At 37.4% G+C, this 143,565-nt stretch overlaps 4 protein-coding genes and 1 long non-coding RNA gene across 6 annotated transcripts in view; 1 reads left to right on the plus strand and 4 right to left on the minus strand.

Moving 5' to 3' along the window:
* Positions 1 to 5,221, minus strand: part of LOC129256920 (protein rolling stone-like) — a 15,093-nt gene extending 9,872 nt beyond the window's left edge. Inside the window, exons 1-3 of the mRNA XM_054895137.2 lie at positions 4,827 to 5,221; positions 4,089 to 4,329; positions 1 to 925 (exon numbers count right to left, since the gene is read on the minus strand). The exon at positions 1 to 925 is cut by the window's left edge and continues 9,872 nt beyond it. Of these exons, the coding sequence (XP_054751112.2) occupies positions 345 to 925; positions 4,089 to 4,329; positions 4,827 to 4,916 (912 nt within the window). The 5' untranslated portion in view covers positions 4,917 to 5,221 and the 3' untranslated portion in view covers positions 1 to 344. The remainder of the gene's footprint in view (positions 926 to 4,088; positions 4,330 to 4,826) is intronic.
* Positions 5,222 to 14,942: 9,721 nt separating this feature from the next.
* On the minus strand, positions 14,943 to 45,672 carry LOC129256916 (mucin-2-like). Of its 2 annotated transcripts, none has more exons than XM_064097447.1 (4): positions 45,564 to 45,672; positions 35,402 to 35,718; positions 21,860 to 25,814; positions 14,943 to 19,703 (listed from the first exon to the last, which is right to left on the minus strand). In XM_064097447.1, exons 2-4 carry the CDS (start codon positions 35,615 to 35,617, stop codon positions 18,457 to 18,459), a joined length of 5,418 nt encoding a protein of 1,805 aa, XP_063953517.1. In that variant the 5' UTR covers positions 35,618 to 35,718; positions 45,564 to 45,672; the 3' UTR covers positions 14,943 to 18,456. The 2 variants fall into 2 exon arrangements, with proteins under 2 accessions (XP_063953517.1, XP_063953516.1); XM_064097446.1 differs by having other exon boundaries at positions 45,598 to 45,662.
* Positions 45,673 to 62,624: 16,952 nt separating this feature from the next.
* Positions 62,625 to 100,334, minus strand: LOC129267799 (uncharacterized). The gene is made up of 12 exons (XM_064097448.1): positions 100,208 to 100,334; positions 92,381 to 92,513; positions 85,006 to 85,162; positions 83,663 to 83,870; positions 83,345 to 83,438; positions 80,571 to 80,626; positions 79,966 to 80,082; positions 75,724 to 75,823; positions 69,178 to 73,923; positions 68,567 to 68,647; positions 67,762 to 67,857; positions 62,625 to 66,533 (listed from the first exon to the last, which is right to left on the minus strand). Exons 2-12 carry the CDS (start codon positions 92,490 to 92,492, stop codon positions 66,409 to 66,411), a joined length of 5,892 nt encoding a protein of 1,963 aa, XP_063953518.1. The 5' UTR covers positions 92,493 to 92,513; positions 100,208 to 100,334; the 3' UTR covers positions 62,625 to 66,408.
* A 25,921-nt stretch (positions 100,335 to 126,255) lies between these two features.
* On the plus strand, positions 126,256 to 136,403 carry LOC129256915 (histone-lysine N-methyltransferase SETMAR-like). Its single transcript, XM_054895134.2, has 2 exons — positions 126,256 to 126,404; positions 135,521 to 136,403. The coding sequence occupies exons 1-2, from the start codon at positions 126,330 to 126,332 to the stop codon at positions 136,319 to 136,321; spliced, it is 876 nt and encodes a 291-aa protein (XP_054751109.2). The 5' UTR covers positions 126,256 to 126,329; the 3' UTR covers positions 136,322 to 136,403.
* Positions 136,404 to 139,609: 3,206 nt separating this feature from the next.
* LOC135153647 (uncharacterized) lies at positions 139,610 to 143,306 on the minus strand. The gene is made up of 2 exons (XR_010293126.1): positions 140,809 to 143,306; positions 139,610 to 140,679 (listed from the first exon to the last, which is right to left on the minus strand). It is a non-coding gene; the product is annotated as an uncharacterized LOC135153647 (long non-coding RNA).
* Between the last annotated feature and the right edge of the window lie 259 nt (positions 143,307 to 143,565).

Genomic DNA, 143,565 nt, shown 5'->3' on the forward strand with positions numbered 1-143,565 from the left:
ATTAAAACTTAAGTCCAATTCGACAAAATGCTGTATGGACTAAATGGATTATTAGACGAAATGGTGAGTGGAATAAATTGCCATATGAGACCATGTGGATAGTGGACCAAATGACAGTAAGCGAGTTGGTAATTGGGCGAATTGGCATTAGACCAATTGAAAATAAACGTATATAGATGTGTCGATCACGTGTTTGTGTGTGTGTAACCCAAAACCCTAATATATTGGAAATATCTTTAATCTAATCTTTAAAAAATGTACACATTATAGTAACCAGTCACACTTTAATGACAATAATATTTACACTTTCGGAGATGCAATTTTTTGGGGGGAATACAATTTTTTCAATCTGAAGAAGTAGAAATTTCAGAATCATGATGTGTGTAGCATTGACAAAAGCTCCCAATTGCAAGACGAATACGATAAATTCCATAGAAAATCAAATGAAGAACAGGTGCTGCTACCAATACAGTTAATACAGCTATGACTGCCGATCTACTAGCTTTCGCTTTCCAATCCAAAGAACCACTGTAGATATAGGTTCCACCACTGGGATTTCGCCCACCGGCTGCGTAGTAAATGGCGGTAAAACAGAAATAAATAAATGCGACGAGCATCACGTATACCATGTGTAAGATACGAATGGGTGTGGCCACCAGAATGGTATCAATAAACATGAGCACCATGGCGATACCATGGACGTGTACATTGAAGACATGGATGACAGTAGAGCTTGAATCATAAACCAGCGCATAAAATAGAATGGTGACAAAGACTGATGCCGCACAAGAGTATACCTGGCAGAATCGTTGGAGTTGTAAATACCACGGAGTAGATTCATCTCCTCCTGATGGTAATGCGATCTCTACATCTGTTGTATTGGCATTGCTCATCTCAATTTTTTCACCAGATTTATCCACATGGCCTGTAGATTTAGAAGAAAACATAAACAGAGCGTTCTTGAAGAAACAATTGTATTTGTGCTGTTAGCCCTCCCTTTTTTGTTGGGGTGGGAGGATTCAAGTCCCAGGGGGGCCACTTCCATTGACGAGTGGATACCATGTGCGACCACGGGGTCTCGAAAAGCACCCTAAACACGTATTTTTCATATTCTGAAAATGCACCCCTTAACAAGTATTGGCGTGTGGGGGGGGGGCACTTACATTGACGAGTGGATACCATGCGCGACCAAACAAACATGTAAAAATGATGTCTTTTTCAAGATAGGGCACGTTACGTACGTAACGTGATAAGGGTGTCAAAAACACAAAAATAATGAAAAAAGGGTATCTATTACGCTAGGAAAGCTACGTGTTTAGGGTCAAATTTGCGGAGATGATAAAACAAAATTAAAATGTTTTATAACGGATGTCTTTTTTGCCCCAACACTACGTGTTTAGAGTCCGCTTTGCGAGAGGTGTGGAAGCTTGGGGTCGTACTAAACCAAATGATGTGTAAAGGTAAAACCGACGACCGACGGACCCGTGACGTACAATAAAATATCGTTGTACTTGCTAAGGGGTTCATTTCAGGGAATACTTGCCAAGAGTATCGTTTTGTTTCCAATACTTGTAAAGTAAAGGTCAAAGGTCACGACCTTATAAACCGCTCCAATACATTATTTGATGCATGTTTTGGATTCCTCTCTGAATTTCCTAATAAATGGTACCTGTTTCATGAAAATTGATCAACACGTTACGACGCAGTGGCCATTGAAAGTTGAAGGTCACGCCCATTTTTGTCAAAACAAGGAGAAAAGGGCGGGCCGTAGCGCGAGAACCGACGGACCAATTGGACTTATTTTTTTTGTTTTGTACGTGGGCCATGGTGAATTTTATGTGTACCAAATTACAACAAATTCTGAGACGGTCGGGTGCAACCACTGGGTGAATCCAGATGGAATGACCCTATACAGTGGCATCACTTTTATTTTCTTTCATACCAGTAGGGGAAAGAGGTCGGATGGTTAAAAAAAAACATTAAAAAAGGCAACTAGCTCACCATAACAACAAACTAATTGGGGAATGCAATAAGAAAACAATCAAGTAAATTCCATAAAAATAGTCATTTTAGTTGATTAAGTGGGAATTAACAACAGAAAAAATGGTAATCCTATTATGTATCATCCGCGTATATATTAAGGTGACCGCACATCTTACGATTGGTCTGCGACTCGATTTTAGAATTAAACGTAGTAGAATTTGATGCCAATATTGAGACTTGGAATATCTTACTGTGTAATGTTCGAAATCATCGTACGAATGCCTATATTCAAATTTGTGACTATGCTATCATCCTTCTTAGAATAAAAGCAAATATGATATCTAGTCGTAATGACGTCATAGCAGTCGTACGATTGGCTACGATTTGAAACTAATTTGGCCTTTACTCCAAAATAAAGGCATGCAATCTTTCAAAATGGTTATATTAGTATTCTTTCAATTAATTTTAGCCTCAAATAAAATGATATGTTCCATTCACATTTTCATAAAATGAGCAAAATGCGATTTGTTCCAAAATCGGATCGCGAACAGTCGTAAGGTGTGCGGTGGCCTTTAAAGGTCAAGTCCACCCCAGAAAGGGTTGATTTGAATCAGAAGAGAAAAATCGAACAAACCTAAGACTGAAAATTTCATCAAAATCGAATATAAAAAAAGTTATAACATTTTAAAGTTCTGCTTATTTTTCACGAAAATATTTATGCACTACTCAGTGATATGTAAATCGAGTCGATGATGTCCTCATGATTTATTTTGTTTTTTATTGTTCGGATAATACAATATTATAATTTTGTTTCCAGATTTTGCAATATCAACTTGACTAAACCATAAAATGTTAAAAGCATGGATGTTCCACATGTTCAGGGAGGAACAAAACTTTGTTACACATGACAAAGTTATATATTTCAAATATTTCATATAATAAAATACAACTAAATAGTTCATGTTTTGTGAAATTAATGCCATAACTTTATTATTTTACATCCGATTTTGGTAAAATTTTCAGTGTTATGCTTGTTGATTTTTTTCTGTTTTGATTCAAATCAACTTTTTTTCATAGCATTTGATTAAACATTCCAACCAATAAATTGTTAAGGATCAGTATTGTCAAAAGTGGTATATATATGATACGATAAGTCGATAAGACCCTATTTATTTTTGAACAACTTTGCACTAAAAATAGTTTTCCAATATATCAATTTTCGAAGCGTTTGCGAAGTATTATCTTTCAAATTACGGACCTTTAACTTCATAAATTTGATGTGGAAAATAGTGATTTCACATTAAATTTGGTTAAGTGAGTGTATCTAGAAAATAGTACAGAGAAACGCTCATAAAAGTGTTTAATCATTTGACATTGTATTCTAAACCAAAAGTTATGATCATTAAGGTAGGCTCCATACTCTTTCAAAACTGAACAATTTAGAAATTGAAATACGCTCGGGATACGCTCACAGATTAACATCAAAACATTAGCAGTATTTTGGCTCGGGAATGAGTTAAATCAGACTTATGACCGCTATTATCAGGGTTTAATATCAGAGATGTGGTTTGGGTCCCAATCAATTGAATTGAATTATGATGGTTTGGTCATAAAACCGGCTATAATAACTTAATGCTTTAAAACATGGTGAAGGTTAGTTGGAAATGCAGTGAAATTGATATTATATGACGTAGGTCTATACTTGATGAGATGGACGTAAGGGATGATAGGCCAATGCTATCAGACGTATCATCGTTTCCGATCACTCGATCTTAAGTACTCTAACCTTTTCACTTTTGACCGGGTAAAATGATGACTGCCAGATCGATTACGCACATTTCAGTGTTAGGACTGTGGATCATCACACTCAGTGGAGGTGTCAAGGAATACAATGGTTTATCCCCTTCCTTCTCTCTCCCCAACTCCGAAAAATTGCTCTCGTTTGAAAATTCAGTTCAATTGTTCCTGCTTTTTGTTAATCAGTTGCTAATATTTTCTTCCACTGATGTTTTGGTTTATTTTGCTTGTAACAAAATTTGTGAAGAAATGCCCCCCCCCCCCCTTTGGTTAATCCTGGCTGTGCCTCAGATTTTGTTTCTACCTACCTTTCTTTTCGTGCCCCAGGTGCCAGTAGAAGGTATTGATAGCGGCGATGATGAAATAAGCCAAGACGAAAAGATAGGTCCAGTTGGAGATGTAGATTAACCATTTCGCCTTTGTGTCTACAGTACTGTAGAGAGGCTCCCTACCCCAATATACCAAAGTGAGAATTACGAAGACTAGCTGATATATAGCTATCGCTAGACGATATATCATGAAGGTCCATGGCATTCCAAGCCATCTGCCCTGTGTAATCAGAAAAATCAGAACTGTCTTTTAAAATTTGTGGTAAAAAAAGTATGTGAATTGTGAACTGTTATGTGGAGTTCTTGGATATCAATATCATTCTCATTGTCAATGCCAACATGTTTATTCAGTATTCACCCTAATCAAACAGCAAACGGTTGTTTGGTTTTCCTGCCAGGCACAGTGGGTATTTTGACACACTATACATTACAAATCACTGGTGAGTTACTGAAAATTCTTAAAATGACACCGATCAAAGGGCTTCTCCATGCCATCAGATCAAAAGTCAATCATGTCACTCCACAATACTGTAAGGGCATCGATGTTCTATAGTAAGCTACGTGATACATCCGGCACACATCCACATTTCTTCAGATATCACAGGATAACCATACGGAGATAATTATGTCCCCATGTATGGTAATGACACCGTGACGAATGTGAATAATTAGTCCTATAAGTGTCTAAACATGATGCATGGAATGAAATACACTTACCTGGGGTGTTACAAATAGGTTTGATTTCGTTCCTCCAAGTAAAAAAGCTCGACAACGGAATTCCTGCTTTAAAGTTTCCAAACAGCCCATCTTTTAAAAGGAATACTCTTTATCTATATAGTCCTTCTAAAATAATAATACTGCGCTTCTAAATACTAATCGTAAGTCTCTCCGATGATGACACTGGTATAGTTATCTGTCAACTGACGAGATAGTGGTTTCTTCGTGTTCGCGATCCTGTTTATTCGCTTTTATACGTAAATTTCAGATCAGTGAAAGGCGTGTCTAAACTAGGACAAAAGAGTGACTCCATCACAGCGACGTCGTGTTCATACAAATAAATATGTGGGCCGGTATGTGAGGCAGTGATCTGTGTCCTATCCTAAACAATTTCAATTACAGATCAGTGATCACCCGCTTGTGGTCAACAAAATAAGAAACATAAAGGTTGATCATAGCGTGGGTGTCATTCGTGTTTCAATCGATTCACTGTTGTCAAGCGAGGCATAAATGGATAACACAAGTAAATGACAGGGCCTGCGTACCCGGGGCTGGGGAATGAAGCCCCCCCCCCCCCCCCACTTTTTTCCGAAACCGTGCACGTGCACAAACGTAAAAATTACCTTCTGATTGTGATTTTTGCATTGTCAGCCTCCCCCTTTCAAAACCGTTCCGCGGCCCCTGAATGATAGTTCTGTGAACAGAAAATATCAAGCGAAGATGGATAATCTTATCCGAGCCTAATTTTGAAAGCAATAGACCTATATGTATTAATGATCGTCTTTTTTACTCTCATTAATTTCCAAGGAATAAGATAACACAAATTAGAGGGTGATTGACTTCAGTAAAAACGATCAATTTGAAACTCGTCAAATTCTATTATGTTTTTTTTTTAATAAGCTGATGAAAGAATATTCAATGAAATAAAACTAACGCAATGAGTGATGCACAAGTTTTATGTGTATTAAAGGGGAAGTTCACCCTAAAGAAAACTTTGTTGTAAAAGTAGCAGAAAAAATAGTAAAAAATATTGGTGAAGGTTTGAGGAAAATCCGTTAAAGAGTAAGAAAGTTATTAGAGTTCAAAGTTTTGGATTTGTGACGTCATAAACGAGCAGCTGCCCCATGTGTTATGTAATGAAATGAAATGCATGAATTTTAAATTTTGTATGGTTCCTGATGACTTAATTTTATTTTCTATTCATGATCGGGTGTGAAATGATTTGCCTATTGATATACAAAAGGTACAGTGAAAACCATTTTCAATTTTCTGAGAAGATCACATTTCTTTGATTTTTTTACCATTCGCTATGTAGGAATGCTGCTCGCATATGACGTCACAAATCAAATAATTGAAATTCTAATAACTTTTTAATTATTTGATGAATTTTTCTCAAACCTTCGGCAATATTTTTTATTATTTTTTCTGCTATTTTTACAATGAACTTTTTGTCAGGGTGAACTTCCCCTTTAAAACCATAGTCTGATTTAGCAATGTTGATTATAGGAGTCTTGCATGATTCCCGTTACCCATTTCTTTATTGGCCAAATTTTGGAGAAGATTATAACGCTTGCCATTCACAGGTGGATACTTACAAAGAATGTTGCTGACAACAAAACCCCGTTTAGCGTGTCAAATTTTGGGCCTATTATGGTAACTTTGCCATCCAATTACGGTAACAATACTCATCAGCCAATCAAAATCAAGGATTCCAAAAAAAATACAATTGGATTGTGCAACGGGGCCCAAGGAGTATGTTCGACAGTTACTGAGCTTGGAATATGATAAGAATTGGAAGCTTGAAAGTATATTAGTTATTCATTTCGCATATTAAAAAAGGGTAGCCCCAGACAACATTTGTTGGTTTTCATCAAGCCCTTATAATAAACAATACATAATATATACTGTTGAATAATACAAAGCAAGTATGACACTAAATATGGGTAAAAAATTCAATATTATATAGTGACTATTCAATATAAACAATAACAGAGCTTACAGAAAATTAAGTCTATACAGAAGCAATTAATATAAAGGCAAGTTTACTTTTACAAATTAAAAAAAACATGCATGTAATGATTATAACAAAAGGGCAAATATAGTACAAAAAATAATAGGATAGTGGTCTTGCCTTCCATCATTAGGCCTACTTATGACACGGGGAATGTTAAAAATTTGTTTATCAAGGGAGGGGTTGATTTGAAGGCATATGGGTCGTCCTGCAATGATATATACATTATAACTTTGATTAACAACGCGTCTCTATTGGGAAATCGTTCCAATCTGATATTGCAGTGGACACATTAATGATCGTTTATACAATTCGGTATCTTGGAGGATTAGTTGATGTGAATTGCGTGTTATACGATGTGCTACGTCATCATGTAAAACATTTTTGGGGGTCAATATATAAGGGGGTGCAAAGATAGTACATACATTTAATGTCATACACACCATAACTTTTGAGTACAATTTTTTCATGTTGGCCAATATAATTGAGTGAGCACTTGTTCAAAGGGAGTATTAACTTACAGCCCAGCAAGGCTCAAGTGTCGGTCAGGAGCCCCCAGAGGAACGCACATATCTAGTCTAGTTCTAGACGATATTAAACGAATCTATTTGCACCGATATATACGTTCTATTCCGTGCGTACGCCCAGCCGAGTGTGCGCGCAAAACCGAGAACCTGTACTCCGAGAAAATATTTTCTCGGAGTACAGGTTCTCGGTTTTGCGCGCACACTCGGCTGGGCGTACGCACGGAATAGAACGTATATATCGGTGCAAATAGATTCGTTTAATATCGTCTAGAACTAGACTAGTCAGGAGGCCGAGCTGAGCGAGCGTGGCCACTGTCCATCGCATCGCGCAGTGCATGCACCATGAATACCGTAATTTCAATCAATCCTCTCCATAGTTCAGCCAATGAACTAATCTTGTCGCACGTGGAAATTTGTAGCCAAAATTTTGACAGAAACATCTCCAGTACGTTTTCGTGAACCTAAAAAAAAACTAGAGTAACATGTGAACTACAGGTTAGAGGGACAGCATAAGGGTAAGTCAGTCCCCATGTTTTTTTTTTAACTCTCTAACCAATCTAACGCAACGTTATGGTCGCCTGCGCTCCTCGCAGAACTCGCCGCCGGGGGAGAAACTCGACGGAAGTCATGCTATAACAATAACCGACGAGCATATACGGAATTAGCAGACTACGCTCGCAGGGATATTTCGGTTTGCTAAAAGTGGAACGGAATAGCGATCGACGAACAGGGGGAAAAAATCAGTCGTGGACGAAAGTGGGCGCTATATCGGTGCGCATAAATTCAGCTAATTGTCAGTGAATTCAGCCGAGGAAATTGATTTTATTTCTCAGAGTTTATTTAAAATTTTGATATTTCCAAGATGAAATTTTGTCACTTTCACATTGATTTATTATCAGCAATTGTTATTCAACAAAAAAGATTCATTCAACTGGAATTTTTGTATCCTTTACCAACACTATCCACGAGCTTTAAAACTATATATGGTTCAGTCAAGTTGGTCCTTATTGTCAAATCTATAAAAAAATGAAATATTGTGTATTTCAAACAATAAAATACAAAAGAAATAGCGAGTGATGGACATCATCGACTGACTCACCTAGTTGTGCATATCACTGTTTTGTGAAAAATAAGCGAAACTTTAAAATGTCATAACTTTCTTATTTTACATCCGATTTTGATGAAATTTTCAGCACTATGCTAGTTTGATTTTTCTCAATTTATTCAAGTCAGCATTTTCCTGGGGTGGACTTGACCTTTAAGATTGAACATTAATTCCAACTTTAGGCTTGAAAATGTGAACTTATATAACAAGTTGTATACAACATTAATGATTATTATTATTCTTCTCTGTATACATCAAATGCCTAAAGTCATGTAAAACCTTTCTCTGTATCTCTTTTTTTTTCTTCTTCGCCCCCCCCCCCCCCCCATTTTGGTATCTCTCTCCCTTTCTTGCCCATCCTTCCCTCACGCTCACTCTAAATAAATCAATATTCACCAAAGAAGACATTTAAATCTAACTGTCCATGGCAAGGACCATATCTCAATTAATTACTATAGTAAACATATTTTCTCCAATGTCAAGGTATCCTGTACACATAGTAATTCAGACAAGCCAAGATGTTTAATTCACAATAGTGATTTGATATTCAATTTTAATAAAATTGTACACCAATACCAGTACATAGCATAATTAAGAATGTTCATTCATTCATCAGATTCTGAGAAAAAAGTAGAAAAATATAGAATACCTTGTCTTTAATATTCATTCAAGGTGATATAATACATTGTTTAAAAATCAAGTCCACCCCAGAAATGTTGATTTGAATAAATAGAGAAAAATCAAACCAGCATATTGCTGAAAATTTCATCAAAATCAGATGTAAAATAAGAAAGTTATGGCATATTAAAGTTTCGCTTATTTTTCACAAAACAGTGATATGTACAACTCAGTGACATGCAAAGAAGTCAGTCGATGATGTCCATCACTCACTATTTCTTTTGCTTTTTATTGTTTGAATTATACATTACTTCATTTTTTTATAAATTTAAAAATAAGGAACAACTTGACTGAACCATATAGTATTAAACAATGCTAATTCCACATGTTCAGGGAGGAATCATTGTTGTTTCACTTGACAATGAGGAGAAAATTATAATATTTCATATTTCATATAATAAAATACAAAGGATATAGTGAGTGGATGATGTCATCGATCTCCTCATTTGCATACCAGCCAGTAGGTGCATATAAATGTTCTGTGAAATTAAGCGAAACTTTAAAATGTCATAACTTTCTTATTTCAGATCCGATTTTGATGAAATTTTCAGTGTTATGTTTGTTGGATTTTTCTCTTTTTATTCAAATTAACTTCTTGTTGGGTGTACTTGTCCTTTAACAAAGGGATAAAACACTCTTTAAAATGTTGGGCAACATACTGTCCACACAACAATTGGTTAAAACTTTATCCAATTCCGGGTAGTTTTAAGCCAATAATGTGCGCTTTAGGTGAAAACTAAACAGTATTGGCTGAAAACTTCCCAGAGTTGGATAATTTTTAACCAATTGTTGTGTGGACAGTATGTTGCCCAACATTTTAAGAGTGTTTTCTGGTTGACTAGTAATGCCTAATAAGTAATAACACCACATATCATATCAGTATGGTACACTAAATGAGGAATATGGTACTTATAAATTGAATTGAATCATTATGCAATATCAATATTATATGTACTTGTGATATCATAACTTTATGTATATTTGAACCATTCTTATGCGCTAAATCACCAATGAACATTCAGTGGTTAATATCATTTACCAAAAAGACAAGTTAACCAGTCTTCAAGAATAGCTCTATGAAATGGCCCCAGGTCACCAGAAAAGTGTGTAAATTTGTGAATAACTTACGAAATACAAAATAATTACAACCAATTATATGTCAATACAAGACATAAATGGATGACTCCATAAACTTGCTCTAACTAAATAACTGATATAGCGACTTGACAACAGATATATACATATAAAAAAAAAAACAAGCACAACCCTGTTCCTTGTGCTCATATAATTCTGAGCCAAATCCTTTATCACAACCCTGACCCTTTAAAAAAAAATAAAAGTGCAAGCACTCTTGGTTGATAAGAGAGGACACATAGCTTTGTCAACAAGATGGTTCACGGACCATCACAAGTCTCGACTGACTTTGCGAACAAAACATGCAATATGATCTTTTGACCCCTAGATGACCTTTAACCTGATCACCATCATCATTCATGAACTTACACACATGTGGTATTAACCAAGGGTCATTCGTACAAAGTGTGATCATAACTGATGCATAAATAAAGAAATTAGAGCAAGTTGAACAAAAACTTCAACAAGTGGAATGCCTCTGGCCGTCTCACCTGCATCACGCGATGCAATATAGCAGCAGTGCTGATTTTGAAAACTACTATAACTCGCACAAGATGTTCAGTGATACTTGGTTACTCGTATTTCCACGTTTTATGAATTAGACCAATACACTTATAGAGATATGATGGCAATTCAACAAATACCCCCAACGTGGCCAAAGTTCTTTGACCTTACATGACCTTTGACCTTGATCATGTGACCTGAAACTCGCACAGGATGTTCAGTGATACTTGATTACTCTTATGTCCAAGTTTTATGAACTAGACCAACACACTTTCAAATTTATGGCTGTAATTCAACAAATACCCCAATTTGGCCAAAGTTCATTGACCCTAAATGACCTTTGACCTTGATCATGTGACCTGAAACTTGCACAGGATGTTCAGTAATACTTGATTACTATTATGTCCAAGTTTCATGAATCAGATCCATAAACTTTCAAAGTTATGATGGTAATTCAACAGATACCTCCAATTCGGCCAAAGTTCATTGACCCTAAATGACCTTTGACCTTGGTCATGTGTCGTGAAACTCATGCAGGATGTTCAGTGATACTTGATTAACCTTATGTATAAGTTTCATGAACTAGGTCCATATATTTTCTAATTTATGATGACATTTCAAAAACTTAACCTTAGGTTAAGATTTTGATGTTGATTCCCCCAACATGGTCTAAGTTCATTGACCCTAAATGACCTTTGACCTTGGTCATGTGACATGAAACTCAGGCAGGATGTTCAGTAATACTTGATTAACCTTATGGCCAAGTTTCATCAACTAGGTCCATATACTTTCTAAGTTATGCTGTAATTTCAAAAACTTAACCTCAGGTTAAGATTTGGTATTGACGCCGCCGCCGCCGCCGCCGTCGCCGCCGCCGTCGGAAAAGCGGCGCCTATAGTCTCACTCTGCTATGCAGGTGAGACAAAAATGGATGGACATGACCTCACATCATTTGACCTTTTGCCCCTAGATGACCTTTGACCCCAGCTGAACATAAAATAATAACATTTTGTAACAGACTAACAGGATAGTGATCACTAGGTCTCTGCTGAACTTCTTCAGGCGAGACAAAAGAACAAGTGTAAGCAGACCAAGAAACAAGGCATAAGCTATTTTGTGTCTCGCCCACTTATGAAAATAACCAGAAATATTGTGATTTGCAAGGGCACGCAACAGAATTGTATCAAAACTTCATTGTGAAATGACTGGGATGGAATAACACTTGTCATAAGAGTCCTGCCCATAAACTTTAATGTTGACCTGAAAATGACCTTAGACCTTACCATGTGACCTCCGATTGCAGCATAACATGCAGGTCTCCTAACTACATCTACAATCCAAGTTTGGGTGAAAAGTGACTTACAGTTGCGGAGTTAGGTGTCATAAGAGTCTTGCATGTAAACTTTAATGTTGACCTGAAAATGACCCTTGACCTTACCATGTGACCTCTGACTGCAGCATAACATGCAGGTCCCCCAAGTCCATCTACCATCCAAGTTTGGTTGAAAAGTGACTTACGGTTGCGGAGTTATGTCTCATAAGGTTTGTGACGGACAGACGACATTTGGATCCCTAAGTCTCGCCTTCACCTCCGGTGGGCGAGACAAAAATGAGAATGCAATCAGCTTAAAAATGTTTACAAACCAGGGTTGGAAGAGTAATTTCTTATATGTCACAGCAAAGAGCCTGCTATATAATCCCTTAAAGGGGTACTTCGGGCTGAAAATATTTCATATCTAAATAAATAGAGTAAAATTCACTGAGCAAAATGCTGAAAATTAACAAATAACAAAGCTATTGAATTTTAAAGTTTAGTAATATATTGGAAAACCATTGTATGCTCGTCGTCAGGAATATTTATTGGGTGGGCTAATGTCACATCTCCACTTTTCTCTTTCTTGTGTTATCACATGGAGTAATAATTGTTTCTTTCTTTCATGTGGGAATTATATGTCTCCTTATAACAAAATAAGTAGCAGCAAGGAATATCAAATGCACTCAATCAGTTGTCAATCATATTTTCCAGTTATTGGAGGAAAAAATTGAATAAACACAATTTCATATAACACATAAGAACAAGTGGGGATATGACATCATCAGTTTGCCTATTGAATATTCATGAAGACATGCCTAGAACTGTTTTGCCGGAATAAAGCAAAGTTTAAAATGCCAGAGATTTGTTATCCCTTGTCCAATTTCAATCAATTTTTCAGTCTTTTCTTTGCCTGATTATTTGTTATCTGTTCACATCATTTTCAGCCTGAAGTACCCATTTAATCTACAGTAAAATAAGGCAAATGCAATTGTTGGTGCAGGAGCAAAACATATCAACACCAGGTATATCAAGATCATTCAATTATCACACACACAATATCCATATATAAAAAGTACATGTAATCTTTCACTGTATATCAACTAAAGGCAGTTAGTAGTTTACATGTAGTTCAAAATCAAATTAACTGATTGAGTTGCTAATTCAATCATAATTAAAATCAGAAAGTGGCTAAGGCTTTAAAATAAAAAACAAGTGGAACGCCTCTGGCAGTCTCGCCTGCATTACGCAATTCGATATAGTAGCAGTGCTGCCTTTGAAAACAGCTAATGAATAATCATTCACAGAAGAAAACACCAATATGATAATAAAATATTATGTCCATTGACCAAAAATCACCTTTGACCGTGACTATGTGACCTACGACATGTGCAAAATAATCATTCATAGTTGATTACCCTTATGTCGATGATTCATGAGCTAGATCCATAAACTTTCTTAGTTATGATGCCAATTCAACACATACTCCCAACACAGCCAGAGTTCATTGACCTTTAAATGACCTTTGATCTTGGCCATGTTCCTGGAACGCACAAAGGGTATTCAGGGATACATTACTGCTCTTATGTCCAAGTTTCATGAACTAGATCCATAAACTTTTAAAAGTTACATGTATGATGACAATTCCACAAATACCCTGAACATTACCAAAGTTTGTTGACTCTATATGACCTTTGACCTTGGTCATGTGACCTGCAATGCACACAGGATGTTCAAGGATACTTGATTACTCTTATGTCCATGTTTCATAAATAGAAAGTTTAGTTATGATGACAATTCCTCAAAAACTCCAATATGGCCAAAATTCGTTGACCCTAAGTGACCTTTGACCTTGGTCATGTGACCTGAAACTTGCACATGATATTTAGGGATACATGGTTGCTCTTATGTCCAAGTTTCATGAACTAGATCCATAAACTTTTTAAGTTATGACGATTCATCAATTAACCCCAACATGGCCAAAATTTGTTGACTGTAAGTGACCTTTGACCTTAATCATGTGACCTGAAACTCACGCAGGATCTTCAGTGATACATTATAACCCTTATGTCTAAGTTTTTTGCACTAGGTCCGTATACATTCAAAGTTATGACATTTCAAAAACTTAACCTTGGTTAAGATTTCGATATTGAGTCCCTCAACATGATGTAAGTTCATTGACCCTAAATGACCTTTGACCTTGGTCATGTGACCTGAAACTCAGGCTGGATGTTCAGTAATACTAGAATCCTCTTATGTCCAAGTTTCATGAACTAGGTCCATATACTCTGTAAGTTATGATGACATTTCAAAAATTAAACCTTGGTTAAGATTTCAATGTTGACGCCGCCGCCGTCGCCGCCATCGGAAAAGCGACGCCTATAGTTTCGCTCTGCTATGCAGGCGGGACAAAAAACAAGTGGTCAGTTATTCATCAAGATATCTATTATTTTGTGATAAGGGTACCATCATGCCATACTATTAAGAATTCTTCTATCACTACATGCTGAATTGTGCTTGGTCACCCACATGATCTGCATAGCTCTCAAACACAGTGCATGGTGAACTTATTTGTTGCCATGTAAGATACATGTAGTTAATGATTTCAATCTAGTTTCTGAATTTCAGATATTGCTAACTCTACATGTACATCAGGGAGAGGTGTGGTGTACCTCTCATTCTGTAAGAATCAAATCTATTTCTACTTCCAACTAAGATATTCATCAATTTGACAAGTGTTTTTACAATGCAATTTTAAAGGCAAGAATAAATAACATGATACAAAAATGATATGTTATAATTTGTACATTCAAATTACTTTTCATATTGTCCAAATTATATACAAAAAAAACTTATTACATAAGATAGCAACATAGCAGACAAAACACTTATGAAATATTACATTGAAAGAGTAAAAAGTACTGTTCCGTAAGGTAAGGTTCGATGCTAGCAAAATGAGTTTACACATGTATGTTACAAAATGAATATCTATTCTCTATTAGGAACAACATACAAACTCAGTATACACATCACTGCATCATTATGCTTTACCTTAACACTGAACTCAAGAAGTGTTCAATTACAATGGAACTGGGCTAATAGAGTTACTCATTTGAATACATTTACCATGAATACTTGCTACAATAATTGCAAACCCTGACAGCCAAGAAATTTAAAAAAAATAACAAGAAATTTCCAGAAATATGAAGTTAAATTTCCAATTCAATACTTCATATTTATCACAGAATAGGAATACAGGATATAATTGAAAATTTCTTTTACCCAAAATTCAATAGGAATAGTTGACAGGTATGCAGATTTCATAAGTAAAGTTACTATCACATGTCATATTAAACTTTAATTCTCATTTTACCAACTATTACTCATTTTCTGAGATGATATTAGAATATTCAGTACAATAATCATTATGCTAGGCAAGCTCGTTGTATAGTGATGTCTGTCATGTTTATGTCTGTTTTAGTTCCTCTTGAAAAACATTTAACCAACTCACTTTGGAAAATAAAACAAAAGAATAATTATTTCATCATTACATTCATTCATTTTTTTTTACTTCAAGTACAATAGCGAGCTGAAGGACCTACTTAACAAAGGTTTCAGATCATCATGTGATAGAAGACTTATGAATAGAAGCAAGGATATATATATATACGGAATTATAAAAGCATCAGATTGAGTACATTATTGTAATGGTATACTATGCAGTATTGTGAAAGTTTTGAGAGAATACACTGTACATTTGTTTAAAGTACTATTCAATGTATCTAGATGGGTTTAAAAAGAGTAATATGCATAGAACTACAAATGATAGATCTAATTACAATAATACAATTTCACTTTGACAACAAGGAATCCGATAGGGACTGGTTTTGATAGAATATGTCATTTCATGAAATTTACCAACTTGAAATAAATTAAGTACATGCACTAAGACGTTGATTTGTAATTTGAAAGACTAGTTCCACAGACTCTGTAGGATTCCGATCAAATGTAATTTTTAAAGTATGGGTAAAACAATTCTTTGTCTAATGTATTAAATATTTCTTTGTTTTCCAACTATTGTTTTTTATTGTTTATTCAATGGGAATTGTTGCCGTCTTAATTCTTATAAAAATAATCAATGATTTTAATCAGTAAAAGTAGAAATGATATATTTATGAATTTCGGCTAAAAACACGATTTGTTTTGGATTTGTTCTTAATTCACTAATAGCAATTCTGGGTCTGACATGCACTTACCGTATGGGCACTAGTATTCAACCCGGCTTAATTCAAAGATTTGGACAAATTCCCCAAATATTTAGAAATAGGGAATTTATCTTAATTTCATACCTTTGTTATTTCCAGTGTAATCTGTTGTCGGTATTTTCTTTATCAATCTGTCGACTGTATGCGCGGAGGATCGAATTATGCGGCGATGACCTTTTGCACTGAAATGCACTAGTATTCAACCTAGTGATGATAGATGGCTAATTTCAAAATGGTTTAGATTGCTCAATTAGATCTAGACTTATGTAAGTCTCTGGCTTTGATTAATTCCCTGTTTGGTGTCATCTCAATTGGTCTAGTCCATAGTCGGATGGGACAAGGGCAGATTGAAAGACAGGGCCATCTTTCATCGCTAGGTTGAATACTAGTGCCGACGGATTGAATACTAGTGCCAAAAACCATCGCCGTATAATTCGATCGCCCGCGCACACAGTCGATGGGTTGAAGAAAAAAATAACGGAAAAAGAATAACCAGCATTTGCTCTTGGAAATAAGACGGGTCTGAAATTCAGGTAAATTCTATATTTCTAGATATTTGAGGAAACTCTCCAAACGGGTTGAATACTAGTGCCCTTACGGTACATAATGTTGTGCAATATTGTAACTGCATTACTACATGTAGTAAATTTGGTCTCAAAAGTTGCGCAAGACTTGAAAGTGAAAAGTCAGCGAGCAGCACAAAAAATGTTGAGGGGGGTGCTAATCTGCTGCCCCCAAACCTTTTAGAGTTAACTTAATCACAAATTTCAAATATTCAAAACTGCATATTTTTTACTTGCCTATTCCCTTAATTTTTCAAAATCCAAATGCAATAACACAGTCAATTTATTCATTTCATGATATGTGTGCCACCAAAGTTCATGATCATTAGAAGCCTTTTGGTCAACCAATTTCTACTAAGACATACAATATAACATGGTTCAGGAGTAAGAATTTAAAAATTAAAGATATATTCAAATGAATGATGAATCCCAAGGACAGGGGAAAATAAGAATTAATCTGAAGAACTATGTAAGATACCATGAAAAATATAGTATTTAAATATGGTTTGTAATCATATGAAAGAAAAACGCTGTTAATAATGAATGGTGGTAATTACATACAGTAATGGTCAACCCATCTGAAAGAATCAACATGTCCGAGTTTTGTCACAATAGGGGCGTAATTTACATGCATGTAATATAACACGCAATACAATTCCCTCTTTAAGTAATTAGTCAGACTTGAAATATAGATGTGAATGCATGCTTGTGTTAATCTTGGAACGTAAAAAGTAAAGGTTTCAGCAATTCAATGAGATTTGATGTTTTACCTGGGCGCCATTTCAGAAATACAATTATTGTAACTTTGCCACAGTGGTAACTAACTAGTAACAAGGATCGGCAGCCAATAAACATCCTAGATACCATGAAGTTTAAATAATGACAAATGTAAGTCTTTGTGAAATGGCGTCCTTTTCAGTTTAAATATGTGTGGAGTATTAGAAAACTACATTTTACTGTACTATTGCATAGGGCTAAAACAAACATTCATCAGAATAAACTGAGTGTTGCTTCCTTCTAAAGTTTCGTTTGAAGTAATGTTGAAATCTTGTTCCTATGAGTGCAGTAGCCTATTTTTTTTTATAAAGTAGCTGGCTATTGGAAAGAAAATGTGTTGTCAAAGATACAAAAATAATTTTCACTAAAATTTGAGATAGTGCTCTGTTGCATAAAAATCATTTAATATTATGTTGCTTATTCTAAAAACTTTCACTAAAAAATTCCCAATGAAATAAATACTTAGCCACAAGAGCCTTCCAATGAACTGGCTATACTTGGGCTAACTGATCAACATGAAGAGATAATAATAATACATAGCTTTTATCATTTATGAGGCGCTGATTTATCTAGTTTGCTATTCAATGGCACACTATATATTACCCCGGCTGTAATTCTAGCTGCTAAAGGCGCTTGGTGCATTCAAGGAATTAATCCTGCCAGGTACCCATTCACCTCACCTGGGTTGAGTATTGCACAATGTGGATAAATTTCTTGCTGAAAGAAAACTCGCCGTGGCTGAGATAGCATTAAATCAAATGTCAGATTCTTCAAAGAATCCTCTATCTTGAGACTGGTATGGTGGAGGCAATCTGTAAAGAGGTGGAAGTGACTTCGGATCAGCTACATTATGGAGAATGGGTTGTGAAGTATATGTCGGAGGTTTCATTTCATAAACATCATTTTCAACTTCATTATCAAAGCCATCATAACCCAAGTTCACATGAGCATAGTCAGGCAGTCTATACTGAGGAGGTGGTGGTTTTGGCTCCCTTTGATATTCATGAGGTTTTCGTCTGAAGGTCTGAGATGACTTTACAGGGTCTACATCGATTGGGAGAATAACAGGATCAGAAGTCCTGTTGGGTTCTTTATCATCAAGCTCTCTGTCTAGGTAAATTGGCTTGCGATTCTTTGCAAAGATGGGTTTCTCTTCATGCAGCAAGAACTCCTCCCCACCTCTACTGCGCTTGTAGCAGCAACAGATGATGATGAAACAGAATAAAAAGAGGAAAGACAGCAGAGATGCTGGAAGTACTGTCACAAGAAGAAGGTTGGTCCCTATCCCAGGATACTCAGTAATATTAGTCACAGGCGATAAAGTACTTACAGAACAAATATTTAAGAATATCCTTTCAATGTTTCTAATTTCATAGTTTGGCAAGAGAACTTTTTCAAAGTCATTTGTTGGTGTGCCATTGGGATAGGCCATGCTGCTAAATATATTTTCAATAGCTTCATAGTCACAATGCTTGTTTGTTATGGTCCTATTTGAATATGTCATAACTACAGAACCTTTAGCCAGTGAAGCTATACTGAAAGCATCAGTATTTTGATCTCCAAGATAACTGGCTACACCATCACATAAAGAAACAATATTTTGGCTATCTTCCACAAAATTTTGAAAGTCATTGTTGAGGGTGATGACTAATTCATGATTATACTCTAAAGATCTTTCCTGCACTTTGACAACAAATGCATCATAAGCCACCAGCCCCTCTGAATCTGTTGCAGACAAGAGATATTCATTTCTTGACAATGTGAGGTTGCTTTCTAAAGGCACACCAGCAAGGGTCAGCTGATTATTAACTAGCTGCAGCCAGTGAGAGGAACTCACTGGTTCATGGTCCGTAGTGAGCAGGTCAAGCTCAAGATCAAAGGTTAACCCATCCTCTGGGTCATGAAAGGTGTCTTCTGGGATAAAGAAATACAGAACATCTCCTAATGCAATGTTGATTTCATCAATGGGATACTGGATAATAGGCCTCTGGTTTTCAGGTTCTGTAGATAAAATGAGAGAAGAGAGTTTCATTGGAACAGTTGGTTCCATGACATCTACTCCCATGACAATTGTCCCAATGGAAAATCTGCATGTTAAGCCAATTCTAAAAACTAACCTCCAAAATTAAATAAACCATAATCCTTATTCTGAAACAAATACTATAAATATTACAATCATAACTCTAACCCTATGCCCTCCCAGATATTAAGTCCTGAGAAAATGTTGTGTCACTGAGCAGTTATTTAATGTCGAAATTGATGCTAAGTGAAACGCCAATGAAATCTTATATCATAATCAATATGAATTTAAATAATCCTTTTTTTTAAATTTCATTCTGCATAATTTCAAATTGGCATTCCAAAGGATTTACAAACTAGCACATCAATGATGTAGAGCTTATCCGGCATCTCACAAAAAAATTAACACAATTTTTCATTTCAGCCCAGTTGACACTGTAGTGAATTATACTGGTGATATAAATTGAGAAAACAGAATTGAAGTTGATGAAGAAATGACCGAGAAGCATTTTTTGTGTAATGAATAAATTTTGTATAAATAATCTTCTATTCAAAATTTCTTAATTCTGTGTAGAACCTTGGTGAACCTCATGGAGCCCTCAGATGGAACAAAAAAAATACAATCGGACAACAAATAAAGAGGCATTTATTTATGATCGTGAATAAATTTTGCATAAAGTAGCATAAATAACTTTCTACTCAAAATTTCAAAATTCTATATAGAAGTTTGGTGAACCTCAACGGTCTCAACCTCATGAAGCTCTACCAGATGGAAGAAAAAAATTGAAATCGGACAGCAAATAAAGAAGAAGCATTTTATGTGAATTTTGAAAAATACGCTTAAATTAGCATAAACATTTTTTTAGTCAAAATTTCAAAAATTCTGTGTAGAAATTTAGTAGACCTCATTCTGATTCAGCTCTACCAGATGGAAGGGAAAAAATCAAAATCGGTCAACAAATAAAGAGGCACTTTTTGTGATTTACATGTATGAATAAATTTCACATAAATTAGCATAACAATTTTTTTCTAGTCAAAATTTCAAAATTCTGTGTAAAAGTGAACCTCATGAAGCTCTACTAGATGGAAGAAAAAAATCAAAATCGGTCAACAAATAAAGAAGATTAAGAAGAATTTTATGTGAATTTTGAAAAATATGCATAAATTAGCATAAAAAACTTTCTAGTCAAAATTTCAAAATACTGTGCAGAAGTTTGATGAACCTCATGAAGCTCTACCAGATGGAAGCAAAAAAATCAAAATCGGTCAACAAATAAAGAAGCATTTTTTTGGAATTTTGAAAAATACGCATAAATTAAATTTGCATAAATTAACATTAAAAAAATTTCTAATTAAAAATTCTGTGTAGAAGTTTAGTGAGCCTCATGAAGCTCTACCACATGGAAGAAAAAAATCAAAATCGGTCAACAAATAAAGAAGCATTTTGGGGGAATATGAAAAATACCCATATTAATTTTGCATAAATTAGCATACAAATTTTTCTAGTCAAAATTTCACAATTCTGTGTAGAAGTTTAGTGAACTTCATGAAACTTTACCAGATGGAAGAAAAAATTTCAAATTCGGTCAACAAATAAAGAAAATTAAGAAGCATTTTATGTGAATTTTGAAAAATATGCATGAATTAGCATAAATAAATTTACAGTCAAAATTTCATAATTCTGTGCAGAAGTTTGGTGAACCTCTTGAAGCTCTTCAAGATAAAAACAAAAAATCAAAATTGGTCACCAAATGAAGAAGCATTTTTTGTGAATTTTGAAAAATTTGCACAAATTAGCATTATAGCATATTTAATGAGTTTCAAAATTCTGTGTAGAAGTTTTGAATCCCCAACCTAGTAACCTAGTGCTATCATATAAAGCAAACAGAATTGAAATCGGACATGAAATGACGAAGAAACAGTTTGAAATTCTGGACGGACGACAGACGAAGGACGCCATGGCATAAGCTCATCTGGCTGGCCCTTCGGGCTGGATGAGCTAAAAAATTGGAAATATCAAATCTATTCGCAAACTGTTTTTAAAAGTTTGAATATTACAAGAATAAAGTATGATTTAATCTTAAGGTAGGCTAAGAAATCACATTACATGAGATTCACATGAAAACTAATATAGTTACCTGTTGTGGTTTCTGTCGGAGTTGTAGCTGGTTGAGTGGTGACAACTGGCGTGGACATAACATCATGTCGACTGGATGATGGCGGTGTTGGTTTGATGTCAGAAACTGAAACAAAGTGTGATGATATGGGCATCGATACATCTGTGCTGGGAAGGGAAGGCAGTACTAAAGTCTGGCCTGTCATAGATGTCTGAGAAACAGTAGGACTAGGTGATATAATAGAGCTGGATGACATCACCACTGAAATGGACAGTACTGATGGTGATGGCGAAGGGCTAATCAAGGAGCTCATGACCATCTCTTCAGTTGATGAGATTATGGGACGTACACTAGAGAACAGTTCTGACTGGGTTTTACTGGAGGGGATTGATGATGACGGAGTAAGACTTGACAAAGAGCTCATGACCATCTCTTCAGTTGATGAGAACATGGAATGTAAACTGGTAGGCATTAGTTGAGTGCTCAAATGGATTGATGACATCATAGGACTAGGCAAGGAACTCTTTTTTCCAGATGACGAGAAAATGGAAGGTACACTCATAGACAGTTCTGAGTGGGTTCTTAAATTGCTTGATAAGGAGGGTACTGATAATGATATACCTAGAGAAAAGGAGCTCCTTACCATCACTTCAGTTGATGGAAATACAGAAGATACACTGGTGGACATTAGTTCTGATTGTGTTTTTATCTCTGTTGATACTAAACTCCCTGTCTCAAGCAAAGAACTTGTGATCAATGATGGTACAAAAGTGGTCTTGGAGTCAGAAGAATGACTTGAGAAATGTGACGTTGCTGAAAATACAGGAGAAAATGCTGTTTGGGTAGAAGACCTGTAATGGGGACTTGGAGAGTCCACAGAAGATGATAATGCCAATGAGCTTGATGGCTGGACAAAAGTAGAATGATAGATGTAGGACTGTGAGAACACAGATTGCATGATGGTACTCAAAAGTGTAAATTTGAGACTGGAAGCTATTTCAGACGACAAGAATGTTGAGGTTTCACTTGACGAATCTGAAAAGAACAAGGTCATTGACTTATCAGATTCTAACCCAATACTTGTAGTTTCCTGACTGACAGTAGAAGTAAGGACAGAGTGTGCAAGAGATGCACCAGTGGATGATAAAGTGGGAGTTGGGAAACTTGCCATTGATGAAACAGAAAAAGGAGATGACTGAAAAGCACTTGTGCTTAATATCTCTGAAGTTGATAGTTGAAGAGTTGTTAAAAACATGTCTGTCGAAGTTTGCTCCGAGGGTGAAATAGAACCAGTAGGTGCTGAAGAATTTACATATTTCACAGATGAAAGTGATGGTGCCATGCTTGTGCTAAGAAATGGAAACTCACTGGTACTTGAGCTAAATAATGACACAAGATAGCTTTTTGATAAAAAAGCTGATTCAGAAGATTGGTGTAAGATAGAAGTTGATATCTCAGACACACCAGTAGTCACCAAACTATGTGTTTGAAAGAATGTTGAGGTCATGGATATTTCAGTCACTCCACCAGTCAAAAGAGTTCCTCTCGATATATATGACTGTGTGACAGATAACATTTCAGTTATACTGACTAAGGAAGCAGTGATAGGGGTGTTTGGCAAAATTGATGTCAAGTAATTTGACATCTTTGGAGACAAAGATGAGGATAAACGTTCAGACAGAGAAATGGTGTCTATTAAAGTACCAGTGCTCATAAAACTATCCGAGGGTAAGGTGGGAGATGCTGTAACATCCTTAGTGCTTAGAAGTGTATTCACTCCAATCAGTGATGACAAAGAAATTGTGTCAGTTTCCACAAGACTTGATTGAATCATACCTGATGCAGATGTTTCAAAGGTAGACATCACCAGCTTGCTGGAACTGGAACTTGTGAACGTTTCAGTGGATGGTGGCATAGGGCTTAAAACATAACTAGATGACATAGTATTTGGAGGTGCAACAGTGGATGAGAGAAGGACTGTTGTACTTTGAACAATGTCAGATGATTGGATTTCAATGGACCTCGGTGATGTAGGAAAGACGGCAGTAGCTGTTGAAACATCTTGTTTGGAGGATACTCCTGAAGAGGTCATAAGTGTTGTCACTTCACTTGTGGTTACATGTGTGAGCGAGGGTGCTGTGATGCTCGTTGTTGAGAATAAACTGGTATGAATTTGTGAAGACATTGGGGTTGATGTTGAAAGCATTGTTATCATTGTTCCTCCTGAACTAGTCTCAATATGCGAGGTTAACATTAGGCTATTTGATGTCTGAACATATCCAGTGGAAAATATAGTTATCTCTGATGAAAACAGGAGAGTGCTTAAGAAATATGGAGAAGTTGACAAAATAGCACTATCTGAAGGTGTTGATGTAATCTGGGATGATGTTGTTACCTCTACTGATGTAAGCCTAAAGGTGTGTGTACTTTCAAAATCTGAAGCTCCTAAAGATATTGTAAGCCCTGTAGATACTGATGGGATGAGACTTCCACCACTGGACATTTCAGGAAAAGCAGTTGAATCCAATATGGAGCTTTGAAGGGTAGATAGTAAACTAGATGAAAACAAGCTCTCAATGGATTGACGAGAGAGCATTGTGAATACCAAGCTGGTTGATGGAACAGATTCGTCATAAGAAATACTTGGTGATTTGGGTATTTGCAAAGAAGATGAAATTATATCAGTTGACTTAAATATACTTTGACTATCATCCAATGTACTGTGTACACTGGGAAAGACTATATTACTTCGTGAAATTATATCACTTGAAATGAAAATAGAGGTCAAAAACTCTTCTGTTGACTCTGAACTTTCCAAAGGTGAGGAGATTTGTGTCTGGTAGGAAGTAGTTCTTTGATGAGATGTAGGAGAGAAAAGTGATGTCTGCACTGACAAACTAAACAAGTCAGCTGTAGGCAACATGAAGAAGGTTGACAAACTTGTCATGAAGAGTGACTGTGAAAGAGATACCTGTGTACTCTCTGTTCCAAAACTTGTCAATGTACGTATAGATGGAGATGGGCTATATATAGAAGTAGGTGTAGAGGAGAAGTCCATTGGAGTTGTTGGAAATTCAAATCCAGATGTACTGAATGAAAAAAATGACATTGTCTGCTCACTACGTGATGATGTAAATGAAAGTGTTGATTCTACAGATGTTAACATAGTCTGCATTGATTGATCACTAGATGAGATTGTAAGCAGAGAGGTTGTAGTCATGACCGAGGCAGTCTGCGATGGTTTGGGAGTTGGTACCACAGTCCTTGCTGCCTCTCTCTTTGAACGTCCTCTAGCATTCACACCATCATTTCTCACTTTTGTAATATACCAATTGATCACATTGAAGCCAGTAGTGTCTCTGAAGTGCCCAGATGCAATATTTCTAGACAACACCTTTGGAAATTGGATAATAAGGTTTTGTGTCGCACAGGGAAGTGGCCATGATACAACAATTCCATTATTGCTTCCAGCATTGTGACCGTTACCCGGACCAGCTGCAATCACAACATCTTTCTGCATCTTCAAGATAACACTACTATGCTTGGAGCTCATGATGAATTCTTGTAAGGGTTGATTAACAAATGAAGCTAAACTGGTGATCAAGGATATTCTGCTGGCCCCAATGAGTTGGTTTACATCTGCATCAAACAATACAGACATGACAGTCTGTATTTCATCTCTCCTGCATGTATCACGCTCACTCATTTTCCCAACTGTATATAATGTCTGGTGGGGTTTGGCACCAACACCTGCTAAGATTTCTTTCTTGGTCAGTTCCTGTGATGCTTCAAAATCTACATCAATGGCAAAGATATCTTGGGCTTGAACAGATGTTGTATTGTCAGACATGAATAACAGAGATACCTTCATCAAATAGAAACCTTTCTCTGTGACCAAAGGAATTCCATAGAGCGTATAAGAAGTTTGGTTGAAGTCGAGCCATGTGGGGATAGAGCTGGTCCCAACCTCTGATACCTAAAAAATATGAAAAATAAACAAATGTTTGGTTTATTACCCTTTTAAATACATTCCCAAATTAATACTCTCCAAAATGCTAGAGTAATTGATCCGAGCTCATGCTGACACAACAGACAAAGAAACTCAACTGTACAATTTTATGAAACAGTTTACCTTTTCAGAATATGAATCAATTGCTCTTGCACTCAAGATATCAATTGTAGTAGTCCAATACATGAAATTGAAACTGAGCAAAAATCATGTTTGAACAGTATATGCTATTTTTTATACACACAATTACTCAATAATAAATCACAAACAAGTGCAATGGTTCCCTAAACTGAAATTATCAAATCAACTTTAAAAAGTTACCATTTTTCATGAAACTAAAATACGGAAAAAGATATTTACCTTATTCATAATTAACGTACACAAAATTATATTTTTCATAGAAATAAAATACTGGTAATTTTTTTTTCACCTTATTAATAATTAAGGTAAACAAAATATGTAAGGAAAATCCACCTAGTAGAAAATATTTGGACTGGTACTGAAAATTAAGACAAAGGAACCAATTTGCAGTGTGTAACATTGGGAGTTTTACATTGTCACTTTTTTCATGTAGGCCTGCTTCTGTCACTCCTTTCTACTCTGATGCATCCATTCATTTTATCATTTAATCATTGCAGCTTGTTATTCATCTACATCTTCTCATGAATTATTGTTTAAGGAATTACTGAATTTTCGAAGACTACTCCATTCTCTTTATTTATACTGTAATAAAAACTTCTTTTTGTTTTATAATGCAAATTATGTTAATAGCATAAAGATTAGATGTGTCAAATGAAAGCCCTTCTAATATACAGTCATTGCACTTCCAGACTTCATATTTGGAATTGAGTTCCATTCATGTTACTGTTATTGTTTATCTGTTTTCTGATATGTTTGATGCATTTGATTGTGCTGATTTCCCAAATATTCATTCAGAACATTTATATGATTCATTTTTACGTAGAAACCTTACATCTTATCATCAATAAATAGTAAGACACCTAAATATCGTGGAAAAAAAACACCTTCAACTTCATATTGCCTATAATATACAAATAATGCACAATTATGACCATGTTGTGGCGATGCAGCCCACTTGAGGGCACTTACAACATGGGACAAACACAAGGCACTTGTGCAAGTGCTTTTTGCATAATATTGTGAATACCCTAGATACCGGCATCGTAAATAACATGAATTACAAATGTGCATTATTTGTTTTTAGAAAACAAATTGGCAGAATGAATTCATAGAGGAATGTTTGTTCTTCAAATCCCTCGATCCTTTGTTGCACAGACAAAGAGGTCACATATAATTTTCATTATGACATTCACAGGCACATCTACATGTATTATGCGTGCCTATAAAGTAATCTCCATAGCCTTGAGTTTTATTGAAAGCATGCATACCTGATGGCATCTTAGTTTTTACATGTTAAGGGGAAAATGATGCACCCAAAATGCACAGTACTGCACACTAAATGCACAGTTCTGAACTCCAAAGATACACAGCTTGGAGGTTGCCTATAACTAAAGTATAATACATATACTCTATTGGCTACATCAGACATCCTTAAACCTGTTATATACAACAAAACACTTCGCCACAGGTCAATAGATTTACCAGGTTGAAATAATCACATCACTTTTCTCAAATCACTGGTTTTTTTTTTCAGGCCTTAGGTTTGTGAACCCTTGATGTCTAGTGTCCCCATCTGAAAATTATTCTTCATATTCTTACATGGCACTGGACCCTATGAAATAAATGTTGAAATGTGTCCAGGGATGCATACCACTCCGAAAAAGGCGAGCTCGTACATACAGACCACAATGGATGAATACCAGATCAGTAGAGGCTGTAAAACTTAAACACAAATATTGGAATAGATATCAGAAAAATCGATCGGAGGAAAACTGGAGGCTATTTGTTATACATCGAAATAGGGCAACAGCAGAAGTCCGAAGTGCTAAGGCCGAGTTCGAGAACCAGATTGCAGAAAAAGTAAAGGACAATGCCAAAAGTTTTTGGAAGTATGTAAAGAGCAAAACCAAATCTAGAGCTGGTTTTCCTGATCTTATTACAGAAAATGGTTTTACAGCCAAGACTAACGAAGAGAAAGCAAGCACTTTTAATGCTTTCTTTGGAAGTGTATTCACAGTAGAGGATCTGTCTTCAATGCCTTTCATCCAAAAGAAAACTGAAGTAGAGATAAGAGAAGTAGAATTCAAAGTCCAAGATATTGAAGATTTACTCTCTAAGCTGAATGTTGACAAATCACCTGGACCTGACGGGATAAACTCCAGAGTTCTTAAGGAGGTACACAAGGAAATAAGTTTACCGCTACAAATCATCTTCACCAAGTTGATGCAAGAAGGCAGCGTTCCTGATTCCTGGAGACAGGCCAATGTAGTACCACTTTTCAAGAAGGGAAAGAGAAATAATCCTTCTAACTATAGACCTGTGAGTTTGACATCTGTGGTATGCAAGATTATGGAAAAAATAGTGCGTAAAATCCTACTACAACACCTGGAAGAGGAGTATCTACTGAATAAGAATCAACATGGATTTCGCAATGGCAGATCATGTACTACACAGTTGTTGGGCGTATTAGAGGATTGGACTAAAGATATTGATGATGGACACAACATTGACTGCATCTACTTAGACTATCAGAAGGCATTTGACAGTGTCCCTCATAAACGTCTGCTCCGTAAACTTGAAGCATATGGAATAAGCGGTAATCTACTAAACTGGATTGAGGCTTACTTGACTGATCGATCTCAGAGAGTAATGATCAATGGTCATTTATCCACACCACTACCAGTCAGTAGCGGAATTCCGCAAGGTAGCGTCCTTGGCCCCACCCTTTTCATCTGTTTCATCAATGACCTACCAGATGTTGTAAGATCTAGTATGAAGCTATTTGCAGATGATACTAAGATGTACCGTGTTGTAGACTCACAGAGGGATGCAGATATCCTACAGGATGATGTGAATGCAGTAAAGGAATGGGCAAACTTGTGGCAACTGAAATTCAACGAGTCAAATTGTAAAGTTATTCACTATGGTCGAAATAATCAAAGCTTCTCATACCATATGACAACTGAAGACGGTCACCAAGAAGTAAAGTCTGATGAAAAAGAGAAAGATCTAGGAGTCCTTTTTGAGAAGTCTCTATCCTTCAGCACCCATGCTGCTGATGTTGCAAAAAGGGCTAATGCAAAACTTGGAATGATTAAGAGGTCTTTCACAGCATTAAATGAGAAAGGATGGCTCAAGCTTTATAAAGCCATTGTAAGACCTACTCTGGAATATTGCAACTCTGCATGGGCTCCTGTATATAAACGAGATGAAGATCTACTTGAAAAGGTGCAACAGAGAGCAACCAGACTATTGCCTCATCTCCGTCATCTAGACTATCCTGAAAGGCTGAAGGCGTTAAATCTACCTACTCTATCATATAGAAGACAAAGAGCTGAACTGATCCAAATATACAAAATTTCAAAAGGACTTGATCAAATTGACCTAAACAACTTCTTTGAGATGGATGTTCATGGTAGAACCAGAGGTCACAGTATGAAATTAAGAAAAAAAGATGCAAATTGCAAATAAGGCAAAATGCATTTTCAATTAGGAGTATAAATAACTGGAATGCTTTACCAGAGGAAGCGGTTTCTGCATCAAGTGTCAATATGTTCAAATCAGCTATTGAGAGGCACTGGAAAAACTATCCACTAAAGTTTTTACCCTACCAGAGACTATCCAACGTGACGAGGGGCAAATAAGCTACAAGCTTTACGTCTCTACATCCAAGTAAATCCAAGTAAGTAAGTAAGTAAAAAAATAAAAATATTTCTTGCCATAATACAAACCTAATACAGGTTTTGCTTTACATAACTGACTTCTTCTGTAGATCATCATCCTGCTCAATTTAGGCACTTTCAAATATGTCTTGCTCTAAATTCACATTTATTACAACCATGATTGAGTACGCGCGCACGTGTGACCAAAGTGTGATCAAAATTCGGCTTTCTGTTGGATTTATATCAGGATTTTATCATTTTCAGCTTATATATCATACTTCTTACTACCACAATGACTGTTCCTACCACTTCAACGATGAAAATGCGGTCCAAATCTCGGATTGAGAAAGGTAACTTTGAAGCCACTGAGCTACCACCGAAAGGGGACTTTGAAGTACGAGGCCAGATCCAACAAACGCCCGGGGCGCACCCGATGGATTCAGCCAACAGATCTCCAACGATTTCAGGTGATCATTCAACTGTGGACGTATTGAATGACCCCACATTGCTACGCAGTATTCGCACTCAGGTTGACAAAGCGATCAGCGAAGAAACACATTCTCGTCTCATCCAAGCAATTATCGACGCAGTGAAAGAAGAGGTGACGAAGCAAGTCTACGAGTCCATTCAACTGGATCTTCACAAATACTCCGAAGAAATCGCGACTCTTCAATCTTCAGTTGACGATCTCTCCAGACAAGTGAATGAAATCCGACGATTGTGTGAGGACCAAGAGCAGTATTCACGTAGGCAGTGTCTTCGTTTCCATGGAATCGCTGAGAATCAAGAAGAAAACACAGATCAGCTGATCATCGATGTTGTTCGTCGCAATCTTGGAATCAATCTTGATCCCGTGCATATCGACCGTAGCCATCGGATCACACCAAGATCTAAGAGCAACGCATCGCAGAAACCTCGTCCGATCATCATTAACCCTATAGCACCTGAACCGCCCGAGACCGCCCTTCCTATTACACACTGAACCGCCCTTAACCGCCCGTACGTTTTCTTTGCGCTATAGTATCTCTTGTCTATGATTTACCGTGGTAATAATGCGTGTGCATACCGTATAGGTTGGCTACTATATAGATCTGCATAGAAAAGTGTATGCTCCTATTGAGTATAATAGAGAAAAACCGATTGACATGCATCGGTGTGTAGCAAGTTCCAGACTGTTGCGCAGTCGATCTCAGCAAAGATGGCTGCGTCCATGTCTCGGAAAACCACTTACTTCGCCGAAGAAGCTCGGGCGTTGCTATAAGTTCATCAAAAACGTTGGATATCACACAGAGTGACATCTAGATGTGAGTTGGAATTAATTTTTGACATATTTGATCCAAGATTTGGCGAAAACTTTAGTATTCTGTCAGTGATACTTTACATTTTTTTGAAGGCGTGGGACTGGGGCGGCTGAAACCCGAACTTTTGTTTTTTTTCTTCTCGCGCTGCAAACGATTGTCAAAGGTCAATATTCGTACATCTGATTGAACTTTGCCATGTACCATTCTATTCAACAGGTCCTATGCTACAAAATAAATATAACTTGTAATGAACAAAAGTAAATTTATAAAAAACTATTTCAATTTGTTTGGAACAATGCCTACTTATTACCAGTTTTATTGTTTCCTCCAGTGAGTAATTGCCATTATGCATAGGAATCTGTAGGTGCTAAAGGGTTAAGTTCACCCGATATAACACCCGACAAGAGATCTAAAAAGCTCGATCTAAACTCAAGGGTACTAATATCTTCATTCATGAAGATCTCACCGCGAGCAGACAAGCCATCGTCAGCAAACTTCGCTCGTATAAGAACGTCAAGAAAGTCTGGACACTTGATGGGAGGATCACGGTTGTTAATGCTAACGGAACGAAGATCTCGATCACAAGTCTAGCTGACACTGACTCAAAACTGTAAAATTGTTTCCTTGTTGATTGAAAAACTTTTTTATAGTGTTACACTCAATTTCCTTTTAACGCTTGAGTAAAATTGTTAGCACTTTTTGTTATATATTGTTTACTTCTTTACTGTAATTGCCTATCACTATGCCTTAAAAATATCCATGTATTTATTGTAAGAAAACAGTTAGAAATAATCAGAATGCTATGCTTTGTATTAACTGTAAAAACTGGGGACATTTAGATTGTTCTGGCATGTCATTACCATTTTTCAGATCAAACACTGACTGGATATGCGATTGTTGTCTGTGGAAAGAGCTACCCCTTCATGAATGTTCTAATCAATCTGTGTTAATGAGCTTAAATAATTCTGATTCAGATCAGACAGACTTAAATCTGACAGACAATACAGTAAACATATCAGCCCATAATGAGATTGAGTCGGAACCCGAATAACTTATATTTCCAAATAGAAAGGGACTTAAAGTTGCCCATTTAAACATTAGAAGTCTTCGCAATAAAATGGTTGATATACGATGTCTTCTTAAGCGCTGTTCATATCATCTAATGTCATTATCTGAAACCTGGTTAGATGAGACTATTGGCAGTAATGAATGCTATATTGAAGGTTATTATTTGGAGAGAAAAGACAGAGGTTGTTTAGGGGGCGGAGTTTGCTGTTACATTCAACAGGGTCTACCTTATATTAGGAGGTACGATCTTGAAAGTGAAAATTTAGAATTGATCTGGATTGAACTAAAGCCCAAAAATGAAGCCAGTTTGTATGTGGGCATCATTTATCGAAAACCAAATTCCACCATATCCTTTTTTGATGAATTAGATAACAATCTTGAACAAGTATTTTCATTCTCAGATAGAATAATATTACTAGGCAACTTTAATTGCAACATGCTCACTGTTAACTCATTATCAAACAAATTAATAGAAATTAGTCAATTACTTGAACAAGTATTTTCATTCTCAGATAGAATAATATTACTAGGCAACTTTAATTGCAACATGCTCACTGTTAACTCATTATCAAACAAATTAATAGAAATTAGTCAATTACTTGAACAAGTATTTTCATTCTCAGATAGAATAATATTACTAGGCAACTTTAATTGCAACATGCTCACTGTTAACTCATTATCAAACAAATTAATAGAAATTAGTCAATTACTAGGTTTAAAACAACTCGTCAATGAGCCAACTCGTGTGACCCCTTTTAGTAAAAGCCTCATAGATCTGATTTATGTTTCAAACTCATTAGGTGAGCTATATTCAGGTGTGCAGTCTATTGGGTTTAGTGACCACTCCTTAATATATGTTGTTACAAAATTGAAAACACAGAGATCACCTCCTCAGATCTCACAATTCCGATCTTTCAAGTTTTTCAATGAAAATGCATTTCTTAGTGACGTTGAAAGTATTGATTGGAATGATTATTTTATGAATGAAACTGATGTTGACGTCATGTGGAACAAATTCAAGAAAGCTTTTGTTGAACTTTCAAACAAACATGCGCCGTATGTATCAGTACGTAAAAAAATCAAAGGATCTCCTTGGATTACATCGGCTTATAAACAATTAGCAAGAGACAGAGACTACTGTAAAAAGCAGTTCTATAAGATAAAATATGATAGAAATAAAAATGAATATGAAAGTACTGCTATGTTGGTGAAATATATTTCACTCAGAAACAAAACTAATACTCTCAACAAAAAACTGAAAAGGTCATATTATCGTAGTAAGATAGAGGGGACCAGTGATATGAAAGAAACCTGGGATATTGTTAAAGGGTTGTTGCCTAACAACGACTCGAGCGAAGGCTCTCATCTGGTAATTGATGGTGCTATTGAATCGGATCCTTTTAAAATAGCAACAGAGTTTAACACAATGTTTAGCAAAGTTTTTTAATCGATTCATGGTAAAGACCCTAGCGAAATAAAGGACAAGAGTGATGACGCTATCAAAAGACTTCGTGAAGTACATTAACGCTTTACTTTTAGAGAGATAACCGTTGACTTTGTAAGAAAGGAATTGAATAACATCAATTGTACAAAATCTGTAGGCCTTGACGACGTCCATCCAAGATTGTTAAAACTCAGCGCACAATCGGTTGCCATTCCTCTCGTACGCATTTTCAACCAGTCCATACAATCTGGACAAATTCCCAATGATTTTAAGCTGGCTAAAGTAGTCCCTATTCCTAAAACAAAGACTGCTAACGAACTCAACCATTTTCGCCTTATCTCCCTTCTCTCGATCGTTTCCAAAATTTTAGAAAGAGCGGTCCACTCTCAATTAATGGAATATCTTCACCACAAAGAATTGATGTCTCATCGGCAGTCAGGTTTTAGGAGTAAACATTCCACCTCGACGTGCCTAACAGAGTTTACTGATATGTTATACGATAACCTTGACAAAGGCTGAGTAATAGGTGCTGTTTTTGGACTTTAGAAAAGCCTTTGATATTATCCCTCACGATATCCTTACCAAGAAATTATATTATTTTGGCATAAGAAATATAGAGTTAACATGGTTTGAATCATACTTAATTAGAAGAAAGCAATGTGTGTCCTATAAGGGTACTACTAGCGATTTTCTGCCTGTTCATTCAGGGGTACCGCAAGGTTCAACTTTGGGCCCTCTACTGTTTTGTATGTTCATTAATGACATTAGTAATTTAACTATGCATTTTAATACTAATATTTCTCTGTATGCAGATGATACTGCAATATTCTCTTCTGGATATGGAGTTAAAGCTGTTTAAACACAGTTGCAAAGTGATGTTTATGTTTTAAGTAAATGGTTAAAAGAAAATGGTTTAGTTGTTAATACAGATAAAATGAAAGTTATGTTATTTTCAAGTCGGAGGAAGGTACAACCAGTCAAGATGCAGATATACATGAATGGTCAATCCATAGAAAATGTAATTAAGTTTAAATATCTGGGTGTCACCTTCAGTCATATTCTGGACTGGTTTCTTATATATCAATTCCATCATTAAAAAGACCATGAATTCTATAATATGCATGCAGAGAATTAGGCACTGTCTGACAAAAGACGTACTCGCCCATTTGTATTTTTCTTTAATCCTTCCTCATATTGACTACTGTTCAACTGTTTGGGGATCATTAAAAGTGAAAGATTTGCAGCGACTTCAGAAGTGTCAAAACAAATATTGTCGTTTGGTATTAGATGTAGACTACTATACCCCAGTCCAGATTATGTTACACTCTCTGAAGTTACAATCTGTTAAGAAAAGAGTGAATTATAATTACCAAATACTTATGTATAAAACTTTAAACGGTCTTGCTCCTGGTTATTTAATGCAAACAATGCCTTTGAGACCTAATCACTATCCTACTAGATCAATCTCATGTCAACAATTGTATCTCGCAAAACCAAGAACCGAGTATAAAAAACAGTCATTCTCCTATATAGCAGCAAAGCTATTTAACTCATTACCAGTACCCATTAAGTGCTCTGTTTCACTTCCTATTTTTAAACGAAACGTCCGTAAATTCCAAGCAAGCTGATTAATTTTTATACTGTTTTTGTCATAGTATGTATAGGCCTTACCCCCCCCCCCCTCCCCTCATTGTTATTTGTTTATTATGTATATATATTATTTTTGCATTGTGTATTTTAATCATGTATGTTATAATTGTTATTGTAAAATGTTCGCATTGTGATTGATAGCAGGGCTCCCTTGTAAAGCAGGCCTCTGGCTTGAATGGGACTACCCTGCTTTTTTATAAAGAAAACATGAATAAATAGATAAATGAATAAATAAATTCACACATGTATATCCCACTTCAAATTATCAAACTACTCCAGACTACTTGCCTCATAAATGAATTTATGTTCGTTTAATTTCATTCTTGGCTCTGGAATGCTGTATTTGAAGTACTTTCCTATAGCTGCTTTAGCATCATGAAGGTCCAGGTCTTCAGATCCTCCAGGATCATACTGGAGCTTACAACGGACCAGGTTCCAGTGGAGAAGTAAGACATAGCTCAAGACAAGCAAAGATGTCATTGTGGAAGAACTGGAAGAGGACATTGTTTTACATCAAGCTAGCTCTGTTGGATGGATGCCTATACCTTTCAACTCTTGGAATCATTTTTAAATCTTGTCTAGATCAAGCTGGATCATTTGCTAGTCTGTGGAAAATAAAATAATAAAAACTTAAATTAATCAATCAATTAATAGTATTAATATTAGAGCCCCTAGAGATGAATGAATTTCAGTTATTATCAATTATTCAAGTCATATAAAGCTCAACATTTATAACTATGGACTGGATGCCAAGGGGCAACCGAAATATAGGCACTTGCTCACTGCAACCACCCTGTCTGTGGTGAATCTATCTACTGTACATGTTATGCAGAATACAATACACATTAAAAAAAATATTTAAAATATCACTTTTGTAGTTACCAAAATACTAAGTTCCATACAGTTGTGATTTTTTTCCCATTAACTTGGGGGCAATTACAAGGTAATTGATAAATTATGTAATTAATTACAATTTATTAGCAATTGTAATTTGTAATTGAAATTTTGATAAGGAGAGTCATTTCCATTACTGTCAATTACTTTTACATTCAATAACTTTACAATAAACTTACCATTAAATTAACTCTGCTTGTTTAGTTAGAACTTTTTACCCTTATTTTACGGTACTCTCTTTCATAAAACTATTTTTTCCAATGATGTGGGGGAAAGAGGAGACACCATAGGAATTAAAATGCCATAGATTAAAAGAAGGGCCACTGAGGTTTTGACGAAACTTTGCTCGTAATGCATTCTGGTACGGAAGTCACGATAGCCTCAATCAAGACAAATTCACAATTTTTTAGAAGAATTGGATACAGCAATACATATCTGTGTGTCTAAATGTAATCATAGTTACTATTTCTGATTTTCAAATAAAGTTCATCATTATGATAATGACAGTTTGGATTAGTGGTATGGATTATACTTGTAATCATTCAAAATGTCTCTTGTTATAATATTCAGTGTTTTACATCTATGGAACTATATGAAAAAGAGCCCTTCATATACAATTTCATGAAAGGCATTATATGTACGAAAGTATGTTTTATACATAAACTTTGTCGTACAAATGATTATATGTAAATTTTGACTTTTATTACATACTTTTAATGGAAAAATACACATTTGTTGGCACGTATATAAACTTCTGATTCTTTTCTGTTGCCTTTTTCATTGTTTTAGTATTTTTCCCCAGAAGGGAAAAAATAATTGGGTATTGACGGTGAACTGAACTCGTGAACGTTTATTATATGTTGTATTTGAACAAAATGCTTAAGAAGAAATTTATAATTTATTTGGCTGAGCTAAATGTAATGAATGGTTATGAAATTAGGCATAAATATACCAACGAAAATTTAGAATGTTATCCGAAAAGATGGTATTGAATTTAGCTCTATTATTTGGAGAATCTCGCTTTCTACACTAAAGGGTATTACTTTAATCAAGCTTCCTCACAAGAGACCCAAGCGAACTACTCGTTCACAATTTTTTTTTTCATGGCAATGTAAAACATATTCAGTGTCATCAGGACTCATGGTATGTTCCGGACATGTGACTTGTGAACGCATTATATAAAACGGCATGGATTTGCTTTTTTTTTCTTGATTACTAATTCTCAAACAATTGTTTAAATTGTTCGGAAGAGGTATTATTTAAGATGTGTACGATTTGAAATAGTGATAATATATCATTATTATAGTCCATCCTATGAGTTTTCAGATGGATAGAGTAATGGGAATTGCATCCAAATTTTTCTAGGTTTCTTAATGTTGATTTTGAAGTATATTATTACTGAAATCGTCTAGGGGAATTAAGAAAGGTTTTAAGAGGTACATGTATCATATATGAAATGGACAGAGCATGACCCGTTTTACGATAAATCGCATTAGAGTAATTTATTGCCCATTAATAGTTAATTCAAATCATCACGTCAATTATTATATTTATATTCAAACCTTTCTATAACTTGTAAGCTTGAATTTAAGGATAATACTTTGTACTTAAATTGCTGAAGATAATCAAACGTGTAGTGACCAATATTCATTGTTTGTATAGATACATGAATTTATTAAAAGATTGAAATTCTCTAATAATAGACTTTATTATGTCATGTTATATCAGAAATCACTGCATTCATTAAAGTTAGATCAATATTCAAATCAATACCGTTGTTTTCAGTAAATTATTCCTACCAAGGAAGTCACGATGATAAACTAAAACGAAGGAAGTGAAGATGACACAACGAGAGAATAAAGGATTTGTCGCAGAAGTGAGATAAATTGGATATAGTGAGGAAGGAGAAGGGGAGTGACAGAGAGAGAGAGAGGTGGAGAGAGGCAGGGAGAGGGGGGAAGGGGGCTGGGAGGTATGCGAAGAGGTGAAGTCTAACCTTGAAATTTAGAATTATTCAAAGATATAATCACGGTTAGTGGAGAAGTAGGAGGTGGCATGCAGTTTTGTGAGCTACCAGTTCAGATCTTTCGTTTAGAAACTTCAAAAAGTGATAGTTGTGAAACTGGAATGAAATAAGACATTTTTGTATGAAATAAAAAAATAAAGGAGAAAGTCAGTTGTTTCGATTTTTTTTTAATTCTCTGTTATGGGACTCTTGATAAAGAAGCACCTTATTCTTTTCTGATTAATGAACCTGACGATAGAGACACTTTTAACAAAGTTAGGCATTAATTTCCGATTTATTAACCTGACAGAAGTTCGGAATAACAAACTTTATGGTGGGTCTAATCAGGGGAGAATCAAGGATTTTCAAAAGGGGGAGCCCCCCCCCCCCTCGTGAAGGAGATTTATGTCATGAATAATTTGACAATTATGATAAAAGATCCTTGCTTTACAGTATGAAGTTTCAAGTTTGTTTTCATTGATTTAAAATCCAAACCTAAAGGATTTTCATTAAAAAATAAATAAAATAAAAAAATTTCTTACCACAAAGGCCTATTTAGGGGCACTGATCCAAATTTTCAAGGGGGAGGGCGGAGAAGTTTCAAGTTAATTTTATTTATTTCAAATCCAAACAAAGGATTACAATCAAATGAAATTGATTTTTACAAACTATTACACAAAATGAATGCAAAACAAATCTTTTCTATGGCTTTCAAGGGGGGGGGGCACGGGCCTGATGTGCTCCCCATCCTGGATAAATAAAAGAAAATCAATTTTAAAAAATTGGAACGTAATTATGTTCTTTTTTATTCACTTGAGTTCCTTGCCCCTTTTCATTCTTTTCATATTTCACCCTTCACCCATATTAATTCCAGGGCGGTAAAAAATGGGGGCTTACAAAAGTGATATGATGATGAAAATGAATATTCAACAACAATATGAAAAATAATTGAAAAACCAAAATAATATTATTAATAGGCCTTACAATGATAGTACTCAACAAAAAGAGAGATTGAGAGAAGCAATACCCCCCCCCCCAAAAAAAAAAGCATCATATTTCCTTTCACCATACGACAAGATACAGTTCATTATAGAATAAACTAAGCTGATGGCACTACAATTATTCTTGTGTATAAAATATTTAAAATAATATTAAGTGTCAGGGGAGAAAGAGACTACTATTGCTTGATCTCGGGAGCTTCGAAATTAATCGAGAAAGAAGCATCACCGGAAACAGGTATCTGTGGTGAGAAGCATTTTTATACAGCTCTGTAGAGGTCAGTGGTGTGGTCGCTTCCGTTAGCTTTCTTTAATTGAGCACAAGAGGGCGCATTACATCCACTACGTAGAAGTCTATGCGCTGCTGAGGATCATGACAAATTTCATCATACATTCCGACGATTTCTCGAAGAGTCTTCAAATAAATGACAATATATATCGTTGATTCCAAGATAAATTACAGCAACAACGGAAGGAAGATCAACGTTTGGTTCGGGGGGAAAGACTGGTAAGTCAAACTCTCTTACTTTACATTTTTATTGAGAATTCTTACCATGACTACGCCTCACATACCTCTAAGTCTAACGTTAGTCCCATCCCCTACCTTTCACTGTATGGCGAATGGTCGGGGATAATCAAGGAGTGGTTTAGTTTGTGCCTCGGTGTCAGGATTCTGTGTCACAATAGACCATCATCCATATAATCGAGGTAATTACTCAGAATGGTAATTTTCTTAAAGGTAAGTTCTCAAATTGTTAAAATATTGGTAAAACATCGGCGAATTTTGTTACCTTTTGCGTCCGCTCCGAGAAAATCCGATCTTCTCGACAAGCATCAAGAAATCGTCAGTTTGCAAGCAGAGGTCTCCAAATAAGTAAGTAATATGTGATACCAACCAAATTTATGGCATTTCAACCTCCATCTGATATAATTTTTACCTTTGTCTGCTTGATTTCTTTTCTAAAATTTTGCAGAACAATCATGCGCAAATTAAGGTCTCACTGTTTTATGACACTTTTTCAGCCGAGCGCTCACTAGTCGATCGCCATGGAATTTTGAGATCGCGATGCGAGCGAAACCCTTGACCTACTTTATATTATTATATAATTCCATCAAGCGAATTTGACTTTGGAATCTTGCCTTCCGTCTGGTATTTATGATTTTGATTAATTTTGTGTGAACTGTGAGAAATTTTTGATTGAAAATAAACTTTTTTTTTTAAATAAATGTGCGCAAATTATGGTCACCCGGCCCCATCATACATGAAGTGCCTTGGCCGTGTAGGCACTGAACTCTGTGCTGGAGTTCAGTAGCTGTGTTGTTGTTGTTTTAGCTTATACGGCGCCGCGCGTATCATTAGTGAATATTTGCGCCAGCATTAGTGAATATTTGCGCCAGCATAATTTGCGGTAATTTTTTATATAACTTTTTCTGTACTTAAATCAATTCAGTAAAAGAAGGTATAGCGCTGCATTATTTGCGCAATTTTGGGAGAATCACGACATACTGTCATCACAAATCACTTAACCACTTTAGATGTATTTTCTGGCCGAGCCTGGATCGGTACGTTGATCAGGTTTCTCAGCTACTGCATGATGCGCATGCGTAGCCTTAGGCCCCCCCCCAATACCAGTCAAGGCTGTGTGATGTCTGTTGACGAAATGATCTCCTTCATCCGAGTTTCGAAATTCAAAGTTAGTACAAATGGTTAGGTTCGAGACAATACAAACGTTCTGAGTCTTGTGCAGTTATCATGCATTGGTTAATTTTCACACCACATAGTTTGCTCAATAAATTAAATATTTACAAATTGATAAGATCATACAAAGGCATATGTAATGCATTCATATTAACACGTATATAACTATTTTTTCCCAACATGGGTTTATAAGAGTCATCAAAATAATATTCATACATGAATGGAAATAAATACATTTAATTTTTTCAATTAACAATATGTTAAAATGACTCGGATATACTATGTGAATCTTTGGGTCCTTCTTACGAAGGATACCAAAGCTTTTTGATGCGAGTACTCTGCTGAATTGAGAAGTCTCTTTATATTCAATTCACTTTTATTTATTTCAAGTAAGAGCTTTTCCCTTTCTTGTGAGTATTCGGGACATTTTGTGAGATAGTGGAGAGTTGTTTCCGGCACAGCACAGAATGAGCATAGACCTGTTTCATGGTTGTTGACAAGCCGTCTATTCTTGTTAAGATCAATATTATTCATTCGGAGACAATGTAAAATAGATGAGCTGTATCTCTGGTTTAGAACACATTTGAAAGTTTTCGAAACTGATTTTTGAATGTCCTTCAAAGGGGATAGGGTTTCATCCCATTTTCTTTGCCACATTTGTGTAAAGTACGTTTTAAGAATGCAGTTTGATTCATGCTTACTAATTTTGTTATTTACATCAATTTGGCTGTGCCGTAAACCTGTTTAGCTGCGATATCCACCACCTCATTGTTCCTGATATTACAATGACCTGGGATCCATTCAAAATACACTGTCATTCCTTTATTATACAATTGTGTATACATTAACAGGATTTCATTTACAAAGTTAGTTTCTTTTTTAGTTTTGATTGCCTCTAAAGCGCTGAGTGAATCACAAAATACGACTGCTCCTGTATAAAGACCAGGTAATTGGTTCAACCAATTTAATGCTAGTATAATCGCTGCAAGCTCTGATCTATAAGACGATGTATTATCTTGGAGTCTCATTTAATGTATATATTTGTAATAGGGTACATGAAATGCTGCTGCTGCTTTTCCTGTTTCAGGAGACTTCGAACCATCAGTAAAGATTTGTAAGAAGTTATACCACTTCTTGTGTATTAATTCAAGACTTGTTTGTTTCTGGAGTGTCACATTGTCACTTTTTGATATATAATCGGATATCTCCATGGATATTATTGGTGACCGATAATGCCAATAAGGTATAATGGTATACGAATACCTATCCTCAATTTCATATTGGAGAGGCTCGGGTAATTTCTATATTCTTTCCCCGAACGGTTTCCTCGTGTTTTTGTCAGAGTAAAACTGAAACTGCAAACAGTCTTGAAGATCTTGTTTCAATGGATGATTTGGTATACTATCTATGCGTTTGTTGAGTCTTACGCTCAGCATTTCACGTCGTATATCTAGGGGCATTTCATCAAGTTCTACTTGAAGAGTTCGAAGAGAAGTGCCCCTTTTTGCTCCCGCGCATATGGCGAGTGACTGATATTGGCAAGAGTTAAAAATATTTTTAACGTTTGTGGTTGAAGAGTCATAAGCCTCACATGAATAATCCATGAGACCGAATAATTGCCCGGTATACGTGAAGTAGTTCTCCAACATTACCACAGAAATTAGCATAGGATAAGCATTTCAAAATGTTAATTCTCTTTTTACATCTTTGAACCACTTCATGTATGTGGGGTCTCCATGTTAGCCCACCCATGGGTCCATTACCGCCGCCGTGCACAGGATAACCACTGGCACGGCACTTGCAGTAACATTGATGCCTTTTATTTTTATGTTAAAATTAGAAATAGAGTATAAATCAAGTAAGCTTTGTATATTACCAAACGATATGAAGCCAATTTCAATTCCTCTCTGTCTTTCTGGTACTTTATATCGATGATTTTTCTTGATGTCGAAGCAGGCATGCTGCCAATTCGCTGGTTTTCTCTATACGCACAGAGAGGGCGCGCGATATTATTTAATAAACTTGCTTGTTTACGTCGTTTCCGTCAGATCAGCTGTACTGCTGGTTGCGTTCTAGGCGCTCCGCATTTTTTTCGCTGTTCAGCGTTATTTTATGATGTAGCGCCATCAGCGATTATACGTGAGATGCCTGTTGATTTTTTTTGGTACAATTTCCTATTATGCGCCGGCGACTTGAATCTAGACTGTTCGATAGGAAAAATTTGCACTTCGATTGTTGTTTGCGTAATTTCTACCGCAGTATTAAGGATCGGACGGAGTATCTTGGCTGGGATTTGGAGGTAAGCGTTTAAAATCCATTTTTATAAATATGTTCGATAAAAATTTTAAAATTCAATTAAATGAAAATATTTAGATGAACAAATTTAGTATATTGTGAAGATTTAGGCGTGTTTCATATTCTCACATTCGTGTGATGAATGAAAACGTCAAAATTCATTATGAAATGACATGCGTTGTGCGAGGTTAGTACAACTAACCTCGCATGCTTGTGTGAGTGATGTTAGCCTAGAGTCGAAAATAGTACCAAGATATTTGTACTCCTTCCTTGGCGTTAGGAGGTTGTCCCCTGAATATATCTCGAGATGTGGATCATATCAAGGGGAATGAGAGAAAAGCACGGGAACCATTTTTTCATAAGAAATCATCATTCCCCAAGAGAGAAACCATTCATGAAGTATATTTAGATATTCCTGGATTTCTTTGGTACCCTCTCTTATATCATTGGCAGATTTCCATATTACACAATCATCGGCATAAAGAAGATTGTGGATGGTTGGTGAGATTGGAATATCATGCACCATAATATTAAACAATTCAGGACTTAGGCTACTGCCTTGAGGAATTCCATTATTGGTTTCCATAATGTCAGAAAGATGATCCCCTACTCGAACTTGAATAGTGCGATGTGACAATAGATTTTTCAAGAAAAGTAGGATGTTTCCTGTATTTTGTAAGACCTAATTTACTTAGTTTCACAAGGAGTCCTTTTGTCCATAGGGAGTCAAATGCTTTCTTTATGTCTATAAAGATTGCTAATGTTTTAACACCAATTTTCAAATTCTTTTGAATTTCATTCTCAAGATGAACAATGCTATCAATCGTTCCTCGACCTTTGCGGAATCCATTCTGTATAGGAGATAGTAAAACATGTTTTTCAAGGTACATTTGAAGTTGTTTTTTTACCATACTTTCCATAATTTTGATGAAACAGGACGTGAGTGCAATGGGTCGATAAGAATGTGTTTTGGATGGGTTTTTGTCATGCTTTAACATGGGAATAAGTATGGAGTGCTTGCATGGCATTGGTATTATACCGGTTTCCCAGATTCGATTAATAACAAGTAACATAATTTGTTTAAGGGATTCCGGGAGGTGGTCATACACTTGAGAACCTATTCCATCTTCTCCTGGAGTTGAGGGGTTCTTACCTTGTAGGATACTTTCTAACTCTAATATCTGAAATTGTTCGTTAATTGCTTGAGGCATGTTACCTGTGTTATCGAAAGGAAGATTTTCAAGGATTGGTAGATTCTCCAGCTTGGACAAAAGATCGAGCAAAAGCGTTGGCTTTGTCTGTATCACTGAGAAGCATTTCTCCATTCTCTAAGAACAATACAGGCATGTTATGCCTTGTTGGATTAGGAACACCTTTCAATCTTTTAACAAAACGCCAGATTTGACCAAGTGGAGTGAAGCGACTCAATTTAGAGCAGTATAACTGCCAATACTGACGTTTGGCAAGTCGAATTTCTTTTTGAGCTTCTGCTTTCTTTTGCTTAAACTAATCAGGTTCTAATCTGTGAAGATTGCATGCGGTAGACTCTTCACTAGTCGCTTTGTAGCTATTTTTGCGGAGATTGCCTTTGCCAGGGTGTAAAACGGAAATGCGCCTCCGGTCCGGTCCGCTGGCAACAATCAATATATGATGGGGTGTCCAAACTTCGCGCACTTTTCAAAAATATTCATCAGGCTTATTTTTGTTCACAAAATGTTCATAATTTATACAAAACCAATTCAAGTAATAGTTACCACATTGTCGGCAAGATCGTAAACTGTAAAATCATGGACGAAAATGTAAAGTAGGTCAAGGGGTTTCGCCGGTATCGCGATCTCAAAATTCTATTCCGATCGGCGAATGCGGGCTGTGCTGGAAAACCGTTCAGAAAAAGTGTGACCTAACTTCACGCACCAAAGCTTTTGTGGAGATTTAAACAAAAAATCAAGCTAAAAAAGTGAAATATTTATATCAGATTGATGGCAAAATGCTATGGAATCGGTTAGTACCACATTTAACTCACATTTTTTATGATTTCTGCTTGCAAAATGGTGATATCGTGATGCTTGTTGAGAATATCAGATTTCTTCAAAACGGGCGCTAAAAAAAAAAGTAACAGTGACAAATTTGCCGATCTTTTGCCAATATTTTCATGAATACTGAACTCATCCTAAAGAAATTTTCACTATAGGGTACTTTTAGGTCGCTTTTCACGTTGATGATGTCAGATTTTAAGGATATTGGCTAGTTTTTTAAATAATGACCGTCCGCGAAGTATGGACACGCGCGAAGTTTGGACACACTGCCATATATGACCGGACGCGCCGTTACTCGGAATTGTGCATCTGGGACTAGGACTAGTAGGACGGCCCACGGTCTGCATCTGTGCAGTGTTACTGGATTCAATTTCAAGTCAGTGTCACCAAGAAAACGGAGCCCAGGTCAGGGGAAAACTTTAGATCTCAACCTACCACACACACATCTGATTTTAAATTTCTTTTCTCAATCTCATTACCGGAAATCATGACTTAGATCTAACGTTAGACTTAAATGGCTTACCTACAATACATGTAGTCCTAGACTGCTAAAGTACCTTGGCTTGGCCTGGCCATTGGATTACCGTTGGCATATCGACGACGCGACATATCGACAACCGACACTTTAATCCTATTTATCACACCAACGAACATAGAGGGCAGCAACACACAGCAGTACCGTGGCCGACCGCCCGATTTCAGATTAAACTGTGTAGTAGAATTTGATGCTAATATTGAAACTTGGAATATCTAGCCCGATACGCGCTAAATTAAGCGTAATTTACACAGGAAATCTGCATGAACCATGGACTCAACCGTGGGTTTTCCAAACCACCTTTGTGAATTCGGGCCTGTGGTAATTTTGATCACTTTCAAACGTTGCTTATATCAGCGTGAGCTACGACACCAATAATGAATGTGATAAAAACCTTCACATCAAGAATATATAACGTTGTTTGACCATCATCACTTTGGTCATCATGATTTTAGGCACAATGACCATTCTGTGAATATAATATTTATGGAAAAAATTCAGGAATTAGCTATTTTAGTATCATTTAATGTTAGATAGGACATATTATACAAAACTTTCTGAGGTAGATTGATACAATAATTTCAAATATATCAGTCTTAAAGACTTTTTAATAGCTAGTGTCATTTGGCCATGGCCACATTTGGCCCCTACAATTACCAATGACAATTGCATGTATCAAAAGAATTTCAATGTTGTTGGTCTGTATTTTTTGTAAGATGTGATATATTAATCATAATCAGTGACAAATTAATAGCTAGTGGTCATTTTGGCCACTTTTGGTCCCTACAATTACCAATGACAATTGCATGAGTTGTTGCTCTGTATTAATTGCATGTGTTGTTGCTCTGTATTTTTTTTGTAAGATGTGTTATATCAATCATAATCAGTGACAAATTATTTAATTCAATATGATATTACTAATAGTACATCATCAAAATGTGACCAATTTGGACATTTTGGCTACTTTGACCATTTATCCAATGTGTGAATTTTGAAATAAACATGACTGAGCAGCAATTGTAGGTCTATGGAAATGCGTTCAATTCATTTTGATGGGAAATATTAAAGGCTCACCTTTAGTAAGTTGTGACTGTCTACTGTGGGCCTGTGGCCCCTTTGGTCACTGTATAGTCATATATAGACAGCATTATTTTCCCTAGATCTTTATAGTAAAATTATACTGAGAATCATTTAAAGCAAAATTTGTCACAGTGATGTTCACTAAGAGTTTTGATTATCATTCATTTTGACCATCTTTGGTTTTTTGGCTTTTTTTTGCACAATGCTTTACAAACCTCACATTGGCATGATTGGTGAGCAGCAAATTTACCCTTAATTCTTTTGAAGAAGTACTGGGTAATAAAACACATTCTGTATATGAAATTATTCTCTGTGCCGATTTTTTTGGCCACTCTTCAGGATATGTCCACCCCAAGCAACGATAAGTTGATTTGAATAAAAAGAGAAAAATCCAACAAGCATAACGCTGAAAATTTCATCATAATCAGATGTAAAATAAGAAAGTTATGACATTTTAAAGTTTTGCTTAATTTCACAAAACAGTTATATGAATACCCTAGTCGGTATGCAAATGAGGAGACTGATGACGTCATCCACTCACTATTTCTTTTGTATTTTATTATATGAAATATGAAATATTCTATTTTTTTTCCTCATTATCAAGTGAAACAATGATTAATTCCTCTCTGAACATATGGAATTAGCATTGGATAATACTATATGGTTCAGTCAAGTTTGTCCTTATTGTCAAATCCGTAAAAAATTAAATATTGTATAATTCAAACAATAAAAAACAAAAGAAATAGGGAGGGGCATCATCGACTGTCTCGTTTGCATGTCACTGAGTTGCGCATATCACTGTTTTGTGAAAAATAAGCGAAACTTTAAAATGTCATAACTTTCTTATTTTCCATCCGATGATGAAACAATTTAGGGCAAGTTTTCAACTTTCAACTTCACCAATCATGCCAATGTGAGTTTGTGAAACATTATACAAAATGGCGAAGGTAGTAAAAATGCTTGATGGTCAAATCTATTCGTGAAATTCACTTTGACCAATATTGCTTTGTAATGACGCACCTTTGAGTTTAGGATTATTGCCTTCCTGTAGAACATAGTACTCTGTATAATTTAAATTAAAAAGGGGGAACGACGTTATGGCTTTTTAAGGACCATACAGTGACCATTTTGGGCTACATTAAACCCCGGGGGCACTCAGTATAATTATAATGCGTAGTGGGTATGTGCCGCGGAGGGGACCCCCATTTTTACACTCAAATTTCCGTTCCAAGGCATTCTAGCATTTTTTCTTATTGAGAAAAAGAATAAAGAAAGCCGCTCCAAAGCATAGCATTTTCTTCTTATCGAGAAAAACAGAAGAAAGAAATCCGCTCCAAAGCTTCGCATTTTCGTTACGCCGTGTTACAACCGATAATTGCCACCTTTCGCAATCATCACGGACGCTAATATTAGGGTCCCCTAACACAAAAGTTGACGCTTAATCATACACTTGATTTTAAGATTGATTGTACATTATATTCAATAGAATCAAACGTAGAAAACTGCTCTACAATCAATGCTAAGAGTTGTGTTACAGGGGGTTACAGGCCCTACAGATCTACTTTTCGTGTGCAAAATTCTTTCCCGCGACACCCGCGCGCCATACATGCATGTATTACGACTGATGGCTGGAGATATTCGAAATGCAGGACCTAAAATAGAATATGACATGGATAAGAAAGTGGTTTTTCAAACGAATACATATTGAGTGAGGAAAAACTTACTAAATTAAGGCTTAGATATAGATCATTACAGTCCATCGAATCGATATTGCATTTAATGTGGATTATTGGTGGATGTATGGCAATTGATTCCATGGGTCAGATCAAAGTCTCTAGCCGAACCCATTTCGCATATGTTCACATGCAGCGTATGCAATACGTTTGCATGCGGGTTTCTTTTGTTTCTTTTGTTCACTCCTTCTACACAAACGATACGCCTCTAGCACACGATGTAAAGGGTATTATGTTTTACTTTCCCCAGAAATGCGGGGCTAGATTCAAATTCCGGGGGGACCACTTCCATTGATGAGTGGATACCAGGCACGACCATGGGGTTTCAAAAAGTACCCTAAACAAGGGAAGCAAGTCTTTTCCAGATTATGAAAATGCATCTTTTAACAATAATTATTTGGCTTGTGAAACCCTACAAGTATTGGAAATATATCAATTTTTTCAGTATTTTAATCATCGTTTTTGACATCTTTATAACGTTACATAGGCCTATACGTAATGTACTTACCCACTCTTTCCCTTTTTACGCGTTGTTGCTCCTGGTATCCACTCTTTAATGAAAGTGGGCCCCCCGGGCGGCGTATTTTTTATTTACACCACTGCTCCGCCAAAATATTGAAAACCCCACAGAAACGGCTCGCGTAAGAGTCTAACACGTTGACCACACGTTTCGTCGTGCACATCTCCTTGATTTCGTTCAGCTTAGTCATTCCCCGGGAGTCATTCAAAACAAACCTTATGATTTCAATATAGATATATAGCTTTTATCATTATTTTTATTTGGCAGATAAGATCTTCTCTCTACCTCTCTATTCTTTCTTTCTTTCTTCATTTTTTTTAAAGGAAAGTCTACCCCAAAATAACTTTTTTTCAACAGGACAAGAACAATCAGATTGACAGAACTAAAAAGTTTGTGGGAAATCGGACAACTAATAAGAATGTTATGAATTTTTAATGAAATGAATATCACCAGGCAATTGCAACTGACTTGCCGACATCATAGGTGCACGACTAACCATTTATTTTATCTACTAGTTCATTACTACAAAATATAACTTTTTCCGAAATTATTTTTGATTTCCTCAAAACCTTTTCCAGGATATCTAGATGATAGATTATATGTTTTTCACGTTTTCATTATTACAGACTTTATAGTTCTATGTAACAACCTTGAAAATATGAATTTATGATTCAATATTTATAATAATTGAGTGCTTAAAGGTATAAAAATATAGTCAAGTTGAAGTTCAATATTTTGAGTTCATTGGATATTTTAAGGAGGCCTAACAATAAAATGTAAACTTGATTCGAGTTCTGAAAAAAAATCATGTGATTAGTCAATTAATGATTTTTTGCAGTATAAATACATTTGTAAACAAAATAAATGGTTAGTGGTGCATCCATGACTTCATAACATCTGCAGTTTGTCGTGATTACCCCAATTTTTCATATGATAAAAATTTCATAACTTTTTTTTAGTTGTCAAATTTTCCTCAAACGTTTTTTGTTTTGTTCATCTGATTTTTCTGCTTAGGTAGACTCTCCTTCTATTCTCCCCTCTTGCTTAAGGCCCATTTCTTTTGATTTTTTTCTTCACAATATAATTTGTTTCCAAATCAATCTCCTTGTATCTCATCTCACCATTTCTCTCTGTTCCTTCGCACTCCCCACCCCTTCCCCTCTCCTTTCGGGCTCTTTTCATCACAGCTACTACTGAACTTTGTCCAACAGGTGCACTACCAAGCATTGCTGCAAATGTATACTCTGTGATTTTGAAAAGTATTTCAGGTTGGGAAAACCTCAGAACTAGTCAGTACTAGAAGGCCTATATTGTAGGGAAAATACTATAAAATGCCCTCACACTTTCTCTCAGCACTTATTGACTCAACATCAATTCGTCACTAGACAATATTTTTTACATATTCATTTTCAATACAAACTCAAATGGTTTTTAGAACTCTTTACCGTAATATCAACAATAACACTAAGAAAATAATATGGTAAGGGGATGACTTCAGGTGGTTTTGGATATATCCATTCAACTTCATCTCACGCAGCTTTGCTTGAGCGCACAGATTAGACTTGCCCGCGAGCCTTTTCTTTCTTATTTCTGAGAATTTTGGCGGAGCAGTGGTGTAAATAAAAAAATACGCCCCCGGGCGGCCTCTCGAGCTCTGGGAGGAACCAAATGTGGATTTGGAAAGTCGTCCTAAATCGGATATATCGCTGTTACCATAGTAGCAACCAGAATTTTGCACACGAAACGCAAATTGAATGTTTCCGTTCCAGATGCGAAACGAAAAAAAAATCTCATGTCACACAATTTGCATTGCAGGACAGAGTTTTAAGACCATGACGACGGGCCCAAAAGTTTCTTCCAAAATCAACTAACGTCGTAAATAAGCGTTCGCGTTCTTCCAACGAAAGGTCGGGAATGTCGCAGCAACGCATAATGTCACACCAACGCATGAATGTCGCAGATTGCGACATTATGCCAAGAGCGTCCAACGCATAATGTCGCAATGAACGCATAATGTCGTAACTTTTCTAACCGTAAACGCATAACGTCACATGTCGCAACGCATTACGTCACACGTCGCAACGCAATGTCGCAGCGGTATTTTCTTCAGGGGAGCGTTTCATGAAAGGACTTGTCAGACGTTTTATCCGACAAGTCCTATTTTATCCGACAGTTACCATAGTATAGTAACATTGCTTATCAGCCCGCAATCAAAATCAAGGAAAGATGTCAGATCTGACAACATGTCGGACAAAAATGTTGATGAAACGCTCCCCAGGACTCGAGTTAAAGATAAAATGTAACATATGTTTTCACTAAGTATTTTGAGACACGAGAAAGAGAATTAAGTGATTTGAAAATCAGGATTACTCTTTGTATGGATATTTATCGGTTTATTGACATTTCGTCTATAATGCCATTTTGCTCACTATCACATGGCCTAATATCATTTCGTTTACCATTAGTTAGTCAACTACATAGTCCAATAACAATTTCGTCTAATTACCATATCGTCTAATAGCCAGTTGGACTAGCTAATATCCATTTTGTTTATTATCATTTGGTCTAATTGTATTTTTTTCAATTTGTCCAATATTCACTTTGTCCAGTATCATTACGTCTATTACCTTTTGGTCTAATAGTCAATTGGCAATCGGTCTAATAACCACTTGGTCTATTTTCATTTCGTCCATGTTCCATTTGGTCTAATTGCAGTTGGTCCACTACACTTTGTCTAAACCCATTTCGGCTAATAATCATTTGGTATCATTGCCATTTGTCTAATCACCAATAGGTCCAATCATCATTTCGTCCAAGAGGCATATTCATTTCATCTTATAACCATAATGGTAACTAGCACGAGACCCCTACGGTGACTCTATGTATCATTATTGACTTGTTGTAGTACTACTCCTGATTTGTGGTTCAGATTAGCTCGCGTGCAAAACTCCTCTACCATCCGCCGACAGGGCATAGGCGGATCCAGGGAAAGGCCCGCCCCCTCCCCTTACTGGTGGATAAAAAAGGGGGAAAGAAAGAAAAAGGAAAAGAAGGGGAAAGAGAGGAGGAAGAATAAGATGAGACAGACGAGTGAATAAAATAAGGCTTGGAAAATAATTGTTTAAAAAATCTTTCATGTCACAAGGAGGCGCGATAGCTCAGATCGGTAGAGCGGGGGTTTCTGATTCCGGTGACCTGGGTTTGATTGCTATAATTGGTGCGTTTAAATAGTGCGTTTAAATTGGGCATTTAAATAGTCATTACACCTACCAGGTCACTCGGAGAAGACCTTAAGCCGTCGTTCCTCTGGTTGCTTGTTTACAAGCATTCATTCATTCTTAGCAATCGAGTTAAAACTCACCATGTACCATGTACTATTGGCTAAAATTTTCGCAAGCGCTTCGCGCTCGCATCCACATCTACTTCACAATTTTCATACATAGTGCTTGAAAAAATGTTTAAACTTACCCCTTTCCTGACTGGAATATCAAGTATTTAAGTTAGCTCGCGCTTCCCTCTCGCTTTATATTTTCATGCTTTTTCATTTATGAGTGTTTTGAAAAGTATACAGTCGATAATTATTACTATTACTATTATTATCATTATTGTTATTATTATTATTATTATTATCATTTTTATTATTATTATTATTATTATGAAACTATATTTATGCATGGTGTGTGAAATAAGGTAATGAAACTAAGTTTAGGGGCTGGCCTCTCATTCAAGCTTTGCTCTTTTTCGGCAAGCTCCCTACGTTTTACTCTAAAAAAAAAATCATTTAAGGCAGCTTAACTGTGTTTATCAAATATAGGCCTAATTATGTTTTATATAATATAATGTTTTGTTATATTCTTTATTTTCATGCTATGTTTATTATATTATATATAATATTGTGAAACGGAAAACAGTAAATAAAATGAAATGACCAAAATAGTATTTAAAATGCCTAAAATCTATTAAAGTCTTCAAGCTCGTCAGGGGGGGCATAAAAGGTCTTTCAAGCTTGTCAGGGGGGGCAGTGATATGAATTTTGTATGGGTTGTGGCTCGTCAGGGGGGGTAGAGTGCCCCCCCTGCCCCCCCGTAGGTACGCTTGTGCCAGTTACCCATCCATTTCATGATTTACAAAACATTAATAGGCCCTATAGTGTCTTGTTAGAAATCTATTTTTTCGCCGTCAAGTTTTATTGTTTAGATACCTATTCCGGTGGTTCATGATTACTGAACACAAAAAATGCTTAGAATGTCTATTTTTCTATCATTTTTTTAAATTTAATTGTTGAAATATTTATCTTCATCATGGTTAACTACCAGTGGCGTAACTACGGGGGGGCATGGGGGGGGCACGTGCCCCCACAATCGGCTGACCCCCCCAAAAAAAAAACGGGGAAAAGGAGAAAAAGAGGGAGAAAGGAAAAGAAACGTACGGGGAAGAAAAAATTATTGTTCATTATGATGTTATATTAAATTATAATTATGTTGTTATATTACATTATATTACATAAGAAATATTTTTTCATAACTTCATGAAACATAATTCACTCAGGACCTATGTCTTCATTGTTCCTGGTGCTCGCATTGTCTGTTTAACGAGATATATAATCCTGTTGTACTAAAACCTCCCGTTTTCAAGTCAATATACACCAAATATATTTCCTCGCACTTCGAGATATTATTGTTTTATGTACAAGAGTATGCTTCTTTTTCATGACTACTTAAAATGATTGCCCCATTTTAAGGTCTTAATCTAAAACATTTCCTGTCCGTGCTTATGTTCGCATTAGTGGATTGGTGAGATATGTCTGCTCTCCATGAATTCCTAGAATCAGTCCTTAAAATGTCCCTTTTTCTGATCTGAATATCAAAAAAATTCAGCTCGCGCTTCGCGCTCGCATCATTTGGTTAGTGAAATACGTATGGTCTTAGTGAATTCCTACAAACAAGCCTTAGAATGCCCTCTTCAGGATTGAATTTCCTAAATTTTAAGCTCGCGCTTCGCGCTCGCAATATTTGATTAGTGAGATGCGTATAATGATTATTACAATTACTCCAAGTGCTTAATGCGTTTAGATGTAATTCTAACAAAATCAGCAAGAGCTTGGCACTTGCATTAGATGACTATGGTGAGATATGTATACTCTTAATGGATTCCTAAATTATAGTCCTTATAATCTCCCTGTTTGAGGTCAATATATACAAAAATTTCAGATCGCGCTTCGCGCTCGCATTGTTTAGTGAGAGAGGTACGTATCATGATTACAAAAATTTGATTATAATGTCCCTTTTTAGGTCTGAATATCAAAAATGTTCAGCTCGCGCTTCGCGCTCGCATTATTTGATAAGTGAGATACATATCCGTTTAATGACACTGTCCTTAAAATGTCTCTATTAGGCCAGTATACCTGTCAACTTAGCGCGCTTCGCACGCTCACTAAGTGGCTCAACATTTTTGCTGGTGCCCCCCAATGCCGTGACCCACGGTACGCCACTGTTAACTACAGTTAACAGGTCCCTTTTCGATCAGGCCAGAACTTATATTAAAAATTTCTGCTCCAGCTTCGCGCTCGCAGTTATTATCTAGTTACATACGCATCTTGTATACAGGATCAAAAACATTGCTCAGAATATTCAATTTTCTGTACAAAATACATAAAATTTAAAAAAAAATTACAGCTCGCACATCTCGCTCGCAATATTTAGATAGGGGTATTGAGATTACTACACATTGATGTTAAAAGAATAAAGCTAAGAAGTGACTGTTAGAACTACCCCTTCAAAGAAGATCAACTTTGAGCTGCCGATCGGGGAAAATATGGGTTAAAAAATTGCCCCCCCCCCATTGACGTTAAAATACACATAATTATCAATAATAGTCCCGAGTTGAGAAAAATAATTATATTGGCATTACAGGCAATCATTTCACCATTTAAAGGACAAGTCCACCCAAACAAAAACTTGATTTGAATAAAAAGAGAAAAATCAGACAAGCACAATGCTGAAAATTTCATCAAAATCGGATGTAAAATAAGGAAGTTATGACATTTCAAAGTTCCGCTTATTTTTAACAAAATAGTTATAATGAACGAGCCAGTTACATCCAAATGAGAGAGTCGATGACATCACTCACTCACTATTTCTTTTGTATTTTATTATATGAAATATGAAATATTTTTATTTTCTCGTCATTGTCATGTGAAATTAAGTTTCATTCCTCCCTGAACACTTGGAATTCCATTATTTTAATATTTTGTGCTTCAGGCAAGGAGGTCCTAATCGTCAAATTCGTAAAAATTGATATATTGTATAATTCAAACAATAAAAAACAAAAGAAATAGTGAGTGAGTGACGTCATCGACTCTCTCATTTGGATGTAACTGGCTCGTTCATATAACTATTTTGTTAAAAATAAGCGAAACTTTGAAATGTCATAACTTTCTTATTTTACATCCGATTTTTATGAAATTTTCAGCATTGTGCTTGTCTGATTTTTCTCTATTGATTCAAATCAACATTTTTCTGAGGTGGACTTTACCTTTAAAGCCTGGAACAGAGATAGCCGGGTACAATCGGCAGTCCGATGCACAGGAGGAGTGAAACTAGAGTACTCACTTTTTGTCAATTGAATTTAAAAAAAAATTGAAATGAAATATATTTTGAAAGAAATGTTTTGAAATATGTTGAAGTAAAATATATCCTCTCACACACACACACCCTCACACGCTGTGGCACTATAATATATATATATATATATAATGACTATATACGAAACTACAGTTACTGAAAAGTGCATGCTCAACTACATGTACATATAGGAGCTTCATGTAGTTGCTGATGAACCCTCAGGGGGAAACAGTCTGTACAACTAAAATCTAAGCAACTCGCTCCACCCTTTTACTTACTATACTATATATATATATATATATATATATAACACTTTTTCCGCACTTAGGGGGAAATGCGGAATAAATGATACTTAAGGGGAATTTTCATAAAAGCTGAAATAACTCTTTCAAAAAAGTCAGAAAAAAATAATTTTTCCACCTGTTCTTACAAAATAATATAACAAAACGTTCCGTAATCGAAATATATGTGAAAAGTTCATCATAAAGGATTTAACATATACACCAGCCAAATTTATTCCCCTTTACGTATTTTAACTCCCAAAGTGACAATAAGGGGAATTTGTCATATTTCCCCTGTTAGTTCCGCTGAGGGGAATTTTTATGAATTACCCTTAAAGTGCTATATTTACCCTAAAGTTGGTCTAAAAGCACGAATATGTCAATGTGAGAGTGTCGTGGTGTAGTGGATCTCGCCTTTCGATGCGAGGGTCGCGGGTTCGAGTCCCACTATGACCGATGCTATATTGCCATTCGGCAAGGCATTAATTCACAATTGCAGCTCCTCGAGACATTAGGTTAATACATATTTCCCCTAAGAGTTGAGCGCTTCGCTTTAGCAAAATATTTCCCCTAAGAGTTGAGCGCTTCGTTTTAGCAAATTACCAGTACCGTAACCAAAAGGGATAGTATGAAACAATAAGGTAATATATAATCATATTTCCCCTTAAGGTTAAGTATATGCTTTTAGGGGAAATATATTTTACCTGTACCGTAACCAAAGGGGGAAATATGAGACAATAGGGTAATATATTATCATATTTCCCCTTATGGTTAAGTGTTATGCTTTAAGGGGAAATATATATTACCCGTAAGGTAACCAAAGGGGGAAATATGAGACAATATGGTAATATGTTATCATATTTCCCCTTATGGTTAAGTGTTATGCTTTAAGGGGAAATATATATATTACCCGTAAGGTAACCAAAGGGGGAAATATGAGACAATAGGGTAATATATTATCATATTTCCCCTTATGGTTATGTGTTTATGCTTTAAGGGGAAATATATATATTACCCGCAGTGGCGTACCTGACATACCTCGTCGGGGGGGGGGGGGGGGGAGCGATTTGGACGAGTAAGGGGGGGATGTGTGGGTGTGGAAGGGGGTGAAGGGGGACTAGGAGGTGTCCTAATAACACAGTAACAATCTGGTTGATATTAGTATTTGCGATCGGGCGATTGCATATCTTTGGTCTATTTTGATTTAAAGCCACACTACACCAGTACTCAGAAATAGCTCCATCTCGAGTCCTGAACTACTGATATTGTTCCCATGAGCTCTCCCAGGATGCAACATTCTGATCTCGTAGTCTTAAAACATATGCCCACTTGAATGATTACAAATATATCCGCTACTCTTTTCAACACACACACCACTAATATGTTACCAATTAACAAAATGAGTATTGAACATTCCTGCTTTCTGATATAAAACCCATTATAGGTTAATTTACTGAAATACATACTGTCAATAATTGTGTTGAAAGGCATAGGGTCTATTTATCAAAACTAAATCTTAACCACTGAACCAAATGCTCACTGCTCGCGAGCCTCCTGGTGTAGTGTGGCTTTAAAAGAAAAAATTATCATTAAAAAAAATGTGAAATGTATTGAATTTTGACAAAATCAGTGGTTAACTTATCACTGGTAATGACAATGTTTCTATTAACGTACTTCTATTATTCCCGGGATTATTCCTCTTTGAAGAAGCTATTGACATAATTATTATGCTCCCAATTCTGCATTTATTTGGAGATGTAAAAAAGTGTATTTGACAATGAATTGAATTGAATTGATTTGCATTTGTTTCATTCCCACATGCACAATTAAAAGAATATTCAGAATATGCATCTATTCACTCATTGAAAATAAATGTAGTAAAGTGAGAAAAAAAATAAACAGTAAAATTGTGTATCACTAGATATAGGAAAAATCACTCACTGGGAGGAATGTCAGAAGGAAATGAAATTGGAGGAAGATAGATAGGGGAATACAGGGGCGGATCCAGCCGGCGGCGAGGGGGGGGGGGGCAAATCGTGAGAAAATATTAAGCGGCTCGTCAGCGCCGTGTTCCGCGCTTGTGAGGACAGGGGGGAGTCTGAGAAGCTGAAGAAAAATCGAATTTTCAAACTCAATTCGTGCGATTTGGTGTATACTTTTTGCCAGGATATCATTTATAATCTGTGAATTTTTCCAGCATAAAATTATGATAAGCCTTGGATTTCTAGAGGGAAAAGACTGTTAACACAAGAAGCGGGACTATGTGTGCAGTCCTCATGGATATAGTACGCCGGTGTAACAAAAAGTCTTTGGGACACTGGTATTCATGACACCGGTACCTCGGAAGACAACCATGTTGACACGGTACAGTTATCTAGTACCTCTTACACTTATCACTTGATTTTCAAAACCAGTCAGTACAAGACTAGTACAGTAGTTGGGATGGGCAGACAGCAATCACTGGCGTCGGGCTTCAGCTTCAAACACCCTACATCAGGCCCCGGGGAACGTTTTTCAAAGTGGGGGGGGGGGGAGGGGGAGGGGGTGGCTAAAGTATTTACGATCAGGTAGAGCGTAGCGAGCGAAGCGAGCGGAGCGTAAATTGGCGTGGGGTCCAGGGATAGAGCCCCCGGAAGCTCAGGGGTTTCAGCAGGCCAGGGGCGGCGGAGCGTCATTCAAAGTGGGGGGGGGGGGTGAACACCACCAACAAAAAGGGCACTTTCCGGGAAAAAGGGGGCACCTACAAAGGGAAACCTCTGAAAGCGAAAATATACAATTTTTTAGACATTGGTATATACCCCTACATTGTGAGTACATTATCAGGGATGATTTCAATGTTTGTTCTCTCTTTTCATGGTCCAAAATACTGTTTAAGCATATACATGTACTTTGCAGTTGGTTGTGATGGTTAGAAAATTCATTTGCGAGCGAGCAAAAATTTTGAGATTTGTGAAGTCGCAGTGCAAAAAATTACATGTTATAATGAAGAAAAAACGATCCTGATGGGGTTCTAAGCAAAATTTAATCATGAAAGACTGAAAAAATCTTAACATAATTATATCAACTTCAAATACGAGCGAGCGTAGCGAGCCAGATTTGGGTGATATTCAAGAAAAAGTTGCTCTTAGTCGCTTTAAATTAGGAGCACTTTTTATGGGGAAAGGAAAAGGGGGCACATATCAAAAGGGAAAAGGACACTTATTAGAAAAGAAAAAGAGCACATGTCAAAGTAAAAAGGGGGATTACCAGACCGTGAAAATGGGGCACTCCTCGCGCTTAATAAGGGGCACTCACCAGAGAGGAAAATGCACTTATGACAACGGAAAAAGTGCAATTATCAGATTAGGAAAATGGTACTAATTAGAAAGGATAGGGGGCAAGTGTAAAATAAAAGGGGCAATTATCAGAGATGAAAAGGGGCACTTAGTAGAAAAGAAAAAAAAAATCTCACGCACAAATAATGCAAAGGTGGTGAGTAATTGCGTCCCGCAGGATACAACAAAAGTTCCCAGGTTGGTTTCCGGAAGCTGGAGAAGAATCATTTTCCCATCGTATACTGATTATAATTTTAATGTTTTACACATCTATCCAATCTGTCCATATAGTGTAACAGTAACGACCCATCTGTGACACTAATAAACGATGTGCATGAGACTAATTTTGTTCGGTATAATTTGCATATAATTATGCGCGGATTGAAAAAGAAAATTTTTGACCGACAGTTCGTCTTCTGCGCACCTGTACAACTGAATGGAGTGTTTTTACCCAGATTCTGGCGTTAAAAGTGTTTAATTTTACGAACAACTTAGGCTTTTACGATCGCTTTTACGGAACTGATTTTATTAATCCGCAAACTGCCGAACCCGGAAGCTTTGCCGAGATGCTTGACTATGCCTCCGTCTTTTTTGCTGAATTACGTTCGCTAAATCGTGCTTTTACGTAGGTAAATGTGGTCTCGCAATTTTGCAGGGAAAAAAAAGAATGAGTTTTTTGTCGGGGCCTTGCCCTAATTAGCTGGTTGCTTTCTATTTCTCTTTAACATACTTCTTCAAAAAAGAGGGAAGGGGAGGGGGGGGGGGCTCGAGGCCCCCCCCCCGAGGGGTATGCATCCCCCCAACTCACAAGGTGGGGGGGATGACATGTACAATCACCCCCCCCCCCAGGTTTTAGGGAAGGATGTTTGCTTACAATTAAATTGAATTAACATGTTATAGAAATGATAGGAACAACAATAATGATAATTATTATTATAACAACAACAACAACAACAATAATAATAATAATAATTATTATTATTATTATTATTATTATGATAAAAATATAATAATAGTTATCATCATCATCATCATCAACGTTAATGTGACTGAAATGACGATTACTATCGTGTGCGTGTGTGTGTAAAATTGATCCTCGATTTCTCGTGAACGGCAAATCATCCCCCCCCCCCTGGTGTAAGAACCTGTCTACGCCACTGGCCTATATACTGATAAGTGAGTGCCCTTTCCTTTCCTTTCCTTCCTTTCCTCCCCCCCCCCTTTTTTTTTGTTGTTGCTTGCTTGTCACTCGTCAGGGGGGGGGAGACTGCCCCCCTGCCCCCCCCCCCGTAGGTACGCTAGTGATTACCCGTAAGGTAACCAAAGGGGAAAAATTAGACAATAAGGTAATATATAATCATATTTCCCCTTAAGGTTAAGTATTATGCTTTAAGGGGAAATATATATTACCCATACCGTAACCAAAGGGGGAAATATGAAACAACATGTAATCATATTTCGCCTTAGGTTATGTGTTAAGCTTTAAGGAAAGATATATATTACCCGGAACGCAAGATGGCGGGTGAGTGCCCACGTTGCTATGGCGGGAGCTACCTATGAATGTTATTGAGCGAAGCGAGCGAGCGCTTGAGCAAACAATTAAAAAATTTCATTAGAATGTGAGATTTGGGACAGCAAAAATATGAAGAAATGTCTCAAGATGACAATCATTTTATATTTAAAAAAAATATAATGAACAGGAAACACTTTTAGCACTGTACCTTGCTTGACTTTCGTTCGAGGGCAAAAACCTCTGTCCCACTTTCATCCAAAACGTAACCTTGCACAAGACATCACCGGGTAGATAGGTAAAATTACATTACGGTAAGCTTTCAATAAACCAAAGCCGGGGAAACTTTGACAGGCTGTTAAAAAATATTAATTTGTTATCTTAATTTTAGCTCATTTCTAGTGTAGTTTTAAACATTTCCATCTCCATGTTGAAATGTCAAATTATCGAGATGTTTAGCATAAACAAAAATCGTGATTACAGAGTTCAACTTCTCAAAACCAGCAAATTATATATATGTAGTTCTGGATCATGATGGATATAGCAATTATGCATTGATATGGTGTCCCTTACCCTGGGCCCCGTCAGGAAACAGCATCGTAGGTACTAGACTATACACTTTTCTATTCTGTGGAAAAGGCACTAAATAAAGATAAACATATCATAATACCAAAATATAATATAGAACATTATTATGTGTGAGTGTTTGCATGGTTTGTGTGCGCAGTATAGTATAGATCCTCCTTTTTTCTTCCTCGTTGTCCCCCCCCCCCCCCACCCCTCCCCTTCTTCTGTATTGATGTCCATTTTTGCTGTTGCTTTTCCTGTTTCCCATTTTTATTTCTATCGCAAAGCAGCGACTTTGGTATGGGTTTCGTGCAGGCCATCTCTCCCTCACTCTCTCTCTTTTTTTTTCTTTCCACTCTTTATCCATTTTGTCCTTGTTTAATATGGGTCGCGAAGGGTTTTTTTTTAAATTCATTTTTGTGTGATTTAGTACAGTAATAAGTGGTTTTAATTTTTAGGGAGATGCAATCTACAAGCATGGCTTTTTAGCATCTCCCTCCCATTTCAAACAGGTATTATTTTTTGCAATCATGTAAATTTCGTAAAAATTCACATCAATTTTTGTTTATTATGTTACATATATATATTGTTCATTATTTTATGATTTCACTGTTTATCATGTGTATTTATTATAATATTTTTGTTGGAAATGGAAAATAAATGAAATTAAAAGAAATTCTAATCTACAGGGATTTTTTTTTAAAGCGTCCACCCAAAATGCAAATGAAACTGTACTCTAACCCCGTTTAAGGTTCAAAATTGCAGAATCTTGGAAGCACGCGGCTCCTCTCAAACTCGAAATTTGGTTAAAATATGATATACCCCACTCCCCCGCGGGGGCTACATTACATAATAAATAGGAAATAGACAGTTTTGAAAAAGTGTCCCTTTCTACTTTCATCATTATCATCACCATCATGCATTATCATCATCTTCTTCTTTCTCCTCTTCTCTTTTTTTTTTCTTCATTTAAAAAAAAATTTATAGGGGGCCGGCTGCTTCCCCTTTAGCGCCGCCCCTGTTTCAAACACACAGATACCAAATCACTGAAAAGGTCAATTTTGAAAGAAATGTCACTTCTTTCCTTTTGGATAAAAAAGGCAGTGTAGAGGAAACTGCAAATCATGTAACTCTTACGATCATTAATAACATGTATAGCCTAAAGTCTTGCAAATTCATGAAAATGATACATGACATTATTTTTTAGTACTAGTATCCGTTTCTCGACATATGTATATGCTCAATGATATGTGCTAGTTTGATAATTGTTATCTTTATAAATTGATAAAATTCAATTAAAAAGTGAAAGATGACCAGAAAAATGCACTCGGTGAAACTATCATTTGATGTAAACACTGTCCAGTTAATTGATAATACATACATCACCCGATAATCAAACAAGTGACAACTAAATTGAATTGAACTGAAACTTTAATACCAGTGTTGTTCAAAACATTATGTAACACAAGAATTTACAGCAGAATACAGAAAGATTGATAAAAATGACCCTAGATAAGAAGTTAATATTCCAAATTCAAGTAAATTCAATTCAATTCAGATTTCATTTAACACTTTCACACACAAAAATACAATAGAGGTTACAAACATATTCACATAGAAATATAGATCATTAAAAAAATACAAAGAAATACAAAGAAACAGTTATTGCATGAAAAAGTGTAAGTACGGATTTCTGTAGAAAGGCAAATATTGACAGAAATCTACAACATAGATATACACATGTATATATGTATATATAAAGTGTACAAAAGGGAAAGAAAAAAGAAGGGACAAATGTACAAACAGACAAAGTACAACTTTGTTTGATATAATCGGGAATGCTGTTCCAAGTAACTGAACCTTCATAAAATATTGAGTTTTGAAAGACAGATGAGAGTATTTTGGGGTATGTGGTAATTGGAGGAATTTTGAATTAAATGACAATGAACATTGTAATTAAAATTAAAATATTAAGTAAAGACCGAGGTAGAAGTTTCTTTGAGCATAAAAACATAAATATCCAAATTTGAAATTCATTAAAATCATATCTATTTAAAATAGGGGGCAGGACCCTGCACCTTTATAACAGGGTGCTCTACATGCATGTACAATACAATTACCTAGAGTATAGCTTATTTGGATACAAATATATGGCAGTTTTGAATGACATTAACAAAACTGAATATAAAACTTTTGGTATTCACCCATGTAACAAATTACAGTAAGTGTTCAGGGGTGTCGATCAATTTTCAGGATTGGGGATCGGGCAAAAATTTCCCAAGCTGACCAACCCCCCCCCCCCCTCCCCTCACACCACAAACACACCCGGAAAACGTGGATAAGCGATACGATCGAGCTTCAGAAATTTGCAAATTGAATACGCATTCTGCCCGAGAAGCATTGCATTTAAAAATAGGCCCTATGCTCTTTTTATTGCTAGCGAGCGAGCCTGAGAATCTACGCATTTTGAAAGAGCATTTAACATGAATGCAAGCGAGTGAAGCGCAAGCAAGTATGAAACCACGCATTTCAAATAACAGGAATGTGAGCCAGCAAAGTGATTGAGCTTGAGGAGCTATGTATTCTAAATAGCATTTAACATGAATGCGAGTGAGCAAAGCAGTTGAGTTTGAGAAAATACATTTTAAATAGCATTTAACTGAACATGAATGCAAGCGAGCCTGATAATAGGCAATTTACATTTTTTTCTACACATTTGGTAAAATTATTGGGGGGGGGGGCTACAAATCGCAAAATGTAGGTCTATATAATAATAATACAGCATAGTATGTAAACTACACATACTTGCATAACAAACATTTCTTAAGACTATTATACAAAAAAGATTAGTTGTCCAAATATGTTAAATCTCTAATGGTAAACCAATCCAGATTTTTGACATGAGTGAAATTGATGTTTTCCCTTGCTCAGTTCTTACTCTTGGCATAATAATTGTACATTCCTTTTATCATGTACTATAAACAAAGTGAAATACTCATACACTAAATGTGAAAATTATGTATGTACGTTATGAATAAAAGTGGCCAACATGTCTTTATATAGAAATTGCTTGAGGAGTCAACCTGACATGACTGTTTGATACTATTTGTATTTATAAGTAAATGTATTAGCATGAAACTGTAGTCAATAGGCATTTAAATTCAATTCACTTCAATACAATTTTCATCCAATAAAAAAAAAATCGGGCATTAGCTTAATTAATGAAGAATTCAAATATCTCTCAACATATATAACATATGGGAGTTGACCACTCCTTTGTCCCAGTGCATTGCCAATTTGCATTATCCATAGAAATAGAAAAATAGAAAAATTACTTCTCTTGCTGATCTCTGTTTATTGAAACCCATTTATTGCCAGGGTTCACCTTCCCTTTAAATTGATATCAATATTAACTCATCAAAGTACAATATCAATGTTATTATCAACCAACAACAATATGTTTTAGATTACAAAAATATTACTGTAACTTTTACAGTTACAAACATACTTATTGGTCTGTTTATAGACAACTAACTTTCATGGAAAGTATATACACATCATATCTAAGCAAATTATTGTCTAGAAATGTTGGTGTTATCAACAAACTGCCGAAAACAACGTTCCCTCCCAACATTTTGCTAAACTTGTATTGTACACTTATTCTCCCTTATTTGAATTATGGAGTATTAGCATAGGGCAACGCCTCCAGAATTCAGCTAGACAAATTATTTTTGTTACAAAAAAGGGCAGATAGAATTAGTTTTTCGTAAAAACAGATTAGCTCATATTAATCATTTATTTTATTCCAATAAAATGTTAAAAATACACGATTTATATCATCTTCGTTTGGGTTGCTTCATCAACTGAATGCGGATGATTTGCCTAAAGCATTAACCTTATTTTCAAACAAGTGGAATGCCTCTGGCAGTCTCGCCTGCATTACGCAATTCAATATAGCAGCAATGCTGACTTTGTAAAAAACAACATGGTTAAGATTTCAATTTTGATAACCAAAACATGGTCAAAGTTCATAAATGGCCATTGCCCTTGACCATGCGACTTGCAACTCATAGTCAGTGATACTTGATTACCCTTATGTTCAAGTTCATGAAATAGGCCCATGATGATGACATTTAAAAAACTAACAGTTAAGATTTCAGTGCTGTTACCCCAACATGTTCAAATGTCATTGACCCTTTGACCTTGATCATGTGACCTGACACTGATGCAAGATTATTAGCAATACTTGAATTACCTTTTGTCCAAGTTTCATAAAATAGGCCCTTATAATTTTAAAGTTATGACGACATTAAAAAAAAAACTTAACCATGGTCCAAGTTCATTGACCCTAAATGACCTTTGACCTTGATCATGCAACCTGGACACTCATGCAAGATGATCAGTGATACTTGGTTACCCTTATGTCCAAGTTTGACGAACTAGGTCCATATTATACTTCCTAAGTTATGATGACATTTAAAAAAACCTTAAAGGAGAATGAAACCCTTGAAACCAGCAGAATCCATATCAAAGAGAAAAATCAAAGAAACATATTGTTGAAAGTTTGAGGAAGATTGAATGAATAATAAGAAAGTTATGAGCATTTGAATATTGAGATCACTAATGCCATGTAGATCCTCCCATTGGCAATGCGACCTAGATCTGTGATGTCACACACGTACAACTCCCTCATTACTTTAGTACTTATTTCACTTATATTCTCACTTTTATAGAGTCTATCACAAGGTAAGGTGTTCTCTTTATGAGAGGACAAGTACAGAGGTTTCACAACATTATATCATTGATGAATCGTTTGTCATATGATTAGAATGAGCAAAAGGAGATGTTTTTGGGGTATATTTTCAGTGTCCAAAAGGGGAGAGTTGTTCATCTGAGTGTGACATCATAGATCTTGGTCGCATTGCCAATGGGAGGCTCTCCATAGCATTAGTGATCTCGACATTCAAATGCTCATAACTCTTCTATTGCTAGTCCTATTTTACTCAAACTTTTGTTGATCTTATTCTTTGATTTTTCTGCTTTCACAAAAGCTAACTTGCTCCAAGAGTTTCATTCTCCTTTAACCATGTCTAAGTTCATTGACCCTAAATGAACTTTGATCTTAATCATGTGACCCGGAAACTCATGCACGATGATCAGTGGGCGGAGGCATAAAAATGAAATGAAAATTCCTGTTTTGGCCCGTTACACTACTTTAGGGAATCTTTTGTTTTTGTTGTACACTACATTCATCATTTTTGTGCGCACTGTCTGCCAAGGGTGAGGAAACGATGGGTGTGCTTTCAGGAATATAAAGATTTCCTTCCTTCCTGTATATATGAAAGGGGATATAAATATGTTGGAGAAATGAGAGACATTGTAAACTCCCGCATTTGCCTGAAATAATACATTACTGTGTCATCTTGTCAGGCAAAGGTGTATCTTGCAACTTTGTTACCTTTAATCTTATTTGTGAACAACATATAGTTCAAGGAGTTTACTCTTATAGTGAGGTTGTAACTCAATATTCTTTATGAAGAGGTGACATGCTTTACACTGTCAAAAGTGGTTATTTATTACACACAGTTTTTCTACAAACCCACTTGCCCACTTACCTGGATCAAGCAAATATTATACCTTGGCAAACACTTTGACATCTCATTTGCATGAACAGGCAAGCCGTAATAATTTATCAACAAGCCTTTCGTTTATTTTGGGTGATAAAAAGCAGAATTTAGCGAAGACTTTGCAATTTGAGGGCCCAAAACAGTCAATTGTGACTAATTGCCAAACAAAACCAACCAAAGAAGAAGAAGAAAAAGAAAATAGTGCAACAAAGAAAACTTAAAGTTCGTTTTAATGAATGGGACATACAAGATAATGTTTTGGCTGTTAAAGGTACTCCAAGTGATCAGAGAAATGCCCAAATCAAAATTGAACTCTTCTCCATTTTATGCTCCCACAATTGGCAAGCTTTTAATCTTCTATTTATTGAATATTGTCTTTATTTGGGTTGAATTCAAAAGATTACCTAAAAAAAAAAAAAACATTGATATTATAAAGCTGACTTTGTTTTGATTCATAAAAGGAAAAGTTCTAAGAATTTTTTTTTTGTATGTGAGTAATAAGCGTCACAGGCAATTTGATAAGATAAGTGAATTTGATATATGGATTATCTGTAAGTGTATGTGCAATATGAGGCTCATTTGATGGATGATTGTTATAAGAAATTCTAAGCTCTTGTGATTCATAACTTTTATGTATGCAGACAAAATACCCAGTGGAAGATCCTGAAATTTACTACTTGAATACCTTACACCATACAGGGTACAAAATAATTATGGATAAGGATAGGATTTTTAAAGTGATATAGACAAATTCATTGGGAGATTCACCTTGACAAATATCTATTTATCTGTCAAGGAATATAACACAAAATTTTCATAAAAATCTAAATTGAAATATACTACTAAGTTGTTGGAAATATTGTTCTCTTTTTCTCTCAAAACCTTACATTTCTCTGCAAAGTGGCATATACTATCTAATATGGTAACATACCCGGAAGCTTCTTTGTTGCTTCTCCATTGATATATTCTTTGAAATGTGCCAACAGCTCCTTTTCATCAGATTTCCGCCATTGTGTATAGTTACGACCTTCACAACCAAAGAGAGAGGGAAGACAGAGGGAGGGAGAGAGATGGAGAGAGAGAGATAGGGAGACAAATAAATTTAATACTACCATTAAAAAAGTTGGATCTCGATAAAATTTGGTTTTGAATATTGATTGACTCTGCTTTTTTCTGCATTTTATATATAACTTTTATGGGTTTGTGTGGAAACTTCATTTTCATATTGGCAAATGAAATTTTTGAAATATAGCAAAAAGTGGAATACAGATGATTCAATCTGTTCACCAGACACTTTAGAATTGCTCTTGAAAGTTTGTAACCATATTTACATTTATAGGTAATTAATTAATGAAATGAGATTGTTGAATAATAAAGTTTGAAAAAACAAAATGCAAGTGAAGTGAATATTCGAATACCTGCATCTAATAAGTAAGATTTAGCTAAAAACAATTTAAAAAAATCAAGTACTGTATACATTATCAATTCTTTCTTTGATGCTAGCAGTGAATACTATTATCTATTAATATGCTTTTGTAATGCCTTTGGTAGTAAATTAAGATACTGCATGGTGACTATCAATATTTTTTATCAGGAAATTATCCTTCAAACTCAACTATTCCTGCTCGTAATAAAGAGCAGCTGTATAACATGATAAGATGACAAACAAATCTGTCTCATATAAATTCATTTTTGATAGGCAATTCAATTATATATACATGAAATCTATATGGTACCTGATGGCTTCACTTGAGGCTTCACTTGAGGCTTCACTTGAGGCTTCACTTGTTCACTGCTGGTCGCAGGATCCATTATATCTACAGCATGTTCGTAAAGAACGGGAAAAAAGAAACACATACAGAGTGACCGACTTACATGAAAACTGGGGGAAAATGATTATGAATCTATAAATGACCTGCATTATTCAAGACAATAAAAACACTGACTTTACTCCCAGCCCCCCCCCCCCCCCCACCTCCTCCATCCATGAGTTTATCATGAGTTGATAGAACAGTTTATATTTTTTTAAATTTGTTTTTGTTTGTGAACAAAGCTCTGTAGAGTGTATTTCTTTTTTAGTTGTAGGCCTACAAGTGCATTCATGGAAAGTAGGCATATCATGCGAAAAAATTACATTGAGAGATTGTCATGACATATACAATATATCACATAATTCATAATTTGCTTTGTTTGAAATATTTCATGTGGACTCGTGTAGCAGGGAAAATTTTGCACTGCTTGTTCATATCCCAAAAATAAAAGTATTTATTTGACATCATCCTAGGTATACTGCTCTTCTCCAGCAAACTTGTATACATTGAACTTGATATACTAGAATGCAGCTCACCTCCTTTATCCATCATTTGGAGTTGCCTCCCAACAACTGTAACTTCTTTGAGTGCCAGGGGTGCCTGATAGATATTTTCGTTTGTTTCCTGTGAGTGTCCTAGATGTTTAAAGATGAAAGACCTCTCTCTTTCTGGAATATGTGAAAGTGCAAAGAGTACACTCACACGGTGTCTATTTTTAGTTGCTGTGATTGACTGCTTATCATCGAGGGTCACACACTCACATATGTTGTCCAAGGCATGCCATCCGGATACATGGGAATTGGCACCACTGGTTGTTGGGAATAGGTAGTTGTTGTCGTTTCCTATTCCTGCACACGATCGAATTTCTTTGTTAATCAACTTGTCCAATGCCTCATGGGTGTCTGTGGGAAAAAGCACAGGGATTAAATGCTTTCCCTTTCCCAACTGGTACCCAACCTTTAAATCCTCGACAAGGGCTTTGTCTATGGAGTCTAATGTGGCCAGCTGTTGCTTGTCCAGCCATGCTCCTTCCTTTGCGTCTTGCCAGCACTTGATATATAAACGGCTAGGCTCTCCCCCTCTCCGGGCATTGAACAATGTGAGTCGTGATACGAGGCAGTCTCTCAATTCAACAAAACGATGCCTATCCCAGAATGCCAGGGTATCTTCAAGTAGCTCTGTGATTCTTGAGGTTGTGTAATCTCTAACTGCCTTAATGTCAGCTTCCAATGGCTGCCCACTTGGTCTTCGTAACTTTTCTTCCCTCCTTTTGTTTAGATGATATGTAGCATCGCCAAATATTTGATTGTGTTGAAGATCAAGAACAGCAGTAAATCTGTCAATTTGATCTGCTTCATTGTCCTTATCATCCATCAAGTACATTGCTTTCAGTATTTTGCTGCTCGATTTCAGGAGGTAGAATACTCCTAACTTCAAACCTGCTTTGACACCCAAGCCTTCACCTTCTTCTCTCCTCTCAGTGTACTGCTGCACTGCTACTTCTAGGTGCTGGAAGTTGGAGCGTTGCATCAGGTCAGATACATTTCCTGCCTTTACAAGAAGAGGCCCAAGATTATCCTGCACTGAGATCAGGGTTAGGTAAAGTCTGGCAAGTCTTCGCATGTCAGTCATGACCGACTTCCGTACTTCAGTTTTTTTGTCAGGCTTCTTGTTCTGCTTTAACCACAGCCTCTTTCCTATTTCCCGAAGTATGGGATCGCCTTGACAGAGTTGGCCAACTTCATCTTTTCTGAACTTGCTGAGAATTTCAGAAATAAATGACGAATCTGTATCATTCATAACTGAAAGAAATGATGCTGGAATGTGCATTGAAGGCTTGGAGGAATCAGACTTGTATTCACAATGATGCTTATGCCTTCTCATGTATGGAGCAGAGTAAGCCCCTGAACAGTTGCTACATATTACAACAGAATTGGATGCGCTTGACCTTTCTCTCTGAAATTGTGGATTGTCATCTTTTGCTCTGATTTTGTTAACTTCAAAGGTCCCTTCTTTTCTGATTCTATCAAATTCTTCAATTCGCTCCTTTGTAGGTAAACCGAGTGCATATTGTATTCTTTCTTCATTGCGGTGTTTATTTTTTAAGTGATCTGAGAGTTTTGACATATGTTTCTTGCAGTACATGCAAAAGCGATAGGGCTTCTTATATGGCTGTTTCCTTTCTTTTTCTTCAGAGCATTGTGCTGATTTTGAAGATGTGACTTGTGTCTTGACATGTGGCTCTTCATTGCCCGTCTCCATTTCATCGGGTACAGGAAAAGTATCACTATCACTCCTGTTTGGTGAGCAATCAGACGGCACGTATGAGGGATCATCATCACTGTCTATGTCAGAGAAAGTTTGTGAATGCAAACGCCTCCTTTTAACAACAACCATTGTGTCTGAGTCGTCATCACTACCGTCTTCTTCGAAGCTATCTACAACAACATCTGTAATCAAAGATAACGATGCAGTGGGTTGTCCCAATGGTTGCGATTCAGCGAGGAGATATATCACACCTTTTCTCAAATCAGCAGAGGGCCTTGCTTCAGGAAGTGGCTGTTCATCATCAGCTCGAGTGCTGGTGGGAGGATATATCACACCTTTTCTCAAATCAGCAGGAGGTCTTGCTTCAGTGAGAGGCTGTTCATCATCATCAGATTGATTGCAGGTGGGAGGATATACCACATCTTTACTCAAGTCAGCAGGTGGTCTTGTCTGAGGAAGTGCCTGTTCATCAGATCGATTACTGGTGGGAGGATATATCACACCTTTTCTCAAATCAGCTGGTGGTCTTGCTTCAGGGAGAAGCTGTTCATCATCAGATTGATTGCCGGTGGGACGACATATCACACCTTTACTCAAACCAGCAGGTGGTCTTGCTTTAGGGAGTGGCTGTTCATCATCAAATTGATTGCCGGTGGGAGGATTTATCACACCTTTACTCAAATCAGCAGGTGGTCCTGATTCAAGGAATATCTGTTCAACATCAGATCGATTACCAGTGGGAGGATAGATCACACCTCTACTCAAATCAGCAGGTGGTCCTGATTCAGGGATTATCTGTTCAGCATCAGATCGATTGCTGATGAGAGGACATATCACACCTTTAGTCAAATCAGCAGGTGGTCTTGCTTCTAGGAGTGGCTGTTCATCATCAGGGAGTATCTGTTCAGCATCAGATCGATTGCTGGTGGGAGGATTTATCACACGTTTACTCAAATCAGCAGGTGGTTCTGATTCAGGGAGTATCTGTTCAGCATCAGATCGATTTCTGGTGGGAGGAGATATCACACCTTTAATCAATTCAGCAGGTGGTCTTGCTTCTAGGAGTGGCTGTTCATCATCAGGGAGTATCTGTTCAGCATCAGATCGATTACTGGTGGGAGGATAAATCACACCTTCACTCAAATCAGCTGGTGGTTTTGCTTCAGGAAGTGGCTGTTCATCATTACGTGTAGGTCGATTACCGGTGGGAGGATATATCACATCTTTTCTCAAATCAGCAGGTGGTCTTGCTTCAGGCAGTGGCTGTTCATCATCAGCTTGATCGCTGTTGGGAGGATATATCACACGTTTACTCAAATCAGCAGGTGGTTCTGATTCAGGGAGTATCTGTTCAGCATCAGATCGATTTCTGGTGGGAGGAGATATCACACCTTTAATCAATTCAGCAGGTGGTCTTGCTTCTAGGAGTGGCTGTTCATCATCAGGGAGTATCTGTTCAGCATCAGATCTATTACTGGTGGGAGGATAAATCACACCTTCACTCAAATCAGCTGGTGGTCTTGCTTCAGGAAGTGGCTGTTCATCATTACGTGTAGGTCGATTACCGGTGGGAGGATATATCACATCTTTTCTCAAATCAGCAGGTGGTCTTGCTTCAGGCAGTGGCTGTTCATCATCAGCTTGATCGCTGTTGGGAGGATATATTACACCTTTTCTCAAATCAGCTGGTGGTCTTGATTCAGGGAGTAGCTGTTTATCATCAAATTGATTGCCGGTGGGACGACATATCACACCTTTAGTCAAATCAGCAGGTGGTCTTGCTTCTAGGAGTGGCTGTTCATCATCAGGGAGTATCTGTTCAGCATCAGATCGATTACTGGTGGGAGGATAAATCACACCTTCACTCAAATCAGCAGGAGGTCTTGCTTCAGTGAGAGGCTGTTCATCATCAGCTTGATCGCTGTTGGGAGGATATATCACACCTTTTCTCAAATCAGCTGGTGGTCTTGATTCAGGGAGTAGCTGTTTATCATCAAATTGATTGCCGGTGGGACGACATATCACACCTTTAGTCAAATCAGCAGGTGGTCTTGCTTCTAGGAGTGGCTGTTCATCATCAGGGAGTATCTGTTCAGCATCAGATTGATTACTGGTGGGAGGATAAATCACACCTTCACTCAAATCAGCAGGAGGTCTTGCTTCAGTGAGAGGCTGTTCATCATCAGCTTGATCGCTGTTGGGAGGATATATCACACCTTTTCTCAAATCAGCTGGTGGTCTTGATTCAGGGAGTAGCTGTTTATCATCAGATTGATTGCCGGTGGGACGACATATCACACCTTTACTCAAACCAGCAGGTGGTTTTGCTTTAGGGGGTGGCTGTTCATCATCAAATTGATTGCCGGTGGGAGGATTTATCACACCTTTACTCAAATCAGCAGGTGGTCCTGATTCAGAAGGTATCTGTTCAGCATCAGATCGATTACCGGTGGGAGGATAGATCACACCTCTACTCAAATCAGCAGGTGGTCCTGATTCAGGGATTATCTGTTCAGCATCAGATCGATTGCTGATGAGAGGACATATCACACCTTTAGTCAAATCAGCAGGTGGTCTTGCTTCTAGGAGTGGCTGTTCATCATCAGGGAGTATCTGTTCAGCATCAGATCGATTGCTGGTGGGAGGATTTATCACACCTTTACTCAAATCAGCAGGTGGTTCTGATTCAGGGAGTATCTGTTCAGCATCAGATCGATTTCTGGTGGGAGGAGATATCACACCTTTAATCAATTCAGCAGGTGGTCTTGCTTCTAGGAGTGGCTGTTCATCATCAGGGAGTATCTGTTCAGCATCAGATCGATTACTGGTGGGAGGATAAATCACACCTTCACTCAAATCAGCAGGTGGTCCTGATTCAGAAGGTATCTGTTCAGCATCAGATCGATTACCGGTGGGAGGATAGATCACACATCTACTCAAATCAGCAGGTGGTCCTGATTCAGGGAGTATCTGTTCAGCATCAGATCGATTTCTGGTGGGAGGATATATCACACCTACAAATAAAAAACAAAATAATGGGAGAAAATTAGTAATTGGAAATCATCTGAAAACATGAAGGTGGGAAAGGAGAGAAAGTGACAAGTTCTGGTAGTCCTTGACATATGTGTCTTTTAATTGACTATCTTTATTTGTCCAGGTACTGCTGTTTGATGAGCAATCGGATGGCAAGTATGAGTTTATTATCATCATCACTGTCTATGTCGGAGAAACTTTATGAATGCAAACGCCTCCATTAACTAATAACCATTGTGTCTGAGTTGTCATCTGCACTGTCTTCTTCAAAACTATCTTCAACCACATATCTAATTAAATAATGTATAATGAAAAGTTTATTACACCTCAACATGAATAAAAATATTGTTTTTTAATAGCCAATCACATTACAAATAGACAATCTGTAAATGCAATGGCAACCAACTTTACACAGGGGTAAACATGCTCTTGATTTAATAGAGAGTTGTGACTCTGAAGATAAATATTCTGCATTCTGCATTTAATACAATGTGTATGAAAAATTTTGAAAGGATTTTACATTTTCAAGTCATAACCCTTGTGATATTTGGCTTTCTTTTTTTAAATCTGGGATTTAGATTTTCTAAAAATCATCCTCGAATGTGCTGGTTATGATAAATAGATAGACTGGAGAGAGTTCAGGATGTCATCACCTGGGTCGATCTGGCATAGCACAGTCTTCAACTCACCCATGACTTAAAGGTATACCACAGTTTTGGTACATGTATGTAAAAAATAGAATTGGTTTATCATTTTCCCAAAGCAATATGAAAGTATAAGTACTTTCCACACACCAAAAATCAGCTTCTTAAACACTTTTGTTTTGGAGATCTTATAAACAAAAACGAAATAAAGAAAATAAAAAGAAAATAGATTTTTATTGTGTATCCAGGGATACGATACCGAGCAACAAAAGAGAGAGGGAGAGGGGAAAGAGGAAAAGCAAGAGAGAAAGAGCAAGGAAAAACAGACAAGGTAAGAGGAAATAAAAGACACAAATAAGAGGAAAGAGATGGACTTAATCCTTTAAAGTATAAAGAAAAATGATAAAATCATAAGCTCATTCATCATCCAAGACCCCCTGCTCGAATAACATTTGCTGCTCTGACTGGAGCGTGCATGCCCGGCTTGTGCCTAACCTGGCTCGCTTTGGCCCGCCCCTTGCATTTGGATCCTCGAGAATTACATATACAGCTAGGACTGCAGCCAGAAAAAAAGCCACAAAAAAAAAGCCTTTCCAGGGAAAAATTCTCAATGTTTAAAAATGACCCCAAATTTTACATACATGCTGTGTACTAGATCAAACAAAATGCAAAGTTCCAAAATGCAATATGCAACAAATTTTGCTCAGTCGCTGCGCTCCCTTGCAAGATAACATTAAAAAAAATCAACAAAACAAACAAGTTTCACGGCCCCTGAGGTATTGGTCATGAAACTCTCAATATAAGGGTCAGATTACATCATAATCATTTAAACCACTGAGCTTCCAAGACCCGCTTAAAGGCTCATTCACACATGCACAGGCAAAACTGGAAAAAAAATCTTATTTATATTTTAAGATAAACTGGCAAATGCAACTCTTTGCACTGCCATGCAGATTAACAATTTCTTTTACAACCCTGAAGTTCTTTATGTCTTGTTGGATGACTGTTAGGGGACATTTCATATGAGACAATGATTTCTATTGCATTCTTACTGTCTATATGTGAATTCCAAATTGACTAGAAATATATATATATATATAGGGCTATATTAAAAAAAAAAAAAAAAAAAAAACTTGCCTTCCGAATGATGCACCTGGCACACTACACGTGACTTCAGTTTGCTGAAAAGATCTTTGGCTCTCCGGCTTACTATGATACTGGGCTTATATCTGCACACCTGTCATAAGATGAATGAATCATACTGATAAGAGCATATATAAATATATAATGTTCATGCTGAAAGATGACTTAACCATGATAACTGTACACTGTATAGTAGTGGGCTATTTTGAGCTTCATGTAACTGCTTTGGGGTTGGGGGGGGGGTGCTCTTCAGATCATGGCCTCACTGGGTATGATTGCCATAAAATGCCATAAAATTCGGACCAGGGTCTAGAATGCGTGTGAGCATAGAGCCAAGCTATAGTCTGTAGACAAGAATTTTCAGAGGCACCAATTGCATGCATGCTGTCATCCACATTCTTTTCTCTTTTTTTTTAGTTTTTTTTTTATTTCTGCATTTTCAAAATAGTAAATAATCAGATACATAAATCAACTATTATTTCTTCATTATACATGATTATAAAGTTTTCAGTACATTAAATAAGATGCATACAAACACAAATATTTTTCAATGAAAAAGAAAAAAAAAAGAGGATAAATTACAAAAAAACGCAGGAGACCGCCATCATTGAATCGGTACCAAAGTTATTTCATTTACATAAAGGTTAACAAAAAAATAGATGGATCTCAACTGTGCGCAGTCAAAATTAATGCCTTCTCATGGCCCTGGGAAGCGGGGGTGCTGGGGGTGCTGCAGCACCCCTGGAAATTTGTTTGTATGTTATAATGTATTAATATAAATCTCAGCACCCCCGGTGTATATACAATATACGTATACAGGCGCTCAGCGCTCGCATGATTTAAAAAAAAAATAAGTTATATCATGTTCATGAGGAATTTAAAAACCGCTCAAACTAATTCATAGCTTCAGGTCACTTTCGAAAATTTCCTCTCGCGCTTCGCATGACTTGCTTTTTAGGGATGTTATGATCATGTTCATGAGGAATAAAAAAAAAAAAAGAATTACAACAAAAAAGTGCTTAAAGCCCTTGTCTTCAAGCACTATATAGACAAAATTTCGGCTCGCGCTTCGCGCTAGCATGATTAAATTTGCAAGGCGGTTACAATCATGTTTATGAGAAACTGAAAAAAATTAGAATTTCAACCAAAAAAAGGCTTTCATTCCATGTCTACATTTCACTGTATAGACAAAGTTTCAGCTCGCGCTTCGCCCTCGCATGATTTGATTTGCAGTGAGGTTATAATCATGTTCATGAGGGGAAAAAGGAATTTCAACAAAAAAGTGCTTTAAATGCCTTGCTTTTAGGTCAATTTTTAGGTCGCGCTTCGCGCTCGCATGATTTAATTTGCAAGGGGAATATAGTACAATCAAGTTAGTGAGCATAATAAAAAAAGCCCTTAAGATGCTTTGTTTTCAGGTCACTTTGGTAAAAAATTTCGGCTCGTGCTTTGCGCTCGCATGATTTGATTTGCAGGGAGGTTATAATCATGTTCATGAGGGAAAAAAAAAATGAATTTCAACAAAAAGAGTGCTTAAAATGCCTTGCTTTTAGGTCACTTTATGGCACTAAAATTTCAGCTCGCGCTTCGCGCACACATAATTTAAATTGCAAGGCGGTTAAAATCATGTTTATGACAAACTGAAAAAATTTAGAATTCAACCCAACAAAAGGCTTTCATTCCATGTCTACATTTCACTATAAAGACAAAATTTCAGCTCGCGCTTTGCGCTCGCATGATTTAATTTGCAAGTGAGGTTATAATCATGTTCATGAGGGGAAAAAGGAATTTTAACCAAAAAAAGTGCTTCAAATTCCTTGCTTTTAGGTCACTTTATGGCAAAATTGCGGCTCGCGCTTTGCGCTCTCATGATTAAATTTGCAAGGCGGTTAAAAATCAAGTTTATGTGAAACTGAAAAAATTAGAATTTCAACCAAAAAAAAAAAAAAAAAGGCTTTCATTCCATGTGTACATTTCACTATATAGACAAAATTTCAGTTCGCTTTAAATGCTTTTTTGTCAGGTCACCTAAGGGCAAATTTCGGCTCGCATGATTTGGTTTGCAGGGAGGTTTTAATCATGTTCATGAGGAATTAAAGATATGTATCCAACAGTTTATGTTCATGACGATTATTACCACCCCCCCAAAAAAAAATCGATTATAATGCCTTGTTCTCACGTATCTATATTGAAAAAATTAGAATTTCAACAAAAAAGGCTTTTATTCCATGTCTACCTTACACTATAAAGACAAAATTTCATATATATATATATAAATCTCAGCACCCCCGGTGAAAAAATCGTTCCCAGGGCCCTGTGCCTTCCCCCTCACCAGGTGTTGAATATATCGCACATGCGTAATGCATTTTCATAAACTTTGAAGAATTTAATCAGATAGCTATCTATGATAGCAGCTAAAATAGTATTGTCAATGGAATAACGATTTTGAAAATGGTTGCCGAGACCATGCATGCCCCCAAATGATCACTGCCATTCCAGTGTGCATACATGGGCCAAAACTGAACTTGAGCTCCCAAATAGTTCTTAAGATATCATAAAAATAATAAGAGTCATTTTCATTCATGTGAACTCTGTGACCTTTAACCTTTGACCTCATAAACCCAACATTTTATCAGATCACTATCACTCCAGTATACATGTTCCAAGTTCATTGGTGATCCGCTAAACGGTGTATCTTGAGAGTATTTTCATATATATATGATGGCCTTTGTGACCTTTGCCCCATAACCCTGAAATCCATTAAGATAATTGCCACTTCAGAATCCATATATGTGTCAAGTTTGAAATTGATTCGTCAAATGGTTTTTACATTATTGTGAGAACAAGTATTTTCATGTATACAAATTACCTCTGTGACCTGTGACCCAAAATCTTACCAGATCATTCTGGTATGAATACATGCTAGGTTTTGGAGCTTAGTTAAGTTGTCATGAGGATGGGTTATTTTCATGTATAATACCCATTGTGACCTTTGACCTTCTGACCCCCAAATCGAATCAGATTATCGTCAGTCTAATATGCATACATATTTTGTGTTATATCCCTTCTATGAATATTCATGAGTATTCTAGGAACGTGATTGGTCAATTGATGCTCGCAGAATACAAAATAGTTTCACTAGAAACTAAAATCTCTGCCTCAGCTCCGATTATGTTTTGCTATTTTTTCCTGGGGAGCACGTACTGCGCATGCTCTATTTACTATTTTCTTCCTTGGCACTACTGCGCATGCTCTCTACCTGATAACAAAATTTGTTTTGACTGCGAGCAGACGACCCGCCGCTGTGCGAGACACAATTTACGGACCGCTCATGAACTTGCTGCCGGGAGGATAGCGGCGCAAGTCACCGCTTAGCCCCGGCAATCAGCTAGATCGCGTTCACGTTTGATATGAGGCTTTATACTCTCAGTTCCGACCACAATTTAGATTATTGAACTAGCTAGACGAGGGGAGAGACAGTTTCAGATTCACCTTGTTTGCTTCATTGAGGGTAACCTATCAAATGGCTTGTACACAAGGGATAAATGAGATGAGTCAAAACATTTTTTTTTCTTGTTCCTTTTTTGTTATTGTTTTACAAAAGGGATATAAAACAAATATACCAAGCATTGAGTTCGAAAGTATAGTGGAAATTATCCATCTTCGGAGGGACTGGCATAAGTTACTATTTTTTCCTTGGGGGCTTCGCCCCTCGGAAAAAATAGTTCTATGCCAGTCCCTCCTGAGATAGATAATTTCCACTATACAATCTCACAGCTTGGTATATTTGTATAATATACGCTATATAAGAATTGCTTATTATCACTATTATTATTATTATCATTATACCTGTGCCAAGTTTGAAGTTGGTTCACTAGTATGAAAACAGGACAGACGTACAACTCAAAAACATAATGCCTCCGGCCACTTCGTGGCAGAGGCATACAAAAACACAACTCTGCAACTCAAAAGTTACAACGTATTTAGTCCTTTCATGTTTTCTTATTTTAATTCATTAGGAAAGTCGGGTACTATTCATTTAACCACAATGTGGCATCTGGATGTCCTATAGGACATGATATATTAATGTGCTCAGTGGTACTGAGGCTGTTTTAATGATAATAAAGTATAACAAAATAAGCTTAATATATATAATTTATAAATACACCTTGAGGCATACATCTCCCCATCCCTTCATTAAATTTAGTGTGAACGTGGTGAGGAAAATTATGTTACCTTTTTTATTGTCTGGATAAATCCCATATTTTTTTTCAAAAGGGTTGTTAGACTGGGAGGTAGATTTTCAATCACCTTGTCAATCCTTGCCATGATTTGCATGCTTTTGTCTAAATCCTTGAGAAAAAAACAAACAAAACAAAACATGTATACCTTTAGAATATGTCTATGTAATACCATTAACACATAAAAGCACCAAATTTTTTTAAAAACTCACATAATCCTATCTAATTGAATGGTATCATAAACTATTAGTATTGAATTATTGGTGTAAACCTGAATATAAGACGCTGCAACAAAGCTATGAAAGAAAATATTAATGCCTATTTAATCACAAGGTGAATGCTAAACTAATTTCATGGCAATGAAATGTTGACAGTTGTTTCTTTGACCACTGGTAACATACTAGTATATATCATAGACAGTTTAAGTGTCCCTACTAGCTGACTGAAAGAAACATGGAAATTAATTAACAAACAAGATCAAACTGATGAGATTGAGATGGAATCTGGTGGTACTCTCATCAAGTTTGATTTCACTGGGTCAGTTTTGACAAGACTAAAACTTTTCCATGAATATACTGAATATCTCTTAAAATTACTTACAGGTTTTTCCACAGACAGAGACTGCATGAGTTCTACATGAAGAATTTCAATCTCTTCTGCAATTTGAAAATAAAAGTAAACAAATAGTTTTTCACCATTGATGGTACAGGCAAGAACTGGTAGCCTAGGGAGAATATACTAATACAAGACTTTGTAGTTAATTTTACATTGAATGATACCATTAATAGTATTGAAAATGTCACTGGACTATATCAGTCTACTCTTGTGGAATCAAAGGAATACTCTTCCAAAATGTTTCAAGAACATTATGACTATATGCACATAAGCAGTGTTTTAGGATATGACAGTTCTGGTTGAGACTGCACTGCAATAGATTATTCATTCTTCAGGTTGAAGAAAAGTGAGTGTAAGAATTACCAGTTTGATGTCTTTAAGCATTAAATGACATTTGAAAACTTTTGAAATAACCTCAAAGATAGTTTTCCCACAACATTTTACACCTCACTTGCAAAGATTTCCAGATAAAGTTGCACTTATGTCACTACAGGGAACAAATACTGTAAGTGCAGGCCGGAAATGAAAGCCATCCTGAAGAGTGTGGTAGGATTATCAAGAAAAAAATAGGAAACATCCTATCAAACCTTGGCTTTGCAAAGGTCAAAATTAAGATTTTTCCTCCAAATTTAGAATGGTTTAGAAGGTCAGCATTATTCCTTATCCAAGGTATGTTTTGACACCAAGATCACTAAGATATCACGCAATCGGTCACAAGATCATGAGACAATTTGTTGTCATACGTCCAGCCAAAACTGCTCCAAAAATTAGAATTTTGCTTGCAACCACAAAACAAAACAAATGTAAATCAATGATTTTTGTTTGTATATATTTTTTTCTTTCAGGCACTCAAATGATTAATATGTTCTTTAAGTTTATCAAAGTCCAATCTAGAAGAGAAAATAAAGTAAATGAAATCAATAAAATACATAACAAGTGGAACGCCTCTGGCAGTCTCGCCTGCATTACGCAATTCAATATAGCAGCAATGCTGACTTTGAAAAAACAACATGAAATGGAAAGGCGAGAAAGGGGAAGGTTAGAGTAATCTTTCTTGAAAATAAGTGTAGTCCTGAAATGGACTGTAAATCAGAAAAGGTTGAAGAATTGAAGAAGCTTGAGTAGTTGGATGGATGAAAAGATGCTGGCTTGAGTCGGTTGTCCGTCTTCAGGAGCACTGAAGACGGACAGTCAACCTGCCCGAAACGTCGAGTCTCTCTACTACTATTGCTCTCCAAGTCCACTCGCCGACTCAAGCCAGGATCTTCTCATCCATCCAAGTACTCAAGCTTCAACTCTTCAACGTTTTCTGGTTTATAGTCCTTTTCAGGACTACACTCATTTTCAAGAAAGATTACTCTACTCTAACCTTCCACTTTCTCGCCTTTCCATTTCACTTCTTCATCTATCCACTTTTTTCTAAGACTCCACATGGTGTACCGTAAACCACATTTGCGATTGTACATATACCACCATGCAAACCTTCAAACATACATGTACAATGAATAATTTTTCAAAAAGAGAAGGAAAAAAGTACATATTCATTTGATTTGATTCATTTCATCAAAAAGTACACAATCATTTGATAATATTTTGACCTGAAATGACCTTTGACCTTTGTCCAGTGACCTAAAAATCTGAAATTAAATTTATCCATTTGCTGATAAATGATATTAACCATTATATGAAAGTTTTCTGGACTAGGGACTTATACTTGCAAAATTACATTCAAATATTAAAAAAGTTATGATGACATCTCAAAAACTTTGATTAAGATTTCAATTTTGATAACCAAAACATGGTCAAAGTTCATTGACCACAAATGACCATTGCCCATAAATGACAATTGCCCTTGACCATGCGACTTGCAACTCATAGTCAGTGATACTTGATTACCCTTATGTTCAAGTTCATGAAATAGGCCCATGATGATGACATTTAAAAAACTAACAGTTAAGATTTCAGTGCTGTTACCCCAACATGTTCAAATGTCATTGACCCTTTGACCTTGATCATGTGACCTGACACTGATGCAAGATTATCAGCAATACTTGAATTACCTTTTGTCCAAGTTTCATAAAATAGGCCCTTATAATTTTAAAGTTATGATGACATTTAAAAAAAAACTTAACCATGGTCCAAGTTCATTGACCCTAAATGACCTTTGACCTTGATCATGTGACCTGAAACTTGTGCAGGATGATCAGTGATACTTGGTTACCCTTATGTCCAAGTTTCATGAACTAGGTCCATATACTTCCTAAGTTATGATGACATATCAAAAACTTAACCTTGGTTAAGATTTCATTGTTGACGACGCGGCCGCCGCCGTCGCAAAAGCGGCGCCTATAGTCTCGCTCTGCTTTGCAGGCGAGACAATAAAACATGAAATACATGAAATTCACAAAGCAATAAAATATTAGTAATGAATTTGAATTACTGAATGTGTTCACTTGATAGACATGAATTTAGGAAATTCTAACCTAAAATCTGCCCTCTTGGGGATTTATATCTTGTATTGATGAAGAAATCAAAAATCTAAAATTCTGTAACTCATTTGCATAAATTAAAATACCAATGAAAAATAGTTATTCTGCATCAGAAGTTGCCTTAAAGAGCAGTTAATTTCCATAATACGTGGCCATACATCTGAATTTGTTAAGCATTGACAACCATATAGGAAAACTGGTAACTTACTTTTTATGCAGTATGTATATATTCCAAATGAAAAAAAAAAAAAAAAACTTGAAAATGTTTACCTTCAACATGATGGTGTGGAAAGCTAGAGCAGCTGGCATTATCCTTGACAGCATCTGAATTCTTCACCGATGGAGGACTCGATATCGGATTAATCTGATTAATGATATAATTATAAGACACAGATATTGATCGCAAATGAATTACAATGATGTATGAAGGATATTTTCTTTCAATAAAAACCCTTTGACTATCAAGCATTTAGCAAATTGAAGGGAAAAAAAGCATTCATATTTAAGTATTTATTTATATTCATACCTATCGAATGTTCTTTCAGAGCATCTTTAAAAAATAACGAAAAAGCTAGCTATAGAGCTCACCATTTCATCCTGATTGAATTGCAATGGCACTCCATAGTCATACAGGAGTTCGGTTTGTGCTTCAATGTCCTTGGATGCAAACAAACATAAGAAAGGGGTGCCTTCATCTTCTACAACACGGAGTTTAACATTTGATGATTTTCCTATGCCATGATTGACCAATCTCCCGAGCATTGGCCCACCAGTTGGCTCATCGGTTGCATCAATGCTGAAAAGTAAGAAGGCATTACAATCAGAGTCTGTAACATACTGAAGGAGTGTTTGTGGTATGGTGTGAACAATGAAAGTCATTGTAAATACAATCATTTTACCCCATAGACTATAGTGTTATAATAAACCACCCGCAGGCCCGGACAGTCAATTAAATTGTGACAGTCTGTCATGGATACCTTCTAATCAAACTACATTTTTAATGGTCGTATGCCTGGCTGTATATTGATCCATCTAAACTTCATTTTACAACAATATTATACAACAGATAGAGCAATTTGTCATGTGTTTAGCTGCATGTTGTCGTGCAAAACAAATGTGAGTTGTTTTTTTTTCTCCCACAGGCAGTTAAAAAACAGGTCAATCTGAAAATAATTCACAGTTGCTGAAGAATTAGACAAAAAAATTATAATTGTTTGAATCTCCACACAATATATTTGTACACCATTATAATTGTATATTTTTCACAACATGCTGTCTGAAATTTTCAATTTTTCTTGAGCTTATAATCTAATAACTTTTCACCAGAAAGAAATAAAGAATAAAGAATCGGCACAAACACAATGATCTTTCAAGAAACATGTAGTTACATATACTAATAAAGCATACTACTCAATCCAATGCAAGATAAGCAGAGCTAGGGAACATAATGTTCATTTTCACACTGAATAATTATGTGTTAATACCTCCGCCAAGGAACTTGGAAGAATTTTTGTTCTTCAGTCCTGTTGGTTCATTGTTTTGCATAACTCAAAAAGTTCTTGTCAGAATTTAATCAAACTTTCAGGAGAGGTGCATGATGAAACTCACAACAAATAATAAAATTTGGGGGGTCATGAGGTCAAAGGTCACAGGGGTAAAAATGTGCAATTTCCAGGGGGTATGGACCCCAGGGATGGAAGAGCCAAGGGCATTTCCCTTTAGCGTCCAATGAAAATAAGTGAATGTACAGTACACTTATAATGTGAGGCGCGTATTTTCATTGTGACAGACACTGTGACATGCTCCAGTAAGCACTCTTCCTAGCCGGAGTTATATATGCGCTCTTTCTATTTTCTGTTTTGTTTTTCAGTTGTAGTTGTATATTTTTCTTTAAAGGCATACATGGACTTGCTCAGTGAAGATATCCTTACCACATCTTTGTGCCATTTTTAGCAGTAAAGAAGAATCTAAAACCAGTAGCATTCTGAATTTCAAGGTTCTCTCCATCGGTGCCATTTATCAGATTTCCAGCATACTGTAAGAGAAACTCATCTTTTTGTATATCGCGTGTCACAACTACTCCTCTTCCTGCAAAATTGGGGGGGGGGGGGTAATGTAGAGTGGAGGAAATAGAAAATTGTAACTATTAATAAAGACTGATTGAATTAAAAACATTTACTTGAAGGCACAATTAACATCTATAACATTTTTCCTATCCCTTTCCATGCCAGCCCCTGCCCCAACCCCCTTATAGACATATTCAAGGTTAAAGAAGAATGTCCTTTGTCATTGCAGTACTTTCTGAAAATATTTTAGGCAGTATAGATACAATAGCTGAATTATGAATTCTTGTTTTGCCAACTAAAACCTGTGAATTAACTGCTTATTCCTAACCAATCCAACTGGACAAAACACACTATTAACATGTGAAAAGGAATTGGAAAATCCCTTTTATAGCAGATTCCCCTTAATGTAAATGTTTAGCTTGTATATTCCCTCCAAGTCTGAAATTATATAAATAACCCAGGTAACAATACAGCGTTGGACCAACGTTGGATCAACGTTGGGAATTTTTTTCCCAACGTTGCCTCAACGTTGGCAGGCCAACGTTGCATCATCGATAGAAGTGCACGCGCATACATCGTCAGACCAACAACATTTCCAACGTCAGTTCAACGTTGTCCAGCAACAATGTTTCAACGTTGCCTGGCAACGTTGATCCAATGTTGGCTAAATAGTCAAATACAACATTGCTACAACGTTGGTAAGCAACGTTGCATCATCGATAGAAGTGCACGTCCATACATCGTCAGACCAACAACATTTCCAACGTCAGTTCAACGTTGTCCACCATCAATGCTCCAACGTTGGTATAATGTCGGCTGAGTCATCAATAACAGCGTTGCTGCAACGTTGATGGGCAACGTTGAAGCAGCGATGGACATGCACTTGCATACATCGTCAGTCCAACTATGTTTACAACGTTGGTTCAACCCTGTCCAGCAACAATGCTCCAACGTTGTCTGGCAACATTGCTCCAACATTGTTACAACGTTGTCACAACGTTGCTCCAACATTGCTCCAACGTTATTCCAACGTATGGCAGTAATTAACAAAACATTAATTGGTTTCAAGGTGAAGTCCACCATTACAACTCTACACTCTAATCTTCATCATCATGTCTTATCCTATCCTAAAATCCTACATCCTAATCCTATATCCTATTCCTATCATCCTACACCTATCCACTGTATCCTGTCATTGACTCCTATATATAGAGCAACTTTGCTATACTCGGCAGAATACAGTTAATATAATTTTCCACACTTAACCTTGAATATTTCACTTAGAATAATATGTTTTGATTATAAATGATATGGTAATGGAGCCACATACTTTTCTGAAACTTTTCATGGTGGAAATATTGAATAAACATAAATACTCTAATTATTATCGCAATATTACCTAAAATTTTGGTCATTTACTGATGTAATGAATATTCATGAGTGCATAATCATTGTACAGGTGAGGCAGGTATGGCGGCGTTGGTCCAATGTTGGTCCAACGTTGGGTGACGTTGATCCAACGTTGGTATAATGTTGGTCCAATGTTGATGGAAAGTTGATTAAACTTTAGTCCAATGTTAGTCCAACGTTGGCGTAAACGTTGATTCAATGTTTGTCTAATATCGGTTAAATGTTGTTGTAACGTTGATTCTTTGTTGGTCTAATTTTAAACAAATCCAACGATGCGCCATCTCCATCAAACAGTTTTCAACACTGTGCCATCATCATCTGTCACCTGTTCATGATTCTATCAAAAAACATTACAACTATTATTACAGCTATTCATTTCTTTTCATTCTTTCTGTTACAAGTCTCTTCACATAATTAAGAGGAATCAAGACAATTACGTGTGATATTTATTGAGGCCTTTGTAGCATTCAAACTTTTTTGACATCCTCTTTTTCTCAAACAAGACTAATACCAAAAAAACATATGCATATGTAATAAGAATTAAGATGTATTACATTTTCTTGTGAGTTGCAATCTCTGTTTCTGTCTACAATTGTTTAATGACTCGGTATGCAATGCCAATTGCAACGTCAGTAATCATCACAAAAACTCACATGTGTAATTGCAGTCTCTCAGTATTTACAAAATCTAAAAAGGAGGTCGCGTAACTTGGCCTCACTCAGAGTAACGTAGCTACTGCCTACTGTAACTAAAGAGTGCCTCTTTTTGATTAAGATAGAAGTCAACTGATATCTCAATATGTATGGCAATGGCCTAGTCTCGCTCGTGCCATAACTATTAAATGATATTTCAGCGTCAAGTGTAGCATGCCTCACATAGCAACTACAGGTTTGACTGCAGTTGGAAAACACTCGGTCCAGGCTAGGCCAGGCAGGACCGACCAGGTCAATACAAGGCAGCGTATAATAAATAAGGCAGGAATGCCAGGTAGCAAGTCATTGGGTGATTTCAAGTACGGTGTACGGTGTTGAGAGCGTGAAAGGGCTGCTGAACTGAGCTCCAACACCAAGCGTAATATTATTTTTCATTGAAATGTATTAAAACTCTAATGATTTGCTCTCATCTTAAATGTAAAAGATAATTTTACGGAGATGGTTCGTCGTGTTTGCCCCCTGTTCGTGAGCTACAGTTCATCAACACCAACACTGAACTTTAAATCACGATTCTCCCAATCCCTGGGGGTCGGTGTTGCTGAATGGGGAAATTGCTTGTAGATCATCAACACCATGCATCCACAGTGCAGTGTTGGGTTCAGCAGATGACAATCAACACCAGCCTTCAACACAAACTGCCGGAAATACACCATATTTTCCGAGGTCAATCTCAACACCAGCCTGATTCAAGTACGGTGTTGTCACAACACCAACACTAACCCAGGGAGCTCCGGCCCTCTCAGCAGGCCGGAGCCCAGGGGCTTACCGTGTAATTCACCATACCCACGGTAGTAGCGTGAAGTATGGTCTAAATAATTATCCGAATAAATAGTTAAAACAGAAATTCAGCACTTACCACGATTATATGGATGAAGGTCTAACGAGTGGCAGCTTCCTGACATCGAGGCACAGACTGGAACCTCAAAAAACGAAAAGTTCTGTCGCGGTAGCTCTCCTTCTTTCAGAATTCATAGCAAAATGGCCGTTCGAGGCCGGTACCGAGGGTGTAGGGCGCATGCGCGAATTTTACAAACACCAACACCAGATTTCAACACTGTACTTGAAAATCATCCAATGACTGTTGCCTTGCCCTTGGTATCGCATACTCGTTCCCACTCACACGTATTGCAAGGTTAGTATTAGTCACTCACACAAGCTAATTACGAGGTTAGTTAGTATGTTATACTGTGCAGTGACTGGTGTTAAGTACTACTTTACTACTACTTACACCCGGGGGGGGGCCACTTCCATTGACGAATGGATACCATGCGCGACCATGGGGTCTCGAAAAGCACCCTAAACACGTATTTTCCATATTCTGAAAATGCACCCCTTAACACGTATTGGCGTCTGAAACCCTACCCTTAACAAGTATTGGAAACAAAACGATACTCTTGGCAAGTATTCCCTGAAATGAACCCCTAAACAAGCACATGAATATTTACGTCACGGGTCCTTCGGTCGTTGGTTTTACCTTTCAATACACATCATTTGGTTTAGTACGACCCCACCTTTCACACCTCGTGCAAATCGGACTCTAAACACGTAGTGTTGGGGGAAAAGGACATCCTTTATTTTGTTTTATCATTCCCGAAAATTTGACCCTAAACACGTAACTTTCCTAGCGAAATAGATACCCTTTTTTCATTATTTTTGTGTTTTTGACACCCTTATCACGTTACGTACGTAACGTGCCCTATCTTGAAAAAGACATCCTTTTTACGTGTTTTTTTGGTCGCGCATGGTATCCACTCGTCAATGTAAGTGGCCCCCCGGGTACTTACATCAATATACCAGCGTCGGACTGTACGCGCACAGAAGCTGACTCCGGGATCTTTCGGAGGGGATCAATGGTTGCAGTTACCGATTATCTGCAAGTGCAAAGAAAATTCCACTGTAGATTGTAGGTCCTAAATATGCAGCTTATAAGTACTGTTCCAGATCACTAGATATTCTGGAATTTAATTGTCTATATCCACTATCCGGTCCAAATTCTGCCAGATTCTTCAAGTTCAAAATTGAAGGAAGCAGACTACACACACATAACAGAAGGAGTCCGACGTCGCGACTAATTCTGCGCATCAGAATAGTATGGTATTTTTAAATAGGCACATTTGATGCTTGTATTTCCTTCTTCAATTTCTTCTAGTTATGTGACGGTAGGCCTATGACATATCTATTACTTACTGTGAAATGCCTAGCCAGCTGCAAAGGACGAGGGCGTTTCTGGAAATTCTGGTCTTAAACTACATTTTTTTTCTTGTTTTTCTCCTTTATTTTCTACATTAATCGACACATTTGCATCCCCCGGTGCATGCAGCCTCTCTATTCTACGTACCCCATCTTTATTTTTGTTTTCCCCTTAGACTTAGTTTTAGTTCCTCTTTCCCTTCCCATTATTTTCCTTTTCTCTCGATTTCTTTTCCCCTTATTGCTGGGGATACCAAGGGTGACATGGATAGACAAGCAAACTTACTTGATCGACCCCCCCCCCCTTTGGCCCCATCGGAAATTATGCGAGTAGTCGTTTGTATATCATTATTAATTCTCCAATGAACCAGTTTCTAACGTTCTCAACACTGTGTATATTATGCCGGGATATTATGTTGACTGTCAAACAAATATCCAACAAACTATAGTTTCCAACATTGTGTCAATGTTAACTGTCAACAACTCTCCAATAAACTATTCCAATTACGCTGTCCACGTTGTGCCATTGTCCGTTGTTCAACAACTCTCCATCAAACTAGTTTCCAACTTTGTCAACGTTGTGCCATTGTCGACTGTCCAACAAATCTCCAAGAAAATAGTTTCCAACGTTGTTCCTTTGTCGGTTGTTCAGCAACTCTCCATCGAACTAGTTTCCGACGAAGTCAACGCTGTGCCTTTGTTGGCTGTTCAACACCTATCCAATCAAACACGCGTTTCCAACGTTGTGACGTTGTTGGCCGTGTCCAACAAATCTCCAACACACTAGTTTCCAATGTTGTGCCATTGTCTGTTGTTCAACAACTTTCCAACGTTGCCAACGTTGTGTCATCGTCGACTATCCTACTGATCTCCAATCTACCAGTTTCCAACGTTGTGCCAGTGTCAGTTGTTCAACAACCTCCCATCTAACTAGTTTCCAGCTTTATCAACGTTGTGTCATTGTATACTATCTAACTAATCTCCAATCTACCAGTTTCCAACGTTGTGCCATCGTCGACTATCCAACAAATCTCCATCGAACTAGTTTCTAGCTTTGACAACGTTGTGCCATAGTTGGTTGTTCAACAACTTTCCATCGAACTAGTTTCCAACGTTGCCAACCTTGTGTCATCGTCGACTATCCAACTAATCTCCAACCTACTAGTTTCCATCGTTGTGCCATTGTCGACTGTCCAACAACTCTCCAACTAACAAGTTTCTAACGTTGCCAACGTCGTGTCATTGTTGATTGTTCAACAACTTTCCAGCGAACTAGTTTCCAACGTTGCCAACGTTGTGCCTTTGCTGGCTGTCAACAACTATCCAATCAAACGTGTCTCCAACGTTGTGACATTGTCGACTGTCCAACAACTCTCCAACTTACTAGTCTCCAACGCTGTGCCATTGTCGACCGTCCAACAAATCTCCAACAAACTAGTTTCCAACTTTGTCAACGTTGTGCCATGGTCGGTTGTTCAACAACTTTCCAGCGAACTAGTTTCCAACGTTGCCAACGTTGTGCCTTTGCTGGCTGTTCAACAACTATCCAATCAAACGTGTTTCCAACGTTGTGACATTGTCGACCGTCCAACAAATCTCCAACAAACTAGTTTCCAACTTTGTCAACGTTGTGCCAGTGTCGGTTGTTCAACAACTTTCCAGCGAACTAGTTTCCAACGTTGCCAACGTTGTGCCTTTGCTGGCTGTTCAACAACTATCCAATCAAACGTGTTTCCAACGTTGTGACATTGTCGACTGTCCAACAACTCTCCAACTAACAAGTTTCCAACGTTGCCAACGTCGTGTCATTGTTGATTGTCCATCATCTTTCCATCAAACTAGTTTCCAACGTCGATTCAACGTTAATCCATCAAGTTTTTCCAACGTCCAACGACTTTCAAGTTTCCAACGTGGAGCCAACGTTGGCTTGTTACCTGGGAACTATAATTACACTCAGATAAAAAAGGGAAGTTGCCACTTGTTCAACCTAAAAGATTTTTTGATAAACAATCAGATGAGCAGAATTTTAATTTTTGATCGCCTATGGATGAGTCCAATACCCATGCCAGCATGCTCCCCCAAAATGCCTACATTAGATTAGCATCAAAACATATGGTGTATGGTAATTGGTATTAGTCAAAATCACCAAGCAAAATATCATGTTCGTGAATAATTCAATATTTTTGTTTTTACACATTTGCATGGTTATTGGACTGTAACTCATTATACATGGATGACCACTTAATATATGCTCATCTGAAAGAGGAATAATTTCCCTTAGGTATATTGTTCATTACCTAATATTAGAGTCTTATAACAAAAATTAGAGTTAAAAAAACAAAATGGCCACTTTTTGTTGTTGTTATATTTTTTTTTTTTTTTGGGGGGGGGAAGATGAGCTGAACTACCATACTGACTTTTAGATTTTGGTGCATTGGTGACTGAATCATGTTGCCATACACATCAATCGGCAAACACTAAAAGCACATAAAAAGTGAAAACAAAACTGATTTTCAGATTGTTAGTAATTTTTATCTGTAAGCAAATTAAAAAAAATATTTTTTCCATTTAAATGATTACAGTGAGTGGATGACTCGATCGTGCATTAAGTACGAACACGATAGTTTTTTTGTTTTTTTTTTATTTTTATTTTTTAAATTTCTTCCCCTCCCTTCCCTATACTATTCTGAAAAGGAAGGGAAAAGAATGCAAGGAACGGACTAAAAGAGGACAAAAGCATTTAGGCGGCCTACAATGCAATTAAAGTAAAGTTCTACTCTGTAAAGCATGGCACCTCTATTAATAGTTGGGCTAGAACTATATACACCTGTGTAACTGTACATTTCACTGAAAGTCTATGGTGTGTATCAATTTGAATGAAATATTCAGTTTAGAATGGAATTACACAAATAATGTAAAACACAAACCTTTTAATGGGCCAAAGTAATGGCATTCAAAATGATCCTGGTCTTTTTTTCCTTGGATCCATTTTGATGCCACAACGTTGGGTGTCACCCTTTGTCGCTTCTTTGGTTTCATTACTGGACTGTGAGGGAGTACCTGGAAATGAAGGATTATCTAATATGATTACAACAGCTCATACTCCTCGGCCACATCCACAGTACTACTATAACAGTAGCCACTAACCCTACTCTGATCTAGCTGCCCAAATTTCCCTCTCGATTTGGTCATTACTCCTAGTCTTTGCCATTCCGACTCAGTTGCACTGTGCATTAGAAGGAGATTCACATGGCCTGGCAGCCAGGTTACATCTGCAGTTGTAAAAACTGAGTCATCAATATTTACTTATAGACCTCTTTTAAACCTCTAGGCCTACTTCACTTCTTTACTGGCTAGATAAATAATTAACATTAGTGGAAAAGCAACTATTATCGAGGAAAATGAGCAAAATATTGTCAATTAATTGTGCAACCATTCTAACTTCAATTGTTTGCAGTTTTGATCACTGCAAGATTTAGACTTTGAAGGTTTGTCAATTACTATTATTTTTGTCAACTGAGTTCCAAAGCAGTGTTTTAATTGATATGTTCTACATGCACGGTTCTTATGTGTACTGATCCGTTTCTTTTGAAATCTGAAGCAACAACATAATATTTGGTGAAACACATACGACACAACTAAAAAAAAGAAAATATGTATACTAACCAACCATTATCCTGATATATCGCTCAGTTCAGATGGATATCTATTCGTCTCACCACTATCATTTATCTAGACATACATCGTTAGAGCATTTGTCTAAAGTCTTGTTACATTTTCACTGTAAAATGTGAAATTTCATTTAAAAATTGTCTTTCATAATGTATTTTTTTTTAAACCTCTACTTTAAATTCATTTTCGCTGCAGCAACCCTCTCCTAAGCCTCCTCCCCCCCCCACCATTGTGCCACTGGCACACAAACACACACATATTTGGTCTACTATTTACCCTCCTGTCTAATCACAAGTCGTCTATTGGAGTGGCGTACCTGGACCTTGGCGCGCGGGGTGGGGGTACTAATTCCAAACAAAAATCTGACAAAAAAAAAAAAAGAAGGGTTATTATCAGCATTTTTACTTAGGTGTCGTTTTCGTGCACTTTTACTTTCCCCAAAACTGGCAAAAGGTGGCCACATGAAGCTGAACACATGCTTCTAATCTAAGTTCTACGTTACAGGTCATTCATCACTTGCCAGGGGGGCAGTTTGAGTTTGCCCCTCTGCCCCCGTCCCCCCTTTAGGATCTAAGTTAGATATAAGCTTTAGAGTCTAGTGTAACTTACCAGCTAGGGTTCCTCAAACTTTATACTTGGCTTGAGGCAGGGGCGGCGATTTCTTTTCATGACCGGGGGGGGGGGGGGGGACGAAATGCGAGGGACGAGGGAGCATAGTGAACGTGATCGGGGCGAAGGTGACGGAAGTGACTACCCCCTCAAGGGTTTTTGAAGTTTTGATGTATTACAAAATTACATTCCTTCGCAAAACTATAATATAAAAACAAGCAATATACTTTTTTCACACTTCACTTTTACTTTGCCGGTAATTAGTGTGCAGTCCGAAGGGTTGTCAATATTTAGTAGGCATACTTTAGTAATACCCCTTTCATAGTGCCCTCTTCATTTTTCACCGGCGAACTTCTCCGCCTCGCATTCCTCACTTCCCCGGCGAAGAAAAAAATGTACCCTTTCGCACTGACATTTCTTCCCCGGCGAAAGTCAACGGGCGATTGCAGAACAAACGAAAGAAAATTGTAAACATTACTTCTTACCTATTACAAAAAGGTATCAAAAAAATTAATTACAACATATTTTGGAAGTATTACGATAAAAACAAATAATATCACCTTGTTTTTATATCTTAGCGCATTTTATACATGTAAAAAGTGCTTTTTAATAAATATTTTTAGTAAAAAATAAAAAAATGTTCGAGGGTATCTACTTGGCCATAGCATTCAGCTGAGCTTGCAACTATCGCGCGCGGAATCTCGGTGCAGGGGACTGCGGGAGAGAAAAAAATTGACCTCTGACGTCATTAAAGAGGAGAAGTTCTCCGGTTTGCTTTCATACTGGCCTTTTCACCGGCGAACTTCACCGGTGAAACAGTTTCGCCGGCGAAGTTCTCCACCTCTAGAGGTGGAGAAGTTCACCGGCGAACTTCACCGGTGAAGTTCTCCTGTGTACCTTTCATACTGGACACTTTCCCCTTCGCTGGCGAACTTCGCCGGTGAAGTTCGCCGGTGAAAGGCGCAATATGAAAGGGGTATAAGTAGGGAGCTTGGGCATGGAAGGGATTTCTATTTCCCACTCTAGCCCTCTGTGATGTACATGTATATTGATATCGCTATGGAAGTTGAAATGGCGTGGTAGTAAATTATTAAAACCAACCAATATTAAGGAATACCTGTAACATCCAAAATGACACTTTTGCCCCCCCCCCAAAAAAAAAAAAAAAATGAGCGAAAAGTGTAACCATGGAAACTTATTATACCAGTGCTTTTGGAAATTCAATGTTCTAGTTTTGTCTTTTGGGGGCGGAATTGATGACGGTTTTTCATGATTCGGGCTTTCATGGCCATCAAGAAAGTGCATACCGGTCTCTGGAACACTCGGGTGAGCCGCACAACTTGGACCTGCTTCACTTACTGTGGGGATACTGTCCTCATAAGTTTCTATTCCGCTTACTTACACTAGCACTACTCTCACTCTGTGTATTCCTTTTGAAGTACATCTTCTGATGGCTGTCCTATCGTTTCACAGGCATTGTCAATCTCTCCTACATCATCCAGTTCTGTTTCATCCCTTTTCTGGCTTTTACTCTCCTTCTTGAAATAATTTCTGATATCCATTTTACTTCTATCTTATGTCTTATGCAGGTGTAATAGAGATTTATAGAACTTCCCACACCAAATCACGGCAAGTCTAAAATGAGCGTTTGTCAACCCTTCTTATGTTCATTGTCCATGTAATTTACGTGGAATGTGATGCATTCCACGCGCATACTTCTCATGTTTATTACAAGCCTTAACTCCAAAGAACCTCAGGAATGTAAACTCGTATGTTTCCACTAAAGGTCGCTTGTACATTACAGTACTTTTTCAGAATGTGAGTGAAAATTAATCATGTAATGATCAATGTTTTTAGAAAGATGTACACCATTTCCCTTTTAGGCGACAAAATTTTTTATAACCAGGCAGGAAGGGACTCCGTAAAAGAGCAAGCGGAATATTCATTTTTGTAGCACTGATCTATTTATATAACTCTTAATCTTGTAAACATACAGTGTAAACTGTGCTTACGTGATACCAACGGAATACAGATTTTCTACAATATTTACTTACGTTTAAAGGATATTATGCGAGGGAGCGTAGCGACCGAGCGAGAAGATTTTGCATTTTTATTAGTCTAAACGATGCACTCTTAGGCCCCCCAGAGCATAAAAATGTGTTGCAGCCTTTAATCAGTATTTGCTATACATTTTTTTTTTGCACTTTTTCAAATTATCCGGAGGGGACGATCCCCCCTAAAAAAATTGAGGGGGACGTGTCCGCCCCCCCCCCCCCCGGGATCGCCGCCCCTGGCTTGAGGGTCCGGATGTGATTAGACCTAGTCTAAGTGTTAGAACTAACTTAGACTAGATACAGATAGGCCCCTATAACTTTTTTACCATAGACTAGTAACAGTTATGACTAACTCACGGTAGAATCTACCATGAATTAAAAGGCTTAACTTTAGAATACCACACCAATAGAGTTTAAAATTATGTACATAAACGTCGAATACCTAGGGTTAGGATTAGGTTTAGTGCTACTTAAGAAACTTAAGTCTTCAGATAAACTATAGCTTTATTGGTGAAGCTTTGGGTACCCTACGAACGTCTGGTCAATTTTTGTGGTGGGGTATTCTAAAGTTGCTCCAATTAAAAAAAAGGTAGCCACCACCTTGCCCTAGTATAAGTGAGACTAGTCTAACGTTAACTAATAATTTTTTGTTAGTCAATTGCGATATTACTAGAGAGGCCGAGGTCTAGATCTACTGTAACGTTAGATCTAGATCTAGACCTAGACTATAACGTTAGATCTAGATCTAGGCCTAGGTATAGTCTGGACTAGATCTACTCTTCTTTACACACAGATGTAGGCCTAACTTAAGTTTAGATCTAGACTAGAGTCTAGTCTACCTTAAATTTAAAAGATCAGAGTCAGAGACTCGGTCATTCCTCATGAGTGACAAGGGCGGGCCAGATGATCATGGACATAATTCACAGGCCAGATTTGGCCCGCGGGCCGGTCTTTGAGTAGTCTGTAGCCTACATCTAGACTCTAGAAGGGGTCTAACTTACGTTAGGTCTACTTGTGTGTGTGTGTGTGTAAGGGTGAGGGTGTGTGTGGTTTTAATTTTAGACCTAGATCTATAAGTCTAAAGTGGAGCGTTGTGGCCCAGTGGATTAGTCTTCGGACTTTGAAACAGAGGGTCGTGGGTTCGAATCCCAGCCATGGCGTAATTTCCTTCAGCAAGAAACTGATCCACAATGTGCTGCACTCAACCCAGGTGAGGTAAATGGGTACCGGTAGGAAGTAATTCCTTAAAAAGCTGTGTGCGCTATGAACGCCTAGCTTAGCCGGGTAATATAGGAGCGCCTTGAGCACCTAATTACAAGGTGGATATGTGCGCAATATAAATACCCTATATTATTATTATTATTATTATAAGTTAGACGAGTATCAATCAGATACCGGTAGGCCTAATGATTTTAAAATATTTATGTCTGGGGACCGACCTTTAACTTAAATTTTAAGTTCAGTTTAACGTTACCATCCGAAAGACACGACTGAGACTCGAACCAGGTCCGTCAGAGTCGAATTGTAACTTAAGTTAGGCTGAGATAGAAAGCTGACCGTACCGCTAACTTAGACCAACTCACATCTCCATTGTTCTTGTTCTCATTGTAGATCTAACTAGAATCTAACTTAGATCTAAAGTTAGAGTCTATAGATCTAGACTCTAACATTTGGTCTAACGTTAGATCTGGTTCATAAACAAACCACACAAAAATTAAAGGGCGCTAGGACCTACTTCATAAGTGTACGTGCCTAATCTAACTTAGATCTATAGATCTACTTTGGCGCCAGCAGCCTACGCGGCTAGCTACACGTGACTCGTGGAGAGTACCCTAGTACTAGATCTAGTACTAAACACATAACTGTTAGATCTAGACTCTATATAACGTCCCCAAAAAAATCAACTGAATCATCATCAACTGTTCATGTAAAGACTAAAGGGCCTGATTTCAAAGTCTTTATCTTTCTTACCTGTTAGTAGGGTGTCTGAAGACACACTGAAATCTGTCAGCTTAAAAACGTGTTGATTCAGGGGAAAAAGTGGCACAATTTTTGGGTAAATTCATCATTTAATTAAAATGTGATCTGAATGAATTTTTATATCGTACTTGGGAAATATGGAAAGAGAAAATGCTTGCCTTCCTTTTGATGCTAAAATAAGGAGAAGTTTTTAGGCTGACTAAAAATAAAAATACAAGAGAAATTGCAAACCCTTATGACTTTTGTGAATTCAGTTTGCCATTTCCCCATGCGTTTTCAATGGGAAACTGACATTTTGTGTTTTACACAAATTTTGTCACTTTTTCGCAATTTTGCAGTGTGATCTGATATTCAAATCTTTAAAAAAAATTCATACCATTGGAAAGATCATGAAATTTCCTATCTGGTCATATAAAGGAGAAGTTTTTTACATTAAGTTGAAAGTCGTATTAGGCTAGATCTCGGAAGCCCAAAATTCACACTCTTGTGCGGGACATTTCTTAATGGCAAGAAAAAGCTGAAAACTGTCAGAATTCATTCTCTTGTTCTGCAGTAATTAACTGGAATTTTAAATAAAATATCATATTTCTGTGAGTTTGAAGGTTACTATTTTTCAAATCCAGAAAGAAAATTGAAAATTATTGTGAAATAAGTAAAATAATTTTTTTCTCCAGACACCCTACTGTTAGGCCTACTTAGTAATACTAGTCTATAGCCCTAACAAAGTTAGATCTAGGCCTAGATCTAAGTTAAGTTAGTAGGGTACTTTTCACGCGCGAGTCACGGTAGCTAGATCTAGATCTAGACTAGCCCTAGCCGCGTAGGCTAGCCTGCCAGCGCCAAAGTATCCTGGGCACACTTATGAACTAGCCTAGCGCCAATTAAAGAAGAAAAGAATGAGCTAGGGCCCGGATGTAGGCTAACTTTTGTTAGACCAACCTTAGGCTTAAGTTAGACCAAATAGTCTAGATCTGCAAATGGCAAAGCCAAACTGTAAATTAGACGAAACGGTAATTAGTCTAGACCAATCGGGGCATAGACCAACTTGTTAGACTTAAATTAGCCTAGTACTAGTAGCCTAGAGCTTAAAAGTTAGGCTAGACCAAAAGTGCTAAGCCTAACAGCTAGCCCTAACAGTTAGACCTCTGGACTAGTACTGGCCTAGATCTAACTTAGTACGTATAACTTTTGGCCCTAGATCTAATATAAGTAATATTAAGTTAGGTGTAGGCTAACGTTAGGGTGACCGCACACATCATTCAAAGTTCTACCTTTTGCACTCACACTCGCAAAATGGTCATGGTTTCGGGGGTAAAAATCAAAGTTCGACGCCTTTCTGACATGTGATCCCCTTAATCCAATTTTAATGTAGGCCTAAGTCTAACATTAGGTCTAGATCTAGGGCTATCCTATAATTTGTAGTACTAGATCTAGAAGGCCTAGATCTAGATCTAGACTCTACCAAAAAAGAGAGAATTGTCTGCTCTAGACTAGGCCCCCTAGGCCTATGGCTATGTCCAAGAAGCATTCAAAAGAGATCTTTAAAGTCCCATAATATATTTCATGCATACAAATATCATATTTACCGTACTAGACCTAGATCTAGACTTAATCTAACGTTAGTCTAGACCTAGGACCTATAACTTTTTGTTTTTGTCGTTTCACTCCCACAGTTAGCTAACTGATAGTGTAAGTGTAGTGTAGATCTAGGCCTACCGTAACCCAGAGAGCTCCCGCCCGCGCAGCGGGCGGGAGCCCAGAACTTAAGCTTACCGTGTATTTGACCATATTCACCGGACTAGGGTGATTTATGGTCTAAATATTTCTCCAAATGAATTGTGAAAACAGAAAGTATACAATTAGGCCTACCACGATTATATGGATGAAGGTCTAACGAGTGGCAGTTTCCTGACATCTGGGAACAGACTGGAACCTCAAAAAAACGAAAAGTTCTCTCCTTCTACCCCCGTTTCGATCGGCCATTTTTGTTAAAAATCGTAACAAAATGGCCGATCGAGACTGGGGTAGAGGAGAGAACTTTTCGTTTTTTTGAGGTTCCAGTCTGTGCCCAGATGTCAGGAAACTGCCACTCGTTAGACCTTCATCCATATAATCGTGGTAATTGTATACTTTCTGTTTTCACAATTCATTTGGAGAAATATTTAGACCATAAATCACCCTAGTCTGGTGAATATGGTCAAATACACGGTAAGCTTCTGGGCTCCCGCCCGCTACGCGGGCGGGAGCTCTCTGGGTTAGGCCTACCGTAGGCGTAGGCCTAAGTATAACAAAGTTAGATCTTAAGTTAGGCCTACAATAAAGCCGACGGATTTTATGGTTATTGATCATGCAATCAGACCATATGGGTATTACTATTAGATGACCTGAAATGTTCAATCTAATTAAGGGTTAATTGCGAGAAGTAGGGTCTATACTTACACTGTAAGTTACAATTCAAATGATGGCTGGACGAGCATGGCTGCTTCGGATCTGGAGAGGCGCCTACATCACATGTAGCTAGCTCCTCTAGCTAGCTCTCTCTATTCTGTTTATAGCGCGCGCATATGCATACTGTACCGGTACGGTATGTAGTTGTAGTACTACCTGGTAGCGCGTGCACGCGCACGTGCATATGCGCCTGCTCGAGCAAATTAATCAACTCAAAACTTGTAATGCTTTACGGGGAAATATATATATTACCCGTAAGTACCGTAACCGAAGGGGACAATATGAGACAATAGGGTTATAATTTCCCCTTAAGGAATATGCTTTAAGGGGAAATATTATATTACCCGTATCGCGTACCTTAACCAAAGGGAAAAATATTAGACAATATACTATTTCCCCTTAAGGTTTCATGTTTTAAAGGGAAATATATATTACATGCGCGTATCCAGGATTTCAATCCCCGGGGGGCCCGATGAGATTTTGGCGCCCCTAAGCAAAATTTGGAAAATGTAGCCCCCCCCCCCCCTACACACGCGTTTTGGCGAAAATGTGATTTTCGACTTAAAAGTGATCAAAGTAAACTATGTCTCGACTCATTTTTTTTTTAAAGTCAAAGACTTAACCCTAAAAAGGCCGAATAATGTTTGTATGGTTTCTATTTCCGGGGGGGGGGGGGGGGGTCTCCGACATGGAACGACAAACTGTTCTGAAACTTGGCATGTAGTTCACATAGATCATTTTATATTGAATAAACCTATAAAGTCAAACGTTTTTGTTTTTTGTTTTTTTATTAGTATATAAATTATTCATATAATCACGTATTGACGACTCTGCATCGCATATGAGAACATTTTCATGTTGGCCACGCACAGCGCGGCGATTTGTGACACTAGGAGCTATTAGAGAGACGGTCAAAACTTTAAAAAAAAATCCGTATAAAAAAATGCTTTGAGTCATGAAAGTTCGAGACGCAAAAGTAGGCTGTTATCCTTGAACGCACCGCGGCGAACGTATAATGGACGGAATCCGCCCCCGCCATTCAATGGCCACTGAAAGGAAAGAAAAACATTCACTCACGTTTTCATATGATATAATATATTATTTCATTTATTCATGTAAATTGGTGCATTACTTAACATTGAATGTGTTTTTAAAACGTAGAAAAAGTATAGTTTTAAACTGTATTAAACCATATCCGACTTCGAGAATGGACGTGATCCCCTTGCTTAAGGATGATTTCTGTCAAGTTTGGTTACATTTCAGTATTGCGTTGTTTAAGAAGAAGTCAACAAAAAGAACCCCATTCATTCTTTAAATATTATTCCGTTCCCTATGTAGATAGGTTGACGATTATGATCGTGTCCCAGCATTTTCACCCAAAATATATCAAATAAAAGCCATCGAAAGCGTACAAATTTAAAGTGCTTCTCTCGTTTTTGTTTCCAGAATAAAATCGCTAACGCCAGTGGCGTAGACAGGTTCTTACACCAGGGGGGGATGATTTGCCGTTCACGAGAAATCGAGGATCAATTTTACACACACACGCACACGATAGTAATCGTCATTTCAGTCACATTAACGATGATGATGATGATGATGATAACTATTAATTATTATTATTATTATTATTATTATTATTATTATGATTGTTGTTGTTACAATAATAATTATCATTATTGCTGTTCCTATCATTTCTATAACATGTAAATTCAATTTAATTGTAAGCAAACATCCTTCCCTAAAACCTGGGGGGGGGGGATGATTGTACATGTCATCCCCCCCCCCACCTTGTGAGTTGGGGGGATGCATATATACCCCTCATCCCCCCGCTGTCTACGCCCCTGGTTAACGCTTAACGTATGGTGAACGCTTAACTCATTTGAAGACGCCTCCTTTATAATTAGAATCGTCTGTTGTAATATATATAATATAATTTGTTGCTAAATGCCTTCATGAAACATATGGCAGCCATGCCCGAACACAATGTTACTAACCCCAAGTCACAGGAGAACCCACACAATACTATCGGTACTCAGGGGCGTCGCTAGAACATTTCTAATGGGGAGGGGGGGGGGATGCATGACACCCAAAATCATTTGCCGACAACTTTTAAGGGTGCGACATCCAAATTTGCCGATAAATAAATGCATCGCATCTACCACCCTCCCTCCCCCAAATCATCGCTGTAAATGTTGATTATTTCAAGGATTAGGCTTTTTACTAAGTCTATTAAATTTATCCCTGGCGGACCCAGGGACTACCAAAATCGATTATATGGGAAGGGGAGTCATGCAAGCGCGAAGCGCGAGCCGATTTTTTCCCCAATGTAATAAAGTGACTTGAAAACAAGGCATTCGGAGCCCTTTTGGTGAAATTTATTTTCTTATAATTCCCCGAAATAATGATTTTAACCCCTTCCCATTCCTAGATGATTTAAACATGCGAGCACGAAGCGCGAGCAGATTTTTATTTCAATATAGTGACATGAAAACAAGGTATTTGATGCCCTTTTTTTTTTGTTTAAATCAATTTTTTTTATAATCCCCTGAAACAATGGTCGTATTATCAAACCCCACTCCTTTAAACATAATCTATAAATGCGAGCGCGAAGCGCCAGCGGAAGAATTTTTTTTTCAATATAGTCAGACCTGAAAGCAAGGCATTGCAAGCAAATTGCAAATTTATTAACGCGAGCGCGATGCGCGAGTGAAACTTACATTAAAAAAAATGACCTGAAAGCAAGACATTTGAGACCTCCTTCTCAAAAGCCTCCACTCAAATTCCCCTAAAACATAATCTATAAATACGAGGGCGAAGCGCGAGCAGAAGATTTTTTTTTCAATAATATCTAGTCAGACCTGAAAGCAAGGCATTGCAAGCCTTCCTTGAACCAACATTTATAAATGCGAGAGCGAAGCGCGAGTGGGACTTAAAAAAAGATCTGAAAGCAATACATTTTGAGGCCTCCTCCTCAAACATAATTCATAAATTCGAGCGCAAAGCGCGAGCGGAACTTTTTCGATATATTGACCTGAAAGCAAGGCATTTCAAGCACACCCTCAAACATAATTTATAAATGCGAGCGCAAAGCGCGAGCTGAACTTTTTCGATATATTGACCTAAAAGCAAGGCATTTCAAGCATCCCCCTTAACCAAAATTTATCAATGCGAGCGCGAAGCGCGAGCGGAAGTTTTCCGATGTATTGACCTGAAAGCAAGGCATTTCAAGCCCTTTATTTATTTTTTATTTTTTGAATTAATTTTTGAAGTAATCACCCCCATGATAATAAAACGTGTAACTAATTTGTTTCCAAATCTTGACCTGAAAACAAAAACGTAAAATAGTTAGCCCCTTTCTTTGTTACTTATCGGAATCTTCATGTCAGTGATAAAAAAAAAACCAAAAAACAATCATGCGAGCGCGAAGCGTGAGCCGATTTTTACCTCTACAATTACAGGAATAGGGCTTTAAAAGCTCTTCAAAATTTCTGTCGGCAAATGCGTCACTCTTTTCCTCTTTTCCTCCTTTCCTTTCTCCTCTTCTTTCCTTTCTTTTCCCTTTTATATTTTCTTCTTTTCTTTACCTTTCCCCTTCTTATCTCTTCATTTTCCCCTCAATTTTGCACCCCCCCCCCAGTTTAAGATCTTTTGCGCCCCCCTCAAGTTAAGATAAAATTTTTTGCGTCCCCTAAGTTTCAGATCAATTAACGATCAATTTAGCGCCCTCCTCAGTTTAAGATCAATTTTGCGCCCCCCCCCCCTCAAGTTAAGATAAAAAATTGCGCCCCCCAGTTTCAGATCAATATAGCTTGAAACATAGGGCCCTTAGGTGACCTCCTTGGCTTTGGTATTATTTTTCTTTGCGCCCCCCCCCCCCAGTTTCAGAACAGTTTTGCGTCCCCTCAATTTCAGATCAATTTTGCACCCCCTCAGTTTAAGATCTATTTTGCGCCTCCCTCAGTTTAAGATCAATTTTGTGCCCCAATAGTTTCAACTCAATTTTGCGCCCCCTCAGTATAAGATAAATTTTGCGCCCCCTCAGTTTCATATCAATTAAAGATCTATTTTGTGCTTCCTCAGTTTCAGATCAATTTTGCGCCCCCTCTGTTTCATATCAATTAAAGATCAATTGTGTGCCCTCCCCTCCCCCCCCTTCAAGTTAAGATAAAAAAAATTCCGCCCCCCCTTAGTTTAACATCAATTTTGCGCGCCCCTCAAGTTAAGATAAAAATAATTTGCGCCCCCTAAGTTTCAGATCAACTTTGCGCCCCCCCCCCCCAGTTTCAGAGTTTCAGATCAATTTTGCGCCCCCTCACTTTCAGATCAATTTTGCGCCCCCCCCTCAGTTTCATATCAATTAAAGATCTATTTTGCGCTTCCTCAGTTTCAGATCAATTTTGCGCCCCCTCTGTTTCATATCAATTAAAGATCAATTTTGTGCCCTCCCCTCAATTTTGCGCCCCCTCACTTTCAGATCAATTTTGCGCCCCCCTCACTTTAGGATCTATTTTGCGCCCCTCAGTATGAGATCAATTTTGCGTCCCCCAAGTTTCAGATCAATTTTGCACCCCCCTCACTTTCAGATAAATTTTGCGCCCTCTCAGTTTAAGATCAACTTTGCGCCACCCCCCCCCCAAGTTAAGATCAATTTTGCGCCGCTTCAGTTTCATATCAATTAAAGATCAATTTACCGCCCCCCCCTCAAGTTAAGATAAAAAAATTTGCGCCCCTCCCCCCCCCCCAGTTTCACATCAATTTTGCGCCCCATCAGTATAAGATCAACTTAACGCCCCCCTCAGTTTAACATCAATTTTGCGCGCCCCTCAAGTTAAGATAAAAAAAATTTGCGCCCCCGAAGTTTCAGATCAACTTTGCGCCCCCCCCCCAATTTCAGAGTTTCAGATCAATTTTGCGCCCCCTCACTTTCAGATCAATTTTGCGCGCCCCCCCCCTCAAGTTAAGATCAACAATTTTGCGCCCCCTAAGTTTCAGATCCACTTTGCTCCCCCCCCCCCCAAGTTTCAGATCAATTTTGCACCCCCCTCACTTTCAGATAAATTTTGCGCCCCCCTCAGTTTAGGATCTATTTTTCGCCCCTCAGTATGAGATCAATTTTGCGTCCCCAAAGTTTCAGATCAATGTTGCACCCCCCTCACTTTCAGATAAATTTTGCGCCCTCTCAGTATAAGATCAACTTTGCGCCACCCCCCCCTCAGTTTAAGATCAATTTTGCGCCGCTTCAGTTTCATATCAATTAAAGATAAATTTTGAGCGCCCCCCCCCCTCAGTTTAAGATCAATTCTGCGCCCCCTAGGGTTAAGATCAACAATTTTGCGCCCCCTAAGTTTCAGATCAATTTTGCGCCCCCCCCCCCTCAGTTTCAGATCAATTAAAAATCAATTTTTGCGCTCCCCCCTCAGTTTGAGATAAATTTTGCGCCCCCTTCTTTTTCTTTCTCTCTCTTTTTTTTTTCCCCCCCTCTTTTCTTTTTCTCTCCTTTTTTCTCCTTTTTCTTTTCTCCCCTTTTTTTCTTTTTCTTCTTTTCCCCTTTTTTTCTTTCCCTTCTTCTCCTTTTCCCCCTTTTTCCTTCTCCTTTTTTGCGCCCCCTTTCGCCTACCCGGGGGCCGAGGCACCCAAAGCCCCCCCCCCGGATACGGGCCTGTATTACCTATACCGTAACCACATGGGAAAATATGAAACAACATGTAATCATATTTCGCCTGAAGTTGTTATGCTTTAAGTGTAAATAATTATAATCCGGAACGTATTACCAAAGGGGGAATATGAGACAATATACGGTAGGCCCTACTTATATATACAAATCACTATTTAGTGTAAGCTTTAAGGTTAGGTTAGGCCTAAATATATGACAGTACCTGTTTTGGTATTGCTCCGGCGTGCCACAACCAATAGAGTTAAAGTATTTACTATATGAAAAAGTGCAATAAACAACCAACGGAGAAATTGGAGACAATTATGCAGGTTTACATATTTCCCCTATAGCGGTACGCTTTAACGATACCTGTACCGAAACCAAAGGAGGAAATATAAAACAATAAGATTTGAGATTTGAGATTTGTTTTGTTACTAAAATTAAAAACATTTTACATATTTATACAATGTATACTAATCTACAAGGGTTTTTGGTAACAGGAGCTAACAAATAGCCGCCTGCTAATCGAGGTTTACCCCATTCGAGTCAACTTGATCATATTTTACAACTTCAAACTCAGGGCCAGATCCAGGGGGTGGGGGCGGAGGATATGGCGTACGCCCACCCCCTATTTTTTTGCCAAGCAATGTTTTTTTCAATGATGAAAAATGCAAAAGCTCCACATCCGCCCCCTCGGTCGTTTCACTCCCACGCTTACACCCCCCCCCCCCTTTCTCACAACTCTGGACTCCGGCCCTGAAATTATATTATAACAAAAACACATATAGGCCTACACTATTTACAATGAAACTGAGAATAATCAAGAAATAAACAATTGTCATCGAGATATAGGCCTACAGTTAAAAACTGAATTATTCATACCCCTGCCAAGTTTTATAATTTTTCAAATATGTGAAAATTGATTTGTCCCTATTCATGTTTCTTAGGAATGCTACATATTAGAGCTAAAATCTATAAGTATTCAACAAAGGCCCTAATTCAACCAGTCCAGCTTTTATTCTCGATTTACGAAAAACACAAAAAGCATCAAATTTACAAGGGGTATGAATAATTTTAGTTTTTGACTGTAGATTGTAACACATCTGAATTAATTTCATTGTTGGAATTCTTCAATTAGTGTTTGTTTTAATGTTTTCCCCAAGCTTTTGCGATTGGTTATGTTCTTTAAACGTTAAAGCTTTTGGTAGAGTGTTCCATAATTTTTATGGCAGGTCCAGAATAAGATATAGATTGTTTTCCTAGATTGGTAGTGATGGCTATAACATGTACATTTCTCTCGTTCTGTATTAATGCTCCAGGATTGAAAAATAATCATTAAATCTATTAGATAGCCGATCATTAATTATAAATCATGGATAAGAATAGCAATCACATACCGGTATTTTTTTAAATGTCAAGCATTTTTAATTCAGAAAAAAGAGGGGATGAGTGAAGTCTGCGATCTTTAAAAGTTATTACTCGTGCCATTTTTTTTATACAGGTACCGCCCCAAACTTCTCATCCATATTTTTTATGAGGTTAAATAAATGCGTAATACAGTGCGTATCATAAAAAAAGTAGACACTTTTTAAAAGTTTTACCAGACGAAAATTTTATAATATTCAGATTATTTATTCATAGGAATATTTGGCCTAGGGTCTGACCTTTACGATGGCACTATTGGCACCGACTGTATTTCACGCATGAGCGAGCACAACCATGCAACACTTTGTGGAAGTGGCCAAAATCGCATTTGCGCACAGAATTATGTTCTTATTATTATTTTTAAATTCCATTCCTCTAATTTTTTATATGTAATGTTTTATGCAGTTGTTTTTATCATATTTTTATCATCCCGACACGGCACTAATATCCTTTGGCAAGATATTAACCTGCACTTGGTACTCTCCACCCAGGTGTTAAATGGGTACCCGGTATATGCGACCGTCATATTGTTGGTCAAACAGTTTTTGAGCGTCAAGTAACGCCTGGCTGGAATGATCCCCAGGGAGTGGAGATTGTGCACACAGTGTGTGCGGGCAAGCATTGAATCCAATGACCGGGGTAATAGTATATCGGTAAAGCGCTTAGAGACATTAAGTGCTATATAAAAGCGGAATGTTATTATTATCTTATCACCTGTGTATATTTAAATGTGGTCAGTGCAATATTAGTGTATTTAATTCTTTTTATACTGTTTTGATGTGTTCTTATTATTATAGTAAGCCATGCATATTATCCAAAATGTTTTGGTGTTCTTTTATATTGTAATATATAATGTAATTCAGCCATCGGGCTTCGATATTATGGTAATAAAACACCTCCTGCTACTACATATAGCCCCAATGTTAAAATAAAGTTGGCATTGCTACTTGCTACGTTTTTTTTTCGTCGTAACAACATGTTATTTAAAAAAAAAATACTTAAGCAAGCATGTATGAAGATAACGATTTTATGTAAAAAAAAACACATAAAAACCCATTGAGGAATAACTTCACCAAGAATACAAGTAATTTGGGATCAGTGGGGATTATGATTAAGAGGCATGAACAAGGCATTTGGTGACAGTAAATAATTTGCTAACTTTTAGGTCTTTTTGAAGACATTGGCTTGACTATGGGTAGGAATATAATATTATATTGGATAGAAAATGACATTCAACCAATAGAGTCGTACCTACCGTACCTATTCATCCATGATAACATGGCTTAGGGTTAAGTCAATTGCTTTACTCTTTAATATGTTTGAAAAGATATACAAGCTGATTTTGAATGTCTAATGATATTCTTAACAATAATAAGCAAGATTTGACCTCAAAATTTATTTTTGACCCCTTTATTGGCTTAATAAAGGCTGATTACATAGTAAACAGCGCACTCTCTCAATATTATATTAACCAATCTCTATAAACAAGCATACATGATTTTGAAATATTACTTCTCATTAAAATAACTAATTAATTTGCAACTTCTATAGAAGCGGGATCTGGTAATTTAGCAATTAGGTATACCTTAGCTTCATTTTTATCAAAATTTCATTTTCTGCCCAAAGATGGACTACAAGAGTCACTTTCTGAAGGAGTAAGCAAGCCTCGTCCCATAGCCTAAAATTTACAATCTTGAGTTTAAGCCCCTAGCAGGCTGGTGTTTAACTAACATGTACACACATTTAATCCTCAGGGCGAAGCCGATATCAGTTATGATACAGGAAAGAAAAAAAATGATGTCAGAATTCAGATAAAAAGACCCCTAAATTTGTTATCTAAACCCAGCAAAAAGAGGGGCTTGCTCCCCTCCCCTTCCCCAAACAAGTACTTTTCCCCTCCTAATCTGGAAATCGTGGTGTCGCCACTGGCTGTTTGGTGCATGCACTTAATCTGATTAACGCATCGTTGTTTTTTTAGGGGGATTTACTCATTTCAGTATCAGAATGATTATCTTATTGGCCTTGGAAGGTCCTTTCCCACAGCCACTTACCTTAAAATTTTTGAGGGGGGGGGGGTGCTTTTAACTGAATTATGTCATAATTACTTTCTTTCCTGTTTCATAAATGTTACTGGGCTTTCCCTGATGATTAATTGCCTGTTCAAGTTACTTGGCAGCTTGTGAAACACCAGCCTGCAAATGGCTTAAACACAGATTGTAAGAACGCAGTTCTGTGCTCAAATGCGAAACTTTGATTAGACAAGGTTATCAAAATTCAATGCTTAGAAACATTCGAAGTAATGATTATTATCAATTACAAAACGCTTAAATACAGCCCCAGCATAGCACCTAAAGAGCTCTCCGAACGCTGCTGAGATGTGTGACGTCACATGTTGAACATGATTTGCACAAGCAGACGATGTCCCATGACATCTCTCACATTTTCAGTGCCTGTTTTGTCATCTTCTCTTCAGTTATTTCTTTTACCTCACTACCGTCAGGCTAAATGTTTAATCTATTGCCTCACTCTAAACCCCGCGCATGGTTTTATTTTGATGAAAAATGCAGCGATAAAAAAGTAGGAATCCGTCGTTTGTAAAATATGTATTTATTAAATATTGTATTTTCAGCTGCATACATGGCGGTATTTTCGGCGTTTCAGGAGGGAACAAAATTAATGCCGTCCATGCTATCATTCCGGGGTTTTTTCAATTTGAAAGTGTGGTTTCTTTGATTGTTCATTAATCCCTATCCTGTGTATTCACAAACAACATAATTTAGTTATCAGAATCGGTTTCATATCCCTTTTTGAATGGTGTAAAATGCCATCACATTTATATACACTAAACTCATTATAATTTGAGAAATAATAGCATTGCAATTATGTTCATTCATTATGGGACGTCGTCTGCTTGGGCAGGATTGGTTCATAATGTGACGTCATTAAAACATCATTATTTTTCTGGCGAATCTCTCGTTTATCCTAGATGCTATGGAGGTGGTTTTATTTGTATTTTTATAAATCACCCGATATGTAGTTGACCTAAAACTTGTACGATGGCCATCTGTTAGCTTACCAGTTTCTAGTGATACGTTATTTGCCATATTTGTGATTTTCTTTGAACGGGCACTTTAATGATACTAATAGTCATATTCCGTTCTTGTATACATAGCTCACATCACACAGAAACAATGTCTCAATGCGCTTCCGAAGTACTTTGGATTATTACTCCGCGGCTTTAGCCTCGCAACCCTATAAAGCGCTGAAGCATTCAAGGAATTTCTTCCTACCGCTACCCATTTATTTCACCTGGGTATAGAGTGTGACAAATATAGATTAATATCTTGCCAAAGGACCTTAGTATCATAACAGGAACTCGAACATTGTGATCCACTAGACCACAGCATCTCTACTGACGTAATACAATACAGGGCAAAAAAAAAAAGAAAAAAAAAAGCAACTTGATTACTTTAAAAGAGTTAAGTCATAAAAGGGGATAATGCATATTAATCACAAAGGGGGTTATGAAAATTATGAAAATGTTGATTCGTGTTGGTATATCAATCTTCTTCATCACGTTTTTTTTTACGTTCCCACTTTCCCCAAAGTGCCCTTTTTGGCTTAGCCCCCCCCCCCCCCCCCACTTTGAAAAACGCTCCGCCGCCGCAGCTGCTAGCATATACATGTATATTCTTATATTACTAGCGAGATTTTTGTTAATAGTGCCAATAGTGAAAAAAATAAATGAAACAACAACTGGTTAGTAACTTCAACAGTTGGGTCATTGGATTCGTTCTTTATCAGTTTACGGGTTTTCGTATTTGGTTTCGTCGATCCTTTTTATTTAGAAGTTCATTAATATATTCCCATGTTTTTCCTAATCCTCATCTCGTCCAAATTGGGGATTTTAATGCATTTGTTTTGCCGTTCTTAGAACTGAAGTTAATAAGTTTCTACATTTTTTATACTTTTGTTAAGCAGTCGTTACGTGTATTTTTATTTAATTCCTTGAGAATACAGTTTATGCTTCTTTGCTATCAATTCTTCAAAGTTCATGAAAGATTTTGTGATATGTCATGCACGCAATATAATATAAATCCTATAATCAGGGCAAAGGCATGGGGAAATCAAGTTTTAGGGGATAAAAAGGGAAATTAATGGGATAAAGATATATAAAACAATTGATAAATAGTGAGGCAATGACGTCACAAACTGATAACCAAATTGGCAATTTGTGTATTGATTTTCTAAGTTCCATAGGTTTTCATACTTTTAAAAAATTCATAACTTCCTTATTAGTTATCCGATTTTACTCAATTTTTTCTGCTCTGTTTCTCTTGTTTTTCTGCATCTATTAAAAGCAAATTATTTTTGGAAAGGACTTGGCCTTCAAAGCGTAACGCTTGACCTTTAAGGAAATATATATTAACCTATTGTTTCGAATGTCTCCTTTGGTTGTTTGATTAGTTCTCTTTTGCGATAGTAAATAATTTAACTCAAGTCTATTGGTTGGGGTACGAGCAATACCAACAGAGGTACCCTAACCTTACACATGTACCAATCGAAACTAAAAATATTTGATTTAAAAAGAAAAGTAAATAATGGATTACAAATTGCCAATTTGGTTATCAGTTTGTGACGTCATTGCCTCACTATTTTTCAATTGCTTTATATATTTTTATCCCATTAATTTCCCTTTTTATCCCCCAAAACTCGAAATATTCAAATATAATTTCTTGACCACCATATAAATAAATATAATAAAATTCCTTGTGAGCATTATGTGATGTTTCATTTGAATACCATACATTCCTCGATCCTGAGGCATACATAATTTTACCAATATTTATGGAAATTTTTCAAAAATACATGAATATACACCGCATTCGAGGGACCGAAATGTTCAAATATAATTTGTTGACCAACAACATCTCTAGTCAATAAAAAAGCTTGTAAGCATTATAATTATGATGATTTATTTTGATACCATATAACTCTCTTCCTCCATCAATACTTCATTTTATTCGCATTTGTGAGTACATTTTCTAAGATCATGAATACACACATTGAGCGTCCAATATGTGTCCAACATCTTGCTCAACATGTCATTTTATTCACTAGCAGAGTATACGAGCATTTGGTGTTGTTTTGTTTTAATCCGTTATCTTCTCTTTATTAGCCAAATATGTTATTTTTGTAAAAGTTGTTGGGATTTTTCTCAAGATCATGCATACACTCCGCATTCGAGAAACAGAAATATGATTTGTGTCCAACGTCATTAAATTTGAGTGACCGAAACGTTCAAATATAATTTGTTGACCAACAATATCTCTAGTCAATAAAATAGCCTGTGAGCATTATGCGTTGTTTTCTTTTATCACCAACCCTCGTTCTTGAGGCATACGTAATTTTACCAATATTTATGGGAATTTTTCAAAAACACATGAATATACACCGCATTCGAGGGACCGAAATTATTATGTGTCCAACGTCATTTGAGGGACCGAAGGGGAGACTCTCTCCATAGCTCTCTCTTTCTCTCTCAATCTGGCTTGCTCTCACTCTTTGTTTCCCCCCCCCCTCTCTCTCTCTCTCCCTCTCTCTCTCTCTCTCTCCTCTCTCTCTCTCTTTCTCTCTCCTATCCCCTCTCTCTCTCTGTCTCTTTCTCTCACTTTCCTTCTCTGAGAGAGAAGGAGCAGGCGAGGGACGAATATAAATATAATGGCATGAAGAGACAGAAGAAATGATATAAATTCCAACGATTAGCGAGAGAGAGAGAGAGAGCATGAGAGAGTGGAATATAAATATAATGACATGAAGAGACAGAAGAGATTATACAAATTCCAATATTTAGAGAGAGAGAGAGAGAGATAGAAAGAATGGAAGATGAGGAAGGCCGAGTTAAGTATTAAATAAATTTGAACGTCCATGTCGCGAGGTACATTATGTTACATGTCGTTAAGTAAGATAATTCGTGAGCTGAATTTCGCAACTCGTATAGTTTCCACTGCCATGTTCATGTTAATACGTATAAACTTTGTGTTTTGAGACTAGAAATAATGATGATAAAACCATGTTGCCTCATTGACTTTATGTAATTTATATTATGTTTACCTATCATTTTCTGACTTGACCTGAGCAGTGAATATTTACTGCTTTTCTCCTATTAACCATAATCTTCCGTTTCTACTTTTCAAGTCTCAAGTCTGATTATATTGCGAAGAAAGATAGCTGTATGGATATTATTTGAATGCTAATATACACATTTTTATTACTATACGTTACGACAGTCTGTTGGAACATTTATGCAAAAGACCAACTGGCTGGAGGCTGCTTTGGATCCTAGAGAGGCGGCGGCATGCATGAAGCTAGCTAGCTAGAAGCTGGAAGCGCGTGCGCGTGCATGCCTGCGCGCGCGCTGCTGCTACGGCCGCGTGCGTTCTGGTCTCATTGCGATAGCCGTCGAAAAACAAACTTTCATTTCGGGGGTGATTATTTTGTATATTTCTCCTAACTGGAGAATTAGGTGATGAATCAACTCAAAACTTGGAGGAAATATGTATTTCATAATAATCCTCAGATTCAGAATGAGATAATGAACATATACAAGGCGTTTTAAAGAAAAAAAGACAAAAAACTCACTTTCCCCCTATGACCGCATTTTTTAGACCGTCAGATATACATGTCCATTTTTTACGTGTTCATAAAACCCCCTGGAAAAATGTGAATGGTATCGCCCTGAATAGAGATCATATTACGCCTGCTAAATATTCATTTCCTAAAGTTTGGTAATAATAGGAAGGAGCAAAACGCATATAACAGTACTAAAACGCTAAGGGGAACCGGAAAATTCCCCTTAATGATAGATTCCCCCCAAGGTACGGTTTTTTAGCATGTATATTCCCCCTAAGTCTGTAATTATATATATATATATATATATATATATATATACATATATATATATATATATATATATACGTGTACGTGTACACGTACCCATACGTGTACTGTATCAAAGCAATAGCTTTGATCCAGCTGAGGCATGGCAGCTTGTCATTGTTCAAAACACACCTTCACCCGACAAAGGAAATTACAATTGGTATGGTGTCGAAAATCTGTCTATCTGACGGTCAATCGGATCGGGGTCGCCCTAGCCACTAACCCGTCTCTGTGGTCTAGTGGTTAAGGCACCGGCGTTCAAAGCTGGGGGCCCGGGTTCGATTCCCGGCAGAGGCATTTTTTCGGCATCACCAATTTTTCCAAAAAGGGTAGATAGCCCTGGGGAACCTTGATTTAAGCTACGCCTACCATTGTTCTCTTCATCCATTTCTTTCACACTATACATATATATATATATATATAACGAACAAAGGAAGAGGGCCCTTTGCACAAAGCGTATTGCAGCGCGTCATGTTCTACGTATAGGCGTAAATATAATTCAAGCATTAACGCTAGACGTACGTAGCTTCCAAGTATCTCTTTTATTGCGAGCTTTCGGCCAGTAGGGCCTTCATCAGGCCTATATATAATGCATTGAAACAAACAAAATAGAACAAAACCATACAAATTGAGTCAATAAAGCCTGAACTATGGACTAAACTAACACCTAACGAATATCACAACACTTTCAGAACCATATATACAAACAGACATAAAGACATACTGCACAACAACAAACAAGACAAACTACGCCGAGACATTCGCACCCAACAACAGACTAGCTCACAACCCCACTAATCAACAAAACCATCACAAACAACAAACACCAACCCCGATCAAAAATACGCCGATTTCGCAAACGACAATACACGAGCAAAAGAAGAAGACACCAACGCGAAAATCGACAAACACCCCACGATACCAGCACCCAACCCCCAACCCTACAATCTCCATCAACTATTGTCAAACTCTCTGATCACACGCTATAACACTCGCAGAAACCTCCCTCCTATCGAAAGGGTTAAAATTCTGCCCTGTCCCCCCCCCCCCCCCACACACACAGACGAACACCAACTAAAAAAGACATTGACGCATTTAAACGCCGAATGCTCTTGAAAACACACTTCTCCCAGAAAAATACCACACAGACAATCACAGATATACGAAGCCCCAAACCGGACATTTTTGACAACGAAAAAAAAAAATTATTACGTACGTACGTGGTATTATTACGTACGTACGTAGTAATTATTACGTACGTACGTAGTAATTATTACGTACGTACGTAGTAATTATTACCTACGTACGTAGTAATTATTACGTACGTACGTAGTAATTATTACGTACGTACGTAGTAATTATTACGTACGTATACGTAGTAATTATTACGTACGTACGTAGTATTTATTACGTACGTACGTAGTATTATTACGTACGTACGTAATATTATTATTAATAAGCACCTCGCCCCACCTCGCCGAACCTGTCGGGGAACCTGCATGTATATAGAGTTTGGATTAATATGGATGCCAAATTTGTTCATTCATTTATTTCGATTTCCCCGCCTTTTGAGGGCTTTTGTGACTCCGGGGTGTGATTACATATTCACATTACAGCACATTGAATGATCGCTATGTGAGTTTGCTGGGGCCGATTGCACGAAAGGGTCTTTCCAAGGACCGTCTTTCGTGTCGCCCATCTTTTATGATGCGCTATAAGCGGGGTGTTCCTGAAATTTATGATAAACAAATAAAATTCGTAAGCTTGCTTTTAAATCAAATTTTATACAATTTCATGAGCTATACATCATTTTATAAACAAATATTTTGTTTATTTTAACGGACGAATAAAATATGTTTGCAGATAATTTATTTGAAATGCGTTTCACATGGCGCATCATAAAAAATGGGCGAAAGGCACGAAAGACGGTCCTTGCAAAGACCCTCTCGTGCAATCGGCCCCTGGACGATATGGGGAGAGCGGGGGCGGGGCCGGGTCACCTCTCCCACGTGTGATCGAGCTTCGTAGTCAGTTTAATGGCGTGGCAAGAATCAAAATTATCTATATTGTACGGTCAAAGAAACATCGTCATAAAAATCCACTGGGGCCAGCATAGGCAGATCCAGGTGGTAAAGGGGCCGCCCCTCCCCCATTGCAATGGCGACGCGAAAAAAGGGGGAAAGAAAGGGGGGAAAAAAGGAAAGGAGGGAAGGGAAAGGAAAGGATTTTAAAAAGAGGCAAATAAGAATAGGGAGCTAGACGAGTGAATGAAAATAAGGTGAGGGGAAAACTTTGAAAATAAAAAAATCTTGATCATGCAGCTACAGTATATAAAATGTTTGCTCTTGCTCCGCGCTCTCGTTGCCTGTTATGAGATAGGCCTACATATATCTTGCTCAACAGGCTGAAATGGGGATAAACAAAACATATTCAGCTCGGACATCGAGCTTTTATTTATTTTGTGTAATTTCCAAATTGATTTTTAAGTGCTCTGTATTTTTTTTAATGCATGGTCTGCATCTCAAAATATCTCAGCTCGAGCTTCGCCCTCGCGCATTATTCATGTGGGAAAATAACCATCCTTTTCATGAAAATATGACTAGAGTATATAGGCCTATCCTATTTCGGGATTTAAATTTCAAACTTTGCTTTCGCATCAATCTGCCTATATCATGTTCATAATTATAAAAAAGGGTGCTTAGAACGTCCAGTTTTTAGGTCCGAATATCAATTTTTTGCATTTTTTTTCTCGGGCACTTTAATCTTTAAAAGGGCACCGACAAAAGTTTAAGATTTAGATAGCAGTATAACTAAACAATTTATTGATGCGAGCGGAAAAAGTTTGAGATCGAGATCTAAAAACTGAATATTATATTTTTAATTATGAAAAGGATGGTTATCTTCCTTTATGAATAATGCGAGCGCGAAGGAATACAAATAATGCAACTAAACAATAATTGATGCGGCGAGCGCAAAGCACGAGCGGAAAAAGTGTGAGATTTAAGAAAACGGGATACTCTATTTTGTTACTATATATTTTTTTAACCTAGTTTTTAATTTAATGACAGGCCGAATGAGAACGCGACATTTTGGAATTCATACAGAAGTATTCTCACTAACCAAAACACGAGCTCGCAGTGCTAGTTGATATTTTTTTACAATAAGACCTGAACAATAGACCATCTTGAGAACTTTATGGAATACACGAAGAAGGACCTAGTTCACGTTTCAAATAATGCGAGTGCATATCAGACAAAATAATGAATGCTCTATGTCTGAAATGGAATATGTTTGTGTACTGACTTAAAATTGAATATTTTAAGCTCCATATCAACCTCTATAAATTGACATGAAAGATTACTTTTTCAAAGTCTTCGACCGCCCCCCTCATTTTATTCACTCGTGACCCGTCTTCATTATTTCTTGTTACCATCTCGATCGATCCTTTCCTTTTTTTTTCTTTTTGAGTCCCGAAGTTTTCTTATTGCGCCGCCAATAGGGGGAAGGGGGGGGGGGGCGCTGTCCTTTTCTCTTGGATCCGCCTTTGCTGACCCCTGCACTTAAAAAAAAATCTTTTAGGATGTTGGTGATAATAGCAATGTTTCTATGAACGTACATTATGCTAATTTTTATGTTCTTGTTACTCCACAAACTGACTTAGCTCGATCACATAATGTATCAATATTATAATGCCAACACTATTATGGGAGGGGTGACCCCCCTTAAGTGTCCAGCAGATCTATATTCACAAAAGGTGTGGAAATCGAAAGATTGACATCCATCAAAAGTAGTCAAAATCTATAGTCCGACTGTCATTGATCTGTTAAGATTACAGGTTCGACGAGGTGCTTATTACGTACGTACGTAATAAATACTACGTACGTACGTGATAAATATTACGTACGTACGTAATAATAATACGTACGTACGTAATAATACTACGTACGTACGTGATAATACTACGTACGTACGTAATAATACCACGTACGTACGTAATAATTACTACGTACGTACGTCATAACACTACGTACGTACGTAATAATACCACGTACGTACGTAATAATTACTACGTACGTACGTAATAATACTACGTACGTACGTAATAATACCACGTACGTACGTAATAATTTTTTTTTTTTTCGTTGTCAAAAATGTCCGGTTTGGGGCTTCGTACAGATAGAAACAACACCCCAACTCCACATCACAACAACTCATCAGACGATGAGCCTGAAATCACATTACCCAAATCACTTCAAAAAAAGAGCACATGGACACCGAATTACGTACATAACCCCAAACTACACGATTATCTTGACACCAAATAAACAGAAATTAATGACTTAACACTTCAAGCAAAACAAAAGAAAAGGAAAAACAAAGGCAATCTCACACGGGAAGAAAGAAATGCCCTACACATAGCCTAATGAATAACGACGAAATAGTCATAAAACCGGCAGACAAAGGGTCTAGTGTTGTGATTATGTCAAAATCTGCATACATAGAAGAAGGGAATAGACAGTTATCTGACACTAACACTTACCAAACCCTCCCCAGAGATCTCACACCAGGATATGTTCAAATAGTAAAAAACACCATTTCGTCTGATATAGATGACGACCTAAACTCCTAATCCCAAAAAGACCCACTTACCCCAAACCTGTACTCTTACCTAAAATTCATAAACCTAATAACCCCGGACGCCCAATCGTATCCGGTTGCGCCTGCCCCACAGTCGAGATCTCCCGATTTGTTGATGCCCACCGCCGTCCACTTGTCCACCAACTCCCATCATACCTCCGTGACACAACCCACTTCCTCCAACACATACGAGATATCCTCACAACCCCATCCCAGCTCGCTCTATATACCCTCGTCACAGCTGACGTCACTTCCTTATACACCAACATACCTCACAAAGAAGGTATCAAAGCTTGTCAAAAAGCGCTGGACTCACGAAAAAAACCCACACCCACCCACTGACCACCTTATCCGTCTCTTACACCTCACCTTGACCCTCAATAATTTCAAATTCAATGGAACCCACTACTTACAAATTCAAGGCACCGCCATGGGTACGCCCGTGGCCCCCTTATATGCTAACATATTCATGGGTATATACAATTGAAGAAAAACTACTCCACGGACAAAAATCCATCCTGAACGGCTCTTGGAAGAGATATATCGACGATATTTTTTCCATTTGGACCGCATATGCATACCCCCGACTTCTCACCAAATTCCAAAATGATACCAACTCCCTCGATCCACCCCACAATTAAATTTACATTTGAAGCATCCCACTCTGAAGTCCCTTTCCTTGGCACAACTGTAAGAATTGACAATAACTATGTCTTAATAATAACCGACCTACACACCAAACCCACCGACTCCCATGCTTATCTCCTCCCATCTTCCTGTCACCCCCATCACATCTTCAACAGATATCCCTTACAGTCAAGCACTCCGCATCACACGTAACTGCTCCCAACCCATCCGCCGCGATTTCCACCTTAATGCACTCCAACATCACTTCACACAACGTAACTACGACCCCAAACACACTCAGGAACAAATCGACCGCGCACGCCAAATCCCACGTGACCAATATAACACCAAACGCCCCCCTTCCTCCCGAACCCCCCTAGTAGTTTCCTATGACCCCATCACAGCTAAAGTCCCTCGAATCATCCAAAAACACAACCCAACATTATCAGAAAACCAGCTACTTCACGCCACCTTCCAGGACGTCGTACCCCCCCCCCCCCCATGGTAGCCTTCAGGAGAGCCCGCACTTTACGTGACCTCCTTACAAAAGCGGCTGACCCCACACCAAAACACAACAGACACACTAGGTGGTTTCAGACCGCCTCGAAGTTCGCCAGTTCCAGGTATTCTCTGATCGGGAAATTTACCCCGATCAGAAAATACCAGGTATTTTGGCGGTCTGAAAGCAAACTACGCGTAATATCCCCGAAAGAAAATACCCGATAAATAGTAGGTACTTGGCGAAATTACGAGAACTTTCGCGGGGATTTTTCCAAGGTCGTGGGTATTTTGGCGGTCTGAAAGCAAATTACGGGAACTTTTAGCCCAGCGTGTCGTTGGGTGCGGCGCCGTGGGTGGCTGCTGGGCTAGTGATTTTGAATCTCGCGCCTTGCTTGCTTATCAGACCATACTGCGCATGCTCGTAACTTCAGGAACTACTTCAGGAACTTATCCCGAAGGGTATGTTTCAGGGCGGTGTGAATGCAGGAATAATTAATGGGTATTTTTCAGCCTAAAAAAGTTCTCGTAATTTAACGGGGATTCTTGTGATCGAGGCGGTTTGAAACCACCTAATAGGTGGTTTCAGACCGCCTCGAAGTTCGCCAGTTCCAGGTATTCTCTGATCGGGAAATTTACCCCGATCAGAAAATACCAGGTATTTTGGCGGTCTGAAAGCAAACTACGCGTAATATCCCCGAAAGAAAATACCCGATAAATAGTAGGTACTTGGCGAAATTACGAGAACTTTCGCGGGGATTTTTCCAAGGTCGTGGGTATTTTGGCGGTCTGAAAGCAAATTACGGGAACTTTTAGCCCAGCGTGTCGTTGGGTGCGGCGCCGTGCATGGGTTGCTGCTGGGTTAGTGATTTTGAATTTCGCGCCTTGCTGCTTATCAGACCATACTGCGCATGCTCGTAACTTCAGGAACTTATCCCGAAGGGTATGTTTCAGGGCGGTGTGAATGCAGGAATAATTAATGGGTATTTTTCAGCCTAAAAAGGTTCTCGTAATTTAACGGGGATTCTTGTGATCGAGGCGGTTTGAAACCACCTACTTTTTTAGGCTGAAAAATACCCATTAATTATTCCTGCATTCACACCGCCCTGAAACATATCCTTCGGGATAAGTTCCTGAAGTTACGAGCATGCGCATTATGGTCTGATAAGCAGCAAGGCGCGAAATTCAAAATCACTAGCCCAGCAGCAACCCATGCACGGCGCCGCACCCAACGACACGCTGGGCTAAAAGTTCCCGTAATTTGCTTTCAGACCGCCAAAATACCCACGACCTTGGAAAAATCCCCGCGAAAGTTCTCGTAATTTCGCCAAGTACCTGCTATTTATCGGGTATTTTCTTTCGGGGATATTACGCGTAGTTTGCTTTCACACCGCCAAAATACCTGGTATTTTCTGATCGGGGTAAATTTCCCGATCAGAGAATACCTGGAACTGGCGAACTTCGAGGCGGTCTGAAACCACCTAGGGGTTTCAGACCGCCTCGAAGTTCGCCAGTTCCAGGTATTCTCTGATCGGGAAATTTACCCCGATCAGAAAATACCAGGTATTTTGGCGGTCTGAAAGCAAACTACGCGTAATATCCCCGAAAGAAAATACCCGATACTTGGCGAAATTACGAGAACTTTCGCGGGGATTTTTCCAAGGTCGTGGGTATTTTGGCGGTCTGAAAGCATATTACGGGAACTTTTAGCCCAGCGTGTCGTTGGGTGCGGCGCCGTGCATGGGTTGCTGCTGGGCTAGTGATTTTGAATTTCGCGCCTTGCTGCTTATCAGACCATACTGCGCATGCTCGTAACTTCAGGAACTTATCCCGAAGGGTATGTTTCAGGGCGGTGTGAATGCAGGAATAATTAATGGGTATTTTTCAGCCTAAAAAAGTTCTCGTAATTTAATTAACGGGGATTCTTGTGATCGAGGCGGTTTGAAACCACCTAAAGACAACGACAACAATAACAGCATTAACGGCTTCCGCAACTGCCAATCAAAAAGATGCATGTTACACAATTACACAACAGTAAATCAAACATACACCAGCACGATCACCGGCCAAACATACCCTATCAATTCACAACTCAATTGCAAATCTGAATGGATCATATACCTCATCACATGCAAAAAATGTCATAAACAATACGTTGGCAAAACCCCGGGGGGGGGGGCACTCGACCAAAAAAGTGGTAGGGGTGTGCCGCGGGCGAGACAAAAAACGGGGGCCTTGGAGCGGGCTTATTTTAAAAAGGAGGGTCCTCGGAACGGGCTTCGGAACTACAATTTTGTGAAAACGGGGGTCCTTGGAACGGATCGCCAGCGTGCGAGTACGTGCGTATGTACCCCTATGGAACGGGCGTGCGTGCATGATGCAGCTATACGCGGCCTCCGCTGGGTGCGCTAGCGCAGAGACGATGGTCGGACAGCGCTCGGCGGCCGCTTTTCACCAAAATTGCAGCAGATCAATGCGACCGGAACGGCGTAACGAAAAATATGCGAAGCTTTGGAGCGGATTTCTTTTTTTCTTTTTTTCGATAAGAACAAAGTGCTATGCCTTGGAGCGGCTTTCTTTGTTTTTTGTCTCGATAAGACAAAAATGCTATGCCTCGGAACGAAAATTTGAGTGTGAAAATGGGGGTCCCCTCCGCGGCACATACCCACTATGCATTATATACTGAGTGCCCCCCCCGGGGGCAAAACAGAAAACACACTCTACACCAGATTCAGCAACTCCAGATCAGAAATCCGCAACTACAACCGCACCACCACAATCACAACACTATAATCATCCCCTATGTCCTCCACTTTAACCTCCCTGATCATTCTATAAACGATGTTTCAATCATGGCAATAGAACAGATAGACAATGAATACCGCTCAATCATCTTACACCGAGAATCATACTGGATCACCATTCTCCGCACCCTCGCCCCAAACGGAATCAATGTTGACAATTAGAACCAATGACCCATTGCATGCCTCCACACACGCACATACACACACACACATTCACTTCACCTCATACCAGGCGCGTAGCCAGGGGGGCGGTGGGGGCGGTCGCCCCCCCCCCCCAAAAAAAAAAAAAAAAAAAAAAAAAAAAAAAACGTCCCCAAAAAGGAAAAAAAAGAAGGGAAAAAAGAGAGGAAAAAAAGAAAAGGGAAGGGAGGAAAGGGAAGAAAGGTAACTTTGTCGGTTTTTTTTTTCCTTTTTATTCTTTATTTTTTTTCTCAAAAGAGAAACTCCTTCACTCTTGCTCTAAATTTATATATGAATTTTGCTTCCGCGCTGCGCGCGGTTAAATGACAATATTGATGTTTCTCCATTGTTTCCCCCACCCTTTCTCTAACCCTGCTTTTCCACCTCAGCTACTGTATATGTGTTTCTTGCCAGTTAAAGTTCAAATGTATAGAATAGGGCATGGAATTAGAGTAAGGTTAGGCCGAAGTATATGATGTTATTTTTTTTTTAATTGATCGCGCAACTTCTGGTCGGGTCGGCTCCGGGCGGGTAAAATCTTTATATAAATTTCTGCCGTCACCTCCATAAAGTCAACTTCTCCTGCTTTTCAGGTCATTACTAAAAAACCATAATTTGGGGCAAACAGGTTCCTAATTTAAAAAGAGGAATGTATAAAATTCGTGTCGTATTAAATAAAAAAGTACAATATTTTTTTTCAAATTCTATTAATCTTCATGTTATTTCCCTGCACATTCATCTCCTGTCCTGTGTTTTGCCCTCAGTGTGAAATTTTGAATGACACTTAGGTTTCTTTATAATTCAAATGAAGCGCTTCAGGATAAGTCAAATAAATTAGGCATCCTTTTTTATATAATTTTAATAAATCACAGAAGTTTCAACTTTTTGCGCACTATTTTCCTTGTAATGAAGTTCAATAATCTTAGGAAATCAATTGAATTAGAGCCGATATGAGGTATTAGATATATCTGCATTTGATGACACGTCCGCCCTTTGAAATTTCAGAGTTTTATTGCTCTGCGCGGGGAGGAATATCTTCCTCCCTGCATATACACTTCTTTTCCTCTGTTTTGCGAGTTAAAGATATGCACTGTCGCTAAATTGTTTGTAATCAAATCTGATATTTCCAAGGGAAGTATTCAATATATCTTTAAAAATACCCTTTTCTCGGGACCCTTTTCATGGCAAAAAAAATGATAAAACGCTTAAGCTTCCGCGCTTCGCACGGGGTTATTATGATTTTAATTTCCTCCATTGTATTCCTTTTTGTGCGTTCACAATCACTTTTGAAAACAAGGTTCAAAATCACAATATAGTCAACTGAATTGGAGCTGATATAGGTACTAGAGACAAGAGAGACGGCTCCTTTTCATTTTAATTTATGAAACACCAAAAGCTTCGCGCTTCGCGCGGGAGGGGAAACTCCCCCTCCCTGCACCCACCCCCTAGGGAGCGCGCTTCGCGCACTCTGTAAGTGTTGGCGCGCTTCGCGTGCATTTACCGCCCCCTCCAAAATGAAATCCTGGCTACGTGGTACCTGCACACCTAGTCGACACACTCTCCATGACACTGGAATTATAGGTAACCACTTTTGTATTTAATATATCTGATCTTGTATATACATATTTATATATAAATGCATAATATGTTTGGTAATTATTGAACCCTTTACATACCTTTTCGACCCATTTCATTGTTTAATTTACAGTCTCACCCGCCCCAACAGGCCACTTCATATAGTTTTATAGTTACGTCTCTTTACCCCTATTCAGTTTGGTATGCTTAGTATCCAAGATGTATCTTGATCACTTGATTATATCTGATTATCTGATTGATTATTACGATTTCTTTGCTCCTTATGGCTGGACATATGTTTATTTTGCTCCTTATGGCTGTATGTTTATAATGTTTATTATGTTGCTTACCGCTCAAACATCAATATAAATTATTCGTATATATTTCCCTGCGCATGACAATGTACCTTTTTATGTCAAGCTCTCAAACTATAACTTGTATCACCAGTTACTTGAATACTATGTAAACAGATCAATATAGTTATGTACCCAAATACAAGATATAGAATAATATTGAAACGAGTTGTCATTTACTTGAAACATTATCCTCCTTTTTCACAGTATTACCTACACTTGTAAGACTTACTACTCCTCCAGATGAACAGAAACCAAAGTTAATTTCAATGCCGGTAAATACCTTGTCTTTCCACACACTTAAGTTTCCCAATCTAGTCCAGGATAGGCCCCATAGAGAATTGACCAAATCTTGTTTTTTTATATATACAATATTTATTGATGATTTCTTGTCAATTCGAGGGTGCTGATTACGAATCTGGATGATGCCACTCGTGTAACCTTGAGCATTTTCCGCAAATTGGCAAAATCCAATATGGCCGCCAAAATATGCAAATTACCCATGAAAATCATAAAATTGTCCGCACATTGGCTATGAAATGCATGAAATTGTGTGGCAGAAGTGAAATACTCTCTGAAAAAATAATTTTTGACAAAATATTTATTTTCCTGATATTCAAAATGGCCGCCATAGGCCATTCATTGTATATTATTTACAATATGAATAGGGAAAACTAATTTTTACAAAAATGAGCACTAAACTGCAAAAATTCGCGATGTATGAACAAAGTAATAAATGCAAATCGTCATTACTAACGAGATATATCATTTATTATGTCATATGTGGGAACATTGCTGTATTTTGATATCTAGAATGTATAATATACAATTTGAGTGGAGACAAATAATGTTCACAAAAAGGGCATATAGCAGCCATTTTGAATGTTGAAATACAGTATTCATCATCCATAAAAATAGTAAAATTGAACAAACGAAAACAAATAAACTCTACAATCTACCTAAAAAGTTCTCTGAGTGAGGGGCGGGGCTTTAAAATCTGAGCGGAGTGGACCTTCCTAAAATTAAAAGCAATACTCGCTCTCCCATATATAATAAGGGCGCCATAGAGATGTATACTAATCTCTATGAAGGGCGCACACCACAAATAGGATCCGACAATTTCGTAAATTGTTCGGAAAATATTCATATAAAATCAACAGTGCATATATATCTGAACATTTTTTTTTTCATATGGGCATAGAGAGGGATTACTACTGAATCTGTACAGTCCCATGAGAGAGCAGTAATTTGTCAGTGATGGGTTTTATGGGATTTTTTTCAAATCTCATTTTTAACACATGAGTCTATATCTCTGTATATATACTGTGCTGCAAAGTGTTGCTGCCCTCTAGCTACGTTCGTGACACGTCTCGACTAAACACGTTAATCTAGGACTAGGTTTAGCTTGTTCAGTTCAGTACATGGAGGGTTTTTCTATCTTTGCTGGGCCTGAATCACAGGGTTTGTCCGACCATGAATTCAATTCTGATTTTGAGGTAGGTAGGCCTAATATTATGGTACATAGCGTGCTTTCGAATTCGATCTGCGACGGGCCGAGCGGGGGAGCACTGCACTCGACCCTGTCGGGGAAGTCAACAGACGTAGACCATGGTCGTACCGTACCGGTACCGGTACTTGACTCGAGCTACGCTACGACTACGTACCCGGTACCGTACCGTAACGTTAGATTTACGTTCGCGTCTAGACCAAAAGCTTCAGTCTCTGTATTTTGGTTGTTCCGCTGAACTGCGTTGGCTCACTCACCAATACATATGGGGATTATAGTAAAATGTCAGAAATTGTTGAATACATCTCCAGAAACGACGGTTATTCCTGTCTCTACTACCGGTACTCTAGTTCGCGTCCTGCCTGGGGCTGGGCTGGGGCACTCATTCAATGAACAACTTCAACAAGGTTATGATATAACCTTGTTCTCAGTTATATCTCCATGTGTGGCAAAATAAGGATGGCAATGTTTGGCTTATTTTCTCTTTTTATTTGGGACAAATGCTTGATTTTTTTACACTGACAGTTTCCATTACACCTATTCGTCATATAACTTGGCCTTTAAGTAAATTTGATTCTTTAAATTATTTTTTCTTAATTAAAAATAGAGATTAAAAAATGAAAATTTTCTTGCCATATTATTTTCCACCAATAGAGGGCGTACACAAAATATGCCAAAAATTCAAGTTTTTGAGTGCTCTAGTGAATACAAAAATTATTCCCAAGTTACTAATGAAAAAAAATTGCAACTGTATGGAAATTAGTAATTTTGGTCACAAAAGTGATATTTTAATCATTTTTTAAAGTGTGTGCTCTGTAGTACAGCATTGGCATGCCATAGTCCAACCTGTAGATTCCCCACAGGCAGGGTGGTTGCAGTGAACAAGTGGGCTGGGGCCCGTTTCTAAACACCTGGGTCAGTCTGGGTCCCAAGCCAAGGTTAGCGATTGATCGTACGGTTAATTTTCATGATTGATTGTACATTGTAGTCAATGCATTCAATGTTAGAAAAATGTTCTACGACTACGATCATTGCTAAGCTTTAAATTGTGTTACGGGCCCCTGCCCCTGGACAAGTTAGTCATGTCTTTGATTTTGACTAAGTTTAGGCTAGCTTCCTACCCTAGGGCTAGGACTAGTCATCATCATCAACCGTTTAAGTACAGTCCACCAGGTTGGTGTATCATCGTACTTGTAAAAAAAATTTTAAAAAATATGCGCAGTCTTAGCGCAATTGGATTTTCTGCACCTCAGCCTTGAAGCTGGCTACTGAAGTGCAGTTAACTAACTGTAATGGCAGGGTCCTACATGTAACTAACCCAGGCCCAGGGAGCTCCGGCACGGGCCGGAGCCCAGGGGCTTACCGTGTATTTGACCATACTCACGGGACTAGCGTGATTTATGGTCTAAATATTTCTCCAAATGAATTGTGAAAACAGAAATTATGCACTTACCGCGATTATATGGATGAAGGTCTAACGAGTGGCAGTTTCCTGACATCGAGGCACAGACTGGAACTTAAAAAAAACCGAAAAGTTCTCTCCTACCCCAGTCTCGATCGGCCATTTTGTTACGATTCATAACAAAAATGGCCGATCGAGACGGGGGTAGAAGGAGAGAACTTTTCGTTTTTTTGAAGTTCCAGTCTGTGCCTCGATGTCGGGAAACTGCCACTCGTTAGACCTTCATCCATATAATCATGGTAAGTGCATGATTTCTGTTTTCATAATTAATTTGGAGAAATATTTAAACCATAAATCACGCTAGTCCCGTGAGTATGGTCAAATACACGGTGAGCCCCTGGGCTCCGGCCCGCTGCGGGCTGGAGCTCCCTGGGTTAACATGTATGATGTAACTAGAATCCCTTGATAATCGATACTATCGCCCGGTAGCATCAGCAATATACGTACCCGGTACCGTACCGTAACGTTAGATTTACGTTCGCGTCTAGACCAAAAGCTTCAGTCTCTGTATTTTGGTTGTTCCGCTGAACTGCGTTGGCTCACTCACCAATACATATGGGGATTATAGTAAAATGTCAGAAATTGTTGAATACATCTCCAGAAACGACGGTTATTCCTCCCAGGACCAAAATCCAATTGAAACCAGTTGGATTTCCAACTGGTTTCAATTGGTTTCAATTGGTTTTAACTGGTTTCAATTGGTTTTAACTGGAATTTAACAATTTCCAGTTGAAACCAGTTGGGCAACTGGAAATCCTAACTGGAACCAGTTGGGTAACTGGAAATGACTTCCAATTGGAAATGATTTCTAACTATGGAACCAGTTGAGTAACTGGAAATCCCAACTGGAACCAGTTGGGCAACTGGAAATCCTAACTGGAACCAGTTGGGCAACTGGAAATCCTAACTGGAACCAGTTGGGCAACTGGAAATCCTAACTGGAACCAGTTGGGTAACTGGAAATGACTTCCAACTGGAAACGATTTCTAACTGAAACCAGTTGGGTAACTGGAAATCCTAACTGGAACCAGTTGGGTAACTGGAAATGACTTCCAATTGGAAATGATTTCTAACTGGAACCAGTTGAGTAACTGGAAATCCCAACTGGAACCAGTTGGGCAACTGGAAATCCTAACTGGAACCAGTTGGGTAACTGGAAATGACTTCCAACTGGAAATGATTTCTAACTGGAACCAGTTGGGTAACTGGAAATCCTAACTTGAACCATGTTGTTGTGTAACTGGAAATCCCAACTGGTACCAATTGGGTAACTGGAGATGACTTCTAACTGGAAAGATAGGTAACTGGAAATGAATTCTAATTGGAACCAGTTGGGTAACTGGAAATAAAACTGGAACCAGTTAGGTAACTGGAAATGATTTCCAATTGGTTTCCAATTGGAAATTTTCCAGTTACCCAACTGGATCCAATTGAAACCAGTTAATTTGCATATTATCTGCCAGTGTGCACAGATTAATGTTTTATGAGATTCATCATCATTAACAATGTATCTATTTAATTCTTTTCAATTTCAAGTGCCACACTTTTTAAAAATAAGTATTTAGAATACTTAGCAGTGAAAACCATGTTCATAAATGTTATAGATTATAATTAAAACAGATTAAAGGATAATTAGTACACCACTAACTGTTACCAAATTACATCAAATAAAAATACATATATTTGAAGATCTTCCATACAATATATACATATGAAAGTCTGTATTTTATCAATGCCCTTTACATTGGTATTAATAGACATATAATACTGCTTCTGTGTTGGCATATGAGCAATAGTTAGTGCAAATGCTAATTAATTTGTAACTAATTAAGTTCATTCCAATTAGTTCCAATTGGATCCAGTTGGAAACCAATTGGTTTCAACTGGTTCCACTTGAAACCAGTTGCCTCCAATTGGTTTCAACTGGAACCAATTGAAACCAGTTGCCTCCATTGGATTCAATTGGTTTTAATAGGGAAATTGGAACAACTGGAACCAATTGACACCAATTGCCAACTGGTTCCAGTTGCCCAATTGGTTTTAACTGGAACCAATTGGCAACTGGTTTTCAATTGGAACCAATTGGCAACTGGTTTTCAATTGGAACCAGTTGTTCCAATTTCCCTATTGAAACCAGTTGGCCAACTGGTTTCAATTGGTTTTGCCCTAATTGGTTTTAACTGGATTTTGGTCCTGGGCTGTCTCTACTACCGGTACTCTAGTTCGCGTCCTGCCTGGGGCTGGGCTGGGGCACTCATTCAATGAACAACTTCAACAAGGTTATGATATAACCTTGTTCTCAGTTATATCTCCATGTGTGGCAAAATAAGGATGGCAATGTTTGGCTTATTTTCTCTTTTTATTTGGGACAAATGCTTGATTTTTTTACACTGACAGTTTCCATTACACCTATTCGTCATATAACTTGGCCTTTAAGTAAATTTGATTCTTTAAATTATTTTTTCTTAATTAAAAATAGAGATTAAAAAATGAAAATTTTCTTGCCATATTATTTTCCACCAATAGAGGGCGTACACAAAATATGCCAAAAATTCAAGTTTTTGAGTGCTCTAGTGAATACAAAAATTATTCCCAAGTTACTAATGAAAAAAAATTGCAACTGTATGGAAATTAGTAATTTTGGTCACAAAAGTGATATTTTAATCATTTTTTAAAGTGTGTGCTCTGTAGTACAGCATTGGCATGCCATAGTCCAACCTGTAGATTCCCCACAGGCAGGGTGGTTGCAGTGAACAAGTGGGCTGGGGCCCGTTTCTAAACACCTGGGTCAGTCTGGGTCCCAAGCCAAGGTTAGCGATTGATCGTACGGTTAATTTTCATGATTGATTGTACATTGTAGTCAATGCATTCAATGTTAGAAAAATGTTCTACGATCATTGCTAAGCTTTAAATTGTGTTACGGGCCCCTGCCCCTGGACAAGTTAGTCATGTCTTTGATTTTGACTAAGTTTAGGCTAGCTTCCTACCCTAGGGCTAGGACTAGTCATCATCATCAACCGTTTAAGTACAGTCCACCAGGTTGGTGTATCATCGTACTTGTAAAAAAAATTTTAAAAAATATGCGCAGTCTTAGCGCAATTGGATTTTCTGCACCTCAGCCTTGAAGCTGGCTACTGAAGTGCAGTTAACTAACTGTAATGGCAGGGTCCTACATGTAACTAACCCAGGCCCAGGGAGCTCCGGCACGGGCCGGAGCCCAGGGGCTTACCGTGTATTTGACCATACTCACGGGACTAGCGTGATTTATGGTCTAAATATTTCTCCAAATGAATTGTGAAAACAGAAATTATGCACTTACCGCGATTATATGGATGAAGGTCTAACGAGTGGCAGTTTCCTGACATCGAGGCACAGACTGGAACTTAAAAAAAACCGAAAAGTTCTCTCCTACCCCAGTCTCGATCGGCCATTTTGTTACGATTCATAACAAAAATGGCCGATCGAGACGGGGGTAGAAGGAGAGAACTTTTCGTTTTTTTGAAGTTCCAGTCTGTGCCTCGATGTCGGGAAACTGCCTGGGTTAACATGTATGATGTAACTAGAATCCCTTGATAATCGATACTATCGCCCGGTAGCATCAGCAATATACGGAAGAGAAGGTAGTCCTGTAAGTCTTCCGGTCGCTTCTTCTTAGGGAAATACAGACGATACAGCTTTGAGGGTACGCTAAAGAGTTGGATCACGTGCTACATAGTGAAGATTGGACCAATGAATGTCCAATGTTCTTTTAAATGTATTTTAGACTAGGTGCAGTGACCACTGACTCAGGAAGATTGTTCCAGTCATAGACAACTCTTTGACTGAAAGAGTGCCCTCTGAGGTTGAGTCTGTATTGTTGCTTTAAGATTTTCAACGAGTGACCTCTAGTTTGGCGGGCTTGGTGCATCGTAAAAAACTTATCAACTTGGCAGAAATCAATACAATGAAGAAATTTGTAAACTTGAATCATGTCTCCACGTTTCCTTCTATACAAGTGAATGTAGTTTCGAATATTTGAGTCTCTCTTCATGGCTTGTTGGCTAAGATTGGCAGTAATTTAGTGGCACGTCTCTGGACTTGTCAATGTCCATTAAAAATCTTGGATTCCAGGCACTACCGGTATTCCCATACTCCAGATGAGGTCTGACGATCGAGAGATTTATACAATATGGGAAGTGTCACTTCACTCAAATACGAGAAGGATCGTTTTACAATGCCAAGTATTTGATTAGCTTTGTTAACTGCAAGGGATACGTGTTTGTGGAAAGTCAAATCAGGATCAACAAGAATGCCAAGGTCTTTCTCTTCGGTGGAAGATTGCAGAAGTTTACCTTCCATGCTATAGCTTAACAGTTGGTTTCCTCGTCCGAGGTGAAAAGTTTTACATTTAGTATTGTTGAATTTTAACTGCCAATCGTTGGACCACTGGACTGCAGAGTCCAAATCACCCTGAAGGTCAAGCACATTGGATACACTTCTAACTGCACTATAAATCTTTGCATCATCAGCATACATTTGAGCAAACGAGACGTAGCCTGGCTAAGTTACTTTAAGCTTACACATAACATGCAAAATTAGCATAATTTCTAGTATAGTCACGTATTGTATTACCGGACACATTATGATTCCGGACGCGCATATTACTGCGTTCGAAAACAATTTCGTACCGTAAGACTTCCGCAATTCAATTTCACAGAGCAAAACAGAGAACAAGATTGCGAAAACAAGGCGAAAAATTCAAACTTTTACCTTATTTATCTCTAAAATTACAGAAAATGCTTAAAATATCATATAACATAGTTTTACATTAACAATTGATATATTTTCTAACGGAAATATGGGCCTGATTTGCCGAATTTCAATCTCGTCCACTCCTTCGATCGAATGATGAGGTGTGGTGTATTGTGGGTGACCGTCGACGGCTAGTTCTCAAGGTACCCGTGCGCGAGGTTTACCGTGAGTAGAGCCGTCGATCGGCAGCGCATCGATAGAACTTGACGAGCGTCACGATACGAACGCGAGCATATATTATTGGAAAGTGCCATGGAACATGCAGCTAACAAGAAAAAATAAAATAAGTTATCAAACACGAATTTATTACCAACATCTGCTCAGATTCGATATAAAAAGCAAATAAAAACTTAGAATTTACTCATGATATGATATAAGAAGAAAAAAAATCACACAAATTTGTTCTTACATCATTATAATCAAAGATATCTTTACCCGTCCGGCGCGCGTCCGGAATCATGATGTAATTTGTCGCGCACGAAAATAATTGTTTTTCGTGGAGGGGTATGCGGCAACTGCGATGCAAAGAAAATGGTTGGTAAATATAAAATAATTTTATCATATTCATAATTTTCATAATATTTGGAATAGCAAGTGTGATTTTTTCTTGATTGTATTTTCTCTAGTTGTCATTTTTAAAGCACTGAAATAAAGGTGTCCGGCAATAGGATACACTGCCATATCTCGAGCGATGTTCGTGCAGGCTCCACTCCACTTCACTACCGCTACACTACGCTCCACCTACTCGGGTAGGTGGAGCGTAGTGTAGCGGTAGTGAAGTGGAGTGGAGCCTGCACGAACATCAGTCATCGCTCGAGGTAAATTTTTAGAAAGCAAAAATATGATAAAACTGCAATTATTTATATTGTGATGAATTTGGAAATAATTAGTGATCAAAATAATAGCAGAGGCAAAACACACTTAAACCATGAAGACTGGAGCATTCAATTGCTGAGAAAACGAAATTTATGAATGATTAATTTCGTGACTAAAAAATCACATGTGGACGTTGAAATACTGTACCCCTTGGATAATAGTAGACCCTAAATTTTAATGGTTTACGGAAGTAAACCACAATCATGACAATGGTTTTCTTTGTAAAATAATGATGATTACCGGTATACGTTTATATATGGTTCCAAACATCAAAATATAGTTTAACAAAGTTTTAAAATCTTAAAATGCCGAAACACGATTTGACAAATTCTTTGCATAAATTAGAGAAAGAATTTATAAAAATGTTGATAAGGGTCTGAAAACATTGAATTCAAGTCCAGTTATGGATGACCTGAAGTGGTAGAATTTTTATCGATTCAATTATTTTACTATTTCAAAATGAATGGTTTTGTTGCATTTTACCAACAATTATTGAATGATCTATCACGCCTGTTTTGCAATGTAATTTCAACTTCTATGATCGATTACGTAGGATTATAATTTTCAAATTTCGAGGCACTTTTGCAAGTCATAGTCTACACATGTCATTTAGAAAGAATTTGACAGGTTCGGAGGTGTCATAAATATTTAGTAAGGTTGTTGTCCCCAATCTTGGCAAAGAGGGCTTCGTTAAAAGGTTAGCGGACAAGTAGCTCACTATCTCTGATTTAGTCAAGATTCAAGAAGTTAGGCTTATGACGGTGTTGAGAAATGGGCTCCTGTATTCGTTCGCGCTTTATCGACAGGTACGGTGCCCCCAGGGGGGGGGGGGGCACTCAGTATAATGCATAGTGGGTATGTGCCGCGGAGGGGACCCCCATTTTTACACTCAAATTTCCGTTCCAAGGCATAGCATTTTTGTCCTATTGAGAAAAAGAACAAAGAAAGCCGCTCCAAAGCATAGCATTTTCTTCTTATCGAGAAAAAAGAAGAAAGAAATCCGCTCCAGAGCTTCGCATATTTTTCGTTATGCCGTTTCGGTCGCATTGATCTGCTACAATGAGCTGCAATTTTGGTGAAAAGCGGCCGCAGAGCTCTGTCCGACCATCGCCTCTGCGCGAGCGCACCCGGCGAAGGCCGCGCTAGCTACATCATGCACACATGCCCGTTCCATAGGGATGCATACGCACTCACATGCTGGTGATCCGTTCCAAGGACCCCCGTTTTCACAAACATTTGTAGTTCCGAAGCCCGTTCCGAGGACCCTCCTTTTTACAATAAGCCCGCTCCAAGGCCCCCGTTTTTTGTCTCGCCCGCGTCACACCCCTATCACTTTTTTGGTCGAGTGCCCCCCCCCCCCCCCTCGGGACGGTGCCTTACGTTATGTCACACTCGAAAGGGTTCTAGGACAATTACCGTGCCCCCTATTGGTAGGGGAAGCCGTGTCAAAATTAATTTTAGAAGAGAAGCCTATTACACCCTGTTACAGGTTTTTGAAGGGGGATTACCCCTATATCCACATTTTATAAACTAATCTATATCTATAAACTTTGAAATTTTTTTTTTTTTAAGTCTTTCAGAGATCTACGCAAAACAATTTGAGAGACTGTCAAAAAATAATGGAAAGACTAATGAGACATTTGAAGATTCATGGAGGACCACTGAAAAACCACTAAAGGTTCATTTTATCTGAAAGATTTTTTTGAACAGTTTCAAAAAGTTTTAATTAAGAGATCATGGTGCAGAGACCACAAAGACCACTGAAAGATCAGCCGGGAATCTTGAAAGAACTCGGAGATCACTGAAAGTTCATTACAAGACCATTGAAAGATCAAACAGGTTAGTCTTTCTGCAGTCTTGTTCTTTTTTAGGGGTTTTATCTTTTAACAGATCACTTGGCAACTGCTTGGTAAATTCACTACTTTTGATTATTAAATGCTGGATTAAGAATATCTTCATATGTTTTTGTTCTCTAGTATATACAGTCAAATGTACGTGGTCATGGACAGATGGGAACAGATCCCCAAGAAATAGAGTACTGTGGATGTTCCTGTCAAGTTCCATCCTGTGGGCCATCATGTCCTTGTCTCAAGCGTTATGGACCAAACTACACTTTATCTGGGAAGCTGCTTCAAAGTGAGAACAGACTACCTGATCAAGCTTCACGTGATCCATCATTTACATCCTCAAAACCAATATTTGAATGCAATGCATCTTGTAAGTGTGGTGAGAATTGTGTTAATCGCTTGGTCCAACGTGGCACCCATCACAAAATGGAAGTCTTTAAAACTCGTTACAAGGGTTGGGGTGTCCGTGTTTTAGAACCAATAGAAGAAAATGAGTTTGTGTGCGAGTATGTTGGAGAAGTGTTGACAAAAGAGGAAGCAAAGGCAAGGATGACAAATCTGAGAAAGGATGACATGAACTATTTATTTGTTCTCAGGGAAAACTTTGAGGAACACAGCAGAATAGAAACTTTTATTGATGCACGGCTGAAAGGTAATATAGCAAGGTTTATCAATCATTCTTGTGAACCTAATTTATTCTTGGTTGTTGTCCGTGTCCATAATGAAGTTCCCAGAGTGGCCATGTTTGCAAGGAGAGACATCACGTTTGGTGAAGAATTGAGTTATAAATACTGTTGGAATGTAGATATACCATGTGATTCAGTGAATGGGGAGACAACTGGTCAAAATACAGAACTATCTTCAAAGCATTGCATGTGTGAAAGTCATTCTTGCCTGAAATATCTCCCTCGTGATTTGTCAATATACTGAACATGTTTGTTGTGTTTTACTTTTGGTTTATCTCACATGAAAATTTAGTTGAAACAAATAAATTTGTCTTTGAAGTAGGCTGCAGCTATAACTTAAACTGGGAATGAGCTTGTTTAGTTTCCATTTTATGTTTTTCAATTGATCTTCAAAGGTCATCAGAAATGTTCACAATTTTCAACATCCATACATTTCAAATGTTACATGTCATCCCTCATGTTGAGAAAAACAACATAGTTTCCAAAGTTCAAACCCAGATGTGAATATAGAACACCAGCTCTAGAACCTGATCTTTGGTTATTCATGATTTTTTATTAGCACAGCATGGACTGTAATATATATATATATATATATATATATACATGTATATTTAAATGATTTAACATCTTTTTGTCATTGTTGAGTCTCCTTGAAAAAGTGGTGGTGTTATTTAGAAAATTTTGAATCCATTGGAATAAACTTTTTTTTTGGGGGGGGGAACTAGTGCGTTACCTTGCAAATGTGTACTCTTTGTCTTTTGTCTCTTCATCTGTGTTCAACTAGTCCAACCAAGATTTGAAAGGGCCCCTGGCTTGCATTACAAATATGGAAGTACCCAACTGCCCCAACAAAGAGATGGGATAATGAAAGAACATTAATTTCCTGAACTGACAAGAAAGATCAGTTGATAGAGTCCTTGTCAATGCTGTCATGCAAGTTGGTGTACCAAGCTTAAATCCATCCTAGTCTTGACAATGTGATTTTCTTGCATTCTTTTCTCTGTTGACATAATTGTGTCTTCCTCGGATTGTAAGACTTGGTTTGATTCCTCATGGGAAATGTAAAATCACCATTATCATAATTCAAACATAGTACTGTATTTTGAATTTTTGAGATTATTTCTTCAAATTCACAAAAAATTAAAAGAAAATTACTTCTTGGCAAGTTAAATCTAACAGAGCAAATCAAATTGAATGGATAATAAACTTTTGATAAGCATTTAAATATTTATACACCAATGCAAAAATTCAATGCAAGTCCTTCCATTTGCAATGCGACGAAGATCTGTGAAAGACTGATGTCACATATAAAACTTTATTTTCTCCTACATTTTCCCTTCTATGTACCGGTAGTCTATCGCAAAATTTGGTGAGTTTTTTAAGTATTTGTTTGTCCTGTCATAAAAATGAGCAAAAAGAGATTATATGGGCTATATTTTCAGTGTCAAAATAGGAGAGTGTTCATGTGTGACATCACATATCTTGTTTGCATTAGGAAAATCTCCATACATGTAGCATCATATTCTCAATATTCAAATGCTCATAACTCATTGTTCATCTAATTTTACTGAGAGCTTTGTTGATCATATTCTTTGAATATTTTCTTGTTGCTAGGCTTTGATTCTCATTTTAAATATTTAATATTTCGATTCTGGCTTCCTAATTTGCATACTGACCATGTTGTGCATTGAACAGTAAAGTGAATTTTTTTTTAAATCCCCCAATTTCATATGGTATACATGTATGCTTTTCACAATATCATACTATGCTCATGGACTTGACCTTCAATACATATTTGAATTCTATTAATTGTTTATCAAATTAAAATCATGGTTGATAACATTATTCAAGTTTTAATTCCTGACCCTTAAAGACTGAACAAAAACAACAAAATATCCCTTCTGGTTCAACATTAATTTGTGCCAGGAACAAAATGTATTATCCTTACATGGTTCATTAAATCTTCAGCTGTGACTGAATTCAGAATAAAAAATGATTATTAGAAATTTTGATTAAAAAAAGCATTTTTCTTTATAGGTTGATGCCTCAAACTCAATACAATAAATTCAAGGCATAAGTGATGTTGTGTCTTGCCAACTTGTGAAAATGACCAGAAATATCGCGATTTGCAAGGGCAAGCAGCAGTATTGTATCAAAAGTTCATTGTGAAATAAATGGGATGGAATAACGTTTGTTGCAAGAGTCTTGCATGTAAACTTTGATGTTGTCTTCAAAATTACCTTTGACATTACCATGTGACCTCCGACTACAGCATAACATGCAAGTCCCCTCAGTACATCAACAACCCAAGTTTGGTTGAAAAGTGACTAACGGTTGCAGAGTTATGTGTCATATATAAGAGTCTTGCATGTTAACTTCAACATTGACCTTACCATGTGACCTCCGACTGCAGCATAACATGCAGGTCCCCTAAGTGCATCTACCATCTAAGTTTGGTTGAAAAGTGACTAAAGGTTGCAGAGTTATGTGTCATATCATAAGGGAGTCTTGCATGTAAACTTTAACGTTGACCTGAAAATGACCTTTGATCTGAACATGTGACCACTGACTGCAGCATAACATGCAGGTCCCCTAAGTACATCTTTCATCCAAGTTTCATTGAAAAGTGACTTACGGTTGCGGAGTTACATGTATGTGTCATTCTGTTTGTGACGAATGGACGACATTTGGATCACTAAGTCTCTCCTTCACCTCTGGTGGGTGAGACAAAAACTAATAAATTTATGGAAAAAGGAAAATTTTAAAGAAAAATTATTTTCCCCCGGCCCTGTCAAATAAACTGGGTTCCAAGAGAAATCTATCAAACTTCACAAGCGCACTACGCAAATTCCACTCGGTCAAAAACTCAAAATGAATAAAATTTTGACTCAGGCCAGCTTCAATAATCTTTACTAAGCACATGCCACTAAGAGATCTGTTTAATAACAGAGGATATAGCCCCTTAAATCAATTGGTTCCGGAATCCAAAGTCACAAAATAGCAAAAGAAAGACCAATGAAAATTATATGGGATTAAATCATATGGCCATTCTTTGCTTGACTGATATTGAGTCCATTTTTGCATTATACTTATTTTACCTCAATAAGTGTGTTTAAAATGTTAATTTTAACTTCCTGTAACTTCTTAGTTATTAAATCAATTAAATATGCCGATGGTCATACTGTGAACTTTAATAAACTAGAAAGTTTGTTTAATGCCATCTCATTTGTCTTCCTTTTGCCATTTAGTGACTTTGGATTCCAGAACCAATTGATTTGAGGGGGTATAGCCTCTTTGTTGTTAAACCAAGCTCTCAATTGAAGCTACATGTAGCCTGTGCCAAAATTTTGTTCATTTTGACCGAGTAAAATTTGTGTGGTGTGTTTGTGAAAATTGATAAGTTTCTTTTGGAACCTAGTTTACTAACATGATCATAAAAAACATTTTTTCTATGTACATAGTGAACGTTTTCCCTTCACTGGTAGGGTACTGGTGATAATATGTCTAAATATACTCAAAATGAAAGAAGACGTGTGATGAAATATATAGTTTATTGCAAGAGTAATAATATCAAGGTAAACATTGTGTTAGACACCATACAGCCACATATGATAAAATAAAACCTATTGACTAGACATACAACATGCTTCCACCAACTGAGAACTTTGTCAGATAGCGATTCTGAGCCCGAGATGTCCAAAATTGGCCACAAACAAGCATGGACAAGGTAAAGATCAGTGCCAGCAGCACAGAAACGTTAGCCTAACAAAGCGCTAACAGTAAGCCCAGTCACATATTTCAGATTGTGAAGTCAAAACATTTATATCAATGTGTAAGTAATACATTGCTGTAACATTAGGAATCGCTGCCACATTACTGGTTGTAACAGGGCCTCTGTTAGCACTAACGTTTACAGGTCATCTTGTGGTACTTTGTTTGTCCCCTAGAGAAATTAATAGTCTGTCCCTCTTTTTCACAGGGATATGAATACCACTGAACTTTCAACATAATAATGGATGAAATGTTGCCCTCATTGTTGACTTTGAAAGGAATACAAAAGTTATTTCAATAAAGAAAGGATTTATAATCCTATATTTGAGTAGGGACTCAGAATACCCAAGGCCAATGATCTGATCCAGTCAGCACTGGGGGGAAATGTGGCTTATCAATCTACACGAGTAAGACTGTAGGTATATTTCCATTTGGTCTAATGCCAATTTGTCCAACTGCCAACTCGTCTACTATCATTTGGTCTACCATCAATTCGTCCAATATCCACATGGTCTTATTACCATTTCGTCCACTCACCATTTCATCTTATAACCATGCAGTTGGTCCAATAGCCATTTAGTCCATAAAATTGGATAAGTGTTAATTGGGCGAAATGACTTAAAAGACTAGAAATTTTAGAATGAACAAATTTTGACCTAAAGACTCGCCCTTTCCATAATAATCTCTGACAGAATATGACAGTCAGCTCATTTGATGTGACCCGACTGTATTTTGGTGTCATCTACCCAGACACCAAACATTTTTAATATCTGGTGAATATTTCCAAAGTTATCATGCAGAAACCAACTTGCATATATAATGAGCTTTGACCTGCGAACTAAGAATTCGAACTTTGCCTGTATTTTGATGTCATCTACCTACACACCAAAAATTGTTTAAATCCGTTGAATATTTCCAAAGTTATGCAGAAATCAATTCGCATATTGAAAGAGCTTTGACCTGCGAACTAATTCGAACTTTGCCTGTATTTTGGTGTCATCTACCTGCACACCAAAAATTGTTTAAATCCGTTGAATATTTCATTAGCTATCATGCGGAAACCAACTTACATATTTTATGAGCTCTGACCTGCGGACTCCGAATTCGAATTTAGCCTGTATTTTGGTGTCATCTACCTACACACCAAAAAAATTTAATCCGTTAAATATTTGATATGTTATCATGCGGAAACCAACTCACATATTTAATGATCGAGCTGTAACCGTTTATTGGACCAAATAGTTATTAGACAAAATGTTGATGGACGGAATGGCATAATTAGACTAAATGAAGCTAGACCAACTGATAAGTGGACGAATTGGCGATAGATAAATCAGCGTTTACCAGTCTGCAGAGTGGATGGAAGCTTACCGGCAAAATTCCATATTGTTAGAAGCTACATACAAATACCTGTAGTATGCACCCAAAGAATCATATTCAAATCACAAAATAATACACCATCATTATAGTGTACAATATATGCTTGCAATGAAATTAAGAATTCCTGAACATTACCGTAGTTAGAGGTTAATAATTCTTTTTTATAATAACAAACTGGGTTTTTAAAAAAATTGATCAAACTTTACAAGGGCACTACACAAATTCCATTCAGTCAAAATGGACAATATTTTTACAATAATCTTTACTAAGCACATATAAATAAGAGATTGGTTCAATCAGGGGCGTCGCTAGGCCTTTAATTAGGGGGGTGTGGAGGCCCTGATTACCAACAAATATCGGTACCGATTACTTTTTTGCAATCATGAACTTGATGGTTATCTAATCAAACTTAGATTTGATATCGAACCTTTCATGCAGTTTTTGTCATGAAAAGGAAGGGTATAACTGAATGATGGCGTTGAAAACTAAATATTTTTATGTGTTTTTACATTAAAACTGTTTCTGCATCTGTAATTGAAAGAGCTGTGTATCTCAAACATTAATGCGAGTGCGAAGTGCAAGCTTGAAAATTTTTGGATATTTTTACTTGTTGACCCGAAAGGGAACATTTTAAGCACTGTCCAACATGAAGGAAAATGGTTCAAACTCAGTTTATGCATCTGTAATTGTACAAGCTGTGTATCTCAATAAACATAATGCGAGCGCGAAGCGTGAGCTGAAATTTTGATTTGCTGACACAAAAAGGAACATTTTAAGCACTGAAGGAAAATGGTTCACTGTCGGTACAGAAGTATGAGCTGACAACTCTTGATACTTTGACTTGAAAATTTAACATTTTCACACGTTTTTGTGTAAGAACAAACTTAGATTCCGCATATGTAATTGAACAAGGTGTGTATCTCAATAAACACAATGCGAGTGCAAAGTGCGAGCTGAAATTTTTGTTATAATACTGACCCAAAGTAAATTTTTAAGCATTGTCAACATCAACATGAAGAAAAATTGTGGAGAGAATATTGATCTCACTAAATATATGATGCTAGCACGAAGCACGGGCTGAAATTTTTGTTGAGATTTAGACTTTAAACCGGGACATTTTAATCACTGTTAGTACAGAGAACTTTTGATGTTTTGACTTGAAAAATTAACATTTTCACACACTTTTTTTATATAAAGAACAAACTCAAGATATGCATATTCAATTTAACAATCTGTGTATCTTAAAGGTCAAGTCCATCCCAGCAAAATGTTGACTTGAATAAATAGAGAAAATTCAAACTAGCATAACACTGAAAATTTCATCAAGATTGGATGTAAAATAAGAAAGTTATGGCATTCTAAAGTTTCGCTTATTTTTCACAAAACAGTGATATGCACAACTCAGTGACATGCAAATGGGTCAGTCCATGATGTCCATCACTCACTATGTCTTTTGTTTTTTATTGTTTGAATTATACAATATTTCGTTTTTTACAGATTTGACCATAAGGACCAACTTGACTGAACCATTTAGTATTAAACAATGCTAATTCCACATGTTCAGGGAGGAATTAATCACTGTTTCACTTGATAATGTGGAGAAAATTGGAATATTTCATATAATAAAATACAAAAGAAATAGCGAGTGGATGACGTCAACAGTCTCCTCATTTGCATACCGACCAAGATTTGCATATAACTGTTTTGTGAAATTAAGCGAAACTTTAAAATGTCATAACTTTATTATTTTACATCTGATTTTGATGAAATTTTCAGTGTTATGCTTGTTCGATTTTTCTCTTTTTATTAAAATCAACTTTTTGTTGGGGTGGACCTGTCCTTTCATGTCAGCGTGAAGCGCGGCGAGCGGAAATTTTCGATATTCTGAGCGAAATTTCTATTAAATATATGATGCGAGTGCAAGCTGAATTTTTCAGATTTAGACCTTAAACCGGGACTTTCTTTCTTATCATTGTCGGTAGCCTACACGATCGCATTGCAAAAAAAATCTTAATCTAACGATAATAGTATGCACTTTGACATTATTTTACCAACAAAGACCAAGTAAGAACACGGTATCATTAAAAATGCCTGTGAAAAAAGGTGAAATAAAGGGAAGTTTGTTCAATCCCCTCACATTGTCAATTGTCTTTCGTTTGCCGCTAGGAACTTTGGATTCTGAAACCAATTGATGTGAGGGGCTATATCCTCTCTGATTGAACCAATCTCTTAATTATTGACATGTGCTAGTATTAAGCTAGCCTGTATTGAAATATTGTTCATTTTGACAGAGTGGAATTTGTGCAGTGCCCGTGTGAAGTTTCATCAATTTCTTTT

The sequence above is a fragment of the Lytechinus pictus genome, chromosome 3, assembly GCF_037042905.1.
Source record: "Lytechinus pictus isolate F3 Inbred chromosome 3, Lp3.0, whole genome shotgun sequence".
NCBI lineage: Eukaryota > Metazoa > Echinodermata > Echinoidea > Temnopleuroida > Toxopneustidae > Lytechinus > Lytechinus pictus.

What these genes read in the sequence shown, in the direction of transcription:
- LOC129256916 (XM_064097447.1), bottom strand. Translation starts at nt 35,617, where the DNA reads ATGTCCTCTTCCAGTTCTTCCACAATGACATCTTTGCTTGTCTTGAGC. An exon ending in AACATAAATTCATTTATGAG is followed by an intron (nt 25,815 to 35,401) that starts GCAAGTAGTCTG and finishes CATATTTTTTAG; the next exon opens with GTATCAGAGGTTGGGACCAG. An exon ending in TCCGACAGAAACCACAACAG is followed by an intron (nt 19,704 to 21,859) that starts GTAACTATATTA and finishes TTTTATCTACAG; the next exon opens with AACCTGAAAACCAGAGGCCT.
- LOC129267799 (XM_064097448.1), bottom strand. Translation starts at nt 92,492, where the DNA reads ATGAAACCAAAGAAGCGACAAAGGGTGACACCCAACGTTGTGGCATCA. An exon ending in TCCACACCATCATGTTGAAG is followed by an intron (nt 80,627 to 83,344) that starts GTAAACATTTTC and finishes TTCAAATTGCAG; the next exon opens with AAGAGATTGAAATTCTTCAT. An exon ending in AGCAACAAAGAAGCTTCCGG is followed by an intron (nt 66,534 to 67,761) that starts GTATGTTACCAT and finishes TCATATATACAG; the next exon opens with GAAGGAAGGAAATCTTTATA.
- LOC129256915 (XM_054895134.2), top strand. Translation starts at nt 126,330, where the DNA reads ATGGAGGGTTTTTCTATCTTTGCTGGGCCTGAATCACAGGGTTTGTCC. An exon ending in AATTCAATTCTGATTTTGAG is followed by an intron (nt 126,405 to 135,520) that starts GTAGGTAGGCCT and finishes TTTGTTCTCTAG; the next exon opens with TATATACAGTCAAATGTACG.